Raw genomic sequence first — 144,179 nt, 5'->3', positions numbered from 1 at the left:
GAAAGGAACTGGCTCTTGCTTCCTGTCATGTGCTTTGAGTAGCCACTATCCATGTACCATATTTGGCTGCTCCCCTTCACTTGGACCTACAAAAGAAAATCAGGGGTTAGTCTTAGGAACCCAAACTAGTTTGGGTCCCTTTCTATAGGCAAAAGGATGATCAGATTCTTTCTAGCCCAACCTGGTAGCCTATTCTTCCCTTGAACAAATTCCTTGTTCTTTTGGCTTGCCTTATCTTTTGCATTGCATTCACTTTTATAGTGACCTGTTTTACCATAGTGAGTACAAATATTATTTTCAGGAAGTGTGAGATACTTGCTTTTGGGATCCCATTTAGGTGGCAGATTCCCAAAGCCAATTCTTCTTCTATTGCTACTGTGATATTCTTGTAGCCATGACAGTGCATCGGAGTACCTGTTCCATTTACAAGTTCTATCTAGTTCATGCTTGATCTTGCCTAGATCCTCTATCAAAATTCTTACAAGCTCATCCTTCTTATACAACTTATCTTTTAGTTTACCTATATTTTCTTCTAGAGTGAGTTGTGTGCAATCAACTGTCTTCTTACTTGTTCCTAATTTCATTTTTAGGTTTTTAAATCTAAGTACTGGACATTAAATTTAAATGCATGAACCTAGTTCTTTAGTGCAGTATTTTCACTTACAGTCCCACTAACTCTAAGTTCCAGGTTCTTACACTTTGCTTTTAAAATCATGCATTCCTTAGACAACTGTTTCTTTTCATTGTTTATATCCTCAGATTCATCAATGAAATCTAGAAGTAACTTAGGTAGCCTTTATTTAGATAAAAACTTAATCTTGTCTTTTAGATGGATTATACTTACTTCAGATTCCTCATCGGATTCTCCAATTGCCATAAGTGCATGTTCATCTCTATCTTCATCATCTGAGTCCTCATCTGAGCTTTCTCCCCAAGCATCAACCATAGCCTTTGTTGATCCTTTGTTCTTCTTGGGATGAACCTGTTCCTTTTTTCTGTTTCTTCGTTCAGCTTTTTCCTTCTTCCATTCAATTTCCCACCGAGGGCAGTTTTTGATGTGGTGATCAGTCTTCCCACACTTGTAGCAGCCCTCATTGGTCTGTTTTTCAGGAACGCTTGGTTTGCTGTAGCCTCCACTTCTTGAAGAACCCTTTCCTCTCATTAGGTACTTCTTGAAGTCCTTTGTGATTATAGCCATTTCATCTTCCTCTAGATCAGAACCTTCAGTGATTCTGAGTGCCAGGCTCCTTTCCTTCTTGGGTACATCCATCTTCATAGTTTGCATTCTAAGTTCATAAGCAGTGAGATTTCCAATTAGCTCATCCAACCTAAGGGTGGCAATGTTCTTTGATTTCTGAATGGCAGTGATTTTGCTCTCCCAAGTAACTGGCAGAACCCTTGTCAAAATCTTCTCAACTCTGTCTTCTTCAGAAATAATCCTTCCAAGAGACTTAAGTTCATTTGTCAGTGTGGTGAACCTTGTATACATCTCTTGGATGGTTTCCCTGTCACGCCCCAAACCTGAAGAGGCGTGGCCGGCACCCGGTGCCATACTTGGCTCGAGCATACCACTCTGTAACTGTGAACTCTGGAGGGTAACCCTCAACTCATGCCGATGAGGTCATATTTTAAATCATCTAAAAATAACGTCTACAACCAGCAATAACAAAATAAACATCTACATAGGTCTGGTAAAGCCAAAATACTGATATTAAAAATGTACAGGACGCATCTACAAGCCTCTAGGAATAACTAAATTGTATTATGGTCGGGACAGGGTCTCGACCTACTCATCAAACCTGTATATATAAAATGGACTTCAACGTATCGACCTGGTAGCTTTGAGGAATTGAAGCTTACCAACCAAGCTGATGTTTGACTTTGTCTACTAGGAAGGTCTATCCAGTTGTCTATTAGTACCTACAGGCATGAAATACAGCGTCCCCAGCAAAAAGGACGTCAGTACGAAATAATGTACCGAGTATGTAAGGCAACAATATAACTAAAATATGAAACTGAACTACTAATATAATAACTGAAAGTACTTGGGAGTCAAATATAATTTGAAGATATGCTTACTTGCTGATACTGACTCATCTCTCTCAATATAGTAAGTAAAGTAGCTGTCCGGCCCTATAAGGCTCGGTATGTGTAACTGCTCTGCCGTAGTAGGCTCGCTCATAGGCGCTCGGCCATACTAGGCTCTGTATCTCGGCCATTCTGGGCTCGCTCATAGGCGCTTGGCCACAGTAGGCTTGGTATATAACTTACCATCTGATCAGAGGTTGCCCAATAGGAGCCTACCCATCGATTATATCTCGATGGTGGAATAAATAGTGTAGTACTGTATATATATTATATATATATATACCCTCTATGTAATGGCCCAATCGGTCATTTTAACTTTTAGAAACCCGTTCCCTAAAATAAAACTCCCCGAATATGCTTTTATTTATTTATGACTCACGGGGATGGTTGGTTCGAGATTTAGAAGTGTGTGGGTTGAAATCGGAACACTTGGTTCCTTAAGTTAGCTTTAAATGGACAAGTTTGACTTCGGTCAATATTTTGAGAAAACGACCCCGAAAACGGGATTTGACGGTTCCAATAGGTTCGTATGATGATTTTGGACTTGAGCGTATGTCCGAATCGGGTTTTGGATAATCCGGGAGCATTTTGACGTTTAATAGTAAAAATCAACTATTTGAAGGTTTAAACTTCTTTAAATTTGGTTTGGGGTCGGTTTTTGAGTAATTGAAGTTCGTTTGGAATTCTGAGTTTGGGAATAGTTCCGTATAGTGATTTAAGACTTGCACACAAAATTTTATTTCATTCCGAGTAGTTTATGTATATTTCGGCGCATTGGAAGTAATTTGAAGAACTTGAAATTTTTAAGTTTGAATCAATTTGGTTTAGGGTATGATTCTTAGATTTGATGTTGTTTTACGCGTTCCGAGAGTTCGAGCGAGTCCGTTTTATGATTTCAAACCTGTTGGTATGTTTGGGCGGGGTCCCGGGGACCCCGAGTGTCAATCGGACGAGGCTCGGACCAAGTTGGAAGTTGGGAGCCAAAACTGAAGCTCCCAGCTACTGTCAGAATCGCACCTGCGCTTGGCCAGTCGCAGGTGCGACATTCGTAGATTCGCAGAACCATGGCATATGCGAGATTTCTTTGCAGAAGCGGAAAAGGGAAGGGGAGGCCATCGCCGCAGATGCGGAAAATTCGCGCACCAGCGAACGCGCAGGTGCGAAGCTGTGTGCGCAAATGCGAGAATTGGCCGGGCAAGTGAAACTCGCACCTACGAGGATTTTCCGCAGGTGCGGAGCCGCAGGTGCGTTCCAACCTCCGCAGGTGCGAAAGACATGTTTGGCAGAAAGCTTAAAAGAACGGGAATTCACCATTTTTGCCCGTTTTCTTCCATTCTTGGGCAATTTTGGAGCTTTTTGAGAGGAGATTTCATCTAACAACTTGGAGGTAGGTTAATTCTACACTCCTTGAGTTAAATACATAGATTATAACTAATAAATAAAGGGTTTAGGTGAAAACCCTAGATTTTTATAAAAATGAGATTTTAACCAGGAAAATAGTTATGGAATTGGGTAGAAATTATATATTTGAGTTCTTGAGATTACGGGTAACATTTTCATCCAAATATTTTCAGAATCCGGGCATGTGGGCCCGGGGTAAATTTTAGGAATTTTACCATTTTGGATAGGGTAATTTATTTAATAGATGAATTTCGAATTATTGAACATATATTAATTATTTTATATAACTTTTGGATAGTTTCGGATTTTTCGTCATTGAATCGAGAATTTTACGCAACGCGATAATCGGAAAGTGGACTTTGAGACGAGGTAAGTCTCTTGTCTAATCTTGTGAGGGGGAAATTACCCCATAGGGATTAAATTGAATAATTGTTGCTAATTACGGGTGCTACGTACGCATGAGGTGACGAGAGTCCGTGCGTAGCTACTATAAATACTAAAGTACGGGTAGTTTAGGACTCAAAGCATGAATTACTTGTGTAAATTGTATTCCTTGATTAGTTAATATTAATTGATATACATGAATATATTGTGAATTGTTAGATAAAGATATTAAAGGATGGAAATCTCATATGCTTGATTTTCTGTTTAAATCAATTAATTGTTAAAAGAAATTATTCTCCTCCCGAATTTATCTCATAATAAATATACTCTCCTCCCGGACGTACATAAGAAAATGTCCTCCTTTCTTGTGGAGCGGGCCGAACGCCTCGGCAAGATAGATGCATCTATGGATCGCGTCGCATGTCCCTCGGCAGTGTACACGACACTCTGGATCGGGCCGTACGTCCTCGGCAGAAATCGTGCTTAATAATAATAATTACACGATACTTTAATAATTTATTTCATCTTGCAAAGCTAATTGATAAATTGGAAAATCCTTGGAATTTACTGAATTATTATTCTTGCTTGTTCAGGAATTAATTGTTATTCCTGTAAATGAGATTTAATTGATAAATTAGAAATTATTTGATTTGAAGGAATTTAATTAATATATTGAGAATTGTTGCATTTGAAGGAATTTGATTATTTTCGCTAATTAAATAAATTATTGTAAATTTTATAAATCATGCTGATTTAAATATCTTAATTATATTTCAATTATTATTATTGACCCATAGTGAGTGTCAAAGTCGGCCATCTCGTCTCTACCACTTCGAGGTTAGGCTTGATACTTACTGGATACACGTTGTTTACGTACTCATACTACACTTCCTGCACTTTTTGTGCAGGACCTGAGGCAAATACTAGTGGGGGACCTATCGTCTTACACCCACGCTATCCAGGGGCATAGTGGTGAGCTGCCTTTCCGAGCCGTTCTGCAGCTACTAGTGTCTCTCCTTGTATTTTTTTATTTTATTATTCTGTCTATTTTATTTCCGACAGTATTTGAGGTTTTGTATAATCTACTAGATGCTCATACACTTGTGACACCAGGTCTTTACACACACATTGGTAGAATTTGGGTTTTATTATTTTTTTTGGTTTTAAATTTTGTCAATATATGCTTAATTTATTAACTTGGTTTGCCCAGCTGTAGTGTTAGGCGCCATCACGACCTATAGGTGAAATTGGGTCGTGACAACATGGTATCAGAGCACTAGGTTCACGTAGGTCTCACAAGTTATGAGCATGCCTAATAGAGTCTTGTGGATCGGTACGGAGACGTCTGTACTTATCTTCGAGAGGCTATAGGGTGTTAGGAAATTACCTTTCTTCATATTCCATCGTGCAATTGATGTAGTTCTAAATATCATTCTCATATTCTCTCTCAGATGGTGAGAACGCGCTCGAATGAGGTTCCAAACCAGGGAAGAGCTACTCCCCAGTTGCTAGAGGCCGAGGGAGGGCTCCAGCCCGTGGTAGAGGGCGAGGACGTCCTAGGACTGTTCCAGTTATGCTGCCAGTGGGTCCGGCAGAGTGTCATGGGTCGTATGTTGCGGTTCATGGACAATATGACTTAGGCCGGTTTATTTTCGGCATACCCAGCCACATCTCAGGTGGGCGGAGGAGCACAAACCCCTACCGCGTAGGCTCATGGACAGACAACTGCTGTATATCAGACCCAGGGTACACTACCCGTGGGAGGAGCCCAGCCAGTGGCAGCAGCTACACCTGAGCCCAGGCCAGCTGTAGCCGCCGATCCTCAGAAACTATTGGACCGATGGACTAGACTACATCCTCCTGTCTTCGGGGGTGAGAGACACGGGGATCCTCAGGATTTCATTGATCGGTGCAAGGATAGACTGTACAACACGAGGATATTAGAGTTTCATGGGGTAGACTTTGCTACTTTTCAGCTAGAGGGCAGAGCCCATAGATGGTGGCAGTCTTATGTTCTTGGCAGACCAACAGATTCTCCTCCCATGACTTTGGACAAGTTCACCCGTATCTTCTTGGACAGGTATATTCCACCCTCCTAGAGGAAAGAGTTGCGGTTTCAGTTTGAGCAACTCCAGCAGGGTCAGATGTCAGTGACTGATTATGAGGCGAGGTTTTCTGAATTATCTCGCCATGCACTTATGATACTCCCTACTGAGGCGGAGAGAGTGCGTAGGTTTGTAGCCGGTTTACATACTAGTATTCAGGCCACTATGGCTCGAGAGGTTGAGATGGGTACTTCTTATGAGCGAGTTGTGGAGATAGCCCGGAGGATTGAGGGTGTGCGTCAGCGGAGCCGAGAGCAAATTATGAGAGATAAACGGTTCAGGTACACTGGAGAGTTCAGAGGTGCTCCGTCTGGGGGCAGAGGTCAGTTCGTGAGGGGGTAGTCTAGCAGACCCCCATATCTAGCATCACCACCTCCTCGAGGTGCTCTAGTGCGACCTTATCTCAGTGCTATACTAGAGAGTTCTTACCACCCACCAGCTATTCAGGGTCCTCCCTGTGGGTATTCAGTTCCCCAAGGCCAGACACTTAGTCAGCAGCCCATCGCACCGAAGAATTGTTACGAGTGCGGGGATCCCAGTCACATGTGAAGGTTTTGCCCCAGGCTTCGGGGTAGACTAGTACAGCAGGGTCAGCAGCCTATGCTTATCGGACCAGTTGCTCCACTAGTAGTCCGACCACCAAGAGGTGGAGGACAGGTGGGTAGGGGCCGTCCTAGAGGTGGAGGTCAGCCAGGCGGAGGCCAGCCAGTTGGCGCTCCAGCTCGATTTTATGCTTTTCCGGCTAGACCAGATGCAGAGGCCTCAGATGCTGTGATTACAGGTATTATTTCTGTTTGCGGAAAAGATGCCTCAGTATTATTTGATCCAGGATCCACGTATTCATATGTGATATCTCTATTTGCTCTATTCCTGGGTGTTTCTCGTAAGTCCTTGAGTACTCCTGTTTGTGTGTCCATTTCTGTAGGCGATTCTATTATTGTGAACCGGATCTACCGATCTTGTATTATTATATTCTATGGTTATGAAACTAGAGCAGATCTCTTATTGCTCGAGATGATCGATTTTGAAATTATTTTGAGTATGGACTGGTTATCTCCATATCATGCTATTCTAGATTGTCATTCCAAAACTGTTACCTTGGCTATTCCATTTTTGCCTAGGCTGGAGTGGAAGGGTTCGTCGGTTAGTTCGTTTAATCGGGTTATTTCTTTTATAAAGGCTCAACATATGGTTAAGAAGGGTTGTTTAGCCTATCTAGCCTATGTCCGGGATACTACTGCAGAGATTCCGGCTATTGATTCAGTGCCAGTAGTTCGGGAGTTCTCCGATGTATTTCCTTCAGATCTTCCAGGAATGCCACCTAATCGTGATATTGATTTTTGTATTGACTTGGCTCCAGATACTCAGCCTATATCTATTCCACCGTCTTGCATGGCTCCGAAAGAATTGAAAAAGTTGAAAGAACAGCTTGAAGAGTTACTAGCCAAAGGGTTCGTCAGACCGAGTGTATCGCCTTAGGGTGCACCAGTATTATTTGTGAAGAAGAAAGATGGCACAATGCGAATGTGTATTGATTATCGCCAATTGAACAAATTTACTATTAAGAACAAGTACCCGTTGCCGCGTATTGATGACCTATTTGACCGGTTGCAGGGTGCTAGGGTGTTCTCTAAGATCGACTTGAGGTCGGGTATCATCAGTTGAAGATTCGAGATTCGGATGTTTCGAAAACTGCTTTCCGTACTAGATATGGTCATTATAAGTTTCTGGTAATGTCTTTCGGTTTAACTAATGCCCCGACAGCGTTTATGGATCTGATGAACATGGTATTCAGGCCATATATTGATTCATTTGTCATTGTCTTCATTGATGACATTTTGATCTACTCGCGCAGTAAGGAGGAACATGAGCAACATATGAGAGTAGTGCTTTAGACATTGCGGGAACAAAAACTATATGATAAGTTCTCTAAATGTGAGTTTTGGCTAGAGTCTGTAGCATTTTTGGGACATATTGTATCGGGCGAAAGTATTAAGGTTGATACCAAAAAGATTAAGGCAGTTCAGAATTGGCATCGTCCCTTTGGCGACTGAGATCAGGATTTTTCTAGGTTTAGCAGGTTATTATCGTCGGTTCGTGGAAGGCTTTTCATCTATTGCAGCACCTTTGACCAAATTAACCTAGAAGGGTGTTCAGTTCCGATGGTCCGATGATTGTGAGGCAAGCTTTCAGAAGCTCAAGACAGCATTGACTACAGCACCGGTGTTAGTGTTACCTTCCGGTTCGGGAATGTATACAGTGTATTGCGACGCTTCACGCGTTGGTTTGGGTTGTGTATTAATGCAGGAAGGGCGAGTTATTGCATATGCTTCACGTCAGTTGAAGCCCCACGAGCAGAATTATCTGGTACATGATTTGGAGTTAGCTGCGATTGTTCACGCCCTTAAGATTTGGAGCCATTTTCTTTATGGGGTGTCCTGTGAAGTTTATACTGATCATCACAGTTTGCAGCATTTGTTCAAGCAGGGGGACCTAAATTTGAGGCAGCGCAGATGGCTGGAATTACTAAAAGATTATGATATTACTATCCTATATCATCCAGGTAAAGCAAATGTAGTTCCAGATGCCTTAAGTAGAAAGGCGGAAAGTATGGGTAGTTTAGCTTTCATTTCAGCAGAAGAGAGGCCATTAGCTTTGGATATCCAATCCTTGGCCAACAGACTTGTGCGGCTAAATATTTCAGAGCCCAGCCGAGTTCTTGCATGTGTCGTAGCTCAGTCTTCACTATTTGAGAAGATCAAGGCTCGCCAGTATGATAATCCACACTTAATGATTCTTCGAGAAATGGTACTACGAGGTGGTGCATGTGTAACTAGCAAGGTAATTTTTGGGCATGAGAGTTGTTTATTTTACATGCATGTGTTATCAAAGGGTGTAGGAAGATTGTTGAGCTAAAAATGGTAAAGCTTGGGTTGTGGGATGATGGAATCCTTCATAAAAAGGACATTGAAACCTTATGCACATCTAGTGTTTGATAAAATGCTCAAGTGAGCTAGAACCATGATCATCTTCCAAATTTTGATTCAATTTGTTATATTTCTACAATAGATTGAAGTTGCTAAGAATTCCGGAATGTTTTAGAGTTTAAGGAAGCTCAAGTGAGGTATGTTGGCTAAACTCTTCTCTTAGAATTGAATCCCACGATATTCATGTAAATTATGTAAGTCCCGAGTGATTCATTATGAAACTGGCTATTCCGAGTAAGATTGAGTTGAAAGATATATGTTCAACAATCATCCCAAATACTTTACTCATGTTATGTTACCAATTGAGGATGTGTTAAAATATGGGTTGTGCATTAATAATGTTTCAACTTTAAGTCAAGTTCAAATGAAGTCTATTATGCCAAATTTTGTGAAATATCTCTATGTTCTTTAGACTCTAAATTGCTCACATGTGTACTACACACCTTGATTTGAATTGTATTTGTTGTTGATGATGATGATGGTAATTGAAATTGATAAGGTGAGCATAAAATACTGAATATGGCCAACGTGCCAAGAATGATCTTATAATTATGGCCATTAGTGCCAATGAGATGAAAATATATAAAAGTAATACGAAATGCGATGATTAATATAAAAAGGTTGATGTCTCAAATAAGACAGCCTAGCCGGTCGGGTCGTGATCGGACACCATGCCGCACACATGGTGGTGATTATACTGGAAATTTATAATTTGAAATTGTGATTGTGGTCGATGTCCCTAATGGATAGCCTAGCCGATCGGGTCGTGATCGGACTCCGTGTTAAAGACGGTGGTATTGATATTGAGAGAAATTGTAGTTGATGTCTCTAATGAGATGGCCTAGCCGATCGGGTCGTGATCGGACTCCGAGCTAAGAGTACGGTGGTACTGGTTTTGTGAATAATGGTATTGTGGACGATGGTATATCGATACTAAAAATCTCCCAATGTGAGATATGAGAATTAATTTGAACACTATCTTGATCTTAAATTGAGGTTTGATGTTAATTAAGGGTTTCATTGATATTATGATAATCTTGTTTGTATTATTTGTCATTCTATTGAAGGATTGTTTAGTTATACATACTAGTGCTATTCGACGGTACTAACGTCCCTTTTGTCGGGGGCGCTGCATCTTTAAATGGATGCAGGTGGTTCCACAGCAGGAGATATTGATCAGTGATAGCAGTACATCTTCTTCCCAGCTGACTCGGTGAGCCCCACTTCATTCCGGGGCCATGTATCTTTTGTACTTTATGTATTCGGTTTGAGGTATAGCCGGGGCCTTGTTGCCGGCATTATCATTGTACTCCTCTTTATCTATAGAGGCTCCGTAGACATAGTGTGGGTTGTTTATTGGTGCTGGAAAAGACAAACTATATTATGTTGTGGTTGTATTACTTATTCTAGTTAAGACGACTAAAAACGATGGAACTATTGGTAATGAATTGGTATTGTGAACATGAACACCTTTTTATCTAATTAATGAAAATATGTATTATCTTCATTCGTGGATGAGTTTGGGTAGAAGGAAATCTAACAGGCTTGCTCGGTCGGGTTCACTCGATTGAGCGCCGGTCGCGTTCCTCGATTTTGGGGCGTGGCATATATATATATATATATATATATATATATATATATATATATATATATATATATATATATATATATATATATATATATATACAGACTATCTGCTCTCTTGACTGGAAGAAAACAATACTTAAACTGAATATAAAGTCTTGATAAGGGAGAACATTGTAACTTCTGAGACTAGGATAATGTGAATAAATTCATGAATACGAACTTCTCTTTATGTCTCGTTGTCAAACATATGTAGTTATGGGATCATGCCAAAATGAAGGAAAGATTTAGCATTAACATACCTTAACTCCGTTGAGTCCTTAATACCTTCCAAGAAATTCTTCAAACAACTCAACTCAATCTACCACAACATAAGGAGATTCAAAATCAGTGCTGAGTAAAGGCTAAGTCCGCTACTTAAGCTAGTAGCTCGTTTACGTAAATTTGGGCAACATCTCCCATGTAACTAGGCCCTCCTCAAATACCATATACCAACAAGAAGAAGAACACAACAATAACATGTAAGAATCATTTTCCAACCTTATCTCCATCACAATATACCACAAAACAACCCACACACTCTAATCACTTCATACATAAAACGACAACCAAAGTAATGTCAAACAACCTAAAAATAAATGTAACGACGAACGACCAGCCCACCATTCCGTCATTATGTGGTGTTCTACACACAATTTGTCCTCCAAAACTCCATTAAACAGTAGAAAAATAGACAGCCAAAAGGCAACACGAAACAACCCACAAAACAATCCACTACAAGTCAAATAATTCGAACTCACGGCTTCCGATCACTGTCCCGTGAGTTCTAACTATTAGAAAATGAATTTATCAACCTTCCTTGATATTTAAACACTTAAATACAGAAAGTACACATTTTCTTACCTATGAAGTACCTTCCAAAACTCAAACTACAAATAAAAAGAGAGGCGATATAGCGATACTTACGTCGTAGGGATCGTTTTAATGTTATCGCTACTTGGTTTCGTGCCCCGGATGATAATCTCGTTGGAAACCCTTGAGGAGAGCTTGAGAGTAAAGTTAGGGGTATTATTTGGTCGTGTTCACTGAAAAATTGAAGAGGGAGACGAGATAAGGATATAAATATATATTTTTTTTTTAAAAGTCAAAAGGTACTACTTGGCACCCTAGCATAGGTCCTTCTCCCAACGCTTATAACGTTTTATCTGGGGGGTTGTATGAATGTACGCTTAAGATCCTTGGAAACTACATTCCAATACCTTCATTTTGGTATATAATATGTCCCAAAAAGACCTCATATAGCACACGAAATTTATTTCTAAAAAAGATCTGGTACAAAAAGCAAATCCTTAGTCGGTTTTTCCGCAAGTTAAATCCGATTTTTCCCAAACTTTATATTTTCTATTCAAACATCATATATAGTCATATATGACTTTAAACCCATTTAAATCATGATTAACAAGTCTCATATTCATTATACGTCGCCTTGGAACGCGGAGGGTGTAACATTCCCCTTCTTTCATGGTGAAATTCTCATATTAAGAATATCGTAGTGTTCCTCTGGACCTCTTCACTTAAGGTGTTCCTTCATGGGCCACTTGTAAAGTGTCCCAGATTTTCTTAGCAGTGGTACAACTTTGGATTCTACTGTACTTATCTGAACCGAGTCCACAAACAAGCCATTTCTTGGCTTTAGCATTCTTCTCCCATTTCCTCAAGTCGTCAGCAGTGCAGTCAGCTCTTGTTTTTGGCACCCCTTCTCCTTCGGCATTTATCTTCATGGTAGCCAGTGCACCATCTGTAACAATGTCTCATAGCTCATAGTCTTCTCTTATGATGTGATCTCTCATCCTGTTTTTCCACTAAGAGTATTACTGGCCATTGAAGAGTGGTGGCCTAGCAGTGGATTGCTCTTCCCAGTTTCCAGGTGGTGCACTCATCTTGATCTTCTCCTAAGGTGTTAGCCTCTTCAAGGATAACCCGCTATGATACCAATTGATGTTTTAACTTCAATACCACACAAGAGGGGAGTGATTTATGTGGTATCCAATTTTTCGCGTGCACAGATTATAGAAGGACCTGGTTGTTCTATGTGTTCCTTATACTACTGTTGCGGAATAATAAATGCAGAAATTAAAGAACACACGGATTTTTACGTGGAAAACACCTGACTCAAAAGGTGAAAAAACCACGACCTACTTCCCAGTAGGATTTTTCCAAAACTCTTCACTAAATCACTGAGCCAAAAGCTGCATTTACAAAACACTTTTGTAAACCTAGGATTAACTCTAATCCCGTTGTGGCAACCAGTCTCTAACTGTTGCGACAACTTCAAGTTAAATCTAACTTGAATACTATGCGTACCTATTACAATTGCCTCTAGATAAAGCTGAAAGGTACAATATGAAAATACCTACTACGATTGAACTAGAATAAACGAGAGACACTTGGAACTGGTTCTTCTATCTGGTTCATGTAGCTTCAAGTTTGCACACTTGAATCACACACGAACTGCTTGCAAAATGCCTTGCTATTTTGCTCTCAATTCACGTTTTACTTCTACTTTTGTGCGTTACCTGTCGAGTGAGAACATCCTGCGATTTATAGAGTTCGTAGAGTAGAAAATAACTAGAGTTCTAATGCTACTCTTCCTTGGTGGAAGAGTTCTAGTTGATCTCAACCTCTAACTCTTTCCTTTATCTTGGATAGTGTTCTCTTTGATTAAGGTGTCTTTCTCGTTATCAATTATGCAACCCTTTTCGATCAGGAGATATTAATTAGACCGAGTTAAGCTTATCTCCTTCACGTGCATCCCACATGCTCGAATCTCCCCGCGTCTATGTACACAACGGATGGACCTGGTTCATGCCTGAGCTTCCTTTGTCAATCTTCAAAACTAACCTTCACTTGGGCCAACAGTTGTGTTTTACAAGTACCCCCATACCCCTTCACAATTTTATTTCCTAACTGAACATGAGAAATGAAAATGGATGCAAGAACAGAAAATATTAGAATCACTTCTTGCTATGTGGTTGTAGTGATGAACAAAAATGACAGAAAATAAACAAGAATGTTGGTTTCTTTTGTTTTCCTTTACTTTCTTGACACAATGTCAGGAATAGGATTAGGGAATATGATCAATAGTCTTCTGAAGAAGGCCTTTAAGGGAAACAGAGTTGTGAAACTTCACCTTTTAGTCACCGACACAAACAGAATACAAGTAGTTCTTAGCAAGTAACTACATTAGAGGGGTGAAAAAAATCTTAGAGCTCAGAACATGCTCATACTGAGCATTGCCTGTAGAAAAAAGCAAATCATAGTTCTAATATTGAATTCCACTTTCTAACCGAGAGCTTGTAACTTAATGGCATTCAATACTGAGGCCAGCCAGCTAATAGAAGAATAGACATCTTGTTTGATTAAAGTTTCATGAGTTGTATTTTGTAGAGAACTTTTTGGCGATTATGGAAATAGTCTTATTGCTAGAATAAAACTATATTTTACACTAAATTCCACTAACAAAATGCATAATCATCAAACTGAACAATCAACCAGTCTCCAAGCACTGTATATAGTGGTAGTACAGTCCCTCCCAAACTGGTCTACTCTCAGGAAATGTTTGAAACCCGAGAAACAAGAAACAATCTATTAAGAGGAAGATTTATTCTATAAAAGATCTTAACAACTGCATCCAACCGAAACTACAAAAGAAGTCCCTTTATTATGGAGATTTATCCATCATAGAGATACAAAGTGGAAGAGAAGGAACTTTGTATATCATTTTTCTACTCAATCCAGAAACAAGATCGAACGTTATTCTCCAACACTCTCCTTAACTGTATTAACACTAGAAGAACAAGTATCGGTATATAAAACTACACGTTTGGACCTCATACACGTGACTACTCACTTTTCACACAGAAACTGGGAGGTGACATAGCTGTGATCCTAATATATGTGGATGATTTGATCATTACAGGAAGCAACAATGATCTGTTAGTCAAAACCAGGGAAGACCTTCAGAAAAAGTTCAAGATGAAAGACCTAGGGGAACTAAAATTCTTCTTAGGCATTGAATTTGCTAGGTCAAACAGAGGAATACATATGTGTCAACGGAAGTATTCTTTAGAGTTGATCTCTGAACTTGGCCTAGGAGGAGCAAAGACAGCTGGTACTCCTTTGGAATGCAATCAAAAACTTACTTCAATTGAGTATGATAGAACATTTAACAAAGGTGCAGGTCATGAAGATCCTATACTGAATGATGCTGGAGAATATCAAAGGCTCGTAGGGAGACTCTTATATCTCACCATGACTAGGCCAGATATCTCATTTGGAGTATAGGTGCTAAGTCAGTATATGCATGCTCCAAAACAATCACACATGGAAGCTGCTCTAAGGATTATTAGATACCTGAAAGCATCACCAGGTCTGGGACTCTTAATGCCATCATCAGAGACTAAACTTCTACAAGCATTCTGTGACTCTGATTGGGGCTCTTGTCTGCAGACCAGAAGATCTGTCACAGGTTATCTTGTAAAATTTGGAGAGGCCTTGGTGTCATAGAAGTCAAAGAAACAAGAAACTGTGGCTAGAAGTTCAGCTGAAGCTGAATTCAGAAGCATGGCATCCTGTGTAGCTGAAGCTACATGGCTAATAGGTTTGTTCAGGGAACTTGGAATTGAAGTGCAGCAGCCTGTTAATTTGTTCTGTGACAGCAAAGTTGCTATCCAAATAGCAGCCAATCCTATATTTCATGAACGAACCAAACACATAGATATCGATTGCCACTTTGTGAGAAAAAAACTGAGTCAAGGAGTAATTACAACTCATCATCTCTCAATAAAGGATCAGCTGGCAGATTTGCTGACTAAGAGCATTGGAAAAGCACAGCATGAAGTCTTGTTGAATCAACTTGGAGTTGAGAATATATTCAAAGCATCAGCTTGAGGGGGAGTGTTGAGAGCATAGCAAGCTGATGTGTATTAGTTAGTTATTTAGCTAAGGAGGTGGTTATTTATGTTAAAAGGAAAGCTTAGTTAGTTAGTGGAGTTAGTTAGGTGATATGCATATATATGAGGTACAACTCACTACTGTAGCATGCAGAAGAAATGAGAATCAGTTAGATTTCTCTCCAAGTCTTCTTCATCTCTTCTTCTCTCTAGCTCATTGATAAATTTGACAAATTCCACTAACAAAATACATAATCATCAAACTGAACAATCAACCAGTCTCCAAGCACTGTATATAGTGGTGGTACAGTCCCTTCCAAACTGGTCTACTCTCAGGAGATGTTTGAAACCCGAGAAACAAGAAACAATCTATTAAGAGGAAGATTTATTCTATAAAAGATCTTAACAACTGCATCCAATCGAAACTACAAAAGAAGTCCCTTTATTATGGAGATTTAACCATCATAGAGATACAAAGTGGAAGAGAAGGAACTTTGTATATCATTTTTCTACTCAATCAAGAAACAAGATCGAACGATATTCTCCAACACTCTCCTTAACTGTATTAACACTAGAAGAACAAGTATCGGTATATAAAATTGCACGTTTGGACCTCATACACGTGCACTAAACTCTAAGGAAACTTATTTACATTGTATCCACAAGTTCATTTTGGTTTCAAAGTAAGTTTCTGTGAGCAACCTAGGTTAGCCTTGATGGGGTTGTTTTGCGCCTCATGTTCCAACTTTCGGTCATGTACAGGCCATCTTTTCGGATGATAAATCACTCGTGAATACTCCATTTTACAAGACTAGAGTATGATTAGATCAAGTGATTCCAGATATGGCAAGTGACATTACTATCCAATTCCTCCTCACACCAACGCATCCATTATAAGGGTGTGGTGTTCAGAACGATTTAACTTATATATGCTGAAAGTATAAATAAAGTTTTTATGAGTGATGCTCAACAGCTTGTAATAGGTAATCTGACTTACTTTTATTTACTAATCTCACTTGTTATGAACGTTTATATATAATTATCCATTTATTTACACAGTAAACATATAAAATCTACTCAGAACAGAGAAAGATCACAAATAGGATATGAAGAATCACAAATAAGTCACCTCTGCACTTATTGTTGAACTAGCAATGTGAACACAATTTGAAGTCATCATTTCTTGAATTCAAAATGCTTTAAATCCATTGATAAAGAGTATTAGCACATACAGTAGTACAAACTAGAATGAGAGAGAGTTTACAAAGAAACTTAACAGATTTACCATTACATTGAAAGGCTTAAATTAACTTCTCTTAACAGGATCAAAGTTGGAAACACCAACAATAGCTCCAATAATGGCAGTAAGCACAACCCCACCTGACACTATGCTGAGCAAGAAGTTCTTCAAAGATGGTGAAAGTCCTTCAGCAGCCTGAGCTACATCTGGAACCACCATTGAAGCTGTCAAAGCAGCTGCTGTTAGCCCAGTAATTGCCTTCTCCTTCAATGAAGCTGATATTTCAAGCTTTGATTTTGAGACTTTGTTCACAAACACTGCCTTTGATGGATTCACTGGCAATGGCTTAAAGAAAGCATCTGAGGCTGGTGTAACCCTCTTTTGGCTTGCTTTGGTCATTGGCATAGCCATGCAAACTGAAGCCATTTTTTCCCCCTTTTTTCTGATCTTTCTTTCTTTAAGATTTCTCAGAGATAATAGAACAGAGGAGGAAAGAATGGTTTTTGCATAGGGTAAAGGAGAAATAAGAGGTGGAGAGTCGAGATTTTCTGCCTACGTGGCAATCTATATTTGTCCTACGTGGCAACTTCTAAGCCATCTTATAGGGGATAATGTTATCCAGCAAGATTTGATGAGTCTTATATGGAGGAATGAAAGAATATCATTCGTGAAGACGAGAGTACGACAATATGGTTCATTGGTATTGTATGAAGATTTTAAGGTATTCACATAAAAAGAAAACCAATTTAAATTTCAACCAAGATAACTGAAAAATTAACAGCTCATTAGTCACTGGTAAAGAAAAATGTAGGCATCATAAATAAAAAAAAATTAAGTGGCTTATAACTTACCATCTTTTTAGATGAGTATAACTTATAAAAATTATTATCCATAAAAAATACATGTTTGACATTATACAACAACAACAACAACCCAGTATAATCCCACTAGTGAGGTCTGGGGAGGGTAGTGTGTACGCAGACCTTACCCCTACTCTGAGGAAGTAGAGAAGCTATTTCCGATAAATTCTCGGCTCCCTCCCTCCAAGAACTCCCCGTCTTGCTCTTAGGGTGACTCAAACTTATACAATAATTTTGTAATTTAACTTAGCATGAGGTGCATAGATATAAGTTTATGATTGGAACTGAGACAACAATTCAAATTGGAAAGTAACCATAAACGTTGAACAAAAACTTTGAGACAGCAACGATGGTAAGGCAATAGGAAGAACTTGCTCAACAGATGCATTACAGACCGTGGCAAGTCACATGGTCATAAGGGTGGTCAACTGACCATCCTTCCTCGAAAAATTATACTGTGTACAGAGGTAAAATATTACGTTTTAAAGGTATATAACACACATTGAACATCCTTTATTGAGAATTTTTTTTTCATTTCTTTTAAATTTGAACACTCTTAGAAAAATTTCTAGCTCCGATTACAAAATACAAATTTTAGATATATACACCCAAGTCTCAGGTGAGACAACTAAATACACTTGATACTTATACACCCAAGTCTCACTTATAATTCTTATATTCTTACCCACGCAGTAGTGTTTTAATTGAATTTCAAAGATCTCACTTAGTGTTAAAGCGGATTTTGTGAAGTGCTCTCTAGCTATTAGAAATAATTGTCGATTGTCGAGAAAAAAAAGGAGATTAATTTTTTTTTTTGGAGAATGATTTGAACGGGGAGAAAAGAATTTGCAGTCCTCTGCCTTACCACTTAGCTATGTCATCGCCAAAATGTTACCAATACAAAATAAATGAACTGGCTTTTTTATTCACACAAGTTCACCGCAAGGGCTAAGTTTGCTTTTGGCGTTTTGTCATCCATCTCAAAAAGAGATTTTAAATATTAAAATCTCTTTCAATATTTAACCACATTAAAACATCACAAAGAATCATTTCTTGCAGAAATTGCCACAACTAACAAGCATAAATTCCTTTAAAGGCCCTTGTAAAATTGCATCAACAATGTTACTAAGAGCCTCCAAACAGAAACTGTACTCACTTCCACACAAAATGTTTGCAGATGAAACTTTTATGTTACAAATATTGTTTAATGTAGTACACACAACTTTCAGCAGTGCACAGTCGGGAGTAAAACTTCTTCTGAGTTCATTGGTCAAACAAATGTTTAAGAAAAACCTACTGTGGTGGAAATAACACATACTAAAATTACTGGTATTTGTGAACTGAAGATAAAGTCATCTAGTGTTCCCACTTATTGCTCTTTGATCGAGAAGATGAACCTCCCGGGGAAGATGATCATATTTTATATTAAGCTCGTCAAACATTTTCTTCATTTCAAGGATCATCTCAGTTTTTCGTCTGTTCTTTTCACCAAAGTTTTGAAAGTTCATAGTATGATTGAAATAGAGTGCCATTTTGATTTTGTTCATATTTTCAATCTCCTTCACCACCACGCTGTGATTAGGATGCCAATACTGGGGAGTTTTCTCTAAGTACCTGATAATTCAACAACAAGAAAGGTGAAAATCAAAAACTTGAGTGAAAAATGAATGATATTACAAGGTATAGGGCAAAACTTATACATAAGATATCCTTATCTACATCACGTAGTTGAGAGTTTGCGTTGTCTTTGAACAGGGTTAATCAGTTTTTCCATGAAAAGAATACTGGTCAACGACTCGTGTTCAAACTGTAATATGCTTTCTCAAAGTCTAAACTTTAAACTGATTGCTCTTGGAGAATAAAGCCTAAGCTCAAATTTCAAATTCATGGTATTTGTTGGAGAATAAAGCCTAAGCCAAATTTTAAATTCAAGGTGTTTCAGTAACCAGAAAGAATCCTACTCCGCATGTACAACGCATTAACATCTACCTTTTATCTCTCTCGACCAAGTTGCACGTGGACATTAAAAAGTAAAAACTATCAATAAAAGATATAACAAGATATAGATTATGCTCCAGAAATCACCCTTCCTGTCAGTCCAAACCACCACCAACGGGGAGTAAGGTCCTCATCTTGTCTCAGTTTCCCTATGTGCTTTAGTTTCATTCAGATCCTTTGCGTTGGGAATCTCAGAGAATATATAAGAGGCATATCATGGATTTGTTTCTTCAGAGTAAAATGCTTGCCTCAAAGAAAAGAAACGTGTCCATGTTAAACGTTCAGTATTGTTTCACTCATCCAACTACAACATATTAAGCATATCAGCATTACAGTTGACACCCTTACTGATGGGTCCATCTCATTCAAAAGCCAAAGCAATAGGCAAGTGCCTAAAGAAAATTTCTTTGGTTTGGTAGCCAATTTTGTTGAACTGTCAACATTGAAGAAAAAGTGTGTGCAAATTGTCAAATATAGTAGGCGTTAGAGAGTGAGGCTTCAGCTATAAAAGTAGAGCTTCAACTCTCATTTCCACACACCAACAAAGAAAGAAAGAAAGAGTGAGGTTTCACAGACAAAATATAAGAAAATAGTCTGTAAGAAAAATAGAGAGTGAGTGATATTGTAGTGAGGTGAGATTATCAAAAGAGAGTTATTTCTTTTGAGTGTAGTAGTGGTCTTTGGAGTATTTTACTCGGATCTAAAGTGTAGAATTCCTTACTATAATGATATTAGTTGCTTGTTTCGGGGTCGTGGTTTTTTCCCTTATTCAAAGAGATTTCCACGTAAAAAATCTTGGTGTCGTTGTCACTCTTTAATTCTTGTTAATTACCGTATCGCGGTGTTACGTGATTATTCCGCTTTTATTACTGTGAATATTATTTCTGTAGGAGGTTTATTCCCAACAACTGGTATCAGAGCACAAGTTCTGCTCGTTCACATAAATACTATTCACTGTCGGTAGTACTATACTCGGTGAAAAACAAAAATGCCCGGACTAAAGTACGAGGTAGCATGACAAAAAGCCTAGATGCACAAGGTACTAGATGTTGATGCCAAAAAGCCTGATACCATGAAAGCTAAGGATTGGGCTGACTTGGATGAAAGGGCTGCTAGTGCAATCAGGTTGCACTTATCAGATGATGTGGTAAATAACATCATTGATGAAGACACCGCATGTGGCATTTGGACAAGGTTGGAAAGCCTATACATGTCCAAAACGCTAACAAATAAATTGTACCTGAAGAAGCAGTTATACGCCCTACACATGAGCGAAGGTACGAATTTTTTGTCACATTTAAATGTATTTAACGAACTAATCACACAGCTCGCCAATCTCAGAGTGAAAATCGAGGAAGAAGATAAAGCCATCTTGTTGTTGAACTCGTTGCCATCTTCGTACGATAATCTAGCAACAACCATCCTGCACGGTAAGACTACCATTGAGTTAAAAGATGTCACATAGGCTCTTCTACTCAATGAGAAGATGAGAAAGAAGCCTGAAAATCAAGGACAAGCTCTCATCACAGAAGGTAGAGGCAGGAGTTATCAAAGGAGTTCGAGCAACTATGGTAGATCCGAAACTCGTGGGAAATCTAAGAACCGATCCAAATCAAGAGCTAGAAACTGCTACAATTGTGATCAACCAGGTCACTTCAAAAGAGATTGCCCAAATCCAAGGAAGGGCAAAGGTGAAACTAGTGGCCAGAAGAATGACGACAACACAACCGCCATGGTACAAAACAATGATAATGTTGTTCTCTTTATAAACGAGGAAGAGGATTCCATGCACTTATCAGGTCCAGAGTCGGAATGGGTGGTTGATACAGTAGCATCTTACCATGCCCGGTGTTAGAGAAAGCGGTCGCTTCCTCGCTTAAAGCGAGAAGCGATGCGAAGCAGTACCCGCTTCCCCCATGTGAAGCAACTCAGGTATTAAAAAGCGACCGCTACCCGCTAAAAAGTGAGAAGCGACCAAGCGAAGCGTAGCGATGGAAGCGGGCGCTTCTTTGTTTTAAACAGAAGCTAGGCTATTTAATTAAAAACAAAGGGTTTTCAGTTCAAGTCTTCAACAGAGGCGACTAAAAGGCGACTAGGGTTCTTCTTCTTCTTCAACTTCAAGTCTTCAACAGAGATTCAACAGCAATAGGTAGGTGAGGATTTTTCTTCTTCTTCTTCTTCTTCTTCTTTTTCTTTCATTGTTTCAACGTCCAAATAGCAGCGAAATGCTGGCGATTTTTTTTTACCTTCGGTTCTTTCTCAGAATTGATGTCGATCCTTCGGTTCTTCTTTCTCTGTCCAGTTTTTAACAGAACCATATTTTGCCTTTTTTACCTTCGGTTCTTTCTCAGAATTGATGCCAATACTGCCCTTCCTAGTTGATGAAAAAGAAGTTGAAGAAGATGACGAGCAATATAATAATGATAGTGGAATACAAGAATTTGATAATCTTGTAGAAGAATAAGATGCTCATTTTGTGCTTTAATTGATGCTACTCTTTAGTTTTTACATTGAAGTATTGATGAACATTTGCTTACAATTACATGTGTTGTCTATGCAGTATTTATTTTAATTTTTTTTTAAATTTCGCTTCACTTCAAAAAAGCGAGCGCTTCGCTTCTCGCTTTAAGCGAAATGGGGGTTGTCGCTTTTCCTCGCTTCACGCTCTTCACAACACTGACCATGCCACACCGGTAAGAGATCTTTTTTGCAGATATGTAACAGGTGATTTCGGCCTTGTGAGAATAGGTAACACAAGTTACTCAAAGATTGCGGGGATTGGTGACATTTGTATCAAGACAAATGCCAGATGCACATTGGTTCTGAAGGACGTGCGACATGTACCTGATTTGCAGATGAACTTGATCTCGGGAATTGCTTTAGACCGAGATGGATACGAGAACTATTTTGCAAATCAAAAGTGGAGACTCACCAAGGGATCATTGGTGATTGCAAAGGGAGCTGCTCGTGACACGTTGTACAGGACAAATGCAGAAATATGCCAAGATGAATTTAACGCGGCACAAGATGAGATTTCTGCAGATTTGTGGCACAAAAGAATGGGTTATATGAGCGAGAAGGAATTGCAGATTCTTGCCAAGAAATTACTCATTTCTTATGCCAAAGGTACAACGGTAAAACCTTGTGACTACTATTTATTTGGTAAGCAACATAGAGTCTCATTTCAGACATCGTCTGAAAGAAAATTAAATATGCTTGATTTGGTATATTCTGATGTTTGTAGTCCATTGGAAATTGAATCGATGGGCGGTAACAAATATTTTGTTACTTTTATTGATGATGCTTCACGAAAATTATGGGTTTATATTTTGAAAACCAAAGATCAGGTGTTTCAAGTTTTCCAGAAATTTCATGCTATGGTGGAAAGGGAGACAGGCCAAAAGCTAAAGCGTCTCCAAAGTGACAATGGAGGTGAGTACACTTCAAGGGAATTTGAAGAGTATTGTTCGAGTCATGGGATCAGACATGAAAACACAGTTCCTGGAACCCCACAACACAATGGCGTAGCCGAAAGGATGAACCGCACCATTGTGGAGAAGGTGAGAAGCATGCTCAGAATGGCTAAACTGCCTATGTCATTCTGGAGTGAAGCAGTTCAGACAACTTGTTACCTGATCAATAGGAGTCCATCAGTTCCGTTGGCGTTTGACATCCCAGAGAGAGTTTGGACCAACAAGGAAGTATCCTACTCGCATCTGAAGGTGTTCGGTTGCAGAGCTGTTGCACATGTACCAAAGGAGCGGAGAACAAAGCTAGATGATAAATCTGTTCCTTGCATATTCATCGGATATGGAGATGAAGAGTTCGGATACAGATTGTGGGATCCTGTAAAGAAGAAGGTCATCAGAAGCAGAGATATAGTCTTCCGAGAAAGTGAAGTTGGAACTGCTGACGATACGCCAGAGAAGGCCAAGAATGGTATAATTCCTAACCTTGTTACTATTCCTTCTACTTCTAACAATCTCATAAGAGAGAAAGTAGGACCGACAAGGTTGCCTAGCAGGGGGAGCAACCTGGTGAGGTTATTGAGCAGTGGGAGCAACTTGATGATGATGTCGAGCAAGTGGAGCACCCCACTCAGGGAAAAATAACCTAAACCTCTCAGGAGATCAGAAAGGCCAAGGGTAGAGTCATGCAGGTACCCTGCCACAAAGTATGTCCTCATCAGTGATGAGGGGGAGCCAGAAAGTCTTAAGGATGTGTTGCCCCTTCCAGAGAAGAACCAGTGGATGAAAGCCATGCAAGAAGAGATGGAATCTCTACAGAAAAATGACACTTACAAGCTGGTTGAACTTCCAAAGGGTAAAAGACCATTTAAATGTAAGTGAGTCCTTAAAATCAAGAAAGATGGAACATATACAAAGCTCGATTGGTGATTAAAGGCTTCGAACAGAAGAAAGGTATTGATTTTGACGAAATTTTCTCACCTGTTGTCAAAATGACTTCCATTCGAACAATCTTGAGCTTAGCAACTAGCCTAGATCTTGAAGTGGAGCAGTTGGACGTGAAAACTGCATTTCTTCACGGAGATTTGGAAGAGGAGATCTATATGGAGCAGCCAGAAGGATTTGAAGTAGCTGAAAGAAAACACATGATGTGCAAACTGAATAAGAGTCTTTATGGGTTAAAGCAGGCACCAAGGCAGTGGTACAAGAAGTTTGACTCATTCATGAAAAGTCAAACTTACACAAAGACATATTCTGATCCATGTGTATACTTCAAAAGATTTTCTGAAAATAACTTTATTATATTGTTGTTGTATGTGGATGACATGTTAATTGTAGGAAAAGACAAGGAGTTGATCGCAAAGTTGAAGGGATATTTGTCCAAGTCATTTGATATGAAGGACTTGGGCCCAGCACAACAAATTCTGGGTATGAAGATAGTTCGAGAGCGAACAAGCAGAAAGTTGTGGCTGTCTCAGGAGAAGTACATTGAACGTGTACTGGAACGCTTCAACATGAATAGTGCTAAGCCAGTCAGCACACCTCTTGCTAGTCATCTAAAGTTAAGCAAGAAGATGTGTCCTACAACAGTGGAGGAGAAAGGAAACATGGCTAGAGTTCCTTATTCTTCAGTAGTCGGAAGCTTAATGTATGCAACGGTATGCACCTGATATTGCTCATGCAGTTGGTGTTGTTAGCAGATTCCTTGAAAATCCTGGAAAGGAACATTGGGAAGCAGTCAAGTGGATACTCAGGTACCTGAGAGGTACCACGGGAGATTGTTTGTGCTTTGGAGGATCTCATCCAATCTTGAAGGGCTATACAGATACTGATATGGCAGGTGACATTGATAACAGAAATTCCACTACTGGATATTTGTTTATATTTTCAGGGGGAGCTATATCATGGCAGTCTAAATTGCAGAAGTGTGTTGCACTTTCAACAACTGAAGCAGAGTACATTGCCGCTACAGAAACTGGCAAGGATATGGTATGGCTCAAGCGGTTTCTTCAAGAGCTGGAATTGCATCAAAAGGAGTATGTCGTCTATTGTGACAGTCAAAGTGCAATAGACTTGAGCAAGAATGTACCATGCAAGAACAAAGCATATAGATGTGAGATATCATTGGATTCGTGAGCAGGTGGAGAATGAATCTTTACAGGTCAAAAAGATTCACACGAGTGAAAATCCTGCTGATATGTTGACCAAGGTGGTACCAAGAGACAAGTTCGAACTATGCAAAGAACTTATCGGCATGCACTCAAACTAGAAGACAGTGTTACCTCCTCTAGATGAACGAGACTGGAGGGAGAGATTGATGGAGTCCATCTCATTCAAAAGCCAAAGTAATAGGCAAGTACAACAACAACAACAACATCAACCCAGTATAATCCCATTAGTGGGGTCTGGGGAGGGTAGTATGTATGCAGACCTTACCCCTACCCAGGGGTAAAGAGGCTGTTTCCGATAGACCATCGGCTCCCTCCCTCCAAGAACATCTCACCTTGCTCTTGGGGTGACTCGGACTCAACACCTCTTGGTTGGAAGTAATAGGCATGAGCCTAAAAAAAATTCTTTGGTTTGGTAGCCAACTTTGTTGAATTTCTTTGATTTGGTAGCCAACTTTGTTGAATTGTCAACATTAAAGAAAAAGAAGGAAAAGTGTGCAAATTGTCAAATATAGTAGGCTTTAGAGAGTGAGGCTTCGGCTATAAAATGAGAACACACACCAACAAAGAGAGAAAGAAAGAGTGAGGTTTCACAGACAAGGTATAAGAAAATAGTCTGTGAGAAAAATAGAGAGTGAGCGATATTGTAGTGAGGTGAGAATATCAAAAGAGGATTATTTCTTTTGAGTGTTGTAGTGGTCTTTGGTGTACTTTATTCGGACCTACAAAGTATAAATTTTTTTGCTATAATGATATTAGTTACTCGTCTCGGGGCCATATTTTTTTCCCTTATTCAAAGGGTTTGCCACGTAAAAATCTTGGTGTCGTTGTCACTCTTTTATTCTTGTTAATTACCGTATCTCGGTGCTACGTAATTATTCCGATTTTATTACTGTAAATATTATTTCTGTAAGGGGTTTATTCCCAACACTTATACTACCAGGGATGGGCAGTGCACTCCTAAAATTGCCACAAAGAAAAGAAACATGTCCAAGTTATTATTCCAGTATTGTCTCTTCCAATTACGACTTGTGAATTGTATCAATATTCCATTAGACACCCCTATACTACAAGTGCATGTCATCAATTAGGGATGGGCAATAAACCGGGGCATGGAGAATATGATCTTGGCTTAGGTTGAAGGTCCTTACCCGGGAGCTATGGCGTATATGTTATGCATGACGTCCTTTTTCTGAAATTTCACTCAGTTTATGCATTATAATTTCTGCGCAAACTAGTGAATATTCACAATATATGTATAAAATCACTTCATACATTAAGTTAGACAATAGGAATTGAGATTCAATTATCTACTGAATCTTTTTAGTACTTCATGAATTTTGCCAAGGAATAGACCCATAGGGAGCACTTGGACATATGTACGATCCAACTGCACTAGGTTAGGCTCGGGGCTTGGAAAGGACCCTAGTTATCGTAATAAACCCCAGCTTTCAACATTTCGAGAAATGGAGGGTTTTAGAAGAATGTTCAACAGTAAATTTTCAGATTCTAGCTAGACTAGCTTTAACATTTGGATTCACTTAAGCCGTATCAAGATATCTTACAAAGTGCTGCAAAAGTCATATATATCTTTAATTATGAATGTTGTGCTTTTGTCGTAATAACTTCCAAAGGAAAATTTACTACAGATGCTGGAAAAAGATGAGAGGAATTTTCTACTTACTTCTTTGTTTTCTCTTTTAAAGCTCCTATCTTTTCCACAGGTGTCCTGTAATCAATGGAAAACTCAAAGGCATCACCCATCTCAGGACTTCTGTAGAAATTGCTGATTGGCTTGACGGCCAAAACTGAATTTGGGTAGAATATCTTTTCATTATCAAACCTCAAGAATACTGTGGTTAGGATATTCATTTCTTCAACAATCATCTGTCCGTTTGCAACATAAAAGTGAGAATCATTAAAGAAAAATGCAAAACAGCTAGAAGAAGCAATAAGCAGAAATTACCTGAACACCATCAATGACACATCGATCACCAACATCAAAAGGATGCATCACAAATACGAATATAATAGCTTCAAATATGGTCTTGCAAGTATTCCCAAAAATAAAAGCAGCTACCACGAGTTGTGACGACAGAAAGACAATCACTTTAGTAGTCGCTATTCCCACCAAAAGGAGCCATATGATGATTATTACGACAACCAGAATGCATGTCACGACCTTGTTCAACTGCTTCACAGCAGTTTTTGTATCTTTCAAAGAATGTGATAGAACTTTGCGTCCTTGATAAACCTTAACCTACAAGACATAGATATACCAAAAATGACAAATGACTGTCATGGGCGGATTCACCTTGCGACCTACGGATTTACGTGAACCCAATAGCTTTTGTTCAAACAGTGTAAATGTGTTAAAAAAATTCACTAAATATCTATAAATATTTGAATGTGAACCCAGTTACTATTGCAAATTTACTCGAAGTTGTTGCAGGAACCCATAAACACTAAATCATGGATCCGCCTCTAATGACTGATATGCCAAAAATGACAAATACTCAATCGAGACTGTCTCATGAAAATCAACCATGCACCTAGCAAAGTCACTAGGAAGGACTCAAACTTTTGCCATCTACAAATTGTATGTTCGACCATCTACACCAGCAGACAACATATGTCACTTTAGATGGCTGCTTTCCTGTTTCCTGAGGTGCTTGCAGGAAAGCAGTTATATATTCTAAAGCTCAACTGCATGATATGATTACGTAGACAGAAGAAGAGCTCTAGTGCTCCCCTAATCACCAGAAAAATGTCTAGAATTACTTTTATGTCGGCAATTAAATATCAGACAAAATGGATCTAGTGTAAATCATGCCTAAAGTTATTCCAATTTAAATTTTTTTACAACACTTTGTCAGGCATAATCCAGGAAAATGAGTATGTTGTGAGCATACCACCCATTCCGTGAATGATTTCCTATCAATCTGTCCAGTTTCTGCCACATCTATCATGGGGAACACAATATCAACCTCTTCTTTTATCAAGAATCTCCTAAGATCATACTCATCAATGCACCTACACAGACAAAAAAAAAAAAAGGAAAAAGTAGCATGAGGTTATGTGAATCAAGAGAGGTAAATGTTACAGGATATTTACTCGAAATGTGACAAATTAAAACATCAAAAGTAATGCTTCTAATGCCAGTGTTTTCTTACTTGGAACCAGGCGGTGCGACATTCCTGAAGATGTCATAGGCAGCAATTATTGCTTCCAATTCACTGGTGATCTCTTTATCTGCTTGCTCACATGCTGCATCATAGTCATTCTCACCGATCGAGCCAGAGATAGTGGAAAGTCCTGAGTTAGATATTACATCAATTAACATTTTCATGGTCCATGCAGAGACCTTTTCTCGCTTCATCTGATGAAGTTTATTGATATCAATCACTGCCTTTTCTTTCTTTTCCTCCCCATCTTTTCCCTTCTTTGCTCTGCGGAAACTAAATTGACTGGCACTGTTTGATCTCCCCAACATCTGAGCAGACTCCATAATTGGGAGTCCTGATAGACTCAGTAGAATATACTGATGAAAGATTGACCCTTGAATCCGGTCAAAGAATGTGTTTGCGTGGAAGGAGGCAGCCAAAATCTTTAGCAGCAAAGTCTTCAAGAGCCACAAGAATGCACCAATAAGCAAAGCTGTACTAGTCCAGGTAATAAAATCAGTAACCTTCTCAGCGGTACGTGACCGCTCCTCGTGTGAGAAGAGCAGAACCCATGTGAGAAGAACCAAGCTAAACCAAATGCAAACTCGAACACTTTTCTTTAAACCAAAGACAAAATACAACACCTTCTTCCTCAACAAAAAGTTCAATTCTATCAACAAGGCAACAAAATGTATAAACCACTTAGTAACCAGCATGCCACTAAAGGTCACCATAACAAGGACAATCCATTTCCAGATCCTCAAATCCAAAAGCTTCCAATTATAGAACTTGTTTACCAATAAACTAGCAAGTAAACATCCTAAAAGGCAAAGAAACAGCAGCCATTCAATCAGAACTTTTGCTTTAACTCTGTTATACTTCAACTTATTCCTTGAGCTCACTTTCTTATATATCTCCTCATCTTCATCCACTCCTCCAAAACCACCTGGTGATGCCATTAATGGTGTTCTTGGGGTTACTGATATAGACACCGTTCTTGTTGTCTCTTTAAATGTATTACTGGAACCCATTTTAGCAGTAGGAGAAGCATGGTTAGATACATTCCTATTGGGGGAACTTGCACTTTGCTCAGCAGCTTGTTCATTAAACATGTTAGCATCAATAGGTACAGATTGTTCGCCGAATCTTGATTTAGGTCTCGAATACGTACATCTTGCAAGGGATTTTCGCCGAGCGAGAGTTTCAGTGGTGGGGATTTTGGGTGGTTTGTTGGGGCTTAGGCTTGGACTATACCTGGCAATTTCAGGTGAGGAATTACTCACTGAAAACCAAAGAGCTCTTTGCTGTCAAGTTTATTGAAAGAGGCCACAAGGTTTTTTTTTTCTCACCTTAAATTTGACACCTTTACTTCAATATCTATTTTGATTTTTCATTAAAGTATTTGTTAATTTATGTTCTCAGTGATGATCAATTTTTTTTTTGGGGGGGGGGTTAGATTATTTTGAGGTTGCAGATAGATGAACACGTTCAAAGGGAAATAATGAATCACACAGATCATTAAAACATCCAAATATAGAGGTGCGTGTGCTGTGCTTCTTACTGTTAGAAAGAATCTTTCATTATATTTATTCTGATAGCTGCGTTGATGATATTTAGAACAACAAGGCAACAAATGTTTTAGCAAAGATACAAACTTTTTGGAATTACCCAATAGAATCAGTGAGTTTACTACAGTAAAATGAAAATCTGGTTTGTACCCAGAAAACACAAAATGATAAAAGAACCTCCAGACGCCAGTTGCTACAAAACAAGAAAAGGGAAGTGGGGGAACAGCTAAAAAGAAGCAGAGTCAAAGATTAGACAACCATTGTACAAGTTGAAGTGAATATAGTAATACAAGGGCATCCTAATTAGACAAAGGTTTTTGCATAAACTAAGGAGAAAGAAAAAATAGAACTTACAAGAAAAATAAGACTGAGAGAGACATATTTTCAAGAAAAGGGGCAGTGATATCGAGAGGAGGTGAAGATAGTGGAAGAAGAGGCACATATTTTAATGGAAAACAACTACTTGGGGAGGGGAGACATATACACCAGAAATATTTGAACTAAGCCACGTAACTTTTGGTTCTGGTTGAGTGGAATGAAAAAGGCAATTGCTCAGAGCCTTGGCTGAAAAAAGTAGTAGTATTTGGACAATAACAATTTGACAGCTAGAAAAGTTCTTTGAAACAAAAAAAAATGTTTATGAAACACTTGATTTTTACGTTTTTTTTAGCTTTTTTTTTTTTGTATTTGACAAAATCAAAAAATACTTAAAATAAATTAAAAACTCCTTAAAACAAGCCAAAAATAAAAAGTTGGGCAACCTCAACTTATTACTTTTTTGCTTAAAAGTTATTTATGCTGAAAAGTCACTTTATTTAAACCAATCCAAACGGACTCTTTGTTTTGTCAAGAAAAAATCAGCGTCGAAAATACAAAGATATTTCATTGGCCTCGATTGGAAAATCTTATGGGATTAGTTAGAGGCGGATCTAGAATTTGAAAATGACGGATGTTACAATTTCCTTTATTGTACACCTTGTAACAACTAATTTAGAGTTTGTTCGATTATTTTAGTTTATTCGGGCAATTTAATAGGCATTTTTTATTTACAAATATAAAAATTGCATTTCTTTCCTAGACCCTACTTATGAGATTTCACTAGGTATGTTATTATTTTTGTATGAAAATTACATCAGACACCAAGAAGCAAATGTAATTAGCATTTAAAGAAGGAATCACACATTTATTATTAACAATACAAGTAAAGTCAATATTTTTACCAGAGAACTACACCTTTTTCTGTATGCTAAAAATAAATAAGTAAAATAACATCTTCATAAGGGAATTCGATCAGAATAAGAAAAATAAAAAAAATATTTCAATAAATAAATTATACCCCACAAGTAAATGCAGAATTAGATAAACTACAAGATCCCAAAAATTAAAATCATAAATCTCATATTTTTCTAGGCAATGCTTGCGAAAATTTCATCAAAGAGATTTAAATTGTATTTAAGAATCACAGAATAGCATAATTTTTATGTTATAATAAAAAAAGAAATTATAAAAATTAAATTTGATCTCAATTCAAAATTCTGATCAAGACCCAAGTTTTTTTATTTTGAAAGAGAAAAACTAAAAGATTTGAGATTAAGGAAAAATCCTTATTTTAAGAATTTTTTAAATTTTGGGGTCTATTTTTTGAGTGTTCTTGCTAAAGATCACAAATAAAATTAATAGAATAAAGGAAAAAAATATAAAAATTATAAACGACAAATAGAAAATTGGGAGGTAGCCAAAAATGAAAATGATCGGGATAAAGAAAATAAAAGGCACAACGAAAAGAGAAAGTTAGACAATGTTCTAAATAAATTCGAGCTTGAATTTTACACACGAGAAAAACTTTCAAAAAAGTGTATCAGCCATGGCACCTTTGTCTAGTTTGTCACTGGGGGTGGCAAGATCAAATATTTAACCTAGTTAATTTTTTTTTATATATAAATATATGAGAATTTTACCAACCTAGTGGGTGTCATTCCACCCCACCCTAAAGGGTGGATCTGCCACTAGGATTAGCTATCTTATTTTCTAATACTCATTGTCAATAATAGAATAAATACAATTACATATTCCATCACAGGATTATTTTTTTTTTTTATTCTAGACCAAGGATCGAAAGTTTTTGATCTTAATATATCATTAATAATTTCTTTTTTCTTTTTAATTATTGGTCAAAGTTTAATTAAAAAAGCCAAATATAGCAGGAGTACATTACTATTGGCAAGAAAAAGGAAAAATAATAGAATAAGAAAATGTATTAGATTTTTTTATTATAAGAAGTCAAGAAATATTATTTTATAGAGTACTATCTTAATGCTCAAATAATATAAGAAGATTATTGTTAACGGCTCAACGCTAGCTCTTTTTTCTTCTCTCTTTTGTGCAAACATTGTTTTTTAGTCATTTTTCTTTAAAATTTGTTATTTATTCCCCAAAAACCCAAAGTTATAATAAAAAGTAGTAGTTGCTTGATCTTAGCTAGGAGTATTTTGTGATGAGCGTGGTATAAATTATAATTGTTTTGCTCCTAGAACTTCAAAATGGAATAGTGAAAGAAACAAAAGGACTTTGGAGAAAATGGCTAGGACCATGTTACTTGCTAGTAAGTTGCCTCATAGTTTCGAGAAAGAAGCTGTGAACACTGTATGTTACATCATAAATAGGTGCATGAGTAGACCTCTTGTAGAGAAAACTCCCTATGAGTTACTTAAAGGGAGAAAGCCAAATATATCTCATCTTAGGGCATTTAGATGCACGTACTTTGTGCACAATAATGAAAAAGACTCTGTAGGAAAGTTTGATCCCAGAAGTGATAAGGGAGTATTCTTGGAATATTCTCCACATAGTAAAGCATATAAGATATACAACAAAAGAACTATGTGTGTAGAAGAAAGTGTACATGTTGTCTTTGATGAAACTAATATTCTTTTTGAGAGGCAGGAACAAGATGATGAAGAGATTAGACTGATAAGAAATTCAAATGTTGAAACAACAGTTCAGCCTGAAGTTGCTTCACAAGAAGGAACATCGTCCTTCCACCCAAGGCAACCTGACAGGGGGAACTGACCAGAGAGGAACTGATTCTCAAACCTCAAGGGAACCAGTCCATAAACCTGTTCCTCAGCAACAAAACAATGAGGGAACATTTAGAGAAAACCAATTGGTTATGAAGCCTTAAAAGTATCAAAGTTCTCATCCCATTGGGAACATAATCACTCATCCAACCTCTGGAATCAAAATCATATCTTCTTTAAAGAATCTCTGTGCTTTTGATACTTTCTTGTCTCTTATTGAAGGCTTTACAGGATGCAGATTGGGTGAATGCAATGCAAGATGAATTCAACCAATTTGAAAGAAGTTAAGTTTGGCATCTGGTACCAAGACCCAAAGACAGGATAGTGATTGGTACTAAATGGGTCTTCAGAAACAAACTTGACGAAGAAGGAACAGTTACAAGGAACAAGGTAAGATTGGTGGTTCAAGGATATAGTCAAGAGGAGGGCATGGGCTATTATGAGACTTTTACTCCAGTTGCAAGATTAGAAGCAATTAGACTCCTTATAACCATTGCTGCTTACATGGAATTCACTCTCCATCAGATGGATGTCAAGAGTTCCTTCCTCAATGGCTATCTAAAAAAAGAAGTATTTGTCAAGCGACCTCTTGGCTTTGAAAGAAAGGAATTTCCTGAGCATGTGTACAAGCCTGACAAGGCACTTTACGGGCTCAAGCAGGATCCAAAAGTATAGTATGAAGATTGTCCAAATTACTGCTTGAGCATGGATACAAGAGAGGTAAAATTGATAATATTTTATTCATGAAAGAAAAAGGTAAATATCTCTTGGTTATTCAGATATATGTTGATGATATAATCTTTGGAGCAACAACTAATAGGTTAAGTAAAGAGTTTGCTAAGCTAATGGGGAGTGAATTTGAAATGAGCATGATGGGTGAACTTAATTTCTTTTTAGGCTTACAAATTAAATAAAATTCAAATAGAACTATGATCCATCAGTAAAAGTATGTGAAAGAGTTGCTCAAAAGGTTTAAGATGGAAGATTCCAAAGAAATTGAGATTCCTATAACAACATCCACAAAATTGGATTTGGATGAATCTTGTTCATCTGTTGATCAGAAAATATATAGGGGAATGATTGTCACGACTCTAATTTTTCTCCGTAGGATGTCGTGACGACACCTAGTCTCTAAAACTAGGTAAGCCAAACAAACATGCGAAATGACTGAAATAATAATTAAAAGTCTCAAAACTTCAACAATTATATAAAATAAAGTCTGCCACTTAACAATGCACAATTCCCAAAATCCATCGAAATATAAGCCACAAGTTCGATGAAGTAATACTAAATAACTCTATACAATAATGTCTAAATAAGGATAAGGAAGTAAAATAATCCAGGTGGAGGGGGGATCCGAGGCCTACAGATGCTGGCAGGTGTACCTTGAAGTCTCCACGTACGAACTCTACTCACTGACGCCCGGACTAGTATGAAGTATCTGGATCTATACAAAAAGATGTGCGGAAGCATAATATGAGTACACCACAACGGTACCCAGTAAGTGCCAAGCCTAACCTCGATAGAGTAGTGAATAGGTTAGGTCAAGGCCCTACTGAAAATAATAAGAAACAGGACGAAATATTTAACAATATAATAATAATGACAATGGAAATGAAACAAATAAGGAGTATGCCAAAATGTAACTATACAGAATAAAGACAAATAATACATCACGTTAGAAAACAAGGGTTTACATGTTAAGGAAACAAACAACCAAAGATAAGTACAAGAACATATCAATTATTAACAAGTGTCACTACCGAGGTACCGACTCGTAGTCCCAAAATATAAGAACAACTCACAATCTTTCCTTATATCACCGCGGGAGCCTTTACATTTAGTTTTGAAAATTATTTTCCGAAATAGCATCTCGCATTTTAGCCCACCTTATTACACCGCATTACTTCTAGTAGTTCCCCTACTAGCCATGCGTATCAAGCCCACCTTATCTCACCGCATTTATTTCAACCCCAAAACCTTATACCACCGCATGTGTATCAATATCACAACGTATCACGAATCGCACCTCAAGTGTCCAATATCACAACTTGCCAGAGAAGCCAAACAATAATAGAATTTCACAATAAGGAGCCCACATCTCAACCACAATATACACAAAGTCTCAACAATAACAACCGGAAGTAAATAGCTCAATAGAATGATATTTCAGAACTTAACACTTTGCTTCAATAGGAATTACGACCTTTGTAACTCAATACCAATTTCAACTACCAGATATTTTCAAGAATGACAACTTCAAGTAAAGAGTTCAACAATTAAATAATGAATACGGAATAAGGAAATAAGAGCTTCAAGTAAACATGTAGAGCAAATAGCAGGTAAGAGATAAGACAAATAGAGCATGTGAAATTATACTAATGATAATGAGGATAACATGTTAAGATAACTCAATTAAAGCAAGAAAGTAATATACGTAGCTAAAATCGATAATTTCCACATTTAGCCCGTGTACACACTCGTCACCTTGCGTACACAGGTTCCACACATCACGATTATCACAAACAACACTAATCTTAAGGGAAAATTTCCCCACACAAGGTTAGGCAAGTCACTTACCTCAAATCACGATAGATCAATTCACTAGTAAGCCTTTCCCTTGATTATCCAACTCTGAACGGCTCGAATCCTAATGATCTTTCTGAAAAACCCTCAAAATATCTCCTCCCACCGAGCTCTCTAAGTCCAAAAATGGATTATGAATCAAATCCTCAAAAATTCCCCTTTTCTGCCCAGCGAATCCGCTTCTGCGGCTTTTTTGTCGTTTCTGCGACGCTGCACCTGCGGAAAAACCATCGCAGGTGTGAATTCCACTGAAGTCCAGAATTTCTGCTTCTGCAGACCATGGCTCACGCCTGCGGGCCCGCTTCTGTGGAGAACCTTCCACTTCTGCGACCATAGCCTAGGCCAGCCTCGTCCGTATCTGCAATCACACCTCCGTATCTGCGAACGCGCAGATGCGGTTATCACCTTGCACCTACTATCCTAGCTGGGCCAAAGCCAGCTTCACTCCTGCAACATATTGCTCACTTTTGCGAGTCCACACCTACGGCCAATCCCTCCGCAGGTGCGATGACACCAGAAGGCTGGAACTTCAGAAATTTCACAAGTCCAATTTTTTATCCGGATTCAATCTGTTCCACACCGGGGCCCCGGGGACCCCGTCCAAATATACCAACAAGTTCCAAAACATATAAAGGACCTACTCGAGGCCAATAATCACATTAAACAACATCGATTCAATGAATCACAATCCAAATTCAAGCATATGAACTATGAACTTCCGAATTCCGAAACCAACGCCGATTCATACCAAAACAACTCCGATTGACCTCAAATCTTGCACACAAGTCATAAATAATATTACAGACATAATCCAACTTTCGGAATCAGGATCTGACCCTAATATCAATAAAGTCAACTCCCGGGCAAACTTTTCCAAAATCATCCATTTTCCAACTTTCGCCAATTCATGACGAAATGACCTACGGACCTCCAAATCAACATCTGGACATGCTCATAAGAGCTATTGAAACTGTCAAAACTCTATTCCGGACTTGTCTTTTCACAAGTCAAACTAGGGTCAACTTTTACAACTTAAACCTCCAACTTAGGGACTATGTGTCTCATTTCACTCTGAAACTCACCCGAAACCAAAACCAAACACCCCGACAAGTTACATAACCACAATATAGCATAGAGGAGGCAATAAATAAGGGACCAAGGCTAAAAACATTCAAAACGACCAGCCGGGTCGTTACATCCTCCCCCTCTTAAAACAAACGTTCGTCCTTGAACGAGTATAGAGACATACCTGAAGTGGCGAAACAATGAGGATAACGGCTAGGCATATCATGCTCGGTCTCCCAAGTCGCCTCCTCGACTAGCTGACCCCTCCACTGAACCTTCACTGAAACAATGTTCTTCGACCTCAACTTTCGAACCTGCCTGTCCAAAATGGCCATCGGCTCCTTAACATAAGATAATTTTTTGTCCAACTAGACTGAGCTGAAATCCAACACGTGAGATGGATGGCCGTGATACTTCTAGAGCATAGAAACATGGAACACTGGATGAACTGTAGCTAGACTAGGTGGTAGTGCAAGCTTGTAGGCTACTTCTCCAGTCCTCTTAAGAATCTCAAACGGCCCGATATACCTTGGGCTCAACTTGCCCTTCTTCTCAAACCTCATAACGCCCTTCATGGGCAAAACCCGGAGCAAGACCCGCTCCCCAACCATGAATGCAACGTCGCGAACCTTTCGATCTGCATAACTCTTATGTCTAGATTGGGTTGTACGAAGTCGATCTTGAATCAATTTAACCTTTTCCAAAGCATCCTGAACCAAGTTTGTACCCAATAGCTTGCCTCACCCGGCTCAAACCAACCCACCGAGGACTGACATCGTCTCCCATCCAAAGCCTCATACGGAGCCATCTAAATGCTCGACTTGTAACTGTTCTTGTAGGCAAACTCCACAATCGGCAAGAACTGATCCCAAGAACTCCCAAACTCCATCACACACACACGAAACATATCCTCCAATATCTGAATAATGCGCTCGGACTGTTCGTCAGTCTGAGGGTGAAATATTGTACTTAACTCCACCCGCGTGCCTAACTCATGTTATACGGCCCTCCAGAACTACGATGTAAACTACATACCCCGGTCAGAGATGACAGATACCGGCATGCCATGAAGCGTGACAATCTCGCGAATATAGACCTAAGCCAGCTACTCTGAAGAATAAGTAGTCACCACTTGAATGAAATGAGTTGACTTGGTCAATATATCCATAATTATCCATACTGCATCGAACTTCCTCTGAGTCTGTGGGAGCCCAACAACAAAATCCATAGTAACCCGCTCCCATTTCCACTCTGGAATCTCTTGCCTCTGAAGCAATCTGTCTGGCCGCTGATGCTCATACTTCACCTCCTGGCAATTTAGGGACCGAGCCACAACCTCCACTATGTCCTTCTTTATTCTCCTCTACTAAAAGTGATGCCTCAAGTCCTGATACATCTTGGCGGCACTCGGATGAATGAAGTACCGCGAACTATGGGCCTCCTAAAGAATCAGCTCACACAAACCATCTACATTGGGCACGCATAGCCTGCCTTGCATCCGCAAAACACCGTCATCCCTAATAGTGACCTTCGTGACATCGCCATGTTGAACTGTGTCCTTGAGGACATGTAGATGGGGGTCGTCATACTGACGCTCTCTGATACGATCATAAAAAAAAAGATCGAGAAACCACACAAGCCAAAACTCGACTCGGCTCCGAAACATCTAATCTAACAAAATGGTTGGCCAAGGCCTGAACATCTAATGCTAATGGCCTCTGCGCTGCCGGTAAATATGCTAAACTATCCAAGCTCTCCGCCTTGAGACTCAAAGTATCGGCCACCACATTGACCTTCCCGGGATAATATAGAATGGTGATATCATAGTCCTTAAGCAACTCTAACCACCTCCACTGCCGCAAGTCAAGATCCTTCTGTTTGAATAGATGCTGTAGACTTCGATGGTCGGCATAGACCTCACAAGGGACACCATACAAATAGTTCCGCCAAATCTTCAAGGCATGAACAATAGCTGCTAACTCAAGATCGTGGAGAGGATAGTTCTTCTCATGCACCTTCAGCTGTCTAGACGCATTGGCAATCACCCTACCGTCCTGCATCAACACTACGCCGTGATCAATACGCGACGCATCACAATACACTATATAAGGCCCCGAACCCGAAGGCAACACCAATACATGGGCCGTAGTCAAAGCAGCCTTGAGCTTTTGAAAGATCTTCTCACACTCTCTGGTCCACCTAAATGGAGCACCCTTCTGGGTCAATCTGGTCATAGGTCCAGCAATAGATGAGAAACCCTCTATGAATTGACGGTAATACCCTGCCAAACCAAGGAAACTTCGAATCTCAGCAGCTGAAGACGGCATGGGCCAACTCTGCACTGCTTCAATCTTCTTCGGGTCCACCTTAATTCCCCCACTCGACACTACATGACCCAGAAATGCCATCAAATCGAGCTAGAATTCACACTTTAAAATTTTTGCATACAACTTCTTTTCTCTCAAGGTCTGAAGCACGGTCCACAGGTGCTGCTCATGATCCTCCCAGTTCTGGGAGTACACCAGAATGTCGTCAATAAATACAATGTCGAATGAGTCAAGATAGGGTTAGAATACACTATTCATCAAGTGCATGAATGCTGTTGGGGCGTTAGTCAACCCAAATAACATTACAAGGAACTCGTAATGACCATATCGAGTCCTGAAGGCAGTCTTTGGGATATCTGGCTCCCGAATCTTCAACTGATGATAGCCTGAATGCAAGTCAATCTTGGAGAACACTCTGGCACCCTGTAGCTGATCAAATAGGTCATCAATGCGTGGCAATGGATACCTGTTCTTCACTGTAAGCTTGTTCAACTGGCGATAATCAATACACATGTGCATAGAACCATTCTTCTTCTTTACAAACAAGACTGGAGTACCCCAAGGTGATACACTAGGCCGAATAAAACCTTTATCAAGAAACTCCTGCAACTTCTCCTTTAACTCCTTCAACTTTGGTGGGTCCATACGATATGGTGGAATAGAAATGGGCTAAGTACCCGGTAATAAATCAATACCAAAATCGATATCCCTGTCGGGCGGCATGCTCGAAAGATCCGCCGGTAATACATCTGGATAATCCCTCACTACCGGAACTGACTCAATGGTAGGAGTATCAACACTGACATCTCTCACATATGCTAGATACACATCACATCCCTTTCTAACCATCCGATGTGCCTTAAGGAAAGACACCACCCTACTAGGAATATAATCTAAAGTACCTCTCCACTCTAACCGCGGCAAAACTGGCATAACCAACGTCACCGTCTTGGCATGACATGGGTACATGTGAAGCCTCACCTAAAAATCATAACAAGAGGTGTAGAGATGTCCTATCCACGAGCCTCGTGCTGCTCGGGTCCAGTTCCTGAAACAGATAAATGAAAATTTGGCCAACTTGCCTAAGCTCCATATGCCTAATACAAATCATAAATTGGTTATCCCAAAAAAAGTGGGACATGATATAAAGAATATGAGATATGCATATACAATTAATATAAGACAGAAATATTTATATCAATTAATAATTTAGAAAATAAATAAAATCATAATGTAAAGCATATTTCACAGTCTTCCTTTAGATGTAAGCTTAACCAAAAATCATGTGAGCTTTTACCTTTAAACGGGAGTGCTATACCGACACCGACATAATATAACAACACTAGATGATCAACCTAGCACAAGTATTTGACCCTCTTTGTTCGGACGGCTTCCCGTAGTACCGTACGGGTCGACTTAATTTCATCACATTAAGTAATGATCATTTGCCCTCACAATGGGGAACTTTTATGCCACAACCTCGGCTTAACCTTAGAATGTGTCCCTACATCGATACATGTAGTTTCATGGTAACGAACTCAAGATTCGAACCAATCTCGGTGACTTTCACTAGTAACTCCCAAAATATTTACATTTGGCATTTATAGTGTTCATATACATATGAACAAATTGTAAACATGTAATTGTAAAATATTTCACCAATCATATATTCCCGCTTCACAAAATACTACAAGTATTATTCCTCCTTTATTTAGTTTTTTAAAACTAAAACAATATTATATTTCAAGAAAATAATATCTGTAGCACCTAAATATTTTTTTTGATGCAAGGAATGGTCCAATCCTAACCCGCTCGTCCCCACAAACTAGGATTCACATTTAAAATTTATTCAAATCGCATTTCAATATGAGTTGGAGAAAAGCTCTGAGGATAGTAAATTTCAACGTACCTCAAATTGTTTTCCAATTCTTACCCAAATGAACCGACGATGCCAACAAGTCAAAATCTACATATACAAACTTACGCGGATCAAGGATGCGTCACAATAATACCATCTAAGCCAACTAAATGTTTAATACTTAGGTCCAATTTCACAAGTTTAGCAAAAATACCTATTTTATCATGTAAAGGTAAACCCTTGAATTTTAACTCCAAATCCTTCATTAAACATATCATGGTATCTAATTGTTCCATTAGAATCTCAAAACGATATCGTTCAAGCAAGACCCAACACTATTCGTCATCTCTACCAACCAACTCTTCAATTTCAAGATTAGTTTCTAAGGTTTTATAAATAGATGTTTAAATATAAATCTATCTTTAATATACTCTACTACGTCCATGGAGTATAATACATAAGTTTGTAGTGAAGAGATTACCTCTTTGTCAAATCCTAGAATTTTGAAGAATTGAGTTCTTGAGATTTTCTTCAAGATCTATGAATTTCATGGTATTGAAGGGTTAAGAGATGTAATAAATGAATCAAATCTACCAAAGAGGGTACTAATTTCTCACCTCAAGATAGCATTAATGGTGTAGAACTTCATCCTCTCTCCAAGTCTCCATGAACTTATTCCAAATAATAAAACATATCTCTACCCATATGGCATTTAAAATCTTTCACATGACGTGCGCCGTGGTGGAGGCAGCGTCCACACCCGAAGAGTTTCTCCCTTTGCATGGTGAGTTGGACGCTATGTCCCCGAAGCATGAAATTTCATTATGCTCCTTTGCTATCCATTTCCACTTTAATATTTTTAAGCATGTGCATTCTTTTTCATCTAACAATTTCATCATTAATATTCCTAATCTCATTTAACTCCCTTGGCTCCTTGTCTCCCCCTTAGTTCCTTGGTTAGCCATCTGCCAAACTTTGTAATCTTTTTCGTTCCAATCATTCTAAACACCTAATTGGTTAAAGATCAAATCTAAATATTTCCAAAACTTAGATATAATAATTCTCTTTGTAATATAAATTATTTTTCTAAGAGTTTTAATGATCGTTATAGTTACCATTAATCCAATATTCAACCTTTGATAATAATTATTCCCGAGCATTCAAACAACTTTGTTCTACTCAAATAGTCCCATGTAGCTTGGGTTTAATTAAATTACATTCTTAAGCTTAAAATTAACTCGAATTAATTATGAAAATTCACGGGGCTTTACAGGATAATTATGATCACCTAAAAAAATCGGTTCTAACTCAATGATTGGTTAGATAATTTATAAAATTTTTAAATAATTAGATTAGATATTGCTTAGTCTCATACTTTTATTAGTATACTCTTGTGCCATGTTCTAAAATATCTCACTGATGTCTAATGATATTACCCTTACTTTCTTGGAAAAAATCAGTCTTACACAAGAGAACTTTCAGTGAAGAACCTAGTTCATCGAGCTTATAAGATATGTATTATACACTCCACATAATTTGAAATAACTGCATATGGAACATGATCTGAAAAGAGTCACACTTTATCCCAAACTACTTTCTAAACCAGTCAGTTGCAAACAAACTGGTTTCACCAAGAGACCCATGCACCATAATTGCCCAAATTTTTGGCGAAGAGTCCAACATCTCTTCACCACCTAAAGAACCTCCTTTCCTTCCAATTAGTTACAAACGAACCAGTTTCACCAAGATACACTCCATCTCTTCCCTCTTTAAATTGATTCGACTTTAGCCTCTTCTTCACCCCAAATTCTTGAAACATCAAAAAACCAAAAATCCTAACTCTCTCAAATTCTCTCAACCATCCAAACTGATCAAATGGCAAATATATCTGAAAACCCTAAGAATTTTGAGAATCCTTCTTCACCACCTAAAGAACCTTCACACACACCTTCAATCACCCAAACCCCCAAGAAAAAGCATGTAAAGATGCTTGTACGCAAAACAATGACAAGTGGAGAACATGCCAAGAAGCTAAATGAGAAATTGAAGGCTAGCCAAGCAGAAGAACCCTAAAAATCTTATGATTCCTTCAAGTCTGCGACTGAGAGGGAAGAACCAGTATCATCTAAAGATGCTTCTGAAATTACTGAAAATCTTTTAAATAGGTTTGTGTTGGTTGGTTCGATTGTTGGTGTAGAAACTGTTGGGTGTGAAAATATTGGTGGAAAAAAAAAATTTTAAAAAAAAAAAGAAAAAAAGAAAAAGAAAGTGAGGGTGTTGAAGTAGATGTGAGGGGAAACGGAAAAGAAAGAGTGGTTGGATTTTCTTCACCCACTCTTGTTGGTTTGAATGAAGAAACATGGAAAATGGTGTTATGGAGTGAGGAGAGTCCTGATGAGGAAGAGAATATTGAAGAGAATGAGGTAGTGGTTCTGGGGACACTGCTGCAGCAGAAGGGCTGGTTAGGTTGAGGAAAAGATTCCAAGAACATATTCCATCTAGAAAGGAACCCCTCCATGATCTGTTGCAGAAAGTGTCAGACAGTTACAATCTCAAGAAGAAGAAGAGTGTTGTAGTAAAACTCCCTGGAAAGGCTATAGGTGGCAAGAAGAATAAGTCTGCCTCTTCTATCCCTGTAGAGACTCATCCCACAAGAGAAAGAACTACAAAGAGCCAGAAGAAGCAGAGTGAGGGCAATTGAGATTGAAGATATAGACATGGTCCTTCATAATGAGGATGAGACAGAGGAATTGGAGGTTGTCATTCCCAGTGCTAAGAAAAGAAAGACCTCTAAGAAGAAGTTTCAAGAAAAGTTTGCTGAGGTGGAAGACTCTGTGTTGTCCAAATGAACTAGATCGCCAAGAAAATCAAAGAAAGTTTAAGTAGTGGAGGAAAAAAGTGAAGAAGATGAGATTGATAAAGAAAATGATAAGTTGGTGAAGTTCTAGAAAAGAACCATTTTGAAGGGAAGGCTCCTCAGTGATTTGGAGTAAGAAAGAGATGGTACTCTTGCTGGAAAAATTTGAGTTACTAGGTTTGAAGGTCATGGTCCTTCAGTTGGAAGGAAGGTTGTCCAGCGCTGAGGTTGTGGAATTCTTTGCCAATTGTAAGATTAATAATGGAAGAGTCAACAGTGAGGTGAAAGGAGTGACAATGAGCTTTGATAACAAAGTCTACTTTGGGGCCGACACTTTGACTAATTAATTGTGACTTTCAAGTCCAAACTGCACCCAAAGAACCTGGTTCATCCAAGAGGGTACCTAAGAACAACAAGGTTAGAGCCTTGTAGCAGGAGAGTGGGGCTAAGAATGCTGAAATAGAAAGACTGAAGACACGGTTGGCTGAAGTGGAAGTTGAGAGAGACTCTCTCAAGTCTGAGCTTGCAAAGGAGAAAGAGAAGAATGAGGGCATTCTTCAAGATATGCGGAAACTGCTTCAAGCCAAGAACTAAGAACCTGGTCCTTCCAGTCCTAAGACCTTCCTAAACCAGTTTGTAACCAGTAAACCAAATGAGATTTCTCTATTTTTTTGCTCATAGTTCTATGTCTGTATTTCTTCTTATGCTTTGTGGTGGGATCTTATCAATCAATGAAATCCACTGCTTTTGCTCTAATTGTTTGTTGATATTTCTTATATGGCTATTATCCTTAGATTGAAAAGGAAAAAATTAAATTCATGATTGCATTTGAAGTAGCCCCAGTATCCATGAATGATATCACTTGAAATCTAGTTACTTGGCTAAATTATGCAACTTTTTGATGATGCCAAAAGGGGAAATTTAGAGTTTGATATTTATAACCTAATGAACCTGGTCCTTGATGGTTTGTGACTTTAAAATAAAAAGTGTTTTGACATTGTGTTTGATGTGGAGCTGAGTTGAAACAGGTTCTATGCTCCTGGAAAGCACAGAGTTAGTCATCATCAAAAAGGGGAAATTTGTTAACTTGAGCGATTTTGGTTTTGATGATTGACAAAGGAATACATGTATGAACTAGGTCCATGGATATTGTACACAGGTTATGGATAGATTTAAGCAAAAGGCATGTCGTACAAAGGGTAAGTATAAGTGGTTATTTCTGATAATCCCCGAATGAAAAGATTGCATGTTTGGTAAGGGGAAGGACTCCTTGCTTGAAGAGAACTCTATCCAAGATAAGGAAAGAGTTAGAAGTTGAAGATAACTAGAACTCTTCCACCAAGGAAGAGTAAAGCATCAAGTTTCTAGTTAATCTTACTAATTCTATAAATATTAGTGTTGTTCTCTTTTACATGTGACGCATACACACTGAAGCTAAGCAAGAATTGAGAGCCAAATAGTAAGGCATTTTATGAGTAATTCCTGTGAGTTTCAAGAGTGCGAACCTGAAGCTACATGAACCAGATTGAAGAACCAGTTTCATGTATCTGTTTTTTATTCTAGTTCAATTGTAATAGGAGCTTTTGAGTTGTACCTTTCACCTTTTCTTAGAAGCATTTGTACTAGGTACTTGAGTTGTATTGTTCAAGTTAGAGTTAACTTGAAGCAGTCGCAACAGCCTGTGGTTGGTTGCTACAAGGGTTAGATTTAATCCTTAGGTTTGCAAGAGTTTATAAACTTTAATGTTTGGTTTAGAGCTTTAGTGAAGTGTTGGGGAAAATCCTACTTGGAGGTAGGTTGTGATTTTTTCACCTTTTGAGCCGGGTATTTTTCACGTAAAAATACTTGTGTTCTTTACTTTGTGCATTACTTATTCCACAACAGTAGATTAAGGAACGCATAGAAAAACCAGGTCCTTCTATAATCCAGTACACGTAAAAATTGGACACCACACAAATCATCCTCCCTCCCCTCTCTTGTGTCGTATTGAAGTATAAAACATCAACCATTTTGAACTATCTCCATCCAATGGAGTTAAAAGTCCTACAAAGCCAGAATTATAACTCATTTGATTCCAAATTTTGATTAAGTTGTCTGAAATTTATATATCAAGCTTGCAACTATACATTTATTTCCATGTTGTTTGAGTCCCACTTTTTTATGGGGTGGGGTACAAACGGCCAATCTTAGGGATGTTATATAGAGATTAGCCAATACTTATTTTGTCCTGAAATTTTAAACTAAAAATCTCAATTTGAGGATAATTCAGGACATTTTATCCCGAAAAATTGAACTAGAAAACTGAATTCAGGATGCACTGACTAATTTTTAAATAGCAGCCACTTAAAGTGGCTACATAGTGTCATTTCTACCCTTTTTATTAGGTCTTTAACTAATACAAATGATTTTTACTAATCTGTTAACAAAATAAGCAAATCTACGCAAAGAGAATTAGTACAAAACGTAGCGGATGCAATTCTTGATAAGGTAATACATGGACAATCAATGAGGGACGGTCATACAATTTCTACAAATCATTTTCTAATATAGTTGAAGGCAAATAGGTGAATATTTAGTGAAACTTTACTTGATATGTGAGTTGATATTAAGGGCTATTGGCAGCATCTTTGTGTTTATTAGGTCTTTCTGTTTTAATCTTGTTTGATGATAACAACAAGGGTTACTGGGGATATCTTTTATTGACTTTCATATTACCTTGATGCGCATTGGCGGATGCAGTCAACAACTAACGGGTTCAATTGAACCCATAACTTTTGACGTGGTATAAATATTTATATATAAAAATTCATTAAAATTGCAAAAATAGTGGATATGAACCTATAACTTTAAAAATATAATGAGTTAAATACTAAAAACATTTAAAGTTGAACCCATATGATTTAAATTCTGGATCCGCCTCTGTTGATGCGGATTGCCTCATGAAATAGCAGTATAATTTTTTCTACAAATCTGATTTAGATAGAAATTTGATAAGAGAGCGAAAAGATAGCAGGCTACGACAGTTCTCAATTCCACTTTCAAGATTACTTGACCCCTTAGTGTAATTTAGTAATAATATTAAAAATTCAGTATTTAAAATTATTCGTCCACTTAAAATGTTGCAAGCAAATGAATTTATGAAAAGAGATAATAAGAATATACAAAGGATTGAATGTAAGTAATTCCTTAAAAGAAAAAAAATAAATTCTTACAGGACAAATATTTATCCGCAAGGTAGAAGCTTCTTTTTATTCTTGTGCGTAATAGTTACACATGTATACAAGTTTTGTGCCAGGGCCCAAGTAGTCTATGCGGGCACAATTCATGTGACCGTCTGGCCCTTACAGTGAATCCTATCGATCGAGCCGAGACCATTCAATCATAAGGTTTGCGTCCTTGCTAAAGTCGTATAACTTCCATCGCGGCTTGTAGCTCAGTTTAAATATTTCACATCATATAAAAGTGTGAGGATCTCGTACTCAACTCTGAATCACAAGTATTTTGCACATTGTGCCAACTGCAATTTTTCCATTTCCTTTCTTTCTTCTTTTTAATAAATTTCGTAAACAATTTTCACAACACATAATGAACCCTCATACAAATAGACGAGAAAAAGGTATCATGTTATGAGTGGAGAAACTCCAAGTCTCATGTAAGACAACTAAAGACAATAATTTCCACTTTGACTCCTCGAATTAGAATTTACACTCATACAAGTCTCATTCATTTATCTTACCCACCCTAGTGCTATTCTAATTGAATTTCAAAGATTTCGCTCACATTTTGTAAAGTATTCTCTAGCTGTTGGTTTTTTTTTTTGGAGAATTATTTGTACTGGGAAGAAACAGATTTGCAGTCCTCTACCTTACCACTTACCCATGTCATCGCCAAAATGTTACAAATAGAAAATACGTAGATGAAAACTATCTCGGATTACAGTTTAATATGTCAAGTATTCACACAAGTTCACCGCAACGGCTAAGTTTGCTTTTGGCGTATTGTCATCCATCTCAAAAGGAGAATTTGAAACATTAGAGAGAAGCTAACGTAGAAGGTAAAAGAATACATGGCCCTGTAACTCCTCTGGCTCATAAAACACTCAGAACCACACAAGATTTTCCACATTAAATTACTTCAAAAGACCCTTGAAAAATTACATCAACAATGTTACTGGGCCAGTTTTGGCCATGAAATTTTTTTACTTTTTTTGAATTTTTTTTTACTTTTTTTGAATTTTTTTTTACTTTTTCCCGAAATCAATTTTCACTTGAACATGCATTTCAGAATTATTCGAAAATTTTAAAAACTCCAAAAGGCTAATTTTCAAAATTTTCACTTCAGATCACTCACAAAATTCAAAAATGGTCCAAAATTGTATTCATGTCCAAACACAACTCTAATTTTCAAATACCATTTTCACTTGGAAAGAAATTTCACCTTTTTTTGAAATTTTACAATTTTTATGTCCAAACGCCCACTAAGATCCTCCAAATAGAAACTGTACTCACTTTCACACAAAATATTAGCAGATGAAACTTTTATGTTACAAATATTGTTTAATGTAGCACACACAACTTTCAGCATTGAAGAGTCGGGTGTTAACCTTCGCCTTCTGAGTTCATCGGTCAAACAAATGTATAAGAAAAACCTATTGCGGTGGAAGCAACACATACAAAAATTACTGTATTTGTGAACTGAAGATAAAGTCATCTACCACTTACTGCTCTTTGATCTAGAAGATGAACTTCCTGGGGAAGAAGATCATATTTTATATTCAGCTCATCAAACATTTTCTTCATCTCGAGGATCAGCTCAGTTCTCCGTCTGTTCTTTTCACCAAAGTTCTGAAAGTTCATAGTATGATTGAAATAGAGTGCCATTTTAATTTTGTTCATATTTTCAATCTCCTTCACCACCACACTGTGATTAGGATGCCAATACTGGGGAGTTCTCTCTAGGTACCTGATATTTCAACAAGAAAGGTGAAAAATCAAAAACTTGAGTGAAAAATGAATAATATTACAAGGTTTAGGGAAAACCTTATACATAAGATATCCTTATCTACCATCAAGTAGTTAGAGAGTTTGCATTGTCTTTGAACAGGTTAATCCGTTTTTCCATGAGAAGAATACTGGTCAACGACTCGTGCTTTAAAACCGACTGCTCTTGGAGAATAAAGCCTAAGCTCAAAGTCTAACTTCATGGTATTTGTTGGAGAATAAAGCCTAAGCCAAGATTTTAAAATCAAGGTGTTTCAGTAATTAGAAAGAATCCTACTCAGCATGTGGGCATTAACATCTGCCCTTATCTCTCTCAACCAAGTTGCATGTGGACACTAAAAACTATCAATAAAAGATATAACAAGATATAGATTATGCGCCAGAGATTACATGTTGTGCATCACCCTTACCTCAGTCCAAACCACCACCAACGGCGGGAAAAAAGCCATCATCTTTTCTCAGTTTCCCTATGTGCTTTAGTTTCATTCAGATCCTTTGCTTTGGGAATGAATCTCAGAGAAGATATAAGAGGCATATCATGGATTTGTTTCTTCAGACTAAAATGCTTGCCTCAAAGAAAAGAAATGTGTCCATGTTAAACATTCAGTATTGGCTCGTCCAACTACAACATGTTAAATATGTCAGCATTCCATTTGACACCCTTATACTACCAGTAAATGTCTACAATTAGGGATGGGCAGTGCACTCCTAAAAATTGCCACAGAGAAAAGAAACATGTCCAAGTTATTTTTCCAGTATTGTCTCTTCCAACTACGACCTGTTAATCGTATCAACATTCCATTAGACACCCCTATACTACAATTGCATGTCATCAATTAGGGATAGGCAGTTGCCTGGCTCGTTCACCATTCAAGTATGAGTGAGCTAAAACACGGGCATGGAGAATATGGTCTTGGCTTGCCACCCCTACGGCGTATATGTTATGCATGACGTCATTTATCCGAAATTTCACTCAGTTTATGCATTATAATTTCTCGGCAAACTAGTGAATATTTACAATATCTATATTATATTAAATGCACGAAGGCTCTTAGCGAAATGTTGTTCGCCTTTTTTACCCTTTAAAAATAGATTCACATTGAACAAAATAGTCATCTAATTATATTCCTAATATCTAGCACTTTAAAATCAACGAAAATTTAATTTTCCTTGTTTGAATTATGTAAAAAGTACTACTATTTAAAACTTTAAAATTAATTAGTTAAGATTTTACCTTTTATACTAACAATATAATTACTTATAAAAGAACACGTTGAAAAGGAAATATTTTGTAATTTGATCACCATTAAACTTGTATTTAAGCAATACACTTTAATGATCAAACCACTCTTTTTCGCTCAAGTCCTATAGTTTTTAATAGTTGCCGTTTCTTTTCTACTTTGTTTTGCTTTTTATTTTGGTTGTGATTCAAGCCTTATTCATTGTGATCTTTCTTTTTGCTTGCTTACTTTATTTCTTTGGTTAGTACTTTTAATCTCATAATGCCATGTAACTATAATATGATTGATGCAAAATCCAAATTTATTAATTTTGCATTACAAAGTTGAGTATTTCTTTTGACTGATTTTTTTGCTGGGTACACTATTTACTTTTTTTTGTCTCGTCAAGAAGTCACATGTCCAGAAGATGAGCGTAGCTGAAATGAGGATGTTGAAATGGATGTGTGGACATACCAGGAAAGACAAGATTAGAAATGAAGTTATTAGGGATAAGGTGGGAGTGGCATCCGTGGAAGACAAGTTGCGGGAATCGAGGTTGCGACGGTTTGGACATGTGAGGAGGAGAGACATAGATGCCCCGGTCAGGAGGTGTGAGAGGTTGAACATGGCGGGCTTGAGGAAAGGCAAGGGTAGGCCAAAGAAATATTGGAAAGAGGTGATTAGGCAGGACATGTCGGTGCTTCACCTAACCGAGGACATGCATGACTAGCGATAGGAAGGTATGAAGGTCGAGGATTAAAGTGGTGGGTTGACAGGTAGTTGTGACTTTCTCCTAGGTTTACCAATAGTACTAGTAGTATCCTTGTTGGTTTAGAGATACTTTCTTTTAGATTGTTAGTGTATCTGGTACTTAGCTACCACGTCCATTGTTTTTTTTTTTTTTGAAAACTGCTACTGGAAATTGTTGCTCCTTGACTGATACTATTTGATGCTACATTTTCTCTCCTTTTACTGGAAATTGTTGCTCCATGATTGTTACTATTTGATGTTATTTTTTCTCCCTCTTTTCCTTATTGTCTTGTCTTCTTCTTCCTCCTTTTTCTTCCTTGCCACCTTTTCTTGAGCCGAGGGTCTATCGGAAACAGCCTCTCTACCTCTCCATGTAGGGGTAAAGTCTGCATACACACTACCCTCCCCAAACCCCACAGGTAGGGATTATATTGTGTTTGTTGTTGTTGTTGGATACACTATTTATTTTGTTTATGTCTTTCATGTTTTGCATTTGACGGAAATTATCAATTATAACTCACAGGTTCTTAATTGGAGGGTTTCTAAGTATTCAGGTTCTTAATTGGAAGGTATCTAAGTATTCATTTGTGCCATGAATGTGAAATTCGACAAGGTCTGACTTCATCTGAAAGAGCATTACAGAAAAACCGTGGTATTTAATTTCATCTATGAACATAGATATTCTTAATTAGCTCAATCTTACAGTATGCTCAGGTGTTCTTAAGAATAGTTCAATCACATAGTGCTCTCTTTTGTTTGCCAACTACAACAGATTATTTTGTTTTGCATGTTTGGCCAAAGAGTCAGAGCCGGCTCGGGGCTCTAACACCAAATTAAGGTAGAGAAACTCCATTTTTTTTGTATTTCACTCTAAATATGAATACAGAAAACACACATATTCACATAACTAAACAAATACAAAAGTTACAAACACACTCTTTAGCATTGAAGATTTTTTAGAAGGCTACATCAGTTAAAAAATTCGAAAATTTGTCTTCGAATCCTACCTTTTTTTACCATTGCTTTCTCTTTAAAACTCATATAGTTATATTCTATAATGGATAAAACTGTACTTATTATTCGTGCTTAAATTTATGAAAAATATTTAGCTATTAGAAGTAAATTATGCATTTGTCACTTTAACATCCCAATTATATTATTTTGACCATTTAAATTAACAAAAAAAAGAGAGGCTAAAGTAGAAAATAAGTTTTCGTGCACGTCAAGACTCTTTTCTATTAATTTTGTTTGGCGTCAATGAATGACTTTTCTTCACAAAAAAAAAATAATAATTGCTGGATAAAATTGTGCTAACATTAAAAATCTCCTCTTAACATAAATTTATATGGAACTCTAATACGAACTCATTAATGTCCTATCTACTGTTGAAATTTGGAAGAGAGATTAATTCAACATGAATAAGAACAAAAGATACAAAATTTTCTATTTTCACCTATCGATCTTTATGTTTGCCGAATCAATACCAGTTTTGACTCTTGCCAATTACTTTTCTTTCTCTTGGTTTTTTTATAGGTATAATTCTTTTATCTAAGCATTAAATTGGAATCCACATATCTTACTCAATTAGCCGCGCTATGTATACTTTTCAAACTCTTAATATGCATTTTCTGTTTTTTTTATTATTACCTTTCTCTTTTCATTTCAAGATTCTAAAACTTGGAAGCTTCAAAGTAGAAAGATAGACCAAAATTCTCATTTGGGCCCTTATATTATATTTCTTTGTTTATTTTACACCTTAAACTTACTAACCAAATTAGCGTTGCTTCTTTACGATCATGTCTTTTGCATGTTAATTTCCATTTCAATTAACTGATAGGTTTGCCTTTAATCTTTATTTTATAACTCAAAAAAAAATTGTATTAATAATTTACTAATTTTATTAAAATATATACTCATTGATAGGGTACACGCACAATGCGCGTACCTAAGAATAATATGTATAAAATCACTTCAACCAATAAGTTAGACAATAGGAATTGAGATTCAATTATCAACTGAATCTTTTTGCTACTTCATAAATTTTGCTAAGGAATAAACCCATAGGGAGGACTTGGACATGTGTAGGGTCCAAATGCACTAGGTTAGGCTCGGGGCTTGGAAAGGACCCTAGTTGTCGTAATAAACCCCGGCTTTCAACATTTCGAGAAAGCTGGGGTTTAGATGAATGTTCAACGGTAAATTTTCAGATTCTAGCTAGACTAGCTTTAACTTTTGGATTCACTTAAGCCGTACCAAGAAATATCTTACAAATTGCTGCAGAAGTCATATATCTTTAATTATGAAAGTTGTGCTTTTGTCCTCATAACTTTCAAGGGATAATTTACTACGAATTCGGGAAAAAGATGAGAAGAATTTTCAACTTACTTCTTTGTTTTCTCTTTTAGAGCTCCTATCTTTTCCACAGGTGTCCTGTAATCAACAGAAAACTCAAAGGCATCACCCATATCAGGACTTCTGTAGAAATTGCTGATTGGCTTGACGGCCAAAACTGTATTTGGGTAGTATATCTTTTCGTTATCAAACCTCAAGAATACTGTGGTCAGGATATTCATTTCTTCAACAATCATCTGCAATTTGCAAGATAAAAGTGTGAATCAATAGAGAAAATGCAAAACAGCAAGAAGATGCAATTAGCAGACATTACCTGAACACCATCAATGACACATCGATCACCAACATCAAAAGGATGCATCACAAATACGAATATAATAGCTTCAAATATAGTCTTGCAAGTATTCCCAAAAATAAAAGCAGCTACCACGAGTTGTGACGACAGAAAGACAATCACTTTAGTAGTCGCTATCCCCACCAAAAGGAGCCATATGATGATTATTATGACAACGAGAATGCATGTCACGACCTTGTTCAATTGCTTCACAGCAGTTTTTGTATCATTCAAAGCATGCGATAGAGCTCTTCGTCCTTGATAAACCTTAACCTGATACGCCAAAAAGGACAAATGATTGATATGCCGAAAATGACAAATACTCATTTCACGACTGTCTCAATTTCACGACTGTCTCAGAAGGAAAGCTCTAATTGTGCTCCCCTAATCACCAGAAAAAAGTCTAGAATTACTTTTATTTTCTACATCCCAATATTCTGCATCATGTTGGCAATTAAATATCAGATGAAATGGATCTAGTTTAAATCATGCCTAAAGTTATTCCAACCTCTTAACAATATGAGCATGGAGCATCTAGTAACCAAATCTGATTTAGATTCTTTTACATCAGTTTGCCAGGCATAATCCAGGAAAATGAGTAAGTTGTGAGCATACCACCCATTCCGTCAATGATTTCCTATCAATCTGTCCAGTTTCTGCCACATCTATCATGGGGAACACAATATCGACCTCTTCTTTAATCAAGAATCTCCTAAGGTCATACTCATCAATGTACCTAGACATTCAAAAAAAGGAATGTGAATCAAGAGAGATAACACTACAACAAAGAATGTTACAGGATATTTAGTCGAAATGTGACAAATTAAAACATCAAAAGTAATGTTTAAAATGTCAGTGTTTTCTTACCTGGAACCGGGCAATGCAACATTCCTGAAAATGTGATAGGCAGCAGCAATTGCTTCCTCCTCATTGTTGATCTCCTTATCTGCTTGCTCACCACCTGCATCATAGTCATTCTCACCGAGCGAGCCAGAGATAGTGGAAAGTCCTGAGTTAGATATTACATCAACTAACGTTTTCATGGTCCATGCAGAGACCTTTTCTCGCTTCATCTGATGAAGTTTATTGATATCAATCACTGCCTTTTCTTTCTTTTCCTTCCCATCTTTTCCCTTCTTTGTTCTGCGGAAACTAAATTGACTGGCGGCACTGTTTGATCTCCCCAACATCTGAGCAGACTCCATAACTGGGAGTCCCGATAGGGTCAGTAGAATATACTGATGAAAAATTGACTCTTGAATCCGGTCAAAGAATGTGTTTACGTGGAAAGAGGCAGCCAAAATCTTTAGCAGCAAAGTCTTCAAGAGCCACAAGAATGCACCAATAAGCAAAGCTGTAATAGTCCAGGTAATAAAATTAGTAACCTTCTCGGCGGTACGCGACCGTTCCTCATGTGAGAAGAGCAGAACCCATGTGAGAAGAACCAAGCTAAACCAAATGCAAACTTGAACACTTTTCTTTAAACCAAAGACAAAATACAACACCTTCTTCCTCAACAAAAAGTTCAATTCTATCAACAAGGCAACAAAATGTATAAACCACTTAGTAACCAGCATGCCACTAAAGGTCACCATAACAAGGACAATCCATTTCCAGATCCTCAAATCCCAAAGCTTCCAATTTTGGAACTTCTTTACCAATAAGCTGGCAAGTAAACATCCTAAAAGGCAAAGAAACAGCAGCCATTCAATCAGAACTTTTGCTTTAACTCTGTTATACTTCAACTTATTCCTTGAGCTCACTTTCTTATATATCTCCTCATCTTCATCCACTCCTCCAAAACCACCTGGTGATGCCATTAATGGTGTTCTTGGGGTTACTGATATAGACACCGTTCTTGTTGTCTCTTTAAATGTATTACTGGAACCCATTTTAGCAGTAGGAGAAGCATGGTTAGATACATTCCTATTGGGGGAACTTGCACTTGGCTCAGCAGCTTGTTCATTAAACATGTTAGCATCAATAGGTACAGATTGTTCGCCGAATCTTGATTTAGGTTTCGAATACGTACATCTTGCAAGGGATTTTCGCCGAGTGAGAGTTTCAGTGGTGGGGATTTTGGGTGGTTTGTTGGGGCTTGGGCTTGGACTATACCTGGCAATTTCAGGTGAGGAATCACTGACTTGGACTGTTGGTTTTGGTGCAACGGGACTTTTAGAATCCTTTTGATCTCCAGAGATCATGACAACCACTTCATCACTGGGGGTTTTCTTGTTCTTTGACATGCTTATTTCTCCACTAAACTTTGCAGCCTTACCATTTGCATCCATTCCACCCCAAGTTAAACATCAAACACCTGAAGAAACAGAGAGAAACAGGCAAAGGAGACATGTGTCTTGATCATTCACAGTTCAATTGACAATAAATGTAAACTTTTTAAATGGTTGTAGCATTTATGATTATTGAAAGAATCACATGTTGCAATAATGAAGAGAAGTGAATATTTGCAGGTACCAACTTTAAGTGCAAAAGTACTACCATGACACTACAAATTCAATGCTTTTACCTAACCAAACCAATTTAACAAAACAAGCTCACACACAGACAGAGGTAACCTGGTTCATCAATATCCACTTGATGATATTTAGAACAACAAGGCAACAGATGTTTTAGCAAAGATGCAAACTTTTTGGGATTATCCAATAGAAACAGTGAGTTTAACAGTGTGAAATGAAAAACAGTGAGTTTTTGTACCCAAAAAACAGAAAATGATAAAAGAAACCCCCAGAACAGTTGCTATAAAACAAGAAAAGGGAAGTGGGGGAACAGCTAAAAAGAAGCAGAGTCAAAGATTAGACAACCATTGTACATAGTTGAAGTGAATATAGTAATAGAAGGGTGTCATAATTAGACAAAGATTTTACATAAACTAAAGAAGAAAGAACAAAAGAACTTACAAGAATAGTAGGATTGAGAGAGGCCAGGCCGCCAGGGTTTCAAGAAAAAGGGACAGTGGGTATTGAGAGGAGGTGAAGATAGTAGAAGAGGAGGCACATATTTTAATGGAAAACAACTAAAGCTTTGGGGGAAGGGGAGACATATACAGCAGAAATATTTGAACTAAGCCACGTGACTTTTGGTTCTGGTGAGTGGAAGGACAATAAAATACTACTAGTAATGTGAAAAGGGCAACTGCTCAGGCCTCAGAGCCTCAGCTGAAAAAAGTAGTACTATTTGGACAATAACAGTTGGACAGCTACAAAAGTTCTTTGTAACAAAAAAAACGTTTACGAAAAGCTTTATTTGGTCCAAGATAAAATCAGTCAAAAATTTACATGATAACCGCTCGGGTTGCCCAGTTGATTTGAAGAGCGGTTATACATACGGATTACTTGGGATCGATTTTCCTCTCAATGCCTTCTGAGTTAAGTCTGTGATAGATATTGTATAGGCTGTGAGTTTTCTTTCTTACCAATAAAAAAAATTTACATGACAAGTTACAACATTGAAGGGTCGTTTGGTTCATACGTGTGAAAGACAAAGATATTTTATCGGTATAAGCTGAAATATCTCGAAGTGATTAGTTATCTTATCTTCTAATATTCATATTAATAATAAAATTCAATACAATAATATATTCTATCATGAGATTAGTATTTCTATCCCGATAACCAAAGATTGAAAGTATAATATATCACTAACAATTTCTTTTTTCTTTTTGAATTATTTATTGGTCAAAGTTTAACTTGAAAAGTCAAATACAACAGGAGTACATATGGTTGTTTGATCTTAGCTAGGAATAGGGGTGTCAATGAATATTTAAAAACCAACTAAATCGTACCGTATTGAACCGATTTTAAGGTTTCTTTTAATAAAACCGTATGTTTCTATATAAATCTATAATCGTACCGATAATTAGAGTAGGTTTTTTATTTTATAAAAATAAATCGAAAAAATACTTAACCGTGCCTAATAAATTTACAATATAAAAAATATATTTATATATTAAGTTTAAAAATAATAATGCATTTAAAAAATTTGGGCTTTGGAATTATGAAACAGTTACAAGCCAATAAGTAATTAAAATCAAAATCCTAATTCTCAAACCTATTATGCTACTTATATTGAAACAAAATTATTTATAGTATATTCACTAGCAAGACACAAGGTATTGTAGCGATTATGAGTAGCAAATTACAATGTATTGAATATGTTTTTTTTGTATGATTTTGATTTATCTTTTTAAATGTTTTATCTTCTATATACTTTATTCTCGAATCCCAACTTGGTTAATATCTTTTCACTTGTGTGATTTATATATTTTTTTTATTTGCTTAGTTTCTTTTACGCTGTTGTAGAATAGTTGATGTATCTATACTCTACACATCTTTCATATTTTCTTTATTCATGTCTAGAGAATTTTACTAAGTCCTATAAAAATAATTATGTTATTGTATTCTACTTCTACTGGTGATTCTTACATGATATTTAAAAAAAATACTGAAAATTAACTGAACTGTACCGATACCGAAGAGAAGCCGACATGATTGAGACGGTTTCGAAAAATTTAATTTTGATTATACATAATAGAATAATCGAAAAATTAGTATGGTACAAATTTTATAAAATAATCGGCCGAACCAAACCATTGACACCCTCTCGTAAGTTAGCGTCATACTTTCTTACTTGTCCTTACATGTCACAAATATTCTTTTTTTTGTACTTTGCACTATATCTTTTAGGTTTTCATAATTTCTTCTAAAATGGGCGAAAACCTCTTATTTTTGACCAAAAGAAGAATATACGAACAATGGTTTACATGGAAGGCCACCATGTAAAATGATTTTTCCCCAACTCTAATTGCACATTTGCACCCGGAGGCATCAGCCTCAATTTAATAAATACATAATATATTTTTATAAACATAATTATAACTATATTGTAGTTAATTAATACTCATTGCCACTTTAGTTGATACTTTAACAATAATAACATGGTTATATGTTTTAGCGATTTATATCCACGTCAAAGTGAGAGATAAAAATTGAAGGGAAAACAAATATGGAATATGGTTAACATTTAAATGCGTTGAGATTAGTCTAATAAGGTAATTTTGTTTTATTCCTTTCTGTCATCATATTTTGTGATCCTCAGGAATTGTAACTCGTTACATTATCGTTTGTGCTATCTCTCCTTTCCTAAGATTACTTTTTCATTTATTAAGAAAAAATAATTCACTTTGTAATAATTTAGAATAGGGATTTTTTTAAAAATAAAATCGACTGAATTGCTAGAATAGAACTTACCGAACCGACGTTGGTAATAGTTTATAACAGTAATTACTATTTGTAGACATCAGAATTTTAACGCATCAGCCTAAATCCTAAATTTAAGATACTACAAGACGACTATTGAAATTCTAGGAGTCTATTGGGGTTGCTTGGATACTACTCTACCAAAACTCTAGCTTAGAGGCTACTCTACCTAATCCTAGGTCGCTCCTATTAAAAGGGTTACATATTCCCTTAAAGAATATCTCGAAAAGGGAGATCATCTAAGCAATTTCATAAACTCCCGAAATATGCACAAAGAGATCAAATATACGATCATGTCAAATATGGCTTGCTCAAAGTTTTAGCAACATTCAAGATCCAAATGGAGTGTTGTTACATGCTTCTTGATCATCAAATACATCAAGAAGATGCATATTATCCTACGTTCGAGAAATACGCCGCTAAGGCCCTCGAATTACGGATAACAAATCAGAGAGAATAATCAAGGAATAAACAGAGTTGTAACCTGCAATATTTATCAATAAAATCCTTTTTTCTTTATAATTGTTTGTGACTGCAGTTTTATTTTTTTGCATAAAAATTATTGCAAACAAACTGGCACGCCCGATGGGACAGGTATTTAAGGACAGGTATTTCGACTCAAATTACTCGAAATCAAATACTGCGATTGTTGCAATATTTTTCGGTCTCAATTATTTTCTTGACGCAATTTATTATCTACAAATTCTGGCACGCCCAGTGGGACCAGTTCTGCCATTCATCTCTTCCTCCTGCAAATCGAAAACTACAAGTTTCAAAATTATATGTTGCGATAATTGAGTACTTCAAGTCTCGTCTTCAAGTTTCGGCAAGCCTACACCCCGACAAACTTTGAAGTACGGGGCATTTGTAAACATCAAAATTTTAACGGATCAGCCTAAATCCTAAATTCAAGATACTACAAGACGGTTATTGATATTCTAGGAGTCTATTGTGGTTGCTTGGAGGCTACTCTACCAAAACTCTAGCTTGGAGGCTACTCTGCCTCAACCCTAGGTCGCTCTTATAAAAAAAAAGGTTACATATTCCCTTAAAGAATATATCGAAAAGGGAGATCATCTTAGCAATTTTATAAACTCCCGAAATATACACAAAGAGATCAAATATACGATCATGTCAAATATGTCTTGCTCAAAATTTTAGCAACATTCAAAATTCAAATGGAGTGATGTTACATGCTTCTTGATCATCAAATACATCAAGAAGATGCATATCATCCTACGTTCGAGAAATACGCCACTAAGGCCCTCGAATTACGGATAACAAATCAGAGGGAAGAATCAAGGGATAAACAGAGTTGTAACCTGCAATATTTATCAATAAAATCCTTTTTTCTTTATAGTTGTTTGTGACTGCAAATTTTTTTTTTTTGTATAAAATTTATTGCAAACACTATTATTTTTATATAAGAAATGAAAAATACCGAACCGACTACTTAGTTATAAGATGTGTATAAAATTATCACACATACAAGTTAAACATATAAAATATTATTGGGATTGTATACGGGTAAAACCGGGGGTAACCGACACCTCGACTTTTCGACGGGTCAAACGAAGCAAGGGCATGATTATATAGGTAAGGAATGGAAGCCGAGACGCCTCGTACTAAGGTCCGAATGAAGAGGTCGCCACCAGGCTTGACAAGATATTTATCATTTGATCCCGGAACGAGCTCCGAGACCTCAGAAAATACGATAACGGTTACACACGACCAACAGAGGGTCGCGATATTCGCACCCCACGGATATCACGGTACAGATCTCGGCCCGTATCGTCAGTGGATCAGTGATTAATGAAAAAGAGGATTTCTTACCTTTCTTAGAATTGTACTAGGAGTGAAACTCCCCTACTATATAAAGGGAGTAGTTTTTATTTAATGGACATTGTAGCATGCATACCAATGCAATATAATTTTATTTTTACTACTCTCTAGCTGCAGCAAAGTTGTTTCTTTATTGTTTGTTATTCATTCTCTATTGGCTCCGAACCGATGGTCCGATCTAGGGCAGAACCATTGTCCAACCCAAGTTCAAGCTTGGCCATATCATTATAATTGGTTTGATTATTCATTTTGTCTTTCATTTATTTATCTAACATTCTTGATCACTCGTGTCGAATCAATCCATATATCCTTAAAATCGCGCATAAATTTAATTGTTATCTATTTTAAGGGTAAATAGAGACATTTCTTATTGTCATGCAAAACAAATTGGAATTGGACAACTTTTCAAAAGGATAATTGGATTTCAGAAAAGTTTTTTGTAAAAAGATATTTTTGGAGATGTTTTTTTTTTTACGAGGAAAACGTGTTCTACTCGTATTACTACGCTTCAATCCTAATTTAGTTGAATTCTGCTTCATCTATATCGATCATTAGGATCCAAGGGCTTCATCTAAAGTCTAAACTCATTTAAAACTGTAAAAACTCTGAAAAGGAAATTTCTAGCAAAAAAGGAAAAGACATTTATATATTTCTTTATACCAATGTGCGTGTTTTACCCTAATCAAATATTATGTTAGCATTTGGATATAGATTTGATTGAAATTTGAAAAAAAAAAATTGTCTTGAAAAATAACTTTTGAAAATTGAAAGTATGTTTGGACATGCATTTTATTTGATTAAAAAAAAAAGTTGAAGTTTTATGACTAGAGAAAAGTTTTCACCTATGTTAGGATCGGGTTACCGGGTAGTGCAGAATTTAGCCAAACAACATTATAATGACAATAACAAAGACAATGCACTGATAATTTAAAGAAGATAAAGAAGACACAAATTTAACGTGGTTCAGTCAAAGTGACCTACGTCCACAAGCGGGGAGGAGCAATTTTACTATACCAACAAGAGTACAAAATTAGAGTAAATACTCTAATTAGTCCCAAATACCCCAAAAGAATAACCTCACAAGATCACTCCAAAAAAAGGGTTCACACAAGTGTTTCCCAACACTCACTCTCTTACAAAATACTCTATAATGAAATAAAGGAGGAGAAAGAAAGACAAGAGTGAAAAGCTCTTGAATTGGTGTGGTTGCAAATAAGGAGAAGCTCCTCTATTTATAGCAAGAAATCCTTGGCCTAATAGTGAATATTATGTCATGGCAAATGTCATGATCCACAAATTTTGTTATAGTGGATATTATGTCATGGCAAATGTCATGAAAATTTGGCTCACTTGAGAAGAAGCCAAATTAATGGCCATATTATAAATCTCCACCTTGCCCTAATTTCGGCTTATATATAGTAAATTTGCTCTACCTTCTCCGCAAAAAACCCCAATGGGCAAAATCATTCTTCATAAATGCCAATCAAGTTCAGGCAAAGCTTGAACTTGGACACTGGAAGAGGTTTTGTGAACATGTTAGCAGGATTGTCTCTAGTGTTGATCTTCTGAACAGAGACTTTTCCTTCAGCAATGGTTTCTCGGATGAAATGATACTTTATATCAACGTGCTTCGTCCTCTCATGATACATTTGATCTTTAGTCAAGTGAATGGCACTTTGACTATCACAGAAAATGGTAATACCACCTTGATGTGAACTGAGTTCCGCAAATAGACCCGTCAACTACAAAGCTTCTTTGATCGCCACGGTCACTGCCACATATTCTGCTTCGATAGTAGATAAAGCTACTACATATTGTAATGTAGCTTTCCAACTAATAGCGCAACCACCGATGCAAAATACATAGCCTGTCAGTCATCTTCTTTTGTCAAGATCACCTGCATAATCTGAGTCTACAAAACTAACCAAAGTGTTAGTATTTCTCCCAAACTCCAAACATGTGTTTGAAGTACCTCGCAAGTATCTGAGAATCCATTTCATAGCATGCCAATGTGCTTTACCAAGGCAAGCCATATACCGACTTACCACGCTCACTGCTTGTGAAATATCTGGACGTGTATAAACCGTTGCATACATAATACTGCCTAGCCGATCGGGTCGTGATCGGACACTATGCCGCACACATGATGGTAATTGTGCTGTAAATTGGTAATTATAGTAATTATGGTTGATGTCTCTAATGAGATGGCCTAGCCGATCGGGTCGTGATTGGACTCCGTACTAAATTTACGGTGGTACCGATATTGACAGAAATTGTGGTTGATTCTCTAATGAGATAGCCTAGCCGATCGGGTCGTGATCGGACTCCGTACTAAATTATGGTGGTATTGGTATTGATAGTAATTGTGGTTGATTCTCTAATGAGATAGCCTAGCCAATCGGGTCGTGATCGGACTCCTTACTAAAAGTACGGTGGCATTGGTATTGTGAACACTGGTATTGCGGACAATGGTATATCGATACTAAAAGTCTCTCAATGTGAGATATGGAAATTAATTTGAACACTATCTTGATCCTAAATTGAGGTTTGATGTTGATTAAGGCTTTTATTGATATTATGATAATCTTGTTTGTATTAATTGTCATTCTATTGAGAGGGTGTTTAGTTATACATACTAGTACTATTCGACGGTACTAACGTCCCTTTTGCAGGGGGCACTGCATCTTTCAATGAATGCAGGTGGTTCCACAGTAGGAGATATTGATCAGTGATAGCCGTGCACCTTCTTCCCAGCTGACTTGGTGAGCCCCACTTCATTCCGGGGTCATGAATCTTTTGTACTTGTGTATTTTGTTTGAGGTATAGCCGGGGTCTTGTTGCCGGCATTATCATTGTGCTCTTATTTATCTATAGAGGCTCCGTAGACATAGTGTGGGTTGTGTATTGGTGCTGGGGAAAGACAAACTATGTTATGTTGTGGTTGTATTATTTGTCCATTTGAGACTTTAAAAATGATGAAACTATTGGAAATTAATTGGTATTGTAGACATGAACATATTTTCATCTAATTAATGAAAATATGTATTATCTCTAATCGTGGATAAGTTTGGGTAGAATAAAATCTAACAGGCTTGCTCGGTCGGGTTCACTCGGTTGAGCGTCGGTCGCGCTCATCGGTTTTGGGGCGTGACAGGTACTAACTGGTTTAGCATCTTTCATGCCAAACCTCTCAAAGACTTTCTCCAAGTACTTCTTCTGGGTCAGAAATAGCATGTTGGCTTTTCGATCTCTTTTGATCTCCATGCCAAGGATTTTCTTAGCTGCTCCCAAATCTTTCATTTCAAATTCACTTTTCATCTGACTTTTCAAATTGTGAATTTCTGTTAAATCCTTAGTAGCAATGAGCATGTCATCAACATATAATAATAGGTACACAAATGAACCATTTTAACTTCCGGAAGTAAACACAACTATCATACATGCTCCTCGAATAATCATGACTCAACATAAAGGAATCAAACTTTTTATACCATTGTCTTGGAGAATGCTTTAATTCGTACAAGAATTTCTTCAACAAGCAAATATGATTTTCTTTTCCTTCAATTTCAAATCCTTCGGGTTGATGCATGTATATTTATTCCTCAAGTTCGCCATGCAAGAAAGCCGTCTTAACATCAAGTTGTACTAATTCCAAATCATACATGACAACGAAGGCAAGCAAGACACTAATAGAGCTATGTTTAACAACAGGTGAGAAAATATCATTAAAATCAACTCCTTGTACCTGGCTGTAGCCCTTTGCAACTCATCGTGCCTTATACCTCTCATCTTCAACCCCTGGAATACCATCCTTTTTCTTGAAGACCCATTTGTAACCAACAATTCTTTTTCCTGATGGCGGTTTCACAAGAGATCAAGTACCATTTTTGTGGAGAGACTCAATTTCTTCATTCATTGCAATCAACCATTTGGCTGAGTCGGCACCAGAAACTGCTTCTGAATATTTTGATGGTTCCCCAATTTCTTCAGTTTCCTGTGCAACTGAAAAAGCAAATGCAACATAATCTCCAAACCTTAATGGTTGTTTACCTTCTCTTCTTGGTCTATGTTTGGCTATAGAATGCTCATCTTCTCCTGATTCAACTTCAGGAGTCTCAACTTCAGGAATTTCAGCTTCTGGATCAACTTCAGGAGTTTCAACTATATTTTGATCCAAAGTTGATGAGCTTGGCTCAGAAAGAATGCCAATCTCAACCTTCACTTGCTTCTTTGTACTCTTTCCTTTATCTGTATTACAAGAACTATAAGACTATTTTCTAGAATGTAACATAGAGGATTCATCAAAGGTTACATCTCTGCTAATTATAACTTTTGATATCGTGGGATCAGGATACCATAGTCGATATCCTTTCGCCCCAGATGCATACCCAATGAAAATGCACTTTTTAGCTCTTGGCTCTAATTTTCCATCATTTACATGCATGTATGCAGGGCAACCAAATATTTTTAAATCAGAATAATTAGCAGGTATACCTGACCACATTTCCTCTGGAGTCTTAAAGTTCAAAGGTGCAGAAGGAGCTTGGTTGACAATATAACAAGCTGTAAAGATAGCTTCTGCTCAAAAGGCATTTGTCAACCCAGCATTTGAAATCATGCAACGAGCCCTTTCCAAAAGAGTTCTATTCATCCTTTCTGCCACACCATTTTGCGGAGGTGTCATTCTCACAGTACGATGTTGAGAAATTCCTTCATTCTTGCAAAATTTGAATTCATCATTACAAAATTCCAAGCCATTATCTGTACTAAGCCGCTTAAACTATTTTTCTGTTTGCTTCTCAATCAAAACTTTCCATTGTTTGAAATTTAAGAAAACATCACTTTTATTTTTCAGGAAATAAACCCAAACTTTCCTTGAATAATCATCAATGAAAGTTAGCATATACCTGGCACCACCTTTTGATGGGGTACATGAAGGACCCCAAAGATCTGAATGAATGTAAGCCAAAGTACCTTTTGTTCTATGAATCATTGGAGATTTTACGCTGACTCTTTTCTGCTTCCCGAACACACAATGTTCGCAGAACTCTATATTTCCGGTACTTTGGCCACATAAGAGACCTCTTTTGCTCAGGATGGAAAGACCTTTTTCACTCATATTCCCCAATCGCATATGCCACAATTTAGTGATGTCAGAATCTGATTTATCTGATATTGAAACTGTAGAAGCACATGTAACAGTAGATCCCAAAAGAGTATACAACGTACCAGATCTGTGTGCTTTCATGATCATAAGAGCACCATGAGAAATTTTCAGAACTCTACCTTCACATGTGTACTTGCACCCAAGACATTCTAGAGTGCCCAAAGAGATGAAATTTTTCTTCAAGTCAGGAACATGTCTAACATCGGTGAGAGTTCTCACCACACTATCGTGCATTTTTATTCGGACTGTCCATTTTCCAATAACTTTGCAGGTAGCATTGTTGCCCATCAAGACAACTCCACCTCCAATAGATTCATATGCGGTAAATAAATCCCAATTGGGACACATATGATAAGAACAACCCGAATCTAAAATTCACTCATTGTTAGATTTGAAACTATTATTAGTTGCTAAAAAAATAGTTCCCTCAGTCTCATCAGCAGCTACACTTGCTTCGGCAGTGTCAGTATTTTTGTGCTCATTTTTCTTTTCTGTATGCCTTTTTTTGTTTTTTAATTTACAGCATTCAAAAATAATGTGACCTTTCTTATGACAATATTTGCACATGACATTTATGTATCTGGATTTTGACCTTGATTTAGGTTTTTCACTACTTGAATCTTTCTTATTGGATCTACCTCTTATGAATAGGCCTTTCCCTAGGTTCCCACTAGTTTCCCCAGTAATATCTCTATCTATTTGTTCTTTTGATTTTAAAATAGATTTGATATCTTTATAAGAGATATTATCCTTTCCATAAAGCATAGTATCTCTTATATGTTTAAACGACTGGGGTAAGGAAACAAGCAATAACACAACTTGATCTTCATCTTTGATTTCAGCATCTATGTTACTTAAATCCATAAGAAAAGAATCAAAAGTATCAAGATGTGTAAGTATAGAGGTACCTTCAACTATACGAAAAGTGTAGAGTTTTTACTTTAGGTAAAGCCTGTTTTCTACTGTTCTTTTCATATATAGGGTTTTAAGCTTTTCCCATATGCCTTTGGCTGAGCTTTCTGCTGCAACTTCACGCAAAACCTCATTTGAAAGATTTAAAATAATACCTGCTTTTGCCTTTTTATCTATGACGGCAAACTCCTCGTCCATCATTTTATCTGACATCTTCTCCTTTCCTTGCAATGCCAAATCTAAGCCATCTTGAATTATGATAGCTTCTATCTTTAATTGCCACATTCCGAAGTTTGCACTTTGGTCAAATTTCTCAACATAAGACTTTGTTAGAGTTATTTTGGCTATTTAAACTAACCCGGTTAGATCTGGCTCTGGTACCAATTTGCTAGGATCGGGTTACCGGGTAGTGCAAAATTTAGCCAAACAACGTTATAATGACAATAACAAAGACAATGCAAGTTAATAATTTAAAGAAGATAAAGAAGACACAAATTTAACGTGGTTCGGTCAAAGTGACCTACGTCCACAAGCGGTGAGGAACAATTTTACTATACCAACAAGAGTATAAAAGAGAGTACAAAATTAGAGTAAATACTCTAATTAGTCCCAAATACCCCAAGAGAATAACCTCACAAGATCACTCCAAAGAAAGGGTTCACACAAGTGTTTCCCAACACTCACTCTCTTACAAAATACTCTATAATAAAATAAAGGAGGAGAAAGAAAGATAAGAGTGAAAAGCTCTTGAATTGGTGTGTTTGCAAATGAGGAGAAGCTCCTCTATTTATAGAAAGAAATCCTTGGCCTAATAGTGGATATTATATCATGTCAAATGTCATGATCCACAAATTTTATTGTAGTGGATATTATGTCATGACAAATATCATGAAAATTTGGCTCACTTGAGAAGAAGCCAAATTAATGGCCATATTACAACCTAAATACTGGATAAAAATTAAAATTATTTTCAAAAATTAATTGTATTCCATGAACAAATAATATTTTCAAAAACAAATTGAAAAAAAATAGCCAAAATGTCTTGTCAAACGGGAGCTAGTTATTTTATGAAACGCTTTCTTCCTCGCTGTCATCACCTCAATAAAATAAGAACATTGTACTGTCAACCCTAACTCTTTTTTTTTTTTTTTTTTTTTGCAAACCTAATCTTGTAGTTCCTTTAAAATTTATTGTTTATACTCCTGAAACGTAGAAAGTTGTAGTAAGAGACTAATAGCCTGTTTGGCTAAGCTTTTTTTGGGGCCAAAAGTGCTTTTGGCTAAAATTAAGGTGTTTGGCCAAGCTTTTAGAAGGAAAAAAAGTATTTTTTGAGGAGAAGCTAAAGCAGTTTTTGAGAAACAGAAAAATGCAGCTTCTCCAAAAGTACTTTTCTAAGGAGCACTTTTGAGAAAAATACACTTAGAAGCAGTTTTCAAAGCCAAACACTAATTACTGTTCAAAAGTGCTTTTCAAAGTAATTAGCCAAACACAAATTGATTCTTACCAAAAATATTTTTTTGAAAAAAACACTTTTGAAAAAAGCACTTATCAAAATAAGCAGATTTTAGAAGTTTGGCCAAACAGGCTATATGAGTCGATCATATTTTTTAATCATTTTTTCTTTAGAGGTTCACCAAAGTGGTGGGGGGTTTGAGGCCATACCCATCAAAAGATATGTTACAAAGGGGTTGGATTTTTGTCAACATAAATTCATTCATTATCTTCATCAATTTGAGTTTGATAGTCCTTATCACATATCTTTTGTTTAGCTTGTTTAACTATTGGAGACTTTTCATCTTTCATTTACGAATCGTTTTACTTTGAACTCTTAGTTTAAATAATATGGCATCAAACTATTACTAACTTTGTTTACCCGAAAAATGGATAGAGTTGAATTTATACGTAGTTCCGAGGATATGTGGCGTAACTTGATACAAAATGCAAGGATAGATAAAAATGTAACTATAGATTTGAGAGAATGCAATCTAGATAAGGTTATCAAGAACAATGAACCTTAGGATTCGACAAATAGAATCAATCTAAGAAACTGAAAGAGCGATTCTTTACTGCAGAAGAATATAGTACTTTTATTACAATGTAAGTCTTAGAAAACTTGTCCTACAGAAATGATAACCAAGCCCTTTTATAGTGGAGGGATTCGGCTCCAAGCATAATAAAATAAACATTTAGTGGGAGACCCATGATAAGTCAGCTTTTTCATAATTTCTGCCAAGATTCTCTCTAGTGGGATTGCAACGGCTTTTGTCTGCGAGCTCGATCTTGCTTAGAATCCTCGATTTTGGTTTGAGCTTGATTTCGGCTCGAACTTGTGATCTTGGTTCGAGCCCTCGAATTGATTCCAGGTCAATATTGGTTGGTCTCTGGATTATCAGCACGATAGGTCTACCCTGCATCATGGTTCGATTTTTATTCGAGTTTGATTATGATAACGATCTCGACACGGACCGGCCTCCCTGGGTTTGAGGTTAGTTCATCCCCCCTTCGGGATCTTACTTCGATACATCACCCTTCGAACTCGATCGGACATGCCAAGGCTAAAATCTATTTTGACCGTATACAGATAGTCCCCTCGTTTCTCAGAAAGAATATGGCGAGAAACGATATGATTTTCAACAGCTCGATCGGATTATATCTTGTCTTTTCCATCGGGTTCGATCATGACGCATATGGTAGATGTCCCATCGTTTTAGTCTTTCAAGGCATTTAATGCATGTTAGGCGGTGGTCGGCTACTGCTGATACTGAACTGCCATCGTTTGAACCTATAAATAACCCTTACTTTTATCTTTTACCATTTTTACATCTTCTATCTTCCAAAATTTCCCAAGTTCTTTTTCCTACTCTCCAACTTACCAGTAAAGCTGTGATTTCTTTCAGCAAAAACCCCTCTTCAATTCTACAAAATCTCTGTCACTTTCTTCTATTCCTTACTTTTGAATTCAAAAATGGCAAAAACATCGCAAACCATTCCTCATAAAGAGAAGGCTTCATCTTCACAGTGTGTCGCCGATGAGACACCGGCAGAACCACGACTTGAGGAGTGTGTTCCCGGGGCGTGTGCCCTTACTTTAGATTTTAAGGTTGATAAAGGTTCATCGGTCCCTGGCCGGTGTGAGCCAGTATTGAGGTACATGTGCTCGATAACCGAGAAGCACCTCGATCTGTTAAAGAAGGATTGCAATTGGGGTGAAAAAGAAATAATATTACCTACCCCTGACGAAGATATCACTTCTTACGTGAAAGGGTTTTTGAATGTATATACTTACCCTTTCACTTTGGGTCCCCTCGATCCCGTCATTATTGACTTCTGTCGACAATATCAGGTAACCCTAGGCCAGGTCCATCCTTCTTTGTGGCGGATCGTTATCCTGATCTGATATTTTGTGAGCAAAATCGAGGGGATGTTGTTCACCCTCGATCATCTTATCCGGCTGTACCGTCCCCGACTTTTTCGAGGAAGGTTAATAAAATTCCAGCGTCGGGCTACCAAGTTTCTGTTCTCGAGTATTGACGAGGACATGGACCGGAGTTGGATGGGCAGGTTCGTTCGAGTAAGGACTTCGGACCTGATTCTGACTGAAAAGATGCCCTTTCCCGAGGAGTGGAATATGAAACATAAGTGTGATTTTGCTGTTGCTTCTATTTTGTTCTTCCATTTATTCTCTTATCGACACTCCTCCTTTTGTGATGTAGCGGTTCCCTGGATGCCCGGAGCGGTTCCCGATCTCAAGAACTGGGTACGAGCTCTTGTTTCGACCTCCACATACGCCGAGCGCTCATGGCGTGATTTGTCAAAGGGTCAGTGGGAGGCCAAAAATCACGGTAAGCTCATTTCTCGGACTCTGATGATCCAGACGAGGCGTTTCTCAAAATATTTTTTATAAGGTTTCCCATATGCAGGTTTGGGTAAAGACGCGGTCTTGAGGCCCCTGTCCAATTAGGAGGATGTTTCGACCTCTGTCCCAAAGCCGGTGAAGGAAAATAAAAGGAAGAGAGCCTCGGTTCCCGAATATCCAAAACCGAAGAAGAGGACGGCTCGTAAGCCGAACAAGAATGTCATTCCTTTGACCGTGGAATCCGTTCTACGTCTAAGGGGTGAAGATGAAGAAAAAGAAGAAGAGAACAATGAGTCCGTGCTGGCGGTCCAAACGAAGAGAGCCACTGATGCCTCATCGCCTGCTGGATCGATGATGCTCTATGATGCTCCGCCTCGAACTGAAGATATATCGGAGAAAGATTCAGGTAGAGTCCCCGAACTATCGAATGTTGAATACGCCTCTCATTGGAGTCAACCGGTAGGGGATACGATCGAAGAGCCCCTCGAACCCCTCCGAGCCGAGGGGAACGCTCCAAGCGAGTCATTTGGGGCAGTAGCGGTCGAGGATTCGCCTACCTTTCTTGCTTTTTTCGCAGGGGTGATTCGGGAACTCAAGCTCTGGGAGCCCTCGATCTAGACAGGCCGCACCATGAAGAAGATCCGTTTCATGACTTGTTTACCGGTATTGAGGACGTTGCCGGTGCCGGTGATGAATCAGGTCTTTTTCACGTATTGCGGCAGGCATTGAATCAGGTGAGTCTTTAAAATTATTTTGTCGGTACTATCTTTATGTTCATTTTTCGTTAACTTCGCTTCTTGTTTCTTTGTAGGCAGCGACAGTCCATCGAGAACAATGTTCTCATTCCCAGAATGAGCTGCATCGATACGCGGTCGACCTACACCGCGCTACTGATGAGAGAAACTCCCTTAGACTTTCCTTAGGGCAGAGAGAGGAGGAAATAAAAGACCTCCGAGCTGAGCTGGACAAGCTTATCGAGATCAGAATGATTTGTCTGAGCAGGTAATGATGCTTTTGAAAGCCTATGGGCTTGATACCGAAACGATAGCTAACATTTCGGTCTCACAGCTGTAGAAAAAAATCGAGATGATTGGGAAGCTTCGTAAGGAGGTCGACGTGATAAGGATGGAGTCCTTGCGGTAGAAAGAAGGTATGGACCGCTTTGCTGCAGAAAAAGAGACTGCTCGAGCCCAGTTATCATCGTCCGAAACCCAACTTCAGAAAATGAAGGGAAAAGGCCTGGTTCAAGCAAGAAGAATTGAGGAGCTTGAGGCTCGGTTGGCCTCTGCACTCGCCAAGGCCGAATCCGATGTTGAAAAGGAAAAGGTCGATGCGGATACGCTCGTGGCCATCTATCGGGCCGATGCTGAAGCTGCCCAAGTCCAGGCAAGAGAAGCAGCCGAGTCCACCGATAGTCGAGCGCATTGGGTCACTGAACTTGCTAAGTGCCGATCCAAAAGGGAAACTCTTGAGGAGATTCATGCTCGTGGCTTCGATCTCGCTGAAGAGATAAAAAGGGCAAAAGAACTCGAAGTTGATGCTGAAGCTCTGGTTTCTGATGGTGATGACGATGACAATGGGAGCAAGAGCGGATCTGAAAATGGGGGGAACCTGATAAATAAGAGACCGCTCCCGGTAGAGAAATTTAGTTCTTAGTTTTTACGTTGTAATCACCCATGCAGATAAATTTGTGTATAGACATATCTCTCATTTTACCGACTTGCTTCTATTTTTGTTTCCCGTCTTGCGAGGACTTTATTCAGCTTATGAATGTTTCCATAATGTTTTAAACAACTTAATCAAATTTGGACCTCGTAGCCTCTGTAACCGAGCGAGCGTTTACTCAAACTTGGGGCAATGTAGCCCTTTAGGCTTATTAGTTGTCAATGATTTGATCTTGAAGAAATATAGCCCGTGGGCGTAATGGTCGAGCGAGTGTTTGCTCGAATTCGAAAATATAGCCCGTAGGCTTAGTCGAGTGAATGATTCAAACTCGAATTAATATAGACCGTAGGCTTAGTTGAATGAATGATTCAAACTCAGAATTAATGTAGCCCGTAGGCTTAGTCGAATGAATGATTCGAACTCGAAGTAATATAGCCCATAGGCTTAGTCGAGTGAATGGTTTGAACTCAAAGTAATGTAGCCCGTAGGCTTAGTCGAGTGAATGGTTCGAACTCGATGTAATGTAGCCCGTAGGCGTAATGGTCGAGTGAGTGTTTGCTCGAACTCGAAATAAAAATAACCCGTAGGCTTGGTCGAGTGAATGATTTGAACTCGAAGTAATGTAGCCCGTAGGCTTAATGGTCGAGTGAGTGTTTGCTCGAACTCGAAATAAGAATAGCCTGTAGGCTTGGTCGAGTGAATGATTCGAACTCAAAGTAATGTAGCCCGTAGGCTTAATGGTCGAGTGAGTGTTTCCTCGAACTCGAAATAAGAATAGCCCGTAGGCTTGGTCGAGTGAATGATTCAAACTCAAAGTAATGTAACCCGTAGGCTTAATGGACGAGTGAGTGTTTGCTTGAACTCGAAATAAAAATAGCCCATAGGCTTGGTCGAGTGAATGATTCGAACTCGAAGTAATGTAGCCCGTAGGCTTAATGGTCGAATGTATCTTAATTCTGATTGCACAATAAATCTCAAAATAGAGGAATTTTCATTGGATATAAGATGCCGATAAAGAAGAGAACTTTCTTCGCACGTTATTACATGCCTGGGTTCGGGCCAATCTATATGAGCATGGTTCGCTTCGACCATTTGGCTCTTACAAGTTTTCCTATTGGGACCCTGTTGCTGTGAAATAACTTTCTTGCGGGACCTCAGATATTGTCGTAAATGCTTAGCAGTAGTACCGTTTTAGATGTGATACATTCCAGCTGCTTGATAGCTGTTTGTCGTTTATAACGCCGATCCTGTACGACCCCTTTCCGATGTTCTCGAGTACCTGATATGGTCCTTCCCAATTCGGTCCTAGCTTCCCTTCATTCATATTTCGGGTATTGATGGTAAGTTTTCTCACCACTAAGTCCCCAGGCTTGAAATGGCGGAGCTTGGTTCTTCGATTATAATATCTTTCTATTCGCTGCTTTTGGGTGGCCATTTGGACGAGAGCAGCTTCTCGTCTTTCGTCTGATAGTTCGAGGCTTGTATTCATAGCCTCGTTATTTGATTCTTCCATCGCGAATCGAAATCTGGCATTGGGTTCACCAAACTTCGACTGGTATCGATGCTTCGGACCCATATACTAAGGAGAACGGGGTCGCCCCCGTACTGGATTTTGACGTTGTCCGATATTTCCAAAGGACTTCGGGCAGGATTTCTCTCCATCTCCCTTTAGCGTCGATCAATCTCTTCTTTAAGTTTTGAATAACAGTTTTGTTTGTTTATTCGGCCTGCCCGTTCCCACTGGGGTGGTATGGCATCGACAGTATCCTTCTTATCTTGTGGTCTTTGAGGAATCTTGTTACTTTGCCGCCAACGAATTGTTTTCTATTGTCACATACTATTTCGGCGGGTATCCCGAATCGGCATATGATATGATCCCAAATAAAGTCTATAACTTCTTTCTCTCTTATTTTCTCGAACGCCTGCGCTTCAACCCATTTAGAAAAATAGTCAGTCATAAACAAAATAAATTTGGCTTTACCTGGGGTCGATGGCAGAGGGCCGACGATATCCATTCCCCATTTCATGAATGGCCACGGGGATAGGACTGAGTGGAGTTGCTCTCCGGGCTGGTGGATCATCGGTGCGAACCTTTAACATTTGTCACATTTACGAACAAATTCCTTCGCATCTTTGCCCATATCGATCCAATAATACCCTGCTCTGATTATTTTTTGGACTAATGTATTGGCTCCAGAGTGATTCCCACAAGTACCCTCATGCACTTCCCGTAGGACGTAATCGACATCCCCCGGACCGAAGCGTACTACCAACGGTCCATCGAACGTTCTTCGGTACAACGTTCCGTCCGAAGCCAACGTGAATCGAGCATCTTTGGTCTGTAGGGTTCTGGAATATTTAGGGTCCGATGGGAGTTTTCCGCTTTTCAAGTATTCAATATACTTGTTTCTCCAATCCCGGGTTAAGCTTGTAGAATTTATTTCGGCGTGACCTTCTTCGATTACCGATCTCGAAAGTTGAACAACATTCCCCGAGCCCGTATCATCTATCTCGACCGACGACCCCAAATTCGCAAGCGCATCGGCCTTATTATTCTGTTCCCGTGGTACATGTCGTAAAGTCCATTATTTGAAATGGCGCAAAGTGATAAGCAGTTTATCTAAATACCTTTGCATTCTACCTTCTCGAACTTCGAAGGTTTTGTTTACTTGACTCACCACTAACAAGGAGTCGCAATTGGCTTCAATGACTTATGTTCCCAAGTTTCTAGCTAGCTCGAGACCTGCAATCATGGCTTCATACTTGACCTCGTTGTTAGTCAATCTGATAGTTTTAACAGATTGCCTAATAGTGCTACCCGTGGGTGGTTTCAAAACTATGCCCAGCCCGGACCTTTTTACGTTTGAAGCCCCGTCCGTAAAAAGGATCCATACCCATGATGATGTACCCGATTTCAACAGTTCTTTTTCGACTTCGGGTACGAGGGTCGGCGTGAAATCGGCCACGAAGTCTGCTAAAATTTGAGACTTGATGGTTGTGCGGGGTTGATATTCGATATCGTACCCACTGAGTTCGACGACCCATTTGGCCAGTCGGCCTGATAACTCGGGTTTGTGCAAAATATTACGAAGCGGGTAAGTGGACAACACACATATGGGATGACATTGAAAGTACAGCCTTAACTTTCTTGAGGCGCTTATCAGTGCAAGTGCCATTTTTTCTAGGAGCGGATACCTAGTTTCCGCCTCTCCTAAGGTTCGACTCGTATAATAAATGGGGAATTGCGTACCTTGCTCTTCTCGAACTAGGACACCGCTTACGGCGACTTCCGATACTGCCAAGTACAAACAAAGTTTCTCGTCTATTTTTGGAGTGTGAAGCAGTGGTGGGTTTGATAGATATCACTTTAGTTCTTCTAATGCTTGTTGGCACTCCGGGGTCCAAGAAAAATCATTCTTCCTTTTTAGTAGAGAGAAAAATTTATGACTTCGATTAGATGATCTTGAGATGAACTGGCTTAAGGCGGCAATCCGACCTGTTAGCCTTTGTACGACCTTCACGCTGTCCACAATGACGATGTCTTCGATGGCCTTGATTTTATTGGGGTTAATCTCTATTCCCCGATGTGACACCATGAAGCCGAGGAACTTGCCCGAACCGACCCCGAAAGCACATTTCTCGGGGTTGAGCTTCATGTTGTATTTCCTTAAAATCTCAAACGTTTCCTACAAATGAGTTAAATGGTCCTATGTGCGCAGGGACTTAACTAACATGTCATCAATATAAACCTCCATTGATTTTCCTATTTGTTCTTCAAACATTTTATTTACTAGGCGTTGGTAAGTAGCCCCTGCGTTTTTTATCCCGAAGGGCATCACATTATAATAATACGTTCCATATTTGGTGACAAATGAAGTCTTTTCCTGGTCCTCCGGGTTCATCTGGATTTGATTATACCTGGAATAGGCATCAAGAAAAGTGAGGATCTCGTGGCCGGCCGTGGCATCGATCATGCGATCGATATTGGGCAGTGGAAAGGAATCTTTGGGGAATGCTTTGTTCAAATCCTTATAGTCCACGCACATTCTAAGTTTGTTCCCTTTTTTAGGGACTACCACTACGTTGGCTAGCTATTTGGGATATTTCACCTTCCGAATGGACCCTACTTTGAGAAGCTTGGTTACATCGTCCTTTATGAATGTGTGCTTTCTATCGGACTGGGGTCTTCTCTTTTGCTTCACCGGTCTGAACCTGGGATCCAAACTCAGCTGATGCGTCGTTATGTCCGGCGGGATCCATGTTATATCTAAATGGGACCAGGAAAAACAATCGATGTTATCGATAAGAAATTGAACGAGTTTCTTCCTGAGTTCAGGGCTCAACCCCGTTCCCAAGTATACCTTTCGCTCAGGCTAGTGCTCGATTAATATGACTTGCTCTAGCTCCTCGATCGTCGATTTTATGGCGTCGGAGTCATCGGGAATCACGAAAGATTGAGGGACCCTTTGATCACCATCCTCTTCGATTTTCTGGTTGTCTGGCTGGGTTGAAGCCGATGTCTGTGATTGCTATTTGGTGTCCCGTTCTCCTTCCGGGCCCGATCCTTTTATCGGTGAAAGTGAGGACACTGGCTTAGCTTCGTCGACGGCGAACATTTCTTTCACGACTGGTTGTTCTCCGTACACCATTTTGACACCTCCCGACGTAGGGAATTTGAGGGCCTGGTGTAGGGTCGAAGGCACATCTCTCATGTTGTGGATCCATGGCCTTCCGAAAAGGGCGTTATATCTCATATCGCCTTCGATCACGTGAAACTTTGTTTCCTGGATGGTTCCAACCACGTTTATTGGTAGGACTATCTCATCTTTGGTGGTTTCGCATGCCATATTGAACCCGTTTAGGGCTAGAGTTGCGGGTACGATATGATCCTGTAGGCCGAGCTGCTCTACTACTTTCAATCGGATGATGTTGGCCGAGCTACCTGGATCGATTAACACACGCTTAATTTTAGTTTTATTCACGAGTACAGATATTACCAGTGCGTCGTTATGAGGTTGGATGACCCCCTCTTCATCTTCATCATCAAAGAACAGAGTCCCCATGGGTGCGTAATCTTGAGTCCGGGATCGCTTTTCCCTCACCATCGATGTTTTAGTGCGTTTAAGCATTGGTCCCTGAGGGGTATCGATGCCGCCGATGATCATATGGATGACGTGCTGCGGTTCTTCTTGCTCATTTTGCTTGCTGAAATCCCTACTTCTAAAATGGCTCTTTGCCCTATCACTCAAAAACTCCCCAAGGTGCCCTTTATTAAATAAGCGAGTTATTTCCTCTCTTAGTTGCTTACAATCTTCCGTTCTGTGGCCATGGGTACCATGATATTCGCACGTTTGATTGGGATTTCTTCGGTCAGGATCGGTCTACATTGGTCGAGGCCATTTAGTGTCTTTGATGCGTCCGATGGCCGACACGAGAGTGGATACACCAACGCTGAAATTATATTCTGATAATCGAGGTTCTTCTATAGGATCGAAATATTTACCGAAGCTGCTCTTACTCATAAGCCCCTGAGAATTTTGTCCTCGATCAATCCTTCGACTGTTCCGAACTGCGTTGCGTGCTGAACCGTTGTTCACCCGATCTGCGACGTATGGTCGATATCAGTCACTGTTCGACCTTTGTTCTCTATCGATCTGCTTTTGATTTTTAATAACTGTCCTGTTCTGATGAACGGGTCTGTACGGGGCTCCCGACTGATCATCCTCGACCCTAATTTTCGATTGATATCGGTTGTGCACATCTGCCCATGTTACCGATGGATACTCGATCAAATTTTGTTTTAGCCGGTGTGATGCTGTCGAACTTAGCTCGTTCAACCCTTGGGTGAAGGCTTGTACGGCCCAGCCATCTATGACCGGGGGTAATTCCATGCGTTCCATTTGAAATCGGGATACGAATTCCCTCAGCATTTCATCATGCATTTGCTTTACTTTGAAGAGGTATGATTTCCTCGTTGCAACCTTTATGGCACCAACATGTGCCTTTACGAATGAATCTGCTAACATGGCAAAAGAATTGATGGAATTCGACGGTAAATTATGGTACCAGATTATAGCTCCTTTCGAGAGGGTTTCCCCGAACTTTTTCAACAGCACAGATTCGATCTCATCGTCTTCCAAATCGTTGCCTTTTATGGCATATGTGTAAAAGGTGACATGTTCGTTAGGATCGGTCGTACCGTTATATTTGGGAATTTTGGGCATACGAAATTTTTTGGGGATTGGCTTCGGTGCCGCACTCGACGGAAAAGGCTTTTGTATGAATTTTTTCGAATCAAGCCCCTTTATCATTGATGGAGCCCTCGGGATTTGGTCGACCCTGGCATTGTACGTTTTCACCCTCTTATCGTTGGCTTCGACTCGTTTTGTGAGTTTTTCGAGCAATTTAGTAATTCCGGGAGTAGTCCCCGATTCTTGCTCGTTAGATTTCACTATGGGAGGCTCTGTTCTGGGGGGTGATTTCTCGAAGTGGATTGGAATCCGGCGTGCTTTGTGCGCGAGTTTGGCTCTGTAGCTGAGCTATCGCTACTTGTTGGGCTTGCAGCATCTCGAAGATCATATGTAAGGTAGCCCCGATTTCCCCTGGGTTTTGGGTGTCTCAGGCTACGGATCGAGTACCGCCCTGAATGCTTCTTTCCGGTTCGGAACGCTGGTTTGCCTCCAAAGCTATTTGTGAATTGACATCCAATGGTATTTCGGCTCGAATTTCGGGTACTTCGATTCGAGCCTCGGGTGCCAAGTTGTTGGTTTCATCTTGAAGGCCGGCTTCGTAATCGATCGGTGAAACCATTCGATCGATCGGTGGTTATTCGTAGCTGATCCGAAATTCAAGATGTTTTCGAAAATAAGTGCAAAGCACAATGGCATGTTTTTTTTCCAGATTTGGATCAAATGACCACTGTTATCCTCGGCCCCACGGTGGGCGTCAAACTATTTATCCAAAAAATGGATAGAGTTGAATTTATACGCAGTTTCGAGGATATGTGGCGTAACTAGATACAAAATGCAAGAATAAATAAAAATATAACTGTAGATTTGAGAGAATGCAATCTAGATAAGGTTATCAAGAACAATGAATCTTAGGATTCGACAAATAGAATCAATCTAAGAAACTGAAAGAGCGATTCTTTACTATAGAAGAATATAGTACTTTTATTACAATGTAAGTCTCAGAAAACTTGTTCTACAGAAATGATAACCAAGCCCTTTTATAGTGGAGGGATTCGGCTCCAAGCATAATAAAATAAACATTCAGTGGGAGACCCATGATAAGTCAGTTTTTTCATAATTTCTGCCAAGATTCTCTCTAGTGGGATTGCAACGGCTTTTGTCTGTGAGCTCGATCTTGCTTAGAATCCTCGATTTTGGTTTGAGCTTGATTTCGGCTCGAACTTGTGATCTTGGTTCGAACCTGATCCTGGTTCGAGCCCTCGAATTGATTCCAGGTCAATGTTGGTTGGTCTCTGGATTATCAGCACGATAGGTCTACCCTGCATCATGGTTCGATTCTTATTCGAGTTTGATTATGATATCGATCTCGACACGGACCGGCCTCCCCGGGTTCGAGGTTAGTTCGTCCCCCCTTCGGGATCTTATTTCGATACATCACCCTTCGAACTCGATCGGACATACCAAAACTGAAATCTATTTCGACCGTAAACAAACTTTTACAATTTTTTTAAGAAAATACAAGAAAGACTATGTAATATAGGTGCCTTCTTGCACTTTGCACCTCTGATGCATATATCTTTCTCTACTTCTCGCTATATCCCAAAATTTCCATTATTGTTTTTAAACCTGGACAAAAAAATATTTTTGACTAAACGAAGTACCGTGGCAAAATGGGAATTGCACCTCTCTGACATTAATTAGACTCTGATTTTTATGTTTTTTTTGCTTTTTGTCTCCACAACAAAGTAAAATATTAATCCAAAAAAAAAGAAAAGAAGATGGCTAACACTTATATTCGCTGACATAAGTGTTATTAGGTGGTATTTTTGTTATATTTTATAATCATGATCATATTTGGGGCTAAAGATATATAGCATCTTAATAATTTTGTAGGAACACCTCAGTGGCTACGAGGCAAATCACAAAAAAGAAAAAGTATAAATCACAAAAGAAAAAAATGAATACCTACTAATGATCCTCATGACATACAAGATCCTGTCTATTTTCTCTTTCTTTTCTAAAAATAAGTTTTCGTCGTGCAGATTCTGGAAATTATAAATCTATTAAAATTAAAATACTTTCTGATAAGTTAAAGCACAACAATAATTTCATTTATGACATGAACGATGCATATGTAAACGATGCGATATATGAACAGTATTAGTTAATAAACCAGCCATATTATCGGGAATATTAGGCAAGTACATAATTAAATATATGGCAAGTACAACTCCAACTAATTGAATTTTTTATTTACTTCTATTGTGATTCAAAAAGTTTTATATTTGGAAAGAGATTAATAAATTGTCACTAGCCAGCCCCTTGACAAATAAAAAAACTGACAAATTGAGCTAATGTAAAAGGTGACATCATTATTGTGATGACCTAAAAGTTATCTTCTTTCTCCCTTTTAAGTAAAGTAGACAGACTTCAGGGCCTACATTGTCTATGTAGGTAGGCCAGTGAATAGAAAATCATTAAGAAGAAAGTAATCAAAGATGACAAATACATGTTTATCACATGGATGCAAACAATACGTAACTTACGGGCTACATAATTTTTCTCTTTTTTCAATCTCTTAATTTAAATGCGGAACTAGAGAAAAAAGAAGTCCTAAATGAGAATCAATTCATGTTTCTTTGGATAAATAAGTCACTATTCAACCAGGTGCACCACTCAATCTTTTTGTAGTATAAAAGCCAACAGATAATATTAGATCAATTTCATGAAATATATACATAAAATACTTAGTTTGTAGAAAAAACTATGGGTTCACGTGCACGTAAAAGCAATATTTTAAAAGGCGTAGGCGTAAGGAAAAACGTTTTACATATGCCTCAGCGAGGCGTAAGTCCCATATGTATTTAATTTTTAATATTTTATAAAATAATATAATGACTAGTAAATATTTATAAACATGTAAAATTGCTTAAACATTGAAGAAAACTATAAACATGTGATATATATATATATATATATATATATGTGTGTGTGTGTGTGTGCGCGCGCGCGCGCGCGCGCGTGTTCCATCCCCACAAAAAAATAGTCAAAACAATCTATTATACGCTACTTACAAGCACAAGTAACTTGAGTCTAAAAGAAAAAAAGTTTTATACATGGAGGAACAAAAATGATGATTAACCTGCAATTTGAACTTTGAACTTGCTACTACGAAGGAGAATGAAGTTCTCTTTGTTTGTAAAAAAAATAAATATTCGTTACTTTTGGGAGATATTAGCAGACAAGATAAAGAATTAGGAAAGACAATGAATTAGGGCTTCAATCAATAAAAAAAGGTCTTGACTTTTAAATTTAATACTTTTGAGTTCCTTTTTAAATCTTTTGAGTAATTACCAAACTGACTTTTGAGAATTTGGGTATTATATGAAAGATTTCTTCAACAAATTTTGTTTCAATTTGAAAAAGTCTCTCGGACTTACTTTTCACTAAAAAAAAGCGCCTCAAACGCCCGGGCGTAGGGGCGTACGCCTAGAACGCCCGGGCGTAGGGGCATACGCCTCTTGAAACTTTCGTCCCCACACTATCGCCCCGGGGCATTTTTGGTACGCCCCGCCCCGGGCTCGCCCATAAACGACGTTTAAAACACCGCATAAAAAGCAGCTTAAATGCGCCACTGTCTGCAGTGATGTATTTTTACCACATAATAAAGTCACAGGAGCAATCAAAAGTTTTGGTACAATCATATGAAACTATGAATAGTTAGGCAACGTTGTTAAATGTTCTTCCTTTTTATGTTGAATAAGTTCTTTTTTCTTTTAACTTTGATAATTTCTTAATGCTTACCCCCACGCATTACATATATAAGTTTGTGCGAAGAATATTGGGATTTTAGCAATCAAAAGGTAAAACATGATACTGTAAATGGGACAAAAGAAGTGTTAATTTTCCACTTTTGGCACTTATCCCGTTCTTCTTCATCATTTTTTTTTGCCCTTTTGGTTAATTATTATGCTTTCGTATGCTGATCAAGATTGTCGCCAGCATTTTAATGTATATTATTTGCCATTTTGTTGTTGTAATCCATCATATATCATATACTAATTGCTAATCCAATCTGCGTGGTGCATAAAATAATTTTTTTGTCGAAGTGATAAGCTTGATAATTGCATGTTATATGTTTGACTAAAAAGTATAATTTTCGGTTAAAATTATTGTATTTATATAATGAAGGGTTAAACCTAGTTAATGATAATATCTCTAAATGCGGATCCTGAAAGTGTGGATAATGTGGGACAGATCTAGTGGGAGATTGACAAAAACAAGCATTAAATATTCCAAAAAGTAAGAGCAATAATGGATGAGTAACTAGCAATAAATGTCATTTAAGTAAATAGGATGGGTGATTCATCCAATGAAGAATGAACTAGATGATTGTTCCTCCTCACAATGATGAGTGACAGATGAATTATAGAATGTTCGAACTATTCTCGCATCTGGTGGAAAAGTATGGAATAAGAAGAGCGACTTGATGAGAGGATTGGGGAGTTGGAGAAAGACAGCTCCCTCCTTCAGGACCAGGTAGCCGCCTTAGAGACCGAGAAGACTCAAATGCTTGTGCGGTCGTCATCTTCTCATACTTCAAATTTCCCAAACGTTCCCCGGGGCATGTACGAGGAATGGATTCACGCTGAGGCCCAGTTGGACGTGTTCCGAGATTTGCATGCGGCGGGGTCTGTTCCTGGGGACGCCCTTGAAGATGCTCGTGTTAAGGCCCGTGAAGCTCGAATTGCTTGTGGATATGATCATGCTACGCCAGAGGCCTGTGACGATGAGAGAGACGCGGATGTGGATCAGATTGAAGAGGACGCCTGGTACGAGGACGCGTACCCTGAGGGCGATTGTGATGTTGAGGGGGCAACTGGTCAAGCCGATGACACCGATGGTCCTGGTGGTGACCAATAGTTTTTTTTTTTTTCCTTCATTTATTTTGCTGTAAACTTGTGCGTTTTTTGTAGGAGTCTTTACAAGCCTTTGTAAAAATATTCTAAGTATGAAATGCCGACTTTGTTACTCGTACCTGACTCCTTTTCTCTCATTTGCGCTTGTATGATTTTTGATTTTCTTAGCCGCAATCATTTAGCTTGAATAAAGTTGAACACATCCTAAGTTTAGTTACGGCCGAGGATCAGCAGGTGTTAGTTCAAACGGGGTCGAACCAAAACCTAAGTTTGATTATGGCCGGGGGCCAGTAGATGTTAGTTCGAACGAGGTCGAACATGTCCTATATTTAATTATGGTTGAGGGCTTGTTAAGTTAGGTGTTAATTCGAATGAGGTCGAATATAACCTATATTTAATTTTATGGTCGAGGGCCAGTTAGGTATTAATTCGAGTGAGGTCGAATATAGCCTATGTTGAGTTATGGACGAGGGCCAGTTAGGTGTTAATTCGAGTGAGGTCGAATATAACCTATGTTGAGTTGTGCTCGAGGGCTAGTTAGATGTTAATTCGAGCGAGGTCGAATATAACCTATGTTTAGAAAGATATGCCTCTAGGTGCGGCATTTGTCGACGTTGTGAACTTTAAGGCAACATTGCCTTGGTTGTATATTCGGACAAATAGAAATAAACCTCATGTATTTGTGCTTTGTTCATACATTTGGAGAAATTTACATCTTTTTTCGGGCGTTGGCTGGCGTTCCAGTCCCATTCCCAGTTTATCTAGTCCCTTCATTGGTCGACCCAGAGAAGACTTGAGAGGTTGAGCAATGAACTAGTCGTCCTGTTGTAAGGCCCCATAAATTTTTTACCTAAAACTCGAGGTCTCATGGTGCCGAGGTTGGCTAATATGATCAAGGATTGTAGAATGCACTAAATTGTTAATGAAAAAGAGTTTACCGAAGTTTGACTTTTGTGCAAAATTAAAAGTCATTCCGGATTGATGTGATACGTTTCGGCGCAGATTATAGAATTTGGAAAATTCATAAACTCATAATTCGATTTGAGGCGGGATTTGTAATTTCGGCGTTGTTTGACGTGGTTTGAGGCCGCGACAAAGTCATATTATAGTTTAAGGCATGTTGGTATATTTGGTTAAGGTCCCGAGGGCCTCGGGTGAGTTTCGGATGGGGTTCAGATCGATTTTAGCTTTGTTGAAGTTGATGGTGCACTTTGGACACGGTTGCCCCAACCGTTGGACACGGTTCAAGAGCTGAAGGAATGAAGGTTCTGAGATTCATTACGGTTCAGCGCATCTCACGGTTGACCTCAAGGTTGGAACTTTGGACCCATTTTAAGCCCATTTCGGGGTTCATTTTCCCATTTCATTTGGACGAATTGTGGAGCTTTTCTCCACTCTCTCAAGACCACTAACTCCCATCTTCTTCAAGGTAAGCAATTCCCATTATCTCGGTGTGAAATTCCATCATTTCTACACTAGTATTGATGAAATCTACACATAAAATACTTAGATCTTCAAGAAATTTTTTCAAGAACTCAAATGAGGGTTTTGCAAAATTTCTTCCAAAAGGTAATCCTACACCCTTAGACTTACATGTATGGATATATTATGGGGATATGAGTATGAATTAAGTATTGGAACTTATGGTATGGTGATTGAAAATCATAAGTTCCCAATTTAAATGTATAATCATTGTAGAGATTGAAAGGCGATTATTTGATGGAATTTTGCTGGTTGGGTGTGGATGGATACGGTCGTGTATATGATTTTGGAAGTTATGAATTGTTTAAGAATGATGGTGGATAAATTGTTGGTAAATAGTAGTAGTTGATAGAATGAGCAAAAGAGACGTATAGATTCATGCCTACTAGGTATTTGATAAAATGCCTAAATAGCCTAAATTATGGAATTTGTTACTAATATTGGTCCAATTGGATATTGTTATTATAGATTGAAGTGGCTTAGTATAGTGGATCGTTGTAGTATTATTAAGGGACGAATTTGAGGTATGTTAGCTAAACTTTCTCTTTTAGAAATCAATTCCATGATGTTCCCGTAAGTTTCAAGTATTGTTGGCTCAAGTTCCTAATTTCCATGTTTCGAGATGTTCCTAATAAATTCGATTATCTCGAGTAAGCAAAGTGTCGAAATATGTAGGTATTCAAAATGTGTTCCTATCTCATTATGTTATCCTTCGGGAATGTGTCCAAGAATGATATGTGTATTAAAATGTTATGGCATTGAGTCGTATTTCAAATAAAAGTTATGATGCCAAATTGTGGGGGAAAAACTCCATGTTCTTAAGGCTCTTAATTTCTCATAAGTGTACCTAAGTCTTGATTGTAAATGCCTTGTTGTTAATAATATATAAAGATTCTCGAAAGTGAAATAAGTGAATTGGGGATATAAAGTGTGGCCAATGTGCCAAGAGTAAAAGTTATACTTTTGGCCAATGGTGCCAATAAAATGAAATGATATGAGAAAGATTATGAAATGACCTTTGATTCAACTGTTCCAAAATTGACTTCGAAAATAGAATTGTCTAAACGCTTATGAACTCAAGTGATGCCCATATGTGGTTGTTTTAATTAATGTTATGCTTTGTAAGTAGTTTCAATGTGTTTTGCGTTCTTACATATTCTTGAGTGAAAATTGTGTATTGCCATTTTTGTGGAAAAGTGTTTCAAGAATAAATGATGTGTTACTCATTTTTGATTAACTTGTGCTTCGATTGCCAACCATTTTACTCCATTTCTTGGAAAGAAATCCATTGGGTTTAAAGTCTTCATTACTAATGAACTTAAAGTTGTGATTTTTGGAATATTATATATGTTGATATTTATGATAATGATACATGAGAGGGATAAAATGAAAGTGTGGAATATCAAATACGGCCACCGTGCCTTGAATGATTGTGATGACCCGATATGTCATCTTTAAATTTAATAATTAATTATGTATTTTTAAGTCTAAAAAAGTACTGTTTATTTTTCCTCGACTTGCATGCGCAGTCCGTATAATTTTCCGTAAAGTTTTTATATGAAAAATTAATTAAAATATGAAATAGAGCTTTAAAACTCAACTGAGATGATTTCGGTCAACATTTTTAGCAAACGGACCCGGATTAGAGTTTTGACAGTTCCAGTAGGTATGTATTTTGATTTGGTACTTGGGCGTATACTCGGAATTGAATTCCGAGGTCCCTATCTCAAGTTATGGCCATTTAACGGAAACTAGAAATTTAAAGGCTAAAGATTTCCAAAGTTTGACCATGGATTTGATTTTTTGATATCGGGGTCAGAATCCGATTCTGGAAATTTGAATAGGTATGTTATGTCATTTATGATTTGTGCGCCAAATTTGAAGGCATTCCGGATTCGTTTAATATGGTTTGGCTTGAGTTTTGCAAAGTGAAAAGTTTGAAAAATCAAAAGTCGAATCAAGGTGTAAATTGTAATTTTGATGTTGTTTGACGTGATTTGAAATCCTGAGTTAGTCCGCATTATATTACGGGACTTGTTGGAATATTCAGACGAGGTCCCGAGGTGCTCGAATGAGTTTCAGATGATTTTCGGACCATTTTTATTCAAGAAAACAAGCCTGGTTCTCGTGTGTCGCACCTGCAATTTTGGACACAGGTGCGAGGCCGCTTCTGCGACGTGGACACTGGTCACCTCTTGACCGCTTTTGCGGTGCATTTCGCGAAGGAGCGATGCCATTTTTGCGGCTTCTTTTGCGCTTCTGCGACCTGAAGGTCCGCAGATGCGATCCTCTGTTAGGCAACCCTGTTCCGTAAATGCGAGCTTTGTCTCGCAAATGCGAGTCTACAGATGCGAAAATGCTGGACAGAATCCATAAAATCAGAAGTTAGCCAGTTTTACTCATTTTTGAGTTTTGAGTCTCGGATTTAAGCGATTCCAAAGGGATTTGTTTAACTATTTCGACTTGGGTAAGTATTCTATATCCGAAAGTGATTACATTTCATAAATCCATGTCAATATTCATCGTTTATTTTGGATTTAGATGGAAGAAATTGGGATTTTTATAAAATCTTTCAAAAATATTAAATGAAGATTTGAAAGCCAATCCGATGTCGGAATTCAATAATTTTTGTATGGTTGAACTCGTATCGGAACGGGTGTTCGGTTTTCGTAAATGTTTCTAGGATTCTAGATGTGGGTCCCACTATTGATTTTTAAATTAAATTTTGGATTTTAATCCAAAAAATTAGTAAATTCATATAGAATCAATTCCTACGATTTGTATTGAGTATATTTGATTGTTTATGACTAGATTTAAGGATTTTGGACACGAATTCGCAAGGCAAGGGTTTATTGAAATCTTGAATTGGTTGCAAAGCGAGGTAAGTGTCGTGGTTAACCTTTACTTGAGGAAATATAATTTATTTGTCTATTTGCTACGTGATTTAATATGCGGGTGCAATGTATATGTGAGGTGACGAGTACTTATGTGTTATGGTTGAGTCAAAGCATGCTGGAGGAATTTATTTTATTTTTAATAATTGCTTATTTAATTAAGATATTATTGCTTAATTTCATTATTGATATTTGATCATTATTCATGAATTTTTTTTTCTGATTTAATTATTGTTGGATATGGTGAGAAAGAGTGTAAAAGCACGAATGGTGATGCCATATCATTTTTATTATTTATACTATCATTGTCATTGTGAGAAAGAGTGTAAAAGCACGAAGGGTGTTGCCGTGTCATTTTTGAGTGTAAAAGCACGAAGGGTGATGCCGTGCCATTTTCAAAAGAGAGTTAAAGCACGAAGGGTGATGCAGTGCCAAAAGAGAGTTAAAGCACGAAGGGTGATGCCGTGCCAATTATTACTATTTATTTATCAAATATTATGGAAGGAATGAGAGTAAAAGCACGAAGAGTGGTGTCGTGCCATTTTCATGTTATCAGTTGCTCATTTTATTGTTGAGGAATTAATTGGCTGCTAAGTGATACTTCTCCTGCTGAAATTATTATATCATCCCCCTTCGCATATTCCCTCCCAAATTTATAAAGTATTATTTATTGTATTATTTCTTCGTATTTGTATATACTTGTACAGGTTGTTTACGTATGTGTTCTGTCATAGCCTCGTCACTACTTCATCGAGGTTAGGCTAGACACTTATGGAGTACATGGGGTTAGTTGTACTCATACTATACTATGCACTTCTTGTGCAAATTTTGGAGTTGGTCCCAGCGGCCTACCATAGACTTGCTCGGATTTAGCTACCCACAGAAGACTTGAGGTATAACTGCACAACGTCCGCAATTCTGAAGTCCCCTTCTATCTTATCTTAGTTGCGTATTATCTTTCAAACAGCTTGAATTTTATTCAGATCTTTATTTGTATTATTCTAGTAGCTCGTGTACTTGTCACACCAGTTTCAGGGATGTATTTGGATGATCCATTTGTTATGGTCTTCCGCACTTTATTTCAGTAATTAACTTCTGCTTAAATTGATTTATTCAAAAATAGTTAAGATTTTTCTAACGTTGGCTTGCCTAGCAAGTGAAATGTTAGGCGCTATCACGATCCCGAATGTGGGAATTTCGTGTCGTGACAAGTTGGTATTAGAGCACTAGGTTATTTAGGTCTCACGAGTCACGAGCAAGCTTAGTAGAGTTTGAAGGATCGGTACGGAGACGTCTGTACTTATCTTTCAGAGGTTATGAAGTTTAGGAACAATTTCACTTCTTTCTTATTATGTCGTGCGATTTTATTCTATCATCGATGATTGAACCATTCTATTCTTATTCTCTCGCAAATGGTGAGAACACGTAATACATCTACCGATGGACAGGGACCAGATCCCCCGGTGGCAACTATGACCAGGGATAGAGGTCGAGGCCGAGGTCGCGCTAGAGGCCGAGGCCGATGTAGAGGCAGAGGCGAAGGTAGAGGTAGAGGTTGACCTAGGAGCAGTTCTCACGACTATTTCTAGAGAAGTTCCTTCCTATCACATTGAGAGAGGATTACCGCAGGCAATTTGAGCGTCTACAGTAGGGCAGTATGACTGTTACTCAGTATGAGACCCGTTTTATGGATTTAGCCTGTTATGCTCTCCTTTTACTTCCTACTGAGGGAGAGAGAGTGAGAAGGTTTATTGAGGGACTAACTTACCTTATCAGGTTTCAGATGGCCAAGGAGACCGTAAGTGAGATTTTCTTTCAGGTGGCTGCTAATATAGCGAGGAGTATCGAGATGGTGTCTTGCACAAGAGAGAGGGCAGGGTTCTGATAAGAGGCCTTGTCATTTCGGTGGGTTTAGTGGTGCCTCGTCTGGAAGCAGGGGTAATTTTGGTAGAGGCCATCCTCCTAGGCCGTTTCATTCAGCGCTCCAAACATCGCACAGTGCTTCAGGTGGTCACGACCTCATGTGTCTCATTCCGACCAGTCCACATGTGCGAAAATATAGTTCGCAGGTGCGAAAATGATGGACAGAACCCATAAAATTGGAAGTTAGCCATTTTTACTCATTTTTGAGTTTTGAGCCTCGGATTTAGGCGATTCCAAAGGAATTTTTTTCACGATTTCAACTTGGATAAGTATTCTATATCCTAATGTGATTACATTTCAGAAATCCATGTCAATATTCATCGTTTATTTCGGATTTAGATAGAAGAAATTGGATTTATATAAAATCTTCCAAAAATGTAAAATGAAGATTTGAAAGCCAATATGATGTCGGGATTCAATAATTTTTGTATGGTTGAACTTGTATCGGAACGGATATTCGGTTTTCGTGAGTTTTTCGGGATTCGAGATGTGGGTCCCACTGTTGAGTTTTAAAATAAATTTCGGATTTTAATCTGAAAAATTAGTAAATTCATATGGAATCAATTCCTACGATTTGTATTGAGTATATTGAATTGTTTATGACTAGATTTTAGGATTTCGGACACGAATTCGCGAGGCAAAGGTTCATTGAAATCTTGAGTTGGTTGAAAAGCGAGGCAAGTGTCGTGGTTAACCTTGACTTGAGGGAGTAGGATTTATTTGTCTATTTGTTACGTGATTTAATGTGCGGGTACAACGTATATGTGAGGTGACGAGTAGTTATGCGTTGTAATTGAGTCAAAGCATGCTGGAGGAATTTATTTCATTTCTAATAATTGCTTATTTAATTAAGATATTCTTGCTTAAGTTTATTATTGATTATTTGATCATTATTCATGAAAATTTTATTGATTTAAATATTGTTGAATATGGCGAGAAAGAGTGTAAAAACACGAATGGTGATGCCATGCCATTTTTATTATTTATACTATCATTGTCATGGTGAGAAATAGTGTAAAAGCACGAAGGGTGTTGCCGTTTCATTTTTGAGTGTAAAAGCACGAAGGGTGATGCCGTGCCATTTCCAAAAGAGAGTTAAAGCACGAAGGGTGATGCAGTTCCAAAAGAGAGTTAAAGCACGAAGGGTGATGCCGTGCCAATTATTATTATTTATTTATCAAATTATGGGAGGAATGAGAGTAAAAGCACGAGGGGTGGTGTCGTGCCATTTTCATGTTATCAGTTGCTCATTTTATTGTTGAGGAATTAATTGGCCGCTAAGTGATACTTCTCATGCTGAAACTATTATATCATCCCCATTTCTATGTTTCTTCCAAAATTTATAGAGTGTTATTTATTGTATTATTTGTGAGACCCCAGGTGTTTCTCTCTTCTCTTACGTAATACACGTAACGTGGCGTGGTTATATTAGGTATATATGATTGGGTATAATACATTGGGAGAATAAGACTGAAAATGTATGGTAATATCAAGGAACTAAACAAAAGCTTTAAGTCAAAGGAATCCCTTAAACAAAGGTTCATGGTTAAAGAAATGGCTCGGGTTGCACCCCGCGCGTTCGGAAGGTTTAAGTTAACTTGTACCTGTGGGATAAGACTAAGAGTGTATAATATGCTAAGAATAATGTGTTATGAGGTATTATAATATCACACTGGTCACATGTTAAGTTTTGGAGTCAAGCAAGTTGCGAAATAAAGGTCGGCAAAAGTTATCGTAAATTTCTCTAATAAATTTTCTAAACTTTGGGTCAAATATATCAGATCATTTCTCCCAATATATAAAGAGTTATGGGACCCACAACCTACCAAATCGAAGGTCTATGAGTCTAGTTTGCAACCAAAGACATTTCACATCAAACCAACATTGGAGTAAAAAGTTATGACTGTTTTACCGCGGACTGTCCGGGCTGAAATCGGATCGCGAACCGGGTCGGGTCAAACAAGTGGTGTAAGTCGGAAAATCCGACTTTTAAGACCCCAAAACATTTCATCTTCATTCCAAAATAGTGAGAAAGCTTAATAGAGGGTTTCATGGTGTTCTTGGGTGATTAAAGTGCGTTTTAAATGATTTCTATCGTTAAAGTTTGCCCCCGTGCCTAGAAGTGCAATCTCTACGCTTTGCAATCGTTTTCCCCTTCTATTAGCTGTATTTGGAGCTATTTTTGGAAGATAGAAAATTGTTGTTCTTGCTGGTTCTTTAGGATTTATACTTGGTTTGCCAAGGTAATCATCTTTGGACTCTTTTATGATCGTTTTTACAAAGTTCTACGGGCGTTTCGTCAAGTTAGGGTCATATGGCAAATCTGACGATTTAAACTCATTTATGAACTATTTATAAGTGTGTATAAGCTGCATATATATAGTGGTTTCGAAGCTTAGGACGTAAGGAACAACTTTCGTGAAGGAACTAAGGCATTCAGATGTTCGTTGGAGAGGTATGTTAAGGCTAAGCTTTGTCCTTCCTTTTAGCACGAATTTTGGGAAATTCCTAAGACGCCAAATGTGATATTTTACTATTCTGTTACTAGAAAGACCTTCTGTGAAAGGCATTGGTATCGTAGCTGAAGTATTTTCATGATGCTATTAGGTTGATATTCCACTCGTTCGGTTAAAAAGGGTATTCGACATCTATATATGTCATTTTGTCGGCTTTCTTAAATATTTGTCCATATATATATGAATTCTTATTCGTCTTTGGGTTGTGTGACTTAAAAATAAAGGCATTTAGTATTTGCAATCAGTCCTTCTTCCTTGTTAAAGTGTATTTTAAAATCTCTAAAGTGACACGTCGATTTCAAAATTCTCAAATATAATTTTTATGTTTAAACTACTAAAACATTTGATTTTTTTGAAATACTTTCTTTTACTAATTATCAAGAAATCAGGTATAAGGACTAAGTGAAGCACCTTAAGCTTTTTATGAATATATTCAGAGTTAAGTTATCTTTCTAAAAGTCGAGTTAAGTTTTCAAACTTATAAAAAAAAGATATGAGGTTCCACGAGACATTTGTATGCGATACGAAGGTGATTATGAGATTATGAGAATAAGAGTACTAATAAGCCAAGGTTGGCTAAGTTCTTGTTATGGCCTATTATGTGCATTCAAAGTTCATATCATACATGACATATTATGCATGGATTCGAGCTATAATCGGAGGTAAGGGGCCTATTTGCCCGAAAGACTATATATATTGTACAGATGGCCACAGGTTGGCAATATGATACCGGTTAGCTACCGGGAGAGACCGCCATTGCTAGCATTTGGTTGGGTATGTCATGCATTTACATCAATATATATGTATTCACGACATACGATTACACGAGCATACCATGCATATTTTATTACTATGAGGTCGGATGTCGGTCATGGAGGCTATCAGAATTTCAGTGTTAGGTGGTATCTTTATTACCTTTTTATATCAGCTATGTATGATTCTACTTTCTGCCTTACATACCAGTACATTTTTATTCGTACTGATGTCCCGTTGCCTGGGGACACTGCATTTTTGTTTCGTGCGTGCAGGTCCAGGTAGGGACTCTGATCGACCCATCCGCTAGGATTTCGGGGTTCAGCTGTGAGTTGGTACGCTCCACCTCTTCCTGGAGTTTTCATAGGATGGTTACTTTTGTTGTACAGTTTGGGTATAGTTGGGGCCTTATCCCGACAGTGCTTATGACACTCTTAGAGGCTATTGTGGACACAATATTCTGGGTTTCTTTTTGCTGCTTTCAGTCTCCAGCCCATAGGCTTGGCATGTATATATAGGTGTGTAGGCATGTATGTCTTTAGTCGCGGCCTAGTCGGCCAGCTAGTATTTTATTATTTTGGCTTGTCTACCTATGTTTATATGGCTTATTTTTGTTCATGTCATAACCTTACGGTCCAGGCTTAGTATTTCAGATGTTGTGCTGCCCGATCTGTTGGGCCCCCAGTCTAGTTAGCTAGTATGCTTAGTGGCTAACTCGATCGAATACAGTATCGAGTGCCAATCGTGCCTCCCCTAGTTTGGGGTGTGACAAACTTGGTATCGGAGTAGGTCGTATCCCAGGGAGTCCACAAGCCGTGTCTAGTAGAGTCTTGCTTATGGGTGTATTGTGCACCACGCTTATAATCAGGAGGCTATGAGGCATTTAGGAATGGTTACATTTCTTTCAATTAATAGATCGTGCTATAGAGCGAAGTTATAAGAACATATGAAATCTAAATCGTGCTTTGTGTTTTCTATCTAACAGGCTACTTACGCTCAGGAGATGGCACATCGAGAGATAGGTATGGATCCGGTAGAAGGTACCAGTCGTTCCCCACCGGGTCAGAGGGATAGATTTCCCTTAGAGGCTCACAGTGAGTCTCCAGTACCCCTAGTTTTAGCTTCCCCAACACTTGTTGGAGCCCAGGGAGATGCAGTACCCCCAGCCTCACCAGTTCCATTGGTACCTGAGGCAGCTAGAGACACAGGACCTCCAGCACCTATTGTTCCCCCATCAGAGACTGGGGAGCAGGGGATGAGGGAGGCTGTTCAGTTGCTGACTAGGATGGTTTCTATTCATGAGCGACAGCTAGAGTCAGGAGCAGATGCCCGGAGAGATCGGATAGGAAGCTCGACGGTACGAGAGTTTCTTCACTTGGCCCCTCCATTATTTACAGGATCCAGTTCCACTGAGGATCCCCAGGACTTCATAGACCATATGTATAGAGTATTGAGGGTGATGCATGCCTCCGTCACCGAGGCTGTGGAGTTGGCTTCTTTTCGACTACGTGATGTAGCCGTCCTATGGTATGAGGCATGGGAGAGATCTAGAGGACCTGATGCTCCGCCAGCAGAGTAGGAGGACTTCTCTGAGGCTTTTTTAGCCCATTATTTGCCACGGGAGGTTTGGGAGGCCCGCCTTGACCAGTTTCTTAGCCTAAAGTAGGGGGATATGAGTGTGAGGGATTATAGCCATAAGTTTAATTCTTTGGCAAGGTATGCACCAGATATAGTACGTACCATGAGGGCTAGAGTTCATCATTATGTGGATGGTTTGGGGGATCATATGATTAGAGACTGTAGGGTTGCATCCCTATCGGATGATGTAGATATTTCCCGCATACAGGCTTTCGCTCAGACTACAGAGAACCTTTCCCGTCGGATTCGTGATACTCGCAGGGATAGGGAGCAAAGTAAGAGGGCTCGTACTATGGGGTCTTATAGGGAGCCATGAGTTGATTTTAGGCCCCCACTCTATCGATATCCACCTCGGTCAGTAGGTAGTTTCCCACTACAGATGCAGGGCCAGCCGTTTGATCGTTATATTCAGTCAGGACCGGGGCAGAGCTCAAGCCAGCCTGAGGGCCGTCGACAGGAGCGTTCTACACAGATGAGACAACTTACTCCTCCATGTACTCAGTGCGGTAAGCTGCACACCAGGCAATGTAGACAGGGTTCGAGTGCATGTTTTCATTGTGGGCAAACAGGACATTATATTAGCCGGTGCCCGGGGTTAGGCAGAGGTACACTAGCTCAGCCTTCAGGATTCATAGCAGCCTCTTCGCCCTCAATCCGTGCTCCCCGACCAGGTCCACAGTCTACTCAGGGTCGTGGTAGGGGGAAAGGTGGAGGAGACACCTCAGGTTCTAGTGATGGCCAGAACCGCTTTTATGCACTCACAGGCCGACAGGATTCAGAGGCATCCCCAGATGTTATCACAGGTATATTGACAATACATTCTTATGCCATTTATGCATTGACGGATCCCGGCTCTACATTTTCATATATTACTCCATTTATTGCTGGTAAGCTTGACATGAGATCTGAGTTATTGCCATAGCTAGTTGGCGACTCTATTGTAGCTAATCATGTCTATCTAGATTGTACAGTGTTAATTAATGTTCGTCCAACCTCTGTTGATTTAGTTGAATTGGTTTTGTTAGACTTCGATGTCATTATGGGTATGGATTGGTTGGCAGCTTGTTATGCTAATATTGATTGTCGTGCAAAGTTGGTCCGATTTCATTTTCCTGGTGAGCCTGTCCTTGAATGGAAAGGTAAGGCGGCCACGCCCAAGGGTAAGTTTATTTCATACCTTAGGGCTCGGAAGTTTATTGCTAAAGGTTGTATATACCATCTGGTTCATGTTAGGGATATAGATAAGGAGCCAGCGACTCTTCAGTCGGTTCCTATTGTGAATGAATTCCCGACGGTATTCCCTGACGAGCTTCCAGGAATTCCCCCGAAAGGGAAATCGATTTCGCTATAGATTTGCTTCCTGATGCGCAGCCTATATCCATTCCTCCCTATAGAATGGCTCCTGCAGAGCTAAGGGAATTGAAGGAACAACTGAAAAACTTGCTCGATAAAGGCTTTATTAGGCCAAGTACATCCCCATGGGGTGCTCCGGTGCTCTTTGTTCGAAAGAAAGATGGGTCCTTGCGGATGTGCATTGACTACAGGCAACTAAATAAAGTCACTATCAAGAATAAGTATCCTCTTCCATGGATTGATGACTTGTTCGACCAGTTACAAGGTGCCAAATGCTTTTCGAAGATCGACTTGCGATCCGGTTATCATCAGCTACGAGTCAAGGATATTGATATCCCAAAACAGCATTTAGGACGAGGTATGGCCATTTTGAATTCCTTGTCATGTCTTTCGGGCTTACAAATGCCCCATCAGCCTTACGGATCTTATGAACCGGGTATTCAAACCATTCTTGGATGAATTTGTGATTGTGTTTATTGACGACATCCTGATATATTCACGATCGGAAGCCGAGCATGCGGACCACTTGCGAGCTGTATTGCAGACTCTCCAGGACTACAAGTTATATGCTAAATTCTCTAAATGTAAATTTTGGCTAACTTCTGTAGCTTTTCTTGGTCATGTTATTACCGGCGATGGTATCAAGGTTGATGGCCAAAAGATTGAAGCTGTGATGACTTGGCCGAGGCCCTTGAATCCGACAGAGGTTCGTAGCTTTTTAGGCTTGGCATGGTATTACCGAAGGTTTGTGGAGGGATTTTCCTCTATCTCTGCACCATTGACGAAACTGACACATAATGGAGCTAAGTTTCAGTGGACTGAGGCATGTGAACAAAGTTTTCAGGAACTAAAGAAAAGGATTACTACGGCACCTGTCTTGACTCTTCCGGATGGAACCGAGGGTTATGTTGTATATTGTGATGCCTCGAGAATTGGCCTAGGTTATGTTCTTATGCAGCATGATAAGGTTATCGCGTACGGCTCCAGACAGTTGCGAAAACATGAACAGAACTATCCTACGCACGATCTTGAGTTAGCCGCAGTTGTATTTGCCCTAAAGATTTGGCGGCATTATCTATATGGGGTTCATATTGATGTTTTCACCGACCACCAGAGCCTTCAGTATTTATTTAAACAGAGGGAGCTGAACCTACGACAAAGAAGATGGCTAGAATTACTAATGGACTATGATGTTGATATTTTATATCATCCCGGCAAAGCTAATATTGTTGCTGATGCCCTTAGCCGGAAGTATATGGGCAGTCTAAGCTATGTTGAAGCTGATAAGGTCAAGATGACCAAATATCTATGCCAGCTAGCTAGCTTGCAGGTGCGTTTGGTAGATGCAGAGGGTGGACGTATTCTCGTTCAGAATACGGCAAAATCTTCTTTTGTTACTGAAGTGAAAGAGCGACAACACGAGGATCCTGAGCTTATAAAACTGAGGGAAAGTATTCCACAGCAGCGACAACCTTTATTTGAGCTATCTGGAGATGGAGTCCTTAGATACCAGGGGCGCTTATGTGTACTGTCAGTAGGAGAGCTCCGTGCCAAGATTCTTTCGGAGGCCCATTATTCTAGATATGCAGTTCATCCCAGAGCAACAAAGATGTATCGGGACCTTCGACAGATCTATTGGTGGAATGGAATGAAAAAAGATATCGCGGAGATGGTAACCCAATGTCCCAATTGCCAGCAAGTTAAAGCCGAACATCAGAGGCCTGGAGGCCTAACTTAGTGTATTGAGCTTCCATTATGAAAATGGGACATGATAAATATGGACTTCATCACTGGTTTTCCTCGCACTCCACGGAGGTATGATTCTATTTGGGTAATTATTGATAGGCTTACAAAATCTGCTTATTTCCTGCCAGTCAGGACGACATATTCAGCCGAGGATTATGCCAAGCTTTACATTCGAGAGATTGTTCGCCTTCACGGAGTGCCATTATCTATTATCTCTGATCGAGGGGCTCAATTTACAACATATTTTTGGAAATGTTTTCAGAAGGGTCTAGGCACGCAGGTAAATCTTAGCACCGCTTTTCATCCGCAAACTGATGGACAGGCAGAGCGTACTATTCAGACAGTTGAGGATATGTTACGTGCCTGCGTGCTAGATTTTAAAGGAAGTTGGGATGATCATCTACCTCTTATTGAGTTCGCTTATAATAACAGCTTCCAAGCTAGTATTCAGATGGCTCCTTACGAAGCACTATACGGGCGGAAGTGTAGGTCACCGATCGGTTGGTTCGAGGTCTGGGAAGCAGAGTTGCTAGGTCCTAACTTAGTCCAGCAAGCAATGGAAAAGGTAAAACTTATTAGAGACCGGCTGCGTACAGCACAAAGTCGGCAAAAGTCTTATGCAGATGTTCGACGACGAGACTTAGAGTTTGATGTAGAAGATTGGGTTTTCCTGAAAGTATCGCCTATGAAGGGCGTCATGCGATTTGGAAAGAAGGGGAAGCTCAGCCCCAGGTATGTTGGACCGTATAAGATTATTCAGAGGATTGGTAGGGTGGCGTACGAGCTTGATTTGCCTTTAGAATTGGAAGCAGTCCATCCTGTGTTTCATGTATCTATGTTGCGGAAGTGCATTGGAGATCCTTCACGTATTACGCCCATTGAGGATATTCACATTGCTGAAGACTTATCTTATGTAGAGGTACCAGTAGTTATTTTAGATCGGCAGGTAAGGAAGCTTTGAACTAAAGAAGTGGCTTCCGTGAAAGTGTTATGGCGAAATAAAAACATCGAGGAAATGACCTGGGAAGCTGAGGAGGAAATGAGGAAGAAGTACCCCCACCTATTTACGACTTAAGCTATACGAAGCCTAGTAGTTGGAATCTTCAGAATTTGATTTATGCTTTGCAAATGTAACAAATATAGCCTCGCAAATAACGTATTAGCGGACAAGAAATGAAACCAAGGAATTGACTTGACCCATTCGCGGACGAATGTTCTTAAGGGGAGAGACTGTGAGACCCCAGGTGTTTCTCTCTTCTCTTACGTAATATACGTAACGTGGCGTGGTTATATTAGGTATATATGATTGGGTATAGCACATTGGGAGAATAAGACTGAAAATGTGTGGTAATATCAAGGAACTAAACTAAAGCTTTAAGTCAAAGGAATCCCTTAAACAAAGGTTCATGGTTAAAGAAATGGCTCGGGTAGCACCCCGCGCGTTCGGAAGGTTTAAGTTAACTTGCACCTGTGGGATAAGACTAAGAGTGTATAATATGCTAAGAATAATGCGTTATGAGATATTATAATATCACACTGGTCACATGTTAAGTTTTGGAGTCAAGCAAGTTGCGAAATAAAGGTCGGCAAAAGTTATCGTAAATTTCTCTAATAAATTTTCTAAACTTTGGGTCAAATGTATCAGATCATTTCTCCCAATATATAAAGATTTATGGGACCCACAACCTACCAAATCGAAGGTCTACGAGTCTAGTTTGCAACCAAAGAAATTTAACATCAAACCAACATTGGAGTAAAATGTTATGACTGTTTTACCGCGGACTGTCCGGGCTGAAATCGGGTCGCGAACCGGGTCGGGTCAAACAAGTGGTATAAGTCGGAAAATCCGACTTTTAAGGCCCCAAAACATTTCATCTTCGTCCTAAATTAGTGAGAAAGCTTAATAGAGGGTTTCATGGTGTTCTTGAGTGATTAAGATGCATTTTTAACGATTTCTATCGTTTAAGTTTGCCTCCGTGCCTAGAAGCGCAATCTCTACGCTTTGCAATCGTTTTCCCCTTCTATTAGCTGTGTTTGGAGCTATTTTTGGAAGATAGGAAATTGTTGTTCTTGCTGGTTCTTCAGGATTTATACTTAGTTTGCCAAGGTAATCATCTTTGGACTCTTTTATGATCGTTTTTACAAAGTTCTACGGGCGTTTCGTCAAGTTAGGGTCATATGGCAAATCTGACAATTTAAACTCATTTATGAACTATTTATAAGTGTGTATAAGCTGCATATATATAGTGGTTTCGAAGCTTAGTACGTAAGGAACAACTTTCGTGAAGGAACTAAGGCATTCAGACGTTCGTTGGAGAGGTATGTTAAGGCTAAGCTTTGTCCTTCCTTTTAGCACGAATTTTGGGAAATTCCTAAGACGCCAAATGTGATATTTTACTATTCTGTTGCTAGAAAGACCTTCTGTGAAAGGCATTGGTATCGTAGCTGAAGTATTTTCATGATGCTATTAGGTTGATATTCCACTCGTTCGGTTAAAAAGGGTATTCGACATCTATATATGTCATTTTGTCGGCTTTCTTAAATATATGTCCATATATATGAATTCTTATTCGTCTTTGGGTTGTGTGACTTAAAAATAAAGGCATTTAGTATTTGCGATCAGTCCTTCTTCCTTGTTAAAGTGTATTTTAAAATCTCTAAAGTGACACGTCGATTTCAAAATTCTCAAATATAATTTTTATGTTTAAACTACTAAAACATTTGATTTTTTTGAAATACTTTCTTTTACTAATTATCAAGAAATCAAGTATAAGGACTAAGTGAAGCACCTTAAGCTTTTTATGAACATATTCAGAGTTAAGTTATCTTTCTAAAAGTCGAGTTAAGTTTTCAAACTTATTAAAAAAGATATGAGGTTCCACGAGACATTTGTATGCGATACGAAGGTGATTATGAGATTATGAGAATAAGAGTACCAATGAGCCAAGGTTGGCTAAGTTCTTGTTATGGCCTATTATGTGCATTCAAAGTTCATATCATACATGACATATTATGCATGGACTTCGAGCTATAATCGGAGGTAAGGGGCCTATTTGCCCGAAAGACTATATATATTGTATAGATGGCCACAGGTTGGCAATATGATACCGGTTAGCTACCGGGAGAGACCGCCATTGCTAGCATTTGGTTGGGTATGTCATGCATTTACATCAATATATATGTATTCACGACATACGATTACACGAGCATACCATGCATATTTTATTACTATGAGGTCGGATGTCGGTCATGGAGGCTATCAGAATTTCAATGTCAGGTGGTATCTTTATTACCTTTTTACATCAGCTATGTATGATTCTACTTTCTGCCTTACATACCAGTAAATCTTTATTCGTACTGATGTCCCGTTGCCTGGGGACACTGCATTTTTATTTCGTGCGTGCAGGTCCAGGTAGGGACTCTGATCGACCCATCCGCTAGGATTTCGGGGTTCAGCTGTGAGTTGGTACGCTCCACCTCTTCCTGGAGCTTTCATAGGATGGTTACTTTTGTTGTACAGTTTGGGTATAGTTGGGGCCTTATCCCGACAATGCTTATGACACTCTTAGAGGCTATTGTAGACACAATATTCTGGGTTTCTTTTTGCTGCTTTCAGTCTCCAGCCCATAGGCTTGGCATGTATATATAGGTGTGTAGGCATGTATGTCTTCAGTCGCGGCCTAGTCGGCCAGCTAGTATTTTATTATTTTGGCTTGTCTACCTATGTTTATATGGCTTATTTTTATTCATGTCATAACCTTACGGTCCAGGCTTAGTATTTCAGATGTTGTGCTGCCCGATCTGTTGGGCCCCTAGTCTAGTTAGCTAGTATGTTTAGCGGCTAACTCGATCGAATACAGTATCGAGTGCCAGTCGTGCCTCCCCTAGTTTGGGGCGTGACAAACTTGGTATCAGAGCAGGTCGTATCCCAGGGAGTCCACAAGCCGTGTCTAGTAGAGTCTTGCTTATGGGTGTGTTGTGCACCACACTTATAATCAGGAGGCTATGAGGCATTTAGGAATGGTTACATTTCTTTCAATTAATAGATCGTGCTATAGAGCGAAGTTATAAGAACATATGAAATCTAAATCGTGCTTTGTGTTTTCTATCTAACAGGCTACCTACGCTCAGGAGATGGCACATCGAGAGATAGGTATGGATCCGGGAGAAGGTACCAGTCGTTCCCCACCGGGTTAGAGGGATAGATTTCCCTTAGAGGCTCACAGTGAGTCTCCAGTACCCCTAGTTTCAGCTTCCCCAGCACTTGTTGGAACCCAGGGAGATGCAGTACCCCCAGCCTCACCAGTTCCATTGGTACCTGAGGCAGCTAGAGACACAGGACCTCCAGCACCTATTGTTCCCCCATCAGAGACTGGGGAGCAGGGGATGAGGGAGGCTGTTCAGTTGCTGACTAGGATGGTTTCTATTCATGAGCGACAGCTAGAGTCAGGAGCAGATGCCCGGAGAGATCGGATAGGAAGCTCGACGGTACGAGAGTTTCTTCACTTGGCCCCTCCATTATTTACAGGATCCAGTTCCACTGAGGATCCCCATGACTTTATAGACCATATGTATAGAGTATTGAGGGTGATGCATGCCTCCGTCACCGGGGCTGTGGAGTTGGCTTCTTTTCGATTACGTGATGTAGCCGTCCTATGGTATGAGGCATGGGAGAGATCTAGAGGACCTGATGCTCCGCCAGCAGAGTGGGAGGACTTCTCTGAGGCTTTTTTAGCCCATTATTTGCCACGGGAGTTTCGGGAGGCCCACCTTGACCAGTTTCTTAGCCTAAAGTAGGGGGATATGAGTGTGAAGGATTATAGCCATAAGTTTAATTCTTTGGCAAGGTATGCACCAGATATAGTACGTACCATGAGGGCTAGAGTTCATCATTATGTGGATGGTTTGGGGGATCATCTGATTAGAGACTGTAGAGTTGCATCCCTATCGGATGATGTAGATATTTCCCACATACAGGCTTTTGCTCAGACTACAGAGGACCTTTCCCATCAGATTCGTGATACTCGCAGGGATAGGGAGCAGAGTAAGAGGGCTCGTACTATGGGGTCTTATAGGGAGCCACGAGTCGATTTTAGGCCCCCATTTCATCGATATCCACCTCGGTCAGCAGGTAGTTTCCCACTACAGATGCAGGGCCAGCAGTTTGATCGTTATATTCAGTCAGGACCGGGGCAGAGCTCAGGCCAGCCTGAGGGCCGTCGACAGGATCGTTCTGCACAGATGAGACAACTTACTCCTCCATGTACTCAATGCGGTAAGCTGCATACCAGGCAATGTAGACAGGGTTCGAGTGCATGTTTTCATTGTGGGCAAACAGGACATTATATTAGCCGGTGCCCGGGGTTAGGCAAAGGTACACCAGCTCAGCCTTCAGGATTCACAGCAGCCTCTTCGCCCTCAGTCCGTGCTCCCCGACCAGGTCCACAGTCTACTCAGGGTCGTGGTAGGGGGAGAGGTGGAGGAAACACCTCAGGTTCTAGTGATGGCCAGAACTGCTTTTATGCACTCACAGGCCGACAGGATTCAGAGGCATCCCCAGATGTTGTCACAGGTATATTGACAATACATTCTCATGCCATTTATGCATTAATGGATCCCGGCTCTACATTTTCATATATTACTCCATTTATTGCTGGTAAGCTTCACATGAGATCTGAGTTGTTGCCATAGCCAGTTGGCAACTCTATTGTAGCTAATCATGTCTATCGAGATTGTACAGTGTTAATTAATATCCGTCCAACCTCTGTTGATTTAGTTGAATTGGTTATGTTAGACTTCGATGTCATTATGGGTATGGATTGGTTGGCAGCTTGTTATGCTAATATTGATTGTCGTGCAAAGTTGGTCCGATTTCATTTTCCTGGTGAGCCTGTCCTTGAATGGAAAGGTAAGGCGGCCACGCCCAAGGGTAAGTTTATTTCATACCTTAGGGCTCGGAAGTTTATTGCTAAAGGTTGTATATACCATCTGGTTCATGTTAGGGATATAGATAAGGAGCCAGCGACTCTTCAGTCGGTTCCTATTGTGAATGAATTCCCGACGGTATTCCCTGACGAGCTTCCAGGAATTCCCCCGAAAGGGAAATCGATTTCGCTATAGATTTACTTCCTGATGCGCAGCCTATATCCATTCCTCCCTACAGAATGGCTCCTGCAGAGCTAAGGGAATTGAAGGAACAACTGAAGGACTTGCTCAATAAAGGCTTTATTAGGCCAAGTACATTCCCATGGGGTGCTCCGGTGCTCTTTGTTCGAAAGAAAGATGGGTCCTTGCGGATGTGCATTGACTACAGGCAACTAAATAAAGTCACTATCAAGAATAAGTATCCTCTTCCATGGATTTATGACTTGTTTGACTAGTTACAAGGTGCCAAATGCTTTTCAAAGATCGACTTGCGATCCGGTTATCATCAGCTACGAGTCAGGGATATTGATATCCCAAAAACAGCATTTAGGACGAGGTATGGCCATTTTGAATTCCTTGTCATGTCTTTCGGGCTTACAAATGCCCCATCAGCCTTACGGATCTTATGAACCGGGTATTCAAACCATTCTTGGATGAATTTGTGATTGTGTTTATTGACGACATCCTGATATATTCACGATCGTAAGCCGAGCATGCGGACCACTTGCGAGCTGTATTGCAGACTCTCCAGGACTACAAGTTATATGCTAAATTCTCTAAATGTAAATTTTGGCTAACTTCTGTAGCTTTTCTTGGTCATGTTATTACCGGCGATGGTATCAAGGTTGATGGCCAAAAGATTGAAGCTGTGATGACTTGGCCGAGGCCCTTGAATCCGACAGAGGTTCGTAGCTTTTTAGGCTTGGCATGGTATTACCGAAGGTTTGTGGAGGGATTTTCCTCTATCTCTGCACCATTGACGAAACTGACACATAAGGGAGCTAAGTTTCAGTGGACTGAGGCATGTGAACAAAGTTTTTAGGAACTAAAGAAAAGGCTTACTACGGCACCTGTCTTGACTCTTCCGGATGGCACCGAGGGTTATGTTGTATATTGTGATGCCTCGAGAATTGGCCTAGGTTATGTTCTTATGCAGCATGATAAGGTTATCGCGTACGCCTCCAGACAGTTGCGAAAACATGAACAGAACTATCCTACGCACGATCTTGAGTTAGCCGCAGTTGTATTTGCCCTAAAGATTTGGCGGCATTATCTATATGGGGTTCATATTGATGTTTTCACCGACCACCAGAGCCTTCAGTATTTATTTAAACAGAGGGAGCTGAACCTACGACAAAGAAGATGGCTAGAATTACTAAAGGACTATGATGTTGATATTTTATATCATCCCGGCAAAGCTAATATTGTTGCTGATGCCCTTAGCCGGAAGTCCATGGGCAGTCTAAGCCATGTTGAAGCTGATAAGGTCAAGATGACCAAATATCTATGCCGGCTAGCTAGCTTGCAGGTGCGTTTGGTAGATGCAGAGGGTGGACGCATTCTCGTTCAGAATACGGCAAAATCTTCTTTTGTTACTGAAGTGAAAGAGCGACAACACGAGGATCCTGAGCTTATAAAACTGAGGGAAAGTATTCCACAGCAGCGACAACCTTTATTTGAGCTAACTGGAGATGGAGTCCTTAGATACCAGGGCCGCTTATGTGTACTGTCAGTAGGAGAGCTCCGTGCCAAGATTCTTTCGGAGGCCCATTATTCTAGATATGCAGTTCATCCCGGAGCAACAAAGATGTATCGGGACCTTCGACAGATCTATTGGTGGAATGGAATGAAAAAAGATATCGCGGAGATGGTAACCCAATGTCCCAATTGCCAGCAAGTTAAAGCCGAACATCAGAGGCCTGGAGGCCTAACTTAGTGTATTGAGCTTCCATTATGAAAATGGGACATGATAAATATGGACTTCATCACTGGTTTGCCTCGCACTCCACAGAGGTATGATTCTATTTGGGTAATTATTGATAGTCTTACAAAATCTGCTCATTTCCTGCCAGTCAGGACGACATATTCAGCTGAGGATTATGCCAAGCTTTACATTCGAGAGATTGTTCGCCTTCACGGAGTGCCATTATCTATTATCTCTGATCGAGGGGCTCAATTTACAGCATTTTTTTGGAAATGTTTTCAGAAGGGTCTAGGCACGCAGGTAAATCTTAGCACCGTTTTTCATCCGCAAACTGATGGACAGGCAGAGCGTACTATTCAGAAAGTTGAGGATATGTTACGTGCCTGCGTGCTAGATTTTAAAGGAAGTTGGGATGATCATCTACCTCTTATTGAGTTCGTTTATAATAACAGCTTCCAAGCTAGTATTCAGATGGCTCCTTACGAAGCACTATACGGGCGGAAGTGTAGGTCGCCGATCGGTTGGTTCGAGGTCGGGGAAGCAGAGTTGCTAGTTCCTAACTTAGTCCAGCAAGCAATGGAAAAGGTAAAACTTATTAGAGACCGGCTGCGTACAGAACAAAGTCGGCAAAAGTATTATGCAGATGTTCGACGACGAGACTTAGAGTTTGATGTAGAAGATTGGGTTTTCCTGAAAGTATCACCTATGAAGGGCGTCATGCGATTTGGAAAGAAGGGGAAGCTCAGCCCCAGGTATGTTGGACCGTATAAGATTATTCAGAGGATTGGTAGGGTGGTGTACGAGCTTGATTTGCCTTTAGAATTGGAAGCAGTCCATCCTGTTTTCATGTATCTATGTTGCGGAAGTGCATTGGAGATCCTTCACGTATTACGCCCATTGAGGATATTCACATTGCTGAAGACTTATCTTATGCAGAGGTACCAGTAGTTATTTTAGATCGGCAGGTAAGGAAGCTTTGAACTAAAGAAGTGGCTTCCATGAAAGTGGTATGGCGAAATAACAACATCGAGGAAATGACCTGGGAAGCTGAGGAGGAAATGAGGAAAAAGTACCCCCACCTATTTACGACTTAAGCTATACGAAGCCTAGTAGTTGGAATATTCAGAATTTGATTTATGCTTTGCAAATGTAACAAATATAGCTTCGCAAATAACGTATTAGCAGACAAGAAATGAAACCAAGGAATTGACTTGACCCATTCGCGGACGAATGTTCTTAAAGGGGGAGACTGTGAGACCCCAGGTGTTTCTCTCTTCTCTTACGTAATATACGTAACGTGGCATGGTTATATTAGGTATATATGATTGGGTATAGCACATTGGGAGAATAAGACTGAAAATGTGTGGTAATATCAAGGAACTAAACTAAAGCTTTAAGTCAAAGGAATCCCTTAAACAAAGGTTCATGGTTAAAGAAATGGCTCGGGTAGCACCCCGCGCGTTCGGAAGGTTTAAATTAACTTGCACCTGTGGGATAAGACTAAGAGTGTATAATATGCTAAGAATAATGTGTTATGAGGTATTATAATATCACACTGGTCACATGTTAAGTTTTGGAGTCAAGCAAGTTGCGAAATAAAGGTCGGCAAAAGTTATTGTACAGATGGCCACAGGTTGGCAATATGATACCGGTTAGCTACCGGGAGAGACCGCCATTGCTAGCATTTGGTTGGGTATGTCATGCATTTACATCAATATATATGTATTCACGACATACGATTACACGAGCATACCATGCATATTTTATTACTATGAGGTCGGATGTCGGTCATGGAGGCTATCAGAGTTTCAGTGTCAGGCGGTATATTTATTACCTTTTTACATCAGCTATGTATGATTCTACTTTCTGCCTTACATACCAGTACATTTTTATTCGTATTGATGTCCCGTTGCCTGGGGACACTGCATTTTTGTTTCGTGCGTGCAGGTCCAGGTAGGGACTTAGATCGACCCATCCGCTAGGATTTCGGGGTTCAGCTGTGAATTGGTAATCTCCACCTCTTCCTGGAGCTTTCATAGGATGGTTACTTTTGTTGTACAGTTTGGGTATAGTTGGGGCCTTATCCCGACAATGCTTATGACACTCTTAGAGGCTATTGTGGACACAATATTCTAGGTTTCTTTTTGCTGCTTTCAGTCTCCAGCCCATAGGCTTGGCATGTATATATAGGTGTGTAGGCATGTATGTCTTCAGTCGCGGCCTCATCGGCCAGCTAGTATTTTATTATTTTGGCTTGTCTACCTATGTTTATATGGCTTATTGTTATTCATGTCATAACCCTTACGGTCCAGGCTTAGTATTTCAGATGTTGTGCTGCCCGATCTGTTGGGCCCCCAGTCTAGTTAGCTAGTATGTTTAGTGGCTAACTCGATCGAATACAGTATCGAGTGCCAGTCATGCCTCCCCTAGTTTGGGGCGTGACATTATTGTTGCTTCGTATTTGTATATACTTGTATAGGTTGTTTACGTATGTGTCCTGTCATAGCCACATCACTAATTCGTCGAGGTTAGGCTCGATACTTACGGAGTACATGGGGTCGGTTGTACTCATACTATAATCTGCACTTCTTGTGCAGATTTTGGAGTTGGTCCTAGCGGCGTACCATAGACTTGCTCGGATTCAGCTACCTAGAAGAGACTTGAGGTATAACTGCACAACGTCCGCAGTTCTGAAGTCCCCTTCTATCTTATCTTAGTTGCGTATTATCTTTCAAACAACTTGAATTTTATTCAGACCTTTATTTGTATTATTCTAGTAGCTCGTGCACTTGTGACACCAGATTCGGGGATGTATTTGGATGATCCGTTTGTTATGGTCTTCCGCACTTTATTTCAGTAATTGACTCCCGCTTAAATTTATTTATTCAAAAATGGTTAAGATTTTTCTAATGTTGGCTTGCCTAGCAAGTAAAATGTTAGGTGTCATCACGACCCCGAAGGTGGGAATTTTGGGTCGTGACAATGATGAATCATATGTATGTCCAAGAGAGCCAATGAAATAATGATGTTGAAAGTGCCAATGAGGCTATATATGCTATGAAAAGTTATGAGGTAAACATATTTGTATTGTTGTTTCCTTTGTAAACAAATCAAAAATATTTTTGAGAGTATCGATAATTACCGAGGAAGGGATGGTTGAAATAACCTAACCCCGAAACTATACGTGCCGGTGTAGGAGTGGACTGTGGTTATTCACCTTATTTGGGATGAGATTGATGTGATAAAATTATTCCCCTTATTTGGGATGAGATTGATGTGATTAAATTATTCCCCTTAATTGGGATAGTGATTGATAGAAAATGATGATGTCGATCCATACGACATTGTGGTGAGATGGCCTAGCCGATCGGGTCATGATCGGACACCATGCCGCACACATGGTGGTGATTGTGCTGGAAATTGTAATTGAGATTGTGGTTGATATCTCTAATGAGATGGCCTAGCCGATCGGGTTGTGATTGGACTCCGTGCTAAAATTACGGTGGTATTGGTATTGAGAGTGATTGTGGTTGATGTCTCTAATAAGATGGCCTAGCCGATCGGGTCGTGATCGGACTCCGTGCTAAAAGTACGGTGGTATTGGTATTGTGAATATTAGTACTGTGAACAGTGGTATTGTTACTGTGAATATTGGTATTGTGAACAGTGGTATATCGGTGCTAAAGATCTCCCAATCAAAAATAATATTATCTTCGTATTTTGGAAATTAATATGTTTTAACTTGAAAATTGTATATCATTGATTGTTGATTGTTGTTTTCATAGTTTTCCCTTTTATGTTGGCATTCTATTTTGAAAAAGGACAGTTAGCTTTACATACTAGTACTATTCCATATGTACTAACGTCCCATTTTGCCGGGGGCGCTGCATCCTCAATGGATGCAGGCGGTTCATCAGCGGATAACTTTGGTCATCGTTAGCAGTCACTCTCTATTTAGCAGGTTTTGGTGAGCCCTACTCTATTCTGGGCTTTGTGTCATCTTACGTTGTACTTTGTACTATGATGTATAGCCGGGGCCTTATCGCCGACACTTCTATTCTTCACTTTTGTTGTACTTAGAGGCTCCATAGACAGGTTGTGGGTGGTATTCTATGTTGGGAATTGAACTAGAAATGTTGATATTTGGCAAACATATTTTTCATTATATTTATAACCTGTAATAATTTGGAAATTATAAATGAAGTTGCTAATGGAAATGAAATGGGAGTTGTTAATGAAAATGTTTTAGTGTTTAATTAATGGAGTACATCTCCACTCTATTCATGGACAAGGTCGGGTAGAGAGAATCTAACAGGCTTGCTCGACCGAGTTCACTCGGTTGAGCGCCGGTCACGCTCCCCGAGGTCTGGGTATGACACTTGTGCCTCCGTTTGTGCGCACTTCGACCTGAAGTGTCCCCATCGTCGCCTCGTTAAAAACCACCTTGAGAAAACCCAATTGGGACAAAACTCAAGTGAGGGGAAAAAGAGTACGACTTGGGGGACGCTTTATCTCTTAAAAGTTGAAATACTTGAGGTGGGTAATATTCCAGTTGTTTGGTAGTAGCTTTCCTTCCATTGTTTCTAGTTGGAATGACCCTTGTTGCCGTGATTTTTACAGGCTGTCTCAATTTGCTCCCAGTTTACTTTCTCGTGAGTCTTTGCTTGCTTGTGTTTTAGCTTTAAGCATGTAGTCCCTGACTTTGAGTGGCCTGACCTTTGCCTTTTTGTTATAATAGCGTTTTGCTTGTTGATTTTGGGCGATCATCCTTATGTAGGCCATATCTCTTCATTTTTTGACTTCGTCGAGCTCCTCCCTTCTGCTTTCATCGTTCCTTGGTCTGCTCTCGTGGGAGTATCTTAGGCTGGGCTCCCCGACTTCGACCAGTATTACCGCATCAGTCCCATAGACTAATGAGTAATGTGTCTCTCTTATGCTTGTCTTCGGCATTGTTCGGTAGGCCCAGAGTACTTCTGGTAATATTTTCGGTCACAACCCTTTGGCGTCTTCAAGCTTTTTCTTCATGATGTTCAGTATCAACTTGTTGGAGGAATCCGCTTGTCCATTGTCCGCGGGATGATATGGCGTTGAGAGTATTCTTTTGATATGCCATTTTTCAAAAAATTTAGCGACCTTCTTTCCTGTAAATTGGGGTCCGTTGTGGCAGCTGATCTCTTTGGGGAGGCCGGATCGACATTCAATGTTTTTCCATATGAAGGCGATCACTTCCTGTTCGCGTATTTGGGCGAATGCTCCTACTTCTACCCATTTAGAGAAATAGTCAGTCAAAACCAAAAGGAATCATACGTTACCTCGTCCTGCCGGGAGGGGGCCTACGATGTCCATTCCCCATTTGATAAATGTCAAGGGGAAGTGACTGAGTGGTGGTGTTCGCCTGCTTGGTGAATCACTGGGGCATACTTTTGGCATTGCTCGTATTTTTTCACGAAATCCACGACCTCTTTTTTCATGGTGGGCCAGTAATACCCTGCCCGTATAAGGTATCTGACCAAAACCCGATTGCCGGAATGAGCTCCGCAATGTCCTTAGTGGACGTCCTCAAGAATGCGCCACGTCTGATCTGGGCTCAAGCATTTTGCCCGAGAGCCATCGTACGTTCTCTTATACATGTCGTTTTGGATGATGCTATACCTAGCTGCTTGTATTCTCAGTTTCTTGGCTTTTTTTTTATCACATGGGAGTATGCTGTCCTACAAATATGTGACAATACAGTTGCGCCAGTCCCATGTGAGGTTTATGGTTCTTACCTCGATTAGGTCTATCGATGAGTTGAGAGGGTGGACTACACTTTTGTCCCTGGTTGCAATGTTTTTGGTGGCTACGACTAATTTGGTGAGGCTATCTGTCTCAGTATTCTGTGTTCGGGGGATTTGGTCGAGCTGGCATTCGTCGAACTCGGGCAGCAACTTGCAAATTTTGGCCTGGTACTTTTGCAACCTTTGTTCCTCAATTTGGAAAGTTTCTGTGACATGGTTGACAACGAGTTGAGAATCACAGCGTAGTCTTAGCCGTTTCGCCACGTATTTGAGTGTTAGTCTCAGCCCTGCAATTACGGCCTCATACTCGGTCTCATTGTTAGTCATGTCCGGGCATCTTATGGACTGGCGAATCACTTCGCCGGTTGGGACTTTGAGTACGAGTCCCAGTGTACAGGACCCAAAGATCTTGTGTTTGGGGAGAAGCGTGAACGACTTCTTTTTCGACTTCGGAAATTATTTTTGCGCTGAAGTCAGCGACGAAGTCTGCAAGGACTTGTGACTTTATCGCTATTTGCGGCTAATATGTGATATCCTGCTCGCTCAGTTCGATGGCCCATTTGGCTAACCTACCCGATAGCTCAAATTTATGCAAAATGCTCCAAAGGGGAAAATTCGAGATGACCTAGATAGGGTGGCACTCGAAATATGGTCTAAGCTTTCGTGAAGCTACGACTAAGGCCGGGGCCAGTTTTTCGAGGTAAGGGAATCTCGTCTCGACGTCGATTACGAAATGAATCTTGAAAGGGCGGCGATATGGCCAGTTAACCTCTTAACCTGTTTTTTGGTGGTTAGGTGTTTTGTATTCCTTCGATGGCTCTGATTTGATCAGGGTTGACCTCGATCCCTCACTGTGATACCAGGAAACCTAGGAATTTTCCCGTGGCCATGCCGAATGCACATTTTTCGGGATTCAGTTTCATTCCGTACCGCCTGAATATGTCGAAGGTTTCTCTTAGGTGGTCGATATGATCCTTTTTCCTTTTGGACTTGACCAGCATGTCGTCTATATAGACTTCTATTATTTTGCCGAGTTAGTCTTTGAAAATCCTCGTTACTAACCTTTGGTAAGTTGCTCCTGTTTTTTTCAACCCGAAGAGCATGAGCTTGTACCAGTACGTCCCCTGATGGGTGATAAAAGTGGTTTTCTCCTGGACCTCTTCTTCCATGAGTATTTGATTATAGCTCGAGTAGGCATCCAAGAAGCTCAGTAGTTCATGCCCGGCCGTTGCATCGATGAGTTGGTCGATATGGGGTAACAGAAATGAATCTTTGGGGCATGCTTTTTTCAAATCTGTAAAGTCTACGCACATCCTCCATTTCCCATTCTTCTTTTCACCATGACAACGTTGGCGACCCATTAAGGGTATTTCGACTCCCCGATGGAGCCATTTTCCAATAGTTTTCCACCTCTTCGCGTACCACATCATTAATGGCAGAGTTAAACTTACGCCTAACCTGTCTCCCCGGGGGATGGAATGGATCGACATTCAGCTTGTGCGTGGAGATTTCTTTCGGGATACCTGGCATATTTGCATGTCTAAAAGCAAACAAGTCCGCGTTAGCAGTTAAGAATTGACCAAATTTACCTAGTTCCTGAAGCTTGCAACCGATGTAAGCTTTTTTGTTGTGGTCGTCACTATCTGATTTAATGGGGTCGAGGTCTTCGACAGTCGATCCCATGGCTTCGACCGTATCGGGGTCCCTGATGACGTTTTCGCTATCATCACGTATCAACCTCGACCCTGTTGATTGCTATGCCTATTTTTCTTTGTCATTCGTTTATTGAGTGACCGTACAATCTAGAGCGATGTGGTAGCATTACCGGGATGTGCGTTGTTCCCCTCATATACTGAATATTCCCCATGGAGTTAGGAATTTGTTGACTTGGTACAAGCTGGAGGGGATAGCTCTCATGGTGTGTATCCATGGTCTCCCTATTATGGCGTTGTATGTTGTGTCATGGTCCATGATATGAAATGTGGTTTCTAGAGTAACTCCACCGGCCAGGACGGGGAGTGTGATCTTGCCAGATATTCGCTCCACTGCATTGTTAAAACCTGTTATCGTGATGCAGCGCATCACTATCATATCCTCGAGTTTCACTTGTGCAAGTACTCGAGGGTGGATAATGCACGCGCCGCTCCCATCATCTACCATAATGCGTCCCACATCGGTATCTAAAATTCGTAAAGTGATAACAAGGGCATTATAGTGAGGGAAAACCAAACTAGTTGTATCTGACTCATCGAAGATGATACTTTCTTCGAGTTCATCATACCGTTCGTGGGTGATTGACCGTTTGAACTTGTGGGTTGTGGTGAACTTCACACTATTGATGGAAGCATCGCCACCGCCGCTGATGATCATGTGGATGGTGCGGGTCGACGAGGGTGGTTTTGGCGGTCCTTGATGTTATTCACGACCTCTGGCAAAGTTGACCCTTCCTCGGTCGCTCATCAACTCTTTGAGGTATCCCTCTCGTAGCATATTTATGACCTACTTTCTTAAGGCGATGCAATCCTCGATTTTATGCCCTCGCTCTTGGTGGAACTCGCATAGGGCGTCCGACTTTTTGGTATTCGGGTTCGACCTCATCTTTTGCGGACACTTCACCTTTGGTCCGAGCTTCTCCAAGGCATAAACTATTTCTGTAGGTGATACACAAAAATTGCGAGTGGATAATAAATGGAGTATACCTCTCTCGTTTTGGTGAGTCCCTATTCTCGATCGGGGTGAGCCCTCTTCATGGCGGGAGGAGGATGCAATGGCAATTCTAACATATGGTAGATGTCGTTCCTTGTTGGGTCGCGGAGCTGTGAGGTCCCTTCTGATATCATTTCTTCGATCTATTCTGGATTCAGCTTGTACCGAGGTCAGTTGATGAGTTGGCCCGTTGAGGTCGTCCTCGTCTGCTCGGACCTCGGCACAATACACGTTGTGTATTTCATCCCAAGTAGTTGTGGGGTACTTCATAAGCCGACTTAATAACTTTCTTGTTGCCCTTGAACCATTTCTGCTTAGCCAATTCTGAAAAGCTACGACCGCAATCCCTTCTGATACATTCGGCAAGATTATTCTTATTCGGTTGAACCGGGCAAAGAAGTCCCTCACTCCCTCTCCCGGAGACTATTTAATAGCAAATATGTTGTTTACTCTCGCCTCGGCCTTCTTGGCCCCAACATGGGCTGTTACGCACTTGTCGGCTATTTCTTTGAAGGTTTTAATGGAACGCATAAGCAGTTGTGAATACCATGTTAACGCTCCTCCCGTGAGGGTCTCACCGATTTTTTTTAACAATATGGAGGATACTTGTTCCTTGGCTAGATCATTTCTTTTCACGACGGTGACGTAGTGAGTCACATGGTCTTTGGGGTCGGTTGTGCCATCATATATTTTCAGATAGAGTGGCATTTTAAAGGTCTTTGGTATGGCATATGGGGTGGCGACATCACTATACGGCTTCTCGATGAATCGACCGACATCTCTCTTCGACAAGAGCTTAGGGGCGCCCGGTATCTTATCGACCCTTTCTTGGTATTTTCTTATTTGGTCCCAAAGTGCTTTGTTCTCATTCTCCATTTCCTCCATCACTTTCAGGATAGCTGCGAGAGTGTCGTCATCTGCACTATTAATGACATTGTGAGTAATACATGTCGTTGGAGGATGAGGAATTTGATTATGCTGCTCGTCTGCTGGTGGCATAACGTAAGTCCTCGCATTTTCTGTAGCCGTGTCCCAAATGGGCTTATGGAGGACGCTGGTTAGCGTGTCAGTTAGCCAAGCCTCAAGGAGCTTTTTTACTGCTGGTGGCATCTCCTTCGCTACGGATGTGGAGGATCCCTTACCAAGAGATTTTGTGATACTACAGTGAGGAGGGGTGACCCACTTTGCCCGGGGGAGGAATTGGGCGTTGCATCCTCGTCCACTGCTTCAGAGCTCTCATTGATGATATTCATGAGGTTGGTTGGGAGGTCACTCATTATTCTCGTTCTTTCTTCTATGTTACCTGCCATATTAGATCTGTCCATACAAAGAAAGGGGATTTTGTTCTTGCTTTCTCCTTTTTCTTTTTACGTTAGCGATCCGTGTTAGCTATAGAACTACTGTGCTAAACCTAGTTAATGTAATATCTCTAAATGTGGATCATGAAAGTGTGGATAATGTGGGACGAATCTAGTGGGAGATTGACAATAACAAGCATTAAATATCCAAAAAGTATGAGCAATAGTGGAGGAGTAACTAGCAATAAATAGCAATAAATGACATTTAAGTAAATATGAGGAGTGATTCACCCAATGAATAATGAACTAGATGATTGTTCCTCCTGACAATGATGAGTGAAAGATAAATTCTAGAATGTTCGAACTATTCTCGGATCTGATGAAAAAGTATGGAATAATATGAATAAGAATCTTGATGAAAATGTAATGTTTGTATCTTTGCTAGAGAGAGAGAATCGTTTTCAGAAATATGCTCTTATCACCTGAAAATTTCATACCCTTTTTCCTTCTCTTTTATCTTCTTTATATGAGGCATATCCATAGTAAACCCTAATAGTACATGTACAGAGAATATTCTTTAGAATATCCCCTATAGTATCCAGCTATTCTAAAAACTAGTCGTTACGATTCTTTCCGCGGACCTCGTCCTCGACCGTCATAGGCATCCTGACCACGAGTTTTGCCATTTCCTGATCGATCTCGACTGATTTTTCCTCAATACTTCCTCGCCCTAAATGTTCCGTGGTAGATTTTGACCTATACATTATATCCTGTTAGGTTTAATATATTGGTTTGACTTAGGGCATTACCGAAAAAATACTTAAAATTTTGATTTCTTTAATTTTCAGAAGGTCAATAAGACAGTTTCAATCCTAATTGTTATACTCACATCACCGTATATGTTTTTTTTTAAATGTATTTAATTCTGAACATATTATATATGCTTGTATTTGGGATGAACTTATGTTTTTCTAGTATCCCATTTGGTGTGTGGTACTCATTTTGAAATCTCGACTGATTTGAAACTGTCCGTTGTAAAATATATTAAAGCGAAAAAAGCCTCGATCTTCTCCATTTATATAGTTCAACCGATACCTCTAATTAAGGATAAAATCTCAATATCCATCACAACCCCTGGCGGTTCACGAAATCATGTTACACTAACATATGAATTGTTGAAACAAATGATGAAAAACGAGCAGCACGAAAATGGGGCTAGCATTATGTGGTAAACTTATACACCATTAGTATATATAAGTAAAAAAATAAAATCGTATATTTTAAGTAGTTGTTCTATTTACGTATTATTTATGCAATTACGCTTGAAAAGGGTAGAAGAGATTTTCGACTATTATTTTTAAAATATCTATATTGTCATTTTCCCTTTTAGCAGCCCTAACCATCTTTGTCCTTCTTTGCTGTCAAGTCTTGTCAACTTTATCTCCCTCCTAATAGAACAAGAAAGAAAAAGGAAAAAAGAAAGAGAATAAAGGACGAAGACAAACTGAAAATTGATAGCACGTTTATATCATGATGGAAAATTGAATCATGTTAATAGACATGTCGACGTAATACCACTCTGATTTGTTAGCCTTTGGGCCTCACCAATATGTGGAAATCGTGATAAATTGTTGTGAGGAAGTAAAAACAAAGCAACCCCCCACCCCCTAATATGCACTACAATACCAAAACAAAGCAATTTCTTTTAAGTTTGAGAATTTAAAACGCAATTTTTCCTCGTCTTTTTTTTTTCTTGGTTGATTCATTATTATCTAACGGCCAACATATTGTATATTGAACATGCACCGGTAATTTTTTTACAATAAATTTCTTAATTTATAAATCACATAAACAAGTTTCGCGTAATTAGAACGTAAATTAAACTATTCTAAGATCATAAATAAGTAAAACAATACTTAGCTAGCATTAAAGTAGTTTCCCACTCCATTATGTGATCTTTTCTAATCGTAGGCTATATGTAGGAGCAATCATTAGGGAATAGGAACAATGACAGCCCAAAAGTTTTCTCGTTAGTTGGCATTATTTATTATGATAATTATTATAATATATTTTCTTTTTTTCCGAAGGATAAGTTGGCATATATGGACCACTAACGCATTGTCACATTGATAATTGATTCCATGATTAAGTCTTTTTTTAAATTACTAAACCGTTCATTCTCCGATAACAAGCTCACTCGTCATGCTTTGTAAGGTATGCCATGATAAATTTCTCGATAAATCACAGTCACTTGATTGTATTTAAGTTTTGAAATATTTCAGCGCATGATTTTATCTTAATGTTGTTGTAATATAGTGGTGAGTATACCCGCCTGTCAACCAAACTGTTAGGATATTAGGATATGCAGTTAATTAATTATTTACTGCGCAGTTAATTAGTTAGTTAGTGAAGTGTAATGTGACAGCTAGATTACAATTGTCATATGTAGAGATCAGCTAAATTAGATAAATACACGTGTATATATACATTGTATTGTATTCATTCAGAAGTAATGAGATCAGATATTTTCTCTCAATTCTCTCTCCAACTGCTTCAGCCATGTGTTCCCTTCACTGAGAGAGCTTGCTTCTTCCATGAGAGAAGCTTGAGGACGACTCACATACGGTAAATTCTCATGGTATTAGAGCAATAGAGACATTTCTGCAAATTCAACTCATTTTTTGAATAGATTCAGATATCGTCATCTTCGAAGCTCAATTTCTGAAACTCAACAATGGCGGCAGAAAAAATCGATCACTCTCATCCTCTGTTTGTACATCCTTCAGACACACCAGGTTCTATTCTGATTCCTATCAAACTCACCGGATCAAAGAATTATAAAATTTGGCGTAGATCGATGCGAATAACTTTACAAGCTAAGAGAAAGTTAAGGTTCGTATTAGGCACATGCAAAAAGACTCGTTTGAGATTGAGCTCCATGAAAATTGGGAAACATGCAATGCTATTGCACTTTCCTGGATCATGAACAATGTGTCACCGGACCTTCATAGTGGTATTGTCTATACATCAAATGCGCACCTAGTCTGGGAGGATTTGCGAGAAAGGTTCAATAAGGTGAATCGAGTTAGAATTTTTCAATTACATAGGGAAATTAGTACAATAACTCAAGGTACAGATTCGATTTCAACATACTTCACAAAGCTGAAGGAATTGTGGGCAGAGTACGATGCCATGGTTCCTTCACGAGGATGTGGTTGTACAAAATCGAAGGAAAACATAGAGCATTTTCAGACACAAAAGTTACTTCAGTTTTTGAGTAGACTTAATGACTCTTATGATCAGGCAAGGAGACAAATACTCATGAAAACTGTTGAACCAACCCTAAATCAAGCCTATGCAATGATTGTTGAGAATGAAAACCAAAGGTCTAATTCTGCTGGTTCTGAGAAGTCTAATCCTTTGGCAATGCAAGCAAGTCGAGGGCGGCCCTATAAAGGAAAGAAACCTTTTATGCAGTGTGAATACTGCAATATGAAAGGGCACCTGAAGGAGAATTATTACAAATTGGTGGGATACCCTGTAGATTTCAAAGGAAGAAAGAAGTACTCAGCCAACAATGTAAGCAGTAATGTGAATTTAGACAATAAATCATGTGTGAAGGAAGGTAACAGCACTAGAGATGGATATTTCTTCACCAAAGATCAGTATGATCAGATACTCACCATGCTGAACAAATGAGCTGATGATTCACAGGGAAACAAGACAGGTATAATCACTATATTTATGGAAGATTTAAAATGTAGTGAGTGGATAGATGACTTAGGTGCTTCACATCATATTACTGCCAATCTAGAACTATTAAACGCAAAGAGGAAGCTTAATCCACAAAATGGAGAACAAGGTAATTTACCTACTGGGAAGAATGCAGCTATTACTCATATAGGAGTTGCAAAATTTCTGGATAACATGAGTGTGCAGAATGTATTATTTGTTCCTGATTTCAAATTCAATTCGCTCTCAGTCTCAAAACTGACCAGGGATCTCTCTTGCTCTATCAATTTCTTTTCTGACTTTTGCATCTTTCAGGACCTTAACAGTGGCAGGGTGATGGGTATTGGTAGAGATAAATGAGGAATGTACATAGTAGAGAAATTTCTCAATAAGGTGGTAAAGGAACCAGTCATGGCTGCAGTTGTGCAAAGTGAACAGACAGATGGAAAGTTGTAGCATGCAAGACTTGGACACCCTTCAATGAGCACCGTGAAGCATATAAACTTCTTACAAAATACAGTAACAGATGTTAGCTCAATCACTGATTGTCCAATATGCCCACTGGCTAAGTAGAGTAGGTTGCCATTTCCTAGCAGTACTTCTAAGAGTTCACATGCTCTAAAACTCTTACATATAGATATTTGGGGACCTTATAAGACCCCTACTTATCATAAGAAGCAGTATTTCTTAACCACTGTTGATGATATGTCAAGATATACTTGGGTGTTCTTGATGCAATTTAAGACTGGTGTGATTGTTGTCTTAAAGAAATTTCTTTCCATGATTAAAATACAGTTCTCTGCAATTGTAAAGATAATTAGAAGTGATAATGGGATTGAATTCCTCAATGTTAAGTACAATGAAATGTTAGATTCTTATGGAATCATACATCAAAGTAGTTGTGCTTATACACCTCAACAAAATGGAGTTGTTAAACGTAAACATAGACACATACTTGATGTTACAAGAGCACTTAAGTTTCAAGCAGGAATTCCCACCAGATTCTTGGGGAGAATGTATAGAGGTTGTTGTCTATGTCATCAACAGACTTCTAACTACTGTGCTCAATGGGAAATGCCCATTTGAAATTCTGTATGGAAGATCACCTTCCTTGGCATATTTAAAGATGTTTGGCTGCTTGTGTTATGCAGTCAGCTTGCCTAAATAGGACAAGTTTTCACCTAGAGCCAAAATTGATGTGTTTCTTGTCTATTCTAAAACTCAAAAGGGTTACAGGTTGCTGGATTTGGAGTCCAAGCATCTCCTTGTGAGTCGAGATGTTGTGTTCAAAGAACATATTTTTCCATTCAAGAAGGACATGTATGTATTTTTTCCATTCAGTGTTCAACTATCTGCATTTACAAGACCTCGTGATAGGGGGAGACTGGCTGATCATGAGGAAGATGGGCACTATGATGATCATAAAAATGCTCAAACTCAAACTCCATTGGATCCTGCTCATAATTCAACAGATACTGCAGATGAGCACACTCAAAATACATTGGCTGACCATGATACAACAGGTAATTCAGAAGGGAACAATTCTTTTGATGATGATGAGTTTGAAGATAGTCTAACTGCTTTAGACTCAGGATCAGATGAATAGGAGACACAATTAGACCTTGCTGCAGATGCAACACCACAACCTCATACTCTTGATACAGAAATTGCTGACCTTACTCCTATAACTACAGTTGACACTTCTGAGTCCTTGAGGAAATCAGGAAGAATTAGTAAAGCACCATTGTGGCTTCAAGATTACATAACCAACAATAAGACCAATGGGGCAACACTTTACTCTATAGCTGACTACATGTGTTATGATAATGTGACACAAAAATACAGGTGCTACTTAGCCAAAATCTCAACACTGACAGAGCCACAGAATTTCAAGGAAGCCTCAAAGGACAGGAAGTAGATGGAAGCAATGCAGATGGAAATTAAAGCATTGAAAGACAACCATACATGGAAGGTTATTGACTTGTCTAAAGGGAAGGCTGCTATTGGATCAAAATGGGTTTACAAGATCAAATACAAAGCAAATAAAGATGTAGAAAGGTTCAAGCAGCCAAAAGGAAGGGTTGGATTACCATGAAACCTTTTCTCCAGTAACCAAAATAGTAACTATTAGAGCAGTCATTGCATTGGAAGCCGCAAAAGGATGGACTATGTATCAGATGGATGTATTCAATGCATTCTTACAAGGAGATTTGGAAGATGAAGTATACATGGAACTTCCTCAGGGATTTAGAAGACAGGGAGACCAAGGTTTGCAAGCTTATGAAGTCACTATATGGGCTAAAACAAGTCTCAAGGCGGTGGAACATAAAGCTCACAGAAGCCTTGTTAGAAGCAGGATACAAACAGAGTTTACATGACTATTCATTGTTCACTAAAAGAAGTGAAAATAACTTTGTGGCAATTCTGATTTATGTAGATAATTTGCTGATTTTAGGAAGTAGCAACAGATTCATACAAGAAGCAAAGGATGTTCTGCATTAGAAGTTTAAGGTGAAAGACCTTGGGCAATTAAGATATTTCTTGAGAATAGAAGTTGTAAGATCAGACAAAGGAATCCTATTAAATCAAAGAAAGTATGCGCTCCAACTAATCTCAGATCTTGGATTAGGAGGTACCAAACCAGCTGCAACACCAGTAGATTTGAATCAGAAGTTCACTTCTCTGAAATTTGATGCACATGCAGGAATAACAGGAAATGAGGCATTAGATGATATAACAGCTTACCAAAGATTAATTGGGAGGCTATTGTATTTGACAATAACAAGATCTGACATAAGCTATATAGTTCAGATATAAAGTTAATTCATGCAAGCACCAAAGATGTCACATTGGGATGCAGCTGTTCGAGTGGTGGAGTACATAAAGCAGGCACCAGGAATGTGAGTTCTTATGAGCAGCAAACAGGCAGACAGTTTGACATGCTTTTGTGATGCAGACTGGACAACTTGCCCCAATACCAGGAGGTCAGTGACTGGATTCATAGTAAAATTTAGAGCATCTCTCGTGTCTTGGAAGTCGAAAATAACAAATTGTATCAAGAAGCTCTGCAGAAGCAGAGTACAGAAGCTTGGCAGTAGTTACAACAGAGGTAACATGGCTAGTGAGGTTGTTTGCAGAACTACATGTATCAATTAAATAACCAGTAGACTTGTTTTGTGACAGTAAAGCAGCACTACAAATTGCAGCAAATCTTATATTTCACGAGAGAACTAAGTACATAGAAATTAATTGTCACTTCGTGAGAGACAAGATCAAAGAAGGGGCAATCTTTACACACTACATTGCATCTAAAGATCAACAAGCTGACTTGTTGACAAAAGGTTTGGGCAAGGTGCAACATTGTTCTTTGCTTGGTAAGCTGGGAGTTATTAATATTTTACACCCCCCAACTTGAGGGGGAGTATTAGGATAATAGGATATGCAATTGATTAGTTATTCACTGTACAGTTAGTTAGTTAGTGAAGTGTAATGTGACAGCTAGATTACAGCTGTCATATCTAGAGATCAACTAAATTAGATAATACACGTGTATCTATACATTATATTGTATTCATTCAGAAGTAATGAGATCAGATATTTTCTCTCTCAATTCTCTCTCCAACTGCTTCAGCCATGTGTTCCCTTCACTGAGCGAGCTTGCTTCCTCCATGGGAGAAGCTTGAGGATGATTCACATACTGTAAATTCTCATAAACACTTCAAAATAGTTGATATTGGTATTTTCTTGTAAAATATTATTCATGAAAAGCAATTTATAAATTAGTCTTCAATTCTCATACGAGACAATTCAGGAACAAGATCAGTGAACTCACAAGGAGATTTCTATTTTCTGTTAAAAGAGAGAATTTTATTGTCTTCTGAAATGAGACAAAATAATTTTGAACTAAAATCAACTTTTTCATCATTTAGGAAATGAAAAAGTTATAACTTGAATTTTCTAGCTTCTAAAGATGTAATATATTTCAAAAGGGTTGCTGTTTAAATCTAATTGTAAAATTTTGGACAAAGATCACTTTTAGCTGGCGGGAAAAACTATTTACATTCGTTAGTCGAAAAAGTGAATAAAATTTGTATGTTTGTGTATATAATTTTCAAAAATGTATATTTATACAAAAAATATACATTCTTCAGCTATTATTTTAAAAGAGACAATACATATTATTTTTCCTAAAATTCTAGGTCATACGGAGGCAAGTGATTTGCAAAAATAGGATCATTTAGTGTCATTAAGAAAATGCACGTCTGCCAATAACTTTCTCAGTCACTCAGCTTCTTTCCTGCTAACTCAAGAGCAGTAAATTCATATTTCATGATCGAACGTGCTATACAAGTCTGCTTTGAAGACTTCCACGAAATAGCACCTGCACCCAAAGTAAACACATAGCCACTAGTGGAGCTAACTTCATCATTGTCAGTAACCTAGTTTGCATCACAAAAGCCTTCTAAAATAACATGAAATTTATTAAAATGCAAATACCAATTCATAGTACCTCGCAAATACCTTAGTAAATGATGAAGAGTATTCTAGTATTCACTACTGGGGTTGTGAGTATATCTACTCAATCTACTAATAGCATAAGCAATATCAGGCTAAGTATAATTCATAAGAAATATTACACTACCAATTATCTTAGTATATTCAGTTTGAGAAATACTAGATTCTTTATTCTTTAAAAACATGTATTAGAAATAACTAAAATACTGTTAATACAAATATATTTAAATATACTAAAAAAAAAATAGCGAATACAGTAAATACAAACATTAAATCTAATGAATGTAACAGTAAAAATAATAATATTGAAACACATTAAATACATCAGCTATATACAACTGAAAAATCATTCTAATTAATTGTGTTGATTATGGGGCATGTTAGAATTGATTTTGTTGAGTTATATTAGGAGTGTATCACGCACGCTAATTGATATTATTTCCGTCATTAGACAACTGGACAGACCTATTTTTAAGGTGATTGTCGTTACTGTATTCATTAATACATGGCGCGAATACATGTGAATACATGCGCGTACAGTTGGACTGCCATGATTTTTAGGCGCTTTTTGCTCCTGTATTCATGAATACAGCAGCACGAATACATCGAATACACTACCGTAACAACTGAATAGTAGCTATAGGAAGTAATTATGTATATAGTAGTTATAGGAAGTTAATAGACACTAAACAATAGTGGTTTCTGAAAATTCTTCTTTAAGATAATCCACTCGGCCCATAGTTCACAACGTTACTGATGGGCCAAGTTGATATATAAGCTCAGATCAGAATTTGGATCTCTCTCTAATCGGTTAGAGTGAAAACTTATCACTCAAAGTAGAAAAAGATTTTCACGCTAAATTTCATTTCATTTTATCCATCTTATGGGGATGGCTTGAGGTAGGGAAAAAGGAAAGACAGGGTTAAGCGAAAATCAAATCCTTTATCTTCACTATGTGAGATATGAGTTATAAAATGAGCTCTCAATTAATTCTTATAATTTTACTTCTTTTGTCTTTACAAAGAGCTAGAAGTACTCATAAGATTTTACTACAATGATAGTAATTTGGTCTGTTTAATTCAATTATTTTTGAAATCATAATATTTTTTTATTTGGGGAATTAAGCAAGTTGTACACCATTTCTCTTTCTTGTTTTTCTTTTTAGTTTTTATCTTCAAATTTGAGGGAACAAGACGTTCAATTAATGAACACAATAATTTTGCTCGATTTACATAAGATCTTTCTTGAGATGACAAAACTACACGAGCCAGTGCAGAACAAATTAGAGGAAAAAGGATGGGAAGGTGAATAAGAGAACTCGATTAGAGACGAGAGATAATTTACAGTTAAACTAAATAAAACAAAGAGGGATGTGGTTGGAAAAATATGTAAAGAAAAATCAATTCTCATAAGATCTAAAGTAAAGGAAGCCAATAAAGAAGAACTAAGATATCAAATACTAAATGCTTCTTACTATATATTTATCAGTAAAAAATGCAGTCCGGTGCACTAGGCAGACCGCATTCACGTATGGTTCGGGAAAGGGCCACACTCCAAGGCGTGTAATGTAGACAACCTACCTTAATATAAGTATTCGTGGTTGATTCAACAACTCGAACCTGTGACCTGTAGGTCACACGAAGACAGTTATATATCTATCATTTTTTCCTGAATATTTCTGAGAGATGATGTTATAGCTCCAAAAGAAGGTCGAACAGCAACATCTTCATCCCACGACAGTTGTATAATTTGTATCAGCTCTTCTAGTTTCTCATCTTGCTTTGGGAGTTCTGGCCTTAAGCCTTTTTCTGCTACTTCCAATGCTATCTGTTTTACAGAAATGTTTTACACAATCAGTGTATGTAACTTAAGAATTAAGGTACTAATATATATGAGAAGGTGTCACATACGTACCTTAGAAGGACCAAAATCAGTTTGAATGTATGGGTATTCTCCGGTGACAAGCTCATTGAGAATAATCCCAAAACTATAGACATCCGACTTTTCATCATAAGGTTCTGATCGAATCACTTCCGGGGCCATGTATACATATGTTCCTGATATGTCAATAGTTTGACGTTTATTAATCAAGACTCATTAAACCAAGTACACAACGAGTAGTATATGTAATGACTATTTTATTAAGAGGAAATTAATAAACCATTGTCAAATTACTAAAAAAAGTAGCCCAGTGCACGAGATATCCCCGTTCATGCAGAATCCGGGAATATGATGCCGGTAACCTACCCTAATGCAAATATTTGAATCCGTAACCTATAGGTCACACAGAGACAACTTTACTATTAGTGCTCCAAGGCTCCTCTTCAACTTTATCATTGTCAAATTATTTTTAGTAATAAATGTATGGGTCAAAATCTATTTTTAGTCGAAATGGTATTCCTGGGATGCCACGTGTCGAAGTAATCTAATTATCAGCGAAGACCGCGGTCGAAGAGTCAGCAAGACTAAAGTCGAGGAGTTGTCATCGAGGTCGAGGTCGAGCACCCTTGACAGAGTTATAACGGCTAGTTTTAAGATATGACACAAAAGGAAATATTCTAGTGGATATACTCTGCACGTGTACTGTTAGGGTTTTTAGGAACATGTTACCTATAAATAGAAAGAGACACAATGATAGAGGACATGCGATATTCATTTGTAAAAATACACTTTGACTTTAGAGAGAGAATCGAATTTCATTGCAAGCATACAAACATCACATTTTTACTAAGAATCTTGTCTACACTTTTCTATTAAATACGAGAGTAACTCAGATATTCAAAGGATTGTCCATCACTCATCATTGTCAAAAAGAACATTCACCGATTCCATCATTTTCTTGGGTGACTCATTCATTCTATTTACTTAAATGTCACTTATTGTTATTCATTGATATTGAATGCTATATTATTGCCTTTGATTTTTGGAATATTGATTGTATGCTACCGTCGTTGTCCAAATATACCTACGTAGTATTTATTGCACTTTTGAGAACTCCGTCTTTGGGATATTATTGTTAACTAAGATTAACCCTTATTTATAAAAATTTAATTAGTTGAACCAAGGTCTATATTTTTTGGTCAAACAATTTGGCGTCGTCTGAGGGAATTTCTTAGTTAAATTTTTAGTTTCCTCTAGATCTACAATTATCGCAAGTCACTAACGTCAAAAACCCCAAGATCTCCTTTCTTTGAGCATACAAAAACCTACAGGGCAGGTAACCAAAGGGAAATGACAAAAATAACAAATGACTTCCCAACGAACCTCATAAATGTCATCAATGAAAGTTGTGAAACAATAGGTGAGGATACGACGCCCAACGCATCCCCTAGGCGAGAGAGGTTGCCTCCCCCACACTGCAGCATGACAAAACCCAGCAAAAAAGCGGCCTCTACGTCTGCAGAAGAAGGGACGCCCCTAGCGGTGAAAAAACTCCTCGAAGCATGGCTGACCGACACACTAGCGAGCGTCTTCAACAAACCCGCTCTAGGCATGACTGCAAAAACCGTAAGGGCTTGCATGATACAACAAACAGACGAGAAGTGAAACCGACCCCTCTCTCCAAGGACAAGGATAACTCATAATATTACTGATAGTACAGGTGCCAGCGCCTTCGCTGCCATTCTAAAGAGGATGGAAGAAATGGAGAATGAAATCAAGGAACTCCGAGATCAAATGAATGAACACCAAGAATGAGTTGACAAGATACCAGGCACTCCTAAGTTACTGCCAAAAAGGAACGCCAACAGGTTCATAGAGCATCCCTATAACAACGACGCAACCCCGTATACCAACCCAAAGACCTTCAAAATGCCGCCATACCTCAGGATATACGACGGAACGACCGATCCTGATGATCATATGACTCACTAAGTCACCTCTGTGAAAGGAAACGACTTCGCCAAGGAACAAGTGTCCTCTATTTTGCTGAAGAAGTTTGGAAAAACCCTTAAGGGAGGGGCATTAAAATGGTATTCACAGCTACCAGCCCGCTCCATAGAAATTTTCGAAGAAATGGCCGATAAGTTTGTAATCGTCCATGCCGGAGCCAAGAAGGCCGAAGCAAGAGTAAACAACATATTCGTTATTAAGCAGTCCTTGGGAGAGGAACTGAGGGACTTCCTTGCCTGGTTCAACAGAGTAAGGATGACTCTGCCGAACGTATCCGAAGGGATGGCGGTCACAGCTTTCTAGAGCGGGCTGAGTAGAGATGGTTCAAGAGCAAATAGAAAACTGTTGAGCTGATTGATGAAGTATCCTCCAACCACTTGGGACGAAATCCAAAATGCTTATTTTGCTAAGGTTCGAGCAGATGAGGACGACCTCAATGGACCAACTCACCGGCTAACCTTGGTACAAGCCAAATTCAGAAAAGAACGAAGAGACAACACCAGAAGAGATCACCTAATTCCATGACCTAACAGGGAACGACACCAACCATATGTCAAGGCGGCCACCGCACCTTTTCCTCGCTATGAAAAAGGCCCATCCAGGCCAAGGACATGGACTCATCGGAACAAAAGAGGTATGCCCCCTTATTTTTTGCTCACAATTTTGTCGTGTCACCTACAAAAATAGTCTACGCTCTTGAGAAACTTGGAACAAAGGTGAAGTTTCCGCCTAAGATGAGATTAGGCCCGAACACCAGAAAATCCGATGCCCTTTGTGAGTTTCAACAAGAAGGTGGGCACAAAATAGAAGATTGCATCGCCCTCAGACAAGAAGTCGTAAACATGTTATGGCAAGGGCATCTCAAGGAGTTGTTAAGCGACAAAGAGAGAACCAACTTCGCTAGAGGACGCGAACATCAACGCCCGCCAAAGCTGTTGTCGCCAGCTTATACTATCAACATGATCATCGGCGGCAACGATGACACCTCTATCAACAACGTGAAGTTCACCACCACTCACAAGATCAAGCAGTCTATCACCCGTGAACAGTACGACGAGTCGGATGCCGACGGTTTGACTTTTCTCATAATGATGCCCTCGTTACTTTACGCATTTTAGATACCAATGTCAAATGCATCATGGTGGACATTGGAAGTGGCGCATGCATTATACATCTCCGAGTCCTTACCCAAATGAGACTTTAGGATAAGATAGTGTCGCACTGCATCACGCTAACCAGTTTTAATAATGCAGTTAAGTTGACATCCGGGGAAATTACACTCGTCGTCTTAGCTGACGGCGTGACTCTGAAGACGACATTCCATATCATGGACCAGGTTACTGCGTACAACGTCATAGTGGGACGACCATGGATACATCCCATAAGAGCCATCCCCTCCAGCCTATACCAAGTAATTAAATTCCCAACACTATGGGAAATATTTAGCATACGCAGGGAATAACGCACATCCCGGGAATGCTACCACATTGCCTTGGACAGCATGGCCACCCAACAGAAAAAAGACAAAGAAATAGAGGCATAGCAATCAACAGGGTCGAGGTCGAAGAAAGAAGAGATCGGGGACGTCATCATGGATCCTGACATGATCGAGGCTGCAGGTTCGACCATAGAAGACCTCGACCCCATTCAATTGGACCTTAACAACCATAGCAAGAAGTCCTATATCGGCTGCAAACTCCGGGAACCAGGTAAATTCGGTCAATTCTTAATAGCTAATGCAGATTTGTTTGCTTTTAGCCATGCAGATATGCCGGGCATCCCAAAGGAAATCTCCATACACAAATTAAACGTCGACCCATTCCACTCGCAGTAGTACATGTCAGGCGTAAATTCAACTCCCCCATCAATGATGCAGTCCGCGAGGAGGTGGAAAAACTGTTAGAGAACGACTCTATTAGGAAGTCGAAGTACCCCAAGTGGATCGCCAACGTAGTGATGGTCAAAAAGAAAAATGTGAAATGGCAAATGTGCGTGGATTTCACAGAGTTGAACAAAACATGTCTGAAGGATTCGTTCCCATTACCCCATATCGACCAACTCATCGACGCAATAGTCGGACATAAACTATTGAGTTTCTTGGATGCTTACTCAGGCTATAACCAAATTATTATGGAGGAAGAAGATCAGGAGAATACCATGTTCATCACCCATCAAGGAATGTATTGCTATAGGGTCATGCCGTTTGGACTGAAGAACGCAACTGCTACTTATCAAAGATTGGTAATAAAGATGTTCAAAGACCAGCTCGATAAGACCATGGAGGTATATATAGACGACATGTTGGTCAAGTCCGAAAGGGCAGAGGATCACAACGATCATTTGAATGAAACTTTCGACATACTTAGACGGTATAGAATGAAGTTGAACCCGGAGAAATGCGCATTTGGCGTAGCCTCAGGAAAGTTCTTGGGTTTTCTAGTGTCGCAGCGAGGGATCGAGGTCAACCCAGAGCAAATCAAAGCTATCAAGGGGATACCCAAACTTTTAACCACCAAAACGCAATTCCAAAGGTTGACTGATTGAATCGCCGCCCTATCAAGGTTCATCTCGCGGTCGTCGGATAGATGCCACAAATTGTTTGGCATACTCAAGAAGGAAAACAACCTCGAATGGACTCCCGAGTGCGTCCAGGCTCTACGAGAACAGAAGGCATACCTATCATCACTGCCCCTGCTTTCAAAACCCGAACTGGGGAGTAACTCTTCGTCTAGCCGTCTACGAGGTAGCGGTAAGCACAATCTTGATCCGCAAAAATAAAGGTACGCAATCTCCCATCTATAACAATAGGAAAACACTCGTCGACGCCGAGACGAGGTACCCGTACCTCAAAAAATTGGCTTTGGCCTTGGTCGTAGTTTCACGAAAGCTTTGACCCTATTTCCAATGCCATCCCATCTCGGTCGTCACGACATTTCCCCTTAGGAGCATTTTTCATAAACCCGAGCTATCGGGGAGGCTGGCCAAATGGGACATCGAGCTAAGTGAGCACAATATCACGTACCATCCGCGGACGACGATAAAGTCACAAGTGCTCCCGACTTCAGTGCAAAAATAATTCCTGAAGTCGAAAAGGAACTCGTCCAAGCTTCCCTCCAATTACAAGACCTTTGGGTCCTATACACCGATGTCGCATCCAACGCGTCAGGGTCTGGACTGAGATTCATACTCAAGGTCCCTACCGGTGAAGTAATTCTACAGTTCATAAGCTGCCCGGATATGACTAACAATGAGGCCGAGTATGAGGACGTAATTGCAGGGTTCAGGCTAGAACTCAAGTATGGGGAAAAACGGTTGAAACTTCGCTGTGATTCCTAGTTCGTAATCAACCAAGTCATAGGGACTTTCCAAATCAAGGAACAAAGGTTGCAAAAATACCAAACTGATATCTATAAGCTATTGCCTAAGTTTGACGAATGCCATCTCGATCAGATCCCACGAGCTCAGAATGCTGAAGCAAATGGCCTCGCCAAATTGGTCGCAACTACCAAAAGCATCCCAACCGAAGATAAGAGTGTAGTCCATCTCCTAAACTCACCACTAGACAAAATTGAGATAAAAACCATAAACTTAACTTGGGACTGTCGCAATCATATTATCACATATTTGCAGGACGACACACTCCTAGGCGACATAAAAGAATCCAAGAAATTAAGGATGCAGGCGGACAACTACAGTCTCCTTCATATCGATCTATATAAGAGGACTTACAGCGGCCCTCTGGTGAAATGTTTGGGCCCGAACCAAACCTAACGCATCCTCGAAGAAGTTCATGAAGGCCATTGCGGTGCTCACTCCGGCAATCAAGCGCTAGTCATATGCCTTACACGGGCAGGATACTATTGGCCCACCATGAAAAAGGACGTCGTAGACTTCGTAAAAAAATGCGAACAGTGCCAAAAGTACGCCCCAATGATTCACCAAGTAGGAGAACTCCTCCACTCAGTCACCTCCCCTTGGCCGTTCATCAAATAGGGGATGGAGATCGTGGGCCCACTCCCAGTAGGGCGAGGTAATGTACGATTCCTTTTAGTTTTAAATGACTATTTCTCTAAATGGTTGGAACCAGGAGCATTCGCCTAAATAGGAAAAAAAAAGTTAATCACCTTTATATGGAGAAACATCATCTGCCGATTCGGCCTACCCAAGGAAATCAACTGTGACAACAGACCCCAGTTCACAGGAAAGAAAACTGCTGAATTCTTCAAGAAATGGCGTATCAAGGGTATACTCTCAACCCCATATCACCCAATGGGTAACGATGCAAGCAGAATCCTCCAATAAGTCCATACTAAACATTATGAAGAAAATGTTCGAAGACGCCAATGGACTGTGACCGAAAATTCTACCAAAAGTATTATGGTCCTACCGAACAACTCTAAAGATGAGCACAGGAGAGACGTCCAACTCTTTGGTCTATGGACCGAGGCAGTAATACTGGTCGAGGTTGAATAACCCAGCTTAAGGTACTCCCACGAAAGCGGCACGAGTAACGATTAGAGCAAAAGGTAGGAACTCGACGAAATCAACGAACGAAGAGATATGGAAATGGTCGCCCAAAAGAAAGCAAAACACTATTATAACAAGAAAGCAAATGTCCGGCCGCTTAAAGTCAGGGACTACATACTGAAAGCCAAAACTCAAATGAGCAAAGACTCCGGGAAGGCAACCTGAGAACAAACTGGGATGGTCCGTACAAAATCACAGCCAAAGCGAACAAAGGTTCATTCCAACTAGGGACAATGGAAGGAAAGCAACTACCAAACAACTAGAACGTCAGCCACCTCAAATACTTCAACTTCTGAGAGAAAAAAGTCCCATAAGTCGCACTCTTTTTCCTTTACTTGAGTTTTCTCCCATTTGGATTTTCTCAAGGAGGTTTTTAACGAGGCGGCGAAGGGAACACTTTGGGTCGAAGTACACGAGGGTAGGACCATTGTTACTATTTCATTGCTCGACTTCTCTATACTCTCCAAGTTAAACAATGAAGGGACTAGGTAGACTGGAACTGGGACTGAAATACCAGCCAACACCCAAAATTTATAATTTTCTCCAAATATGTAACAAAAGCAACAATGTCAAAGCAATAAAAAACTTACGTTTATCATAACACCTTTTTCATATTAAGGTTATATTTTACCCCGCTTGAACAAACACCTCTCGGACCTCGGCCACGATTTAACGAAAGGTTATATTCGACTAAGCAAGAACAAATACCTACCGGCCCTCGGTCGCGATTTAACGAAAGGTTATGTTCGACCCTGCTCGAACAAATACCTACCGGCCCTCGGCCACGATTTAACGAAAGGTTATGTTTGACTAAGCGCGAACAAATACCTACCAACCCTCGACCGTGATTTAACGAAAGGTTATGTTCGACCCCGATCGAACAAACACTTACAGGCCCTCGACCGCGATCTAACGAAAGGCTATGTTCGACTAAGCTCGAACAAACACCTACCGGCCATCGACCACGATTTTATGAAAGGTTATGTTCGACCTCGCTCGAACAAACACCTATCGGCCTCCGGCCACATCTCAATAAAGCAACATACGCGACCTATAAATATTCGGCTCCAAGGCCACGACCAGCTAAAAGACAACAACAAAAAGAAGGAAAAAAGAGAAACGGGCAAACAATAGAAGAGAAAATCATACAACTTTAGAAAACCAACCACAGGAAGAGAATAAGTGCAAGGAACAACTTTGATATTTAATACTTAAAATGTTTACAAAGGCTCGTGAAGACGCCGACAAAAATACACAAAAAAGTCAAAAGAAAACTACTGGTTGCCTCCATCACAACCTTCAGTGCCCTCGCCAACTTGGTCCTCAATGGCGTCGCCACTCTGACCACCAATACCCTCGCCATCTCGATCCCCCTCGTCATCACCTTCGCCCTCAGGATAAGTGGTATCGTACCAGGCGTTCTCCTCAAGCTGGTCTACACCCTCGCCCCTTCCTCCTCATCGGCCTCAGGCGTAGCGGTATCATACCCACAAGCGACTCGAGCTTCACGAGCCTTAACACGAACATCTTCGAGGGTAGCCTTAGAAATGGATCCCGCCGCATGCAAATCTCGAAAGACATCTAATTAGGCCTCGACATGAAGCCATTCCTCATAAAACTCCCGAGGAATATTGGGAAAATATGAAGTACGGGAAGAGGACGACTATACGAGTAATTGGACCTTCTCGGACTCCAAAGCGACCACTCGATCATGAAGAACGGAGTTATCTCTCTCCAGCTCTCTGATCCCCTCCTCGAGTCAATCTTCCTTAGCTCTCGCCGTTGATTAATCGTTCTCTCGCTCGGCTCGGAGAGTCCTATTCACCAACTCGAGCATCTCTGTCTTTCTCCGAGCATACAAATAAGAGGACTCCGCCTTTTCAAGCTACTTTTGCTTCTCGGCGATCTCAATATTGAGGGCCTCCAGTTGAAGTCGACAATCTTCCAACTGCCCCCACAACTAAACCACTTGAGCTTGAAGGTCATTGCATTGGGCCTACACTCCCCTGCTGACCTCAAACTCCTCTTCCTTACTCCTCAACGTCCCCTAGAGGACGCTATATTTCTCGATAGCCTTCACTAACTCATCATCTTTCTTCTTCAACGCATTTCTAAGAGCCTGCATATCGCCGCTTTCGCAAAATCTCCTGCGGAGATCTCGATACTTTCCCATAGTACTCAGAATACTTGTTTTTGAATTTCACAAAGATCTCGTTACTCTTCTTCTCCCTCTGGGCGCTCTCGATCTCCAAAATCACCGTCTGCAATCATAAAAAGGAAATAGAAGAAAGAAGTCAAAACCAAAGATGTCCTAAAAATATATTAAAAAAAGAGAAGAGGTCAAAGCACAAACACTCACCCTAAGAGCAAGGCCAGCAATGCTCCTCGACAAAGCACCATTATTTATTTCTTTAAGGGTCTTACCCTCTATCTCGAAATAGAGAGGGTCGAGGGCAGGGACTACGCCCTTGGTATTCTTCAACAGATCACGATCCATGGGGATCGCGATAGTCCTTGTAGACCCCTCCAACCTTATCTCAAGCTGGGTAAGCCTTTCCTCCATCATCCTCAGGTCGTCCGCATCAACGTCAGAACCTGATTCACCGCCCTCCTCAGTGATGCCTTTGCCCCTCTCATTGGGTGGCAAGGGGGTATCTGCAGCTGTTTGAGAGGTCGATGCCTCCTCTCGCCGTGAAGTGTCAAGGACATCAACAGTCGTCCCTTCAGTCTCCATCACCGCAGAAGGAAGAGACATATCCACATCGGGCCCCACCGACCTTAGAACCTCAGAACTCGGTTCAATATCATCCCCCACAAGAATGGTCGCCGTCTCACGTAACGAATAATTACCTTCCATCGCATCAAGGCCCGGGTGACTCCGTTACTAACCTCCACGGACCTTCTTTTTCGAGGCAAGATATCTCCATCACTAGGCAAAGTTTCGTCGTCCTCGTCGATGAGAGAATATAGAGGAGAAGCCGAAGTCTCCACGGCCGAAGAGGGAACAAATTCGGACGCAGCAACAGAGGGAACTAGAACAAAGGTATGATCAGCCGCGGTCGAGACAAGGGCAGAAACTAACTCTCCCGGAATGAGGGCGCGAGAGATCTCAGCCTCCTCGTAGACCCCCTGGCCGAAGCTAAGAAAAAAATACGAAAAGGAAAAATCAGCGAAGGAAAAACTTGGCCATTCACGAATTCCTACGATGTGAGGGAGGAGCCGCTCGACCCAGTCGAAAATATGAGCGTTCAAAAGAGGAGGCGAGGTTTTGGCTGCAAAAGAAGAAGGCGAGAAGTCAAAATTCAGGACGACTGGCATAAAATAAATTGGTCACCACGTCCTCGGTCCTGACATAAATGAAGTTGAACCATGATTGACGACTGACATTGTCGTCCATCTTCACCACCAGGCATTTGCCCCCTCGGTGGTGATGGTTCGGCATTGCCCCCTATAAAATCTAGGAACGAACAAATAGATTAAATGTCGCAGTGTAAATTCGACCCTGGCCAGCTCAACAAACCTGGTGAGCATCTTTATGGCTTTGTAAACCTACAACACGAGCTGAGCAGGGCAAATGCCGTAATGACGACACCGTAGGCGGAAGGAGGAAGACATAATAGCCGACTTGGAATGGGTAGGCGTAGAGGGTGCAATACCCAGGACGGTGGACCTGTACAGTATCCCACCTAGCCGGGATCAACTCGATGCGATTGGGAAGTCCGAATTTAGCCTTAAGCTCCGCCAATTCCTTCACCGTCATCACTGACTGAAAGGCTCCAAGTTCATCATTTGGTGATTTGGTGAAATAGGATCTGGAATCAGGGTTGCTTGGGATTATCTCCTCCACCGACGAGAAGGTTCCATCCTCAACGGTGGCAGGAACATTCTCCTCATGGGAGGGGAACACCATTGCCAAGGGAGCAACGCGACTCCCCTCGCTAGCCTGAGAAGGTACGTTAGACATGATTCACTGTAAAGAAGGAGAATAACAAGTAAGAGGGAATGAGGAATGATGCAAGTCGCTGAAACAGAGAGGATTTTGCAATTGCTTAAAGAGAAGGAAGGGTTTGGAAAAAGTTTCAAAATCAACAAGCCTTCCCCTATTTATAAGGTTTAAGAAGCACCAAAATCGAAACGGCGGGTCATGATTAGCACGGAGATCGAAACGACGGAGCCAATCAAGGGTCACACCTAAATCGATGCAATGCGTCGGGAAACGGCGTCATTATGACGCATGATGTCATGACGTCACTGCTTCTCTTGGATCAGATGGCTCCAACAAACTTATCGGGTAATTCAAGAAATTCAAAATACGCGGACCTCAAGCCCCGTCTCCACGACCTCGACCTTGGCCTACTCACTAGAATTGTATCATGAACGACATTGTCCGCTCACCGACCTCATCCGCGGGAACGGCCTCAATAAGCGGAGGGACTAACTGCATGGGTCAAAATCCATCTTTAGTCATTTTTGCCAACTAAATTTGTTTCAAGTTTTACATAACAAGATATAATTTAGGAGTACTTAATTTACAAATCTACCCTTACTGCTCCCAGAAGTGAAATGTTAATTAAAAGAAAAACAAAGACTAGTTTAGACAAATATTCTTTTGATTAAGGCTGTTAAATACCTGTCTCTCCTGTTAAAGCCTTCTCTTCATCGTTCAAGAATCTAGCATGACCAAAATCTGCAATCCTAACATGCAAAGAATCATCCAAGAAAATGTTGCTTGGTTTTAGATCGCGATGAATCACCATTGGTTTATGCTCATGAAGATATTGCATGGCTTGAGCAATTTCTATTGCTTTATTAAGTCTCTCTTTAAAAAGGGGAAGTGGAATAGCTCTTTGTTTTCTTCTTTTTCCAGGACCATGTAGCCAATCTTTAAGGGTAATGTCTAATAACTCAGTTACTATCCAACCATGGTCCGGTGGATCAAGACATGCCCCCATCAGCTGCAGCACAAAACGGTGTCGCTGCCTCGATAATGTCTCGACCTCTTGGGCAAAGAAGCTGACTCCATTTTCATTGCAGAGGAAGAACTCAGGGAATACGCATTTCACTGCAACTTCAAATCCTCTCCATCTTCCTCTGTATATATGTGCTGTGCTTCCTTGAGCCAATACTTCTTGCAGTTCAATCTGTTTCCAATGAACTATTAATACCGTCGTTGAAATGGTGATTGCAAGAAAAATAAATATGTATTTCACGACGCCAGGAGGCTCAAGACATATAAACAACCTCTTTCAAATGCAAGTTAAGACTGCATACAAGATATCCCGTTAAGACTTACTACTATAGCAAAATTTTAGTGCACTAGGCTTTTCCCCATATCTATATGTATTAGAAAAACAAAATAGAAGCGTAAACAAGCTTCCACTCTTAGGGCGTGTTTGGTATGATCAAAGTCATTTTCCAGGAAAATTATTTTCATGAAAATTTTGTTGGTGAGTGAAAATGTTTTTTATAAAAAATATTTATTAATGACTAAGATAAAAATAAAAGAAAACTGAAAAGTATTTTGATGATACTATTTAGTACTAGAGATTAATAATAATAATAATACCTAAGTTTTAGTTGAAACAAGTAATTAATATGATGACAAAAATTAAGATAGTTGTAAGGAAAATGCCTTCAGCCCATTAGTGAGGGAAGACATTTTCGTCTTCCTAATAAAAAATATTTTCCATGAAAAAAAACTTTCCCTCATACCAAACACACAAAAAAATGACTTTTCATGGAAAACATATTCTTGAAAAGCACTTTTTTTCTATTAAAAATATCCTTAAAGAGAAAATAGGAAAAAGATAAAAAAGTAATGTACCTCATGGGGTTCAATATACCAGCCATTAAACTTTGCTTGTTGAATGAGATCTGTGATATCAGAGTGGGGTTGCTGTTGGGGTGGTGTTTGGGGACTGGCAGTGGCTTTGATAATTGCCGAGGGAGGAGTAGTGCATTCTTGTTGTTTTTCTTTGTTGTTTTTGATGATTAAATCAAGAAAGCCATTGTCTTGTGCCACCTGAAGACAATACCTCAAATAATTTTGTGTCCTTTCAAGTCTCATCTTGTACATGGTCTTCATTTCTTTCTGCTTCTGTAATTCCTTTTCTGTTTCTTCAGTCTTTTTCTAGTATAAACCGTTCACTCATTAGCAGAGCCAAATTCATGATTAAAATTAGTGGTTTCAGCTTTTAAGATTTTTAGCATTACACTCATTGTATTGATAAATTATGAGTTCAAATCTAATATTTAATAAAATTTTAGTAGGTTTTTATATATCAATTCATATTCCGAGTCGAAAGTTATGATTTAGTTTAACCAAAAGGCTATATACGCCCCCGCACTAATAATAATTTTGGTAACCAAATAGTGGCATAAAAGCCGCGTACTTAATTGTGTAAGGCTTTCTCAATTTCGTTTTGGTTTAGCTGATTATTTCTGACAACTTGCATGTTCACATCTTTGGTAAATTAAAGCTGAAATTGCAGTACTAGTCCATAAATCGAAATCATGTTTCACTTTACAGGATAATAGTTGAAGAAGAACTAACTCATGCACGTACATTGTACCATATATTGCTATATATGGTCCAAAAACGTTTTATACTGTTAGTATATATAACTTAAATTTATCCATAATACCTGCGGAAGGTGATGATATGGTGGTGCTTGTGCAAGTTTATTATTGCGTGAAACTTTAGGCCCCAAAATTAAACAGTCACCTAGGCCTTTACACCATCCGCCCACGTTCGACTTGACCAGAGCACCACCACTTGTGGCGGAGCTCTGAGTGGCGGGCGAACTCTTGGCTACCATCGGACTACATGGGCTGCCGTTGCCTCTCTTTTTCTGAGTCTTGTCGGAAATACTACTGTTCATATTGGATAACATGCGAATATAATACAATGTTTTTCTTAAGTATTTCAGGTTATTTAGTCTAGTTGCCTGAAATATAAAGCAGTCTTAATTAGTTAAATGAGCCAATAAATTTAATGGAGGATGAAGACAGAATGAGGGCGGACCTTGTGATGAGCCCATATTTTCATAGTAACTTATACTATATATTAAGTTTGTAAATATGAAAATTTGGTTTTAAAAAAGATTAAAAAATCAATATTAGAATTCATTCTAAAGCTACATGCAGTATTTATCATACTACGAGTCAGCTATTATTAATTTTGTGACGAACTATTTAAAAGGAATAATTTTACATAGGCATATCCGAAATGAGTTTGTCACCAATGGTAAAGCAGCGAAAGTGAGGATGTTATAGTGATAGCAAATGCTTTAATAATTTTATTCTTTTTACATTAATAACCGATTAAAAGCTTTTAAATTTTTTGATCTTTCTACGGACTTATTCGTATGTACCTTGGTAGTAATTTTCCCTTGTACGATATTCTCGAGGATTTTCATATATGAACAGAATGTTAGATGAAACCTATAGAAAAACAACTATATTCTGGAGGCTTCCTCGAAAAAATAAGACTAGAGACAAAATGCAGCAAAACTAATTGAATTATATTCTGTTGATCAATTTTGGTCATCTTATCATTTGTGAAACTGTATCTAATTTACTGACATTTAGTTCTATGAAAATGAATCATTTTGTAATGTTTAATGAAATTGAATGAGTAGAATACCCCTCCGTCGTATGATAACATTCTATATTTAATTTTTGTCATGCAATAGTGGAAGAATATAGATTAATGGGAGTGTGAGCAGAGAGGGGAAACTTGGGGTAAAATTTAATGGGACGCCGAGTTTGCACCCCGCTATTTAGCCTATACCCTATTTTGTGAAAATATTTAGGGAAAATGGCCAAATATATCACTCTACTTTCAGATATTGTCTACATTTAACCTCTGTTATACTATCGTGTCAGATTTACCCCTACCGCTATACTATCGGGCCAAATTTACCCCTATAATCAACAAACTTTAAAAAATTACCCCTCAGTCCGTTAGGTGATCCAGAATCTCCCAAATCATTTTAATTAAGTTACTGATTCTTCTTTTTGGTCTACTATTTTCGAAATAATTAGCATTTACCTACTTTCTGAATTTGAGAAAAAAAAATTAAATAATACAATTGTTAATAAACAAGATATAGTAAATTGAAAAATCTAAACTAGGTAACTTTTCTAAATTCTAAAAGTATTTAGAGCATCCCCAATTTAATGAATTCGTTGCACCAAATGTATGGAGACTTTGTAAGTATTAGTGATTGAAGTTGAAGTTCTTCGGAGACTTTACATTGTCGAATTCCACATGCTTTAATCAAATGTCTACACATTGTGCACTCTTAAGTTAGTCGATCGAACTTTATACTAATCAGACAATGACAAAATATATTTGAATATACATGTACATGCATGATAATTAGCTGCATATAATACACAATAAATAGACACACTGAATTCTACGGTGTGTATATGATTGAAAAATAAATAAAATTTTAAACCAATTCCAAACCCATTATTACAAGAATAGAAGTTGGTGCATTGGTAATTTAAAAAAATTATGAATAATTTGTATAGTCTAGTAACTTTAGCATTCATATCAATAGCAATTTCTGAAAATAATGGAGCAAGAAGAGCAACAAGTGATTTAAATAAAAGAAATTTAGGAGATTTTGGATTACTTAACAGATCAAGAGGTAATTTTTAAAATGTTTGCTGATGATATGGGTAAATTTGGCCAGATAGTATAACGGCAGAGATAAATTTGATCAGATAGTATAACGGAGGTTAAATATAGACAATATTCGAAAGTATAGGGGTATATTTGGCCTTTTCCCAAATATTTAATCTATACCCAATATTGGATAACTTCAAACAAAATTTCACGCTTATTCGTCTACTTCTTCCCTGTATATCAACTTTCAACCATTGTCTTCCAGTTTCATGTTATGCGTTGGTTTTTTCTTCCTTCTTTCTTTTTTATTCCTTTTTGGGACAGATCTGCTTCTCTCGATTCTGTCTTTCTTCTTTCTCTTTTTTTCCTTTTTTTTTTTGCACAGATCAATGCAAGGCTATTTTTTTGGTCTTTTAATTAGTGCAGAAAGGGTTTATGGTTGTTTTTTGCATTTTTATGAGAATCTCTAGATTATCAGAATTTAGTATCTTTTTGAGCACAAATTGTAAATTCATCCACTAGAAAAATGAAAGGCAGCATGAACTGCAAATTCAGATTTGTTGATTTAAAGTCATTCTACCAGCAGGGTTATTTCTTATTTGAAAGCTCGGCGTATGGTCGAGAAAGGGTGTCTAGCCTATTTGGCTTATATTCGCGATCCCAATACGGATGTTCCTTCGGGAATGCCACCCGACAGAGATATTGACTTCTGTATTGATTTAGCTCCGGGCACTCAGCCCATTTCTATCCCACCATACCGTATGGCCCCGCTGGAGTTAAAAGAATTTAAGGAGCAGTTACAAGACTTGCTTGATCAGGGATTCATTAGACCCAGTGTCTCACCCTGGGATGCACTAGTATTATTTGTAAAGAAGAAAGATGGTTCTATACAGATGTGTATAGATTATCGGTAGTTGAATAAGGCCACTATCAAAAATAAATATCCGTTGCCAAGAATTGATGACTTATTCGATCAGCTTCAGGGTGCAAAGGTATTTTCAAAGATCGATTTGAGGTCTGGTTACCATCAGTTGAAGATTAGGGCATCTGATGTCCCTAAGATAACTTTTCGGACTCGGTATGGGCATTACGAATTCTTAGTGTTCTTATATGGGCTAACAAATGCTCCACCAACATTTATGGATTTGATGAATCGGGTGTTCAAACCCTATTTGAATTCTTTTATGGTTGTATTCATTGATGATATTTTGATTTACTCCAACAGTCGAGAGTAGCATGAGCATCATCTTCGGATTGTACTTCAGACTTTGAAGAATAATCAGTTATATGCTAATTTTTTAAAATGTGAATTTTGGTTAGGCTCAGTTGCCTTTTTGGGGCACGTTGTATCGACACAAGGCATAAAAGTGGATCCTAAGAATATTGAGGTTGTTCAGGATTGGCGTAGACCTACTTCAGTTACAGAGATCCGGACTCTCCTGGGTTTAGCAGGTTATTATCATCGGTTTGTGGAGGAATTTTCATCTATAGCAAGCCCATTGACCAGGCTGACCCAGAAAGGTGTTCCATTCGGATGGTCAGACGAGTACGAGTTGAGCTTTGACTACGGTGCCAATGTTGGTATTACCCACATGTTCAGGATCGTATACGGTGTATTGAGATGCATTTCGCGTTGGGCTTGGTGCAGAATTGATGCAAGATGACATGGTGATTGCATATGCGTCGCGGCAATTGAAATTTCACGAGAAGAATTATCGTGTTCATGACTTAGAATTGGCAGTCATTGTTCATGCGCTGAAGATTTGGAGGCATTACCTTTACGGTGTCTCGTGTGAGGTATTTACTGATCATCGTAGCTTACAATATCTGTTCAAATAGAAGGATCTCAATTTGAGGCAGAGAAAATGGTTGGAGTTGTTGAAGGACTATGATATCACTATTTTGTATCACCCCAGAAAGGCCAATGTGGTGGCCAATGCTTTGAGTAGAAAGGCTGTGAGTATGGGCAGTCTTGCGTATATTCCGGTTGGTGAGAGGCTGTTAGCTGTAGATGTTCAGACTTTAGCTAATCAGTTCATGAGGTTAGATGTTTCAGAACCCAATCGGGTTCTAGCTTGCATAGTCACTCGGTCTTCTTTATATGAGCGCATCAGAGAGCGACAGTATGATGATCCTTATTTACTTGTCCTTAAGAACACGGTACGGCACGGTGATGCCAAACAGGTTGTTGTGGGGGGAAGATGGAGTTATGCGAATGCATGATCGTATTTGTGTGCCTAATGTGGATGAGTTTCGTGAATTAATTCTGGAGGAGGCCCACAGTTTCAGGTATTCTATTCATCCAGGTGCAACCAAAATGTATCAAGATTTGCGGCAACATTATTGGTGGAGGAGAATGAAGAAGGATATATTTGCATATGTAGCTCGGTGTCTGAATTGTCAACAAGATAAGTACGATCATCAGAGACTTGGTGGTTTGCTTCAGAAAATAAAAATTCCTGAATGGAAGTGGGAGCGTAACACTATGGATTTTGTTATTGGGATCCCACGGACTCAGAGAAATTTCGACGTAGTTACGGTCATTGTGGACAGGTTAACCAAGTCGGCATATTTCATTCCAGTGGCAGTTACCTATTCTTCAGAGCGGTTAGCTGAAATTTACATTCGTGAGATTGTCCACCTTTACGGTATGCCCGTGTCTATCATTTTTAATCGAGGTACGCAGTTCACTTTGCACTTATGGAGGGATGTACAGCGTGAGTTAGGTACGCGGGTTGAGTTGAGTACAGCATTTCATCCACAGACAGCCGGACAGTCAGAACGCACTATTCAGATATTGGAAGATATGCTTCGTGCTTGTGTTATAGACTTTGGAGGTTCTTGGGATCAATTCTTGCCATTTGCGGAGTTTGCTTATAATAATAGCTACCAGTCGAGCATTCAAATGGCTCCATATGAGACATTATATGGAAGACGGTGTCGTTCGCTAGTTGGTTGGTTTGAACCGGGAGAGGCTCGATTGTTGGGTACCAGTTTGGTACAGGATGCCTTGGATAAGGTCAAAATTATTCAAGATCGACTTCGCACAAGCTCAATCTAGGCAAAAGAGTTATGTCGGCCGTAAAGTTCATGACATTGCATTCATGGTTGGAGAGAGAGTATTGCTTCGGGTTTCACCTATGAAGGGTGTAATGAGATTCGGAAAGAAGGGAAAGTTGAGCCCTAGGTATATTGGACCCTTTGAAATTCTTAAAAGGGTGGGTGAAGTAGCCTACAGGTTTGCACTATCACCTAGTTTATCAGCAGTCCATCCAGTATTCCATGTGTCTATGCTCTGGAAATATCATGGTAATCTGTCCCATGTGTTAGATTTCAGCTCAGTCCAATTAGATAAGGATTTGACTTATGAGGAGGAGTCGGTAGCTATTCTAGCCTGGCAGGTCCGACAGTTGAGGTCTAAGAGTTATCCTTCAATTCGGGTACAATGGAGAGGTCATCCGGTAGAAGCATCTACCTGAGAGTCCAAGTCGGACATGCAGAGTAAATATCCACACCTTTTCACCAGCTCAGGTACTTTTTCTAATTCCGTTCGAGGACGAACGTTTGTTTTAGAAGTGGAGAATGTGATGATCCAAAAGGTTATCTTTAAATTTAATAATTATTTATGTGTTCTAAGACCTTGAAAAGTACTATTCATTATTCCTCGACTTGCGTGCGTAGTCCGTATAATTTTTCAGAAAGTTTTTATATGAAAAATTGATTA

General features: G+C 39.2%; 8 protein-coding genes and 1 long non-coding RNA gene across 12 annotated transcripts; 4 read left to right on the top strand and 5 right to left on the bottom strand.

Annotated features, from left to right (window-relative positions):
* Positions 1-16,680: 16,680 nt before the first annotated feature.
* On the bottom strand, positions 16,681-17,276 carry LOC138896921 (uncharacterized). Its single transcript, XM_070182571.1, has one exon. The coding sequence runs from the start codon at positions 17,165-17,167 to the stop codon at positions 16,808-16,810; it is 360 nt and encodes a 119-aa protein (XP_070038672.1). The 5' UTR covers positions 17,168-17,276; the 3' UTR covers positions 16,681-16,807.
* A 1,466-nt stretch (positions 17,277-18,742) lies between these two features.
* LOC104111608 (mechanosensitive ion channel protein 10-like) lies at positions 18,743-30,497 on the bottom strand. Of its 2 annotated transcripts, XM_070182570.1 has the most exons (7): positions 30,321-30,497; positions 28,408-29,652; positions 28,147-28,267; positions 27,201-27,494; positions 27,078-27,121; positions 26,919-26,963; positions 18,743-19,215 (listed from the first exon to the last, which is right to left on the bottom strand). In XM_070182570.1, exons 1-7 carry the CDS (start codon positions 30,344-30,346, stop codon positions 18,954-18,956), a joined length of 2,037 nt encoding a protein of 678 aa, XP_070038671.1. In that variant the 5' UTR covers positions 30,347-30,497; the 3' UTR covers positions 18,743-18,953. The 2 variants fall into 2 exon arrangements, with proteins under 2 accessions (XP_070038671.1, XP_070038670.1); XM_070182569.1 differs by having other exon boundaries at positions 26,919-27,121; positions 30,321-30,495.
* A 17,744-nt stretch (positions 30,498-48,241) lies between these two features.
* LOC104111609 (mechanosensitive ion channel protein 10) lies at positions 48,242-56,497 on the bottom strand. 2 transcript variants are annotated; one of them, XM_070182567.1, is made up of 6 exons: positions 56,308-56,495; positions 54,257-55,706; positions 54,005-54,125; positions 53,369-53,662; positions 53,089-53,291; positions 48,242-48,695 (listed from the first exon to the last, which is right to left on the bottom strand). In XM_070182567.1, exons 2-6 carry the CDS (start codon positions 55,678-55,680, stop codon positions 48,440-48,442), a joined length of 2,298 nt encoding a protein of 765 aa, XP_070038668.1. In that variant the 5' UTR covers positions 55,681-55,706; positions 56,308-56,495; the 3' UTR covers positions 48,242-48,439. The 2 variants fall into 2 exon arrangements, with proteins under 2 accessions (XP_070038668.1, XP_070038669.1); XM_070182568.1 differs by having other exon boundaries at positions 48,630-48,958; positions 56,308-56,497.
* Positions 56,498-94,802: 38,305 nt separating this feature from the next.
* Positions 94,803-95,345, top strand: LOC138897905 (uncharacterized). Its single transcript, XM_070183930.1, has one exon. It carries the CDS (start codon positions 94,803-94,805, stop codon positions 95,343-95,345), a length of 543 nt encoding a protein of 180 aa, XP_070040031.1.
* A 6,980-nt stretch (positions 95,346-102,325) lies between these two features.
* On the top strand, positions 102,326-103,642 carry LOC138897904 (uncharacterized). The gene is made up of 2 exons (XM_070183929.1): positions 102,326-103,178; positions 103,263-103,642. The coding sequence occupies exons 1-2, from the start codon at positions 102,326-102,328 to the stop codon at positions 103,640-103,642; spliced, it is 1,233 nt and encodes a 410-aa protein (XP_070040030.1).
* Positions 103,643-103,686: 44 nt separating this feature from the next.
* On the top strand, positions 103,687-105,383 carry LOC138897903 (uncharacterized). The gene is made up of 2 exons (XM_070183928.1): positions 103,687-103,835; positions 104,891-105,383. Exons 1-2 carry the CDS (start codon positions 103,687-103,689, stop codon positions 105,381-105,383), a joined length of 642 nt encoding a protein of 213 aa, XP_070040029.1.
* A 7,610-nt stretch (positions 105,384-112,993) lies between these two features.
* Positions 112,994-113,518, bottom strand: LOC138897902 (uncharacterized). The gene has a single exon (XM_070183927.1). The coding sequence runs from the start codon at positions 113,516-113,518 to the stop codon at positions 112,994-112,996; it is 525 nt and encodes a 174-aa protein (XP_070040028.1).
* Positions 113,519-117,357: 3,839 nt separating this feature from the next.
* LOC138896920 (uncharacterized) lies at positions 117,358-122,099 on the top strand. Its single transcript, XR_011410516.1, has 2 exons — positions 117,358-118,879; positions 119,200-122,099. It is a non-coding gene; the product is annotated as an uncharacterized lncRNA (long non-coding RNA).
* A 2,662-nt stretch (positions 122,100-124,761) lies between these two features.
* LOC104110848 (serine/threonine-protein kinase STY46-like) lies at positions 124,762-138,737 on the bottom strand. 2 transcript variants are annotated; one of them, XM_018775847.3, is made up of 5 exons: positions 138,462-138,737; positions 137,642-137,947; positions 136,448-136,958; positions 125,314-125,456; positions 124,762-125,226 (listed from the first exon to the last, which is right to left on the bottom strand). In XM_018775847.3, the coding sequence occupies exons 1-5, from the start codon at positions 138,708-138,710 to the stop codon at positions 125,047-125,049; spliced, it is 1,389 nt and encodes a 462-aa protein (XP_018631363.3). In that variant the 5' UTR covers positions 138,711-138,737; the 3' UTR covers positions 124,762-125,046. The 2 variants fall into 2 exon arrangements, with proteins under 2 accessions (XP_018631363.3, XP_070038667.1); XM_070182566.1 differs by having other exon boundaries at positions 137,642-137,839.
* Between the last annotated feature and the right edge of the window lie 5,442 nt (positions 138,738-144,179).

This window comes from Nicotiana tomentosiformis, chromosome 8 (genome assembly GCF_000390325.3).
Source record: "Nicotiana tomentosiformis chromosome 8, ASM39032v3, whole genome shotgun sequence".
NCBI lineage: Eukaryota > Viridiplantae > Streptophyta > Magnoliopsida > Solanales > Solanaceae > Nicotiana > Nicotiana tomentosiformis.
This window is presented reverse-complemented; position numbering and strand designations above follow the sequence as displayed.

Excerpts from the sequence above, each read along its gene's own strand:
- LOC138896921 (XM_070182571.1), bottom strand. The coding sequence starts at position 17,167 with ATGGCTTCAGTTTGCATGGCTATGCCAATGACCAAAGCAAGCCAAAAG.
- LOC104111608 (XM_070182569.1), bottom strand. The coding sequence starts at position 30,346 with ATGTCTCTCTCAGTCTTATTTTTCTT. Across the intron at positions 28,268-28,407 it reads GTCGCACCGCCTGGTTCCAA|GTGCATTGATGAGTATGATC; the intron begins GTAAGAAAACAC and ends TTGTCTGTGTAG. Across the intron at positions 27,495-28,146 it reads AATCATTCACGGAATGGGTG|GTTAAGGTTTATCAAGGACG; the intron begins GTATGCTCACAA and ends TATGTCTTGTAG.
- LOC104111609 (XM_070182567.1), bottom strand. The coding sequence starts at position 55,680 with ATGGATGCAAATGGTAAGGCTGCAAAGTTTAGTGGAGAAATAAGCATG. Across the intron at positions 53,663-54,004 it reads AATCATTGACGGAATGGGTG|GTTAAGGTTTATCAAGGACG; the intron begins GTATGCTCACAA and ends TTGGCGTATCAG. Across the intron at positions 53,292-53,368 it reads GTGTCATTGATGGTGTTCAG|ATGATTGTTGAAGAAATGAA; the intron begins GTAATGTCTGCT and ends TGCAAATTGCAG.
- LOC138897905 (XM_070183930.1), top strand. The coding sequence starts at position 94,803 with ATGCAGGGCCAGCCGTTTGATCGTTATATTCAGTCAGGACCGGGGCAG.
- LOC138897904 (XM_070183929.1), top strand. The coding sequence starts at position 102,326 with ATGAGTGTGAAGGATTATAGCCATAAGTTTAATTCTTTGGCAAGGTAT. Across the intron at positions 103,179-103,262 it reads TATTACTCCATTTATTGCTG|TGTTAATTAATATCCGTCCA; the intron begins GTAAGCTTCACA and ends GAGATTGTACAG.
- LOC138897903 (XM_070183928.1), top strand. The coding sequence starts at position 103,687 with ATGGCTCCTGCAGAGCTAAGGGAATTGAAGGAACAACTGAAGGACTTG. Across the intron at positions 103,836-104,890 it reads CGGATGTGCATTGACTACAG|CCGGAAGTCCATGGGCAGTC; the intron begins GCAACTAAATAA and ends TGATGCCCTTAG.
- LOC138897902 (XM_070183927.1), bottom strand. The coding sequence starts at position 113,518 with ATGATCATCAGCGGCGGTGGCGATGCTTCCATCAATAGTGTGAAGTTC.
- LOC104110848 (XM_018775847.3), bottom strand. The coding sequence starts at position 138,710 with ATGTTATCCAATATGAACAGTAGTATTTCCGACAAGACTCAGAAAAAG. Across the intron at positions 125,457-136,447 it reads GGCTTTAACAGGAGAGACAG|GAACATATGTATACATGGCC; the intron begins GTATTTAACAGC and ends TTGACATATCAG. Across the intron at positions 125,227-125,313 it reads CTGATTTTGGTCCTTCTAAG|ATAGCATTGGAAGTAGCAGA; the intron begins GTACGTATGTGA and ends TCTGTAAAACAG.